At 45.6% G+C, this 137,904-nt stretch overlaps 3 protein-coding genes across 3 annotated transcripts; 1 reads left to right on the top strand and 2 right to left on the bottom strand.

Moving 5' to 3' along the window:
- Nucleotides 1–30,669: 30,669 nt before the first annotated feature.
- Nucleotides 30,670–32,188, bottom strand: LOC123454118 (yrdC domain-containing protein, mitochondrial). The gene has a single exon (XM_045132283.1). It carries the CDS (start codon nucleotides 32,186–32,188, stop codon nucleotides 31,367–31,369), a length of 822 nt encoding a protein of 273 aa, XP_044988218.1. The 3' UTR covers nucleotides 30,670–31,366.
- A 15,871-nt stretch (nucleotides 32,189–48,059) lies between these two features.
- LOC123457770 (mediator of RNA polymerase II transcription subunit 18-like) lies at nucleotides 48,060–48,719 on the bottom strand. The gene has a single exon (XM_045142402.1). The coding sequence runs from the start codon at nucleotides 48,708–48,710 to the stop codon at nucleotides 48,117–48,119; it is 594 nt and encodes a 197-aa protein (XP_044998337.1). The 5' UTR covers nucleotides 48,711–48,719; the 3' UTR covers nucleotides 48,060–48,116.
- A 19,970-nt stretch (nucleotides 48,720–68,689) lies between these two features.
- Mapkapk2 (MAPK activated protein kinase 2) lies at nucleotides 68,690–121,836 on the top strand. The gene is made up of 10 exons (XM_012949874.2): nucleotides 68,690–68,929; nucleotides 116,715–116,854; nucleotides 117,027–117,091; nucleotides 117,343–117,422; nucleotides 117,869–117,995; nucleotides 118,611–118,686; nucleotides 119,009–119,133; nucleotides 119,460–119,545; nucleotides 119,663–119,743; nucleotides 120,307–121,836. The coding sequence occupies exons 1-10, from the start codon at nucleotides 68,690–68,692 to the stop codon at nucleotides 120,448–120,450; spliced, it is 1,164 nt and encodes a 387-aa protein (XP_012805328.2). The 3' UTR covers nucleotides 120,451–121,836.
- The last annotated feature ends 16,068 nt before the right edge of the window (nucleotides 121,837–137,904 follow it).

Genomic DNA, 137,904 nt, shown 5'->3' with positions numbered 1-137,904 from the left:
CAAATGGTGACCTGTGGCTACTTTAGATCTGACTCCAAAGCAGTGGCTTTGAATCACTTTGGTATCCTGAGATTCTATTATTCATTTGAGCCTTCTGACAGGCTTCCTCTGGAAAATGCCGCTTGGCAGATGAGTCAGTGGTCTCACCACCACACCACCTACAGTATCCTTTTTTAAAATAATGACTTACTTTAAAAATAATCCTTCAAAAAAGTATATGACAACAAAAAAAGTTGCTTTAAGGATTTTTTTCAAAAATGTTTTTTATTAATAACTTCCATGATTATAAAGAATATCTCATGGTAATGCCCTCTCTCCCCCAACTTTCCCCTGCTTTAAGGATCTTTTAAAGCATTTTAAAGCACTTTTTAAAGCCCTATGTGTACATATATATTTTTTTTTCAAAGCCAAGGCAGAAAACAATCCCAGCAGGACCCTGAAATGTCTTGTAGGGGTGAGAGCCAGCTAAGCTGTATTACCGGGGCTGTGCTCAGATATAACCTCTGGCTTGGTGGCAATGGTTTAAAAATAAAAAAAAAATGTTTGGCAAAGGAAATGCCAGGGAGAGAAAAGAGTGAGAGAAGGTTTGCCATTGCCAGTCTGGTTTGTGGGGCCTGGCATGACCTGGAGAGAACAGATACAGTGCTCAGGGATCGGCAGAGCCCCACCCCATCCCCCACAGCAGCCTGAAGAATTCCCTTTTCCCTTAGGGAGCTCCACTCAGGCAAAACTGTGATCTGTGGCTTCACAGAAAAGAATTCCAGGGGCTGGAGAGGTGGCTTAACAGTTGAGGCATTTGCCTGTGAAGCCTAAGGACCCAGGTTCAACTCCCCAGTACCCATGTAAGCCAGATGCACAAGGTGGTACATGCATCTGAAGTTTGTTTGCAGTGGCTAGAGGCTATGGTGCTCCCATTTTTTTTTCTCTCTCTCTCTCTCAGCCTCTTCCGCTTTCTCTGTCCCTCTCTCAAATATAGAAAGATAGCAAAGAAAAGAAAAGAAAGGAAGAAAAGGAAGCTGGGCATGGTGGCACACGCCTTTAATCCTAGCACTTGGGAGGCAGAGGTAGGAGGATCACAGTGAGTGTGAGTCCACCCTGAGACTACATAGTGAATTCCAGGTCAGCCTGAGGTAGAGTGAGACCCTACCTTGGAAAACTAAAACAAAGGAAAAGAAAATAGAATTCCAAGATAGGCTAAAATGAAACAGAGTCAGAGATTTTATTAAACATATATATATATATATATTTTTTTTTTTGAGGTAGGGTCTCACTCTAGCCCAGGCTGACCTGGAATTAACTATGTAGTCTCAGGGTGGCCTCGAACTCTCAGCGATCCTCCTACCTCTGCCTCCCGAGTGCTGGGATTAAAGGCGTGCGCCACCACGCCCGGCTTAAACATATTTTAAATGATTTTATTTTATTTACTTGAGAGTAAGAGTGAGAAAAGGGAGAGAGAGACTGCCAGGGCCTCTAGCCAATGCAAATAACTCCAGACACATGCACCAACTTGTGCACCTGGCTTTATGCGGGAACCAGGGAATTGAACATGGGCCTTAACTGCTAAACCATCTCTCTAGCTTCAAACATATGTAATACAAGTTTAAGCATGCAGGTTAAGAGAGAAGTTCAGCAAACCAAACTGCAAGGTGTCTTTCTGAGGGGTGTTGTACAGATTTAGGAATGAGAGGAGAGTTAGAAACTCAGTTATACGTGACGTTAGCCCTAAGTAAGCACACACTACTTACTGTCCCTGACATCCTTGATTGAGGTATCTTTGGCAACCATCATCTGACCCTCAGTGAACACAGCAAACTGTTTTTTCACAAGATATCTTTGTGGAAAACACCTGGTATCTCTGGAGGTCATTAGTTTCTTCCATTGGAGTCTGATGTCTCTTACCTTGCTCAGCAGTCAAAGCAGATCAGAACCTCCTCCTAGCCTTTTCCCCATGTCACCAAATGCCCTATCTTTCTTGTTTTTATTTTTAATTTTTTAAAAAAATTATTTATTTGCAAGCAGAGAGAGATAGAAGAGAGACAGACAAAGAGAATTGGCATTCCAGGGCCTCTCGCAGCTGCAAACAGACTCCAGATGCATGCACCACTTTGTGCATCTGGCTTTTACCTGGGTACTAGGGAATCAAATTTGGGTCATTAGGTTTTATAGTCAAGTGCTTTAACCACTGAGGCTTCTCTCCTTTCTATCCTGCCTCAGTATGACCATCTCCTACGGAGCTCTTGACTGTTTATTCTCCCATTTGGGGCCATCACGTGGGTGGGGGGTGTGATCTTAGTTTGAGAATGAGGACTGACAAATTGTTTTCAGGAATGCAGTTTGGGAAATCTGAGATGTTCCAGGCCCAAGAACTGGTCTGTGAGAGAATGTTCAGAATTGAGCAAACAAGATCCGGGCATGATGACTCATGTCTTTAATCCCAGCACTTGGGAGGCAGAGGTGGAAGGATCACCATGCGTTCAAGGCCACCCTGAGACTACATAGTGAATTCCAGGTCAGTGTGAGCTACAGTGAGACCCTACCTCAAAAAACAAAACAGAATTGAGCAAACAACAGGAGAGAGAAACAATGTGATCAGGGGCTTGTGGGCAGCCTGGCTACAGCTCGCTTCCGGTCTGGCCCTGACCCCTTCCGCCCTGCCCATAGGACCTAGTGGATGATGAACCGAGAGACCACCTTCTGCCACCCTTGAATTGTCCCCAGATTCTTGACTAGGCTTTCTGCCGTATGGGAGCCTGGTCTAAAGCTGGACATGGGCCTGCCCATACTCCGATGAGGCAACTGCCTGTGAGGAAACAACCGCTGCTAGGCCAGGCAGCTCCTAACGGACTATTCAGCCTTTAACATAACTATTCAAATTTGCCCATGTTCTGCCGGAAGAGATGACTCAGTGATAAAGGCACTTGCCTGCAAAACCTAAGGATCTGAGTTTGATTCCTGAGGACCCACATAAGGCCATTTGCACAAAGTAGTGCCTGCATCTGGAGTTCGTTTGCAGGGGATAGAGGCCCGGACACATCCATATTCATTCTCTCTCTCTCTGCTTGCAAATAAATAAATAAATAGAAATACTTTAAAATTTTTTGCCCATGATCAAGTATACTATAAGGCCTCACATTCCCACAGCTACTTATGTCATTCATGACAAAAATCTTCCAGACTGGAGAAGACAGTGAAAATGGTGAGGAGGGACATACGCATGTTCACTGCTTTTTACCAGGTAAGCAAGAAAGCATTTGTGAGTCCAGAGGTAAAAATCTGAAGTGAGTGAGGGTAAACTAAGCCAAGGATGCTACAATATGAACTTGACCTTTCTGCAGCAGGAATCTGGGTGCATTTGACCTTGTACAAAAGCCCATGGGCTCTGCCTCTGCAAGTGTCGGTCACTGATGAGCTGACTTAGGAACAGACCCAGTATACCTGATCTGAGCACTGCAGAGAATTCTCCCTCTGGCCCAAAGCAAATTCCCCTCTGTTCTTCTGCAGCAGGTCCACACAGGCCTCTGCTGATGGACCTGCTCTTTCATCATGACTTGGGGAACTGCCAGGTTATGCACAAGGAGTGTTGGTACGGGAGAGGAGAGTGGACAAAGATATGTTGTTCCGAATTTAACCAAAGCCAGGCAATGGGTTTGAAGAAAACTTGCCAACAAGGTGTTATTGCGGCGTCTGCAAGTGACCGGAGGACAGGCCGGGTAGGTTCAGAAGAGAATGTTCTTAGTCTATAGCACAATCCAGGCTTGGATTCTGAGCTGGAGGAGGAGGAAGGTGATGAAGATGAAAGGTAAGGAAGACATGCCATTCACTCCTAGATTGTCACTACACTGTGGCTGACCTTGAAGATGAGATGGGGTAACCTTGAGGTTTTTCCCACCTAGATTTCAGAGCAAGGATTTGTTCCTTCATCAAACAGATTCTATCCCATTAACTTTCCAAAGCAACTATCAGAGGAAGAAAGAGCAGGCACTGTGTTGGAATTTGGGATGGACTAGAGCAATGTGAGAAATACAAGAGCGAAGGAAAAAGCTAGATTCAACAGCAATACTTTTTTTTTTTTTTTGAGGTAGGGTCTCACTCTAGCCCAGGCTGACCTGGAATTCACTATGTAGTCTCAGAGTGACCTCAAACTCAAGGCTATCTTCACCTCTGCCTCCCAAATACTGGGATTAAAGGCGTGCGCCACCACATCCGGATCAAACTAATTTTGATTGGAGGGACAGCAGCTCTTCCAGGATGGAGCTGCTGCTGCTTAAATGGGGGGACTAGAGATTGATTTAAAGGGTCAGGGAGCCGGGCGTGGTGGTGCACGCCTTTAATCCCAGCACTCGGGAGGCAGAGGTAGGAGGAACACCGTGAGTTCAAGGCCACCCTGAGACTACAGAGCTAATTCCAGGTCAGCCTGGACCAGACTGAGACCCTACCTGGAAAAACCAAAAAAAAAAAAATAAAAATAAAAATAAAGGGTCAGGGGATGTGGGTATGGGAGTGAAGAGCGGGGAGAAGGTACAATTGCCTGTACAGGTGGCCTGAGGCCAGATTTTGGAGCTATGAGCTTGCTTTTTAACAGATATCCCCTATCATGCTATGGTCCTGGAAAGTTTTATGGTCCACCGATGTTAGTGGTCCAAGGTCAGTGGTTCATTAACTCTTCAAACCAGGCTTCACTTCTTTTTTTTTTTTTTCCTAATTATTAAATTATTATATTTATTGAGGAAAGTACAGAGCCGAGGACAGGCATCCACGTGGCTAGAGATCCCACGTGGAGGGCCTGGGAAAACTATTGAAAGAAAAGAAAGTTCAAAGAGTTCCTGCCATGTGGGACTCCAGAGGGAATAAAGAGCCTTTGTGGAGAATAAGGGCTGCGGGGGGGTGTGTGGGGGGGGTCTCCCCTCAGCTGGCCCAGCTGAGGGAAGACTCACCAACAGCTGGAAGTTCCCAAGTGGTCAGGCAGCTTAGAGAGCAAGCCCTCCCCTCACTAAGGTATTTATGACCTTATGATGGAGGGCCCTGCCTTCCAGCTCAGGTGAACCAGAGGGACAGGTTAGGGCTAGGGGCTGTCTAAGGAAGAGGCTAGCCCTGACACCAAGTTTTGGGAAATGAACTTGACTAACCACAATATTTAAATTAAGGACCCCAAAAGTATCTTAAAAAAAAATTTTTTTTTTTGTTCATTATTTATTTACTTATTTGAGAGCGACAGACACAGAGAGAAAGACAGATAGAGGGAGAGAGAGAGAGAATGGGCATGCCAGGGCTTCCAGCCACTGCAAATGAACTCCAGATGCATGCGCCCCCTTGTGCATCTGGCTAACGTGGGACCTGGGGAACCGAGCCTCGAACCGGGGTCCTTAGGCTTCACAGGCAAGCACTTAACCGCTAAGCCATCTCTCCAGCCCTCCCAAAAGTATCTTGATGGCGTGTAGGAAGACAAGTTGGAGAGAAAAAAATAAAAGCAAGGAGTTAATGAGAAGTGGGCACACAGCATACATGGCTAAAGATCCCACATGGAGGGCCTGGGAAAAACCATAGAAAGAAAAGAGTAAAGAAAGTTCAAGGAGCTCCTGCCATGGGGGAGCTACACAGGGTCAAGGAGCCCATGTGGAGAGGAAGGGCTGGGGGGCTCTCCTGGCTGGGCCTGGGCTAGGGAAAAGCTCACCCACAGCTGGAAGTTCCCAAGTGGTCAGCGAGCCTGCCCTCCCCTTGCAAAGGTCTTTATAACCTTATAATGGTTGGCTGAGGGCCAACTCAGGTGACCCAGAGGGACAGCTGGTTGGCCCGTGCTAGGGGCTGTCTCAGGAAGAGGCTAGCCCTGGCACCAAGTTCTGGGGACTGAACTTGACCAACCCCCAATGTTTAAACCCTGTGAAAAACCTCCCTCCCAGGAGGGGTCCTGGCTGTTTGTGGAAAAACAGGTCTGGGCAACTAAGCAAGAGATAAGATGTCAGATCATCTTTGATTTCTAGCAAGTGCGGACTTTTCTGCCTTTTTTTTTTATACCCTCCCCCCATAACCATACTGATATCATGGCTGTTTTTCCTTATTGTAGAAAGTAGAATCAGAACTATTAGAGACAGGGGCCAACGTGCCTTCAGGCCTTGTTTGTTTCCCCTTTTGGAAACCTCTTGTTGTGTTACTTAGTAGGCCGTTCATATAATGTTTGAGGCATCCCTTTATCCTTGGTTTTACATTTCTCTGTGTAAGTGTTTAAGACCAAGCAGGTAGCCAAAATTTAATCAAGGATTAATTTTAGAGGTCACTAATGGCTCCCCAAAGGAGACTCTAGGGACCGGGGAGGAGCACTACGGCTTCTCCAGTACTGGTGCTGATGTTAGGATGAGTCAGAGCCCAGCTGGCCAAGTAGTTTTCCCTTCTTTGTGAAGCCAGGGGAACTGATTTTTTTTTCCCCCCTTGGTTGTGACTTTCCTGTTTTAGACTGTACGCTGATATTTTTTTTGGGGGGGGGCGCTCCATATCCTCTGATCAGGAACACTTCTTTTGCCATTCTGTCTCACCACCTTCAACATCTAGCTGGCTGTAGTCTTGTTTTCTGCAGTGGCTGAATCAACAGTGTTTATGTGTGTCCTACAAGCCAGCCAGACACGAGACACAGTGCATGGATGAAATCAGAAACTGTGTCCCTGAGAGCTCTTCCTGTAAGTTTCTTACAATGATAATCTGTTTTTTGTTTGTTTGTTTCAGTTGAGTTTAATGTGGATAGGAAGAGTGTACACATGAGGTTGTTGGGGAGAATGGAAAGGACGGGCTCAGATTAAGAGAGGAGGCACATACCAGGAGGTGACATCCCCAGTGTTCTCCTATCCTTCCTGGCCTGGCCCCGGGAAAGACCTTCTATGGATAGCTGCATGGGTCTATCACTAGGGGGCCAGAGAGAGGACAGTGCCCCTTCAACCTAGGGGCACGTGTCCTACATTGTCCTGGTTCCATTCCCTACTTCATTCAAGGTCCCCCATCTCCTTGGGAGCCAAAGTCAGCAAATGCTTTAAAATGCCAGGGAGAGCTGGGCTCAGAGAGGGAAGAGGCATCAGCGGAGTTTGGGGGCCAACAGGAACAGGATGCAAGGCCTCCCTTCCACCCTGCTAAAACAGGGTGCTTCCCCACAGCAGGTCTTCAGGGCGGGGACAGCTGTTTTCCAACTGCTAAGTGGTGTGCCACCCTTTGTTCCCCTTCTAAGCCTAGCCTGGCCTGAGGCAGCTGCGCTAATTCTTCTGTTCTTTTTAAGTCCCCCCCCCCCCTTGTGTTCTGCTGTGTGCCTGGAAGTGAAGGTGGGGTGAGCTTCTAGGGCTAGAGAGGGCATGGTGGAGATTTCCCCCACCTAAGTGGCAGCTTGTCTAATTGGAACAACTACCAGGGCCCCTGGGCTTCGAGAGAGGCCTTCTTTCCCAGCCTCTCCTCCTGCACCTCTTCCTTGGCTCTCCAGGGGGTACCTGGTGCCCCGTCCCTCCTTCGTCTGCCTTCCTCTTTCCTCAGCCTGCGCCCAGTGTCTTCATTCAAGCATTGAATGAGCCATGTCCTTGCCCTCTGGAGACTCAACGTTTATTGGGAAGTCTAACAGGTAAAAGAACTGAGATACGGGGCAGAGGAGGTGACTCGGCGGTTCAAGGTGCTTCTTCGCCAAGCCTGCCAGCCTGGGTTCCAGCCCCTCGCACTCACGTAAAGCTGGATGCACAGTGACACATACATCTGCCATCTTAAAGCACATTTTTTTATATTGGTTTTTGGTTTTTTGAGGTAGGGTGTCACTCTGGCCCAGGCTGTCCTGGAATTCACTATGGAGTCTCAGGGTGGCCTCGAACTCATGGCGATTCTCCTACCCCTGCCACCACGCCTGGCTTACGACACGTTTTGTTATGGGTGTTAAAAGTGACAAAGTCCCTCTGGGCTCTGGACAGGCTTAAAACTCTTCAAGTCAGTGGCTCTCAAGTTCTTCTCTTATCCCTAGCAAAGAATTGGTAAACAGAAACACAGACCTGGAAGGGTAGGTTATGAAAGATTTATTTGAGGAGAAAGTGGAAGTAAAGCAGAAAAGTTCCCAAACTGAGGAGCTGGGAGGGGCCTGAGTGGGTAACCATGTGGCAACTTGATGGTTTTCTCATAACCGTGGTGGTCAATTATGCATCCAGTTGGGATGAACCTCATTGCCAATTTTTTTTATTTTTTTATTTTTTAATTATTTTATTAACAATTTCCATGATAATAAAAAATACCCCATGGTGATATCCTCCCCCCCCCCCTGGAGTTACCCCTTTGAAACTCCACTCTCCATCATACCCCTTCCCCATCTCTCATTGCCAAATTTAAAGGTATATGGAGGCTGGGTGTGGAGGTGCATGCCTTTAATCCCAACACTTGGGAGGCTGAGGCAGGAAGATCACTGTGAGTTTGAGGCCACCCTGAGATTACATAGTGAATTCCAGGTCAGCCTTGGCTAGAGTGAGACTGTACCTCAAAAAGCAAAAAAAAAAAAAAAATTGTGGAAACTGCCTAGGAAGAAGAACCAGGAATCTGTCTTTGGTCACCATATTGAGTCAGACTGGAATTCCCTTTTAGTCTTGTCAGGGTAGCTGGCAGCTGTGTTTTTGGGGGGCCTGTGTCCCTAACTAACTACCAGAGAATGAGAAGCTTGTGGGCCAGCTAGTCTGAAGTTAAGTTTGGCCCAGCTAATATGATAGTCATTTATTTTTAATTTATTTGAGAGGGAGGGAGAGAGAGAAAAAAGGTGGGGGGGGAGGAATGGGTGCACCAGGGCCTGTAGCCACTGCAAATGAACCCCAGACACATGGGCCACCATGTGCATCTGGCTTACATGGGCCCTGGAGAACCAAACCTGGGTCTTAGGCTTTGCAGGCAAACACGTTGGCCACTAAGCCATCTCTCTAGCCCTAATCTGGTATTTGTTTGCAGTATGGAAGCTCATTTGCAGAGGCAAGAGACCCTGTGTCAAACAAGGTGGAGCACAGACTCCTTGAGATTGTCCTTTAACCTCCACATGTGTGCAGTGGCCCAAATGTGTGTGCACACATACACACACACACACACACACACACACACACACTCACGCATTTTTTTTAAAATAAGAATTGAGATACAGTGTAATATATTATGGTAGGCAGACTAGATGCCCCTTCCTCAAAAAAGATGAGTGGATGTGGGTGAAGGTTGTGGCAACTATTATTGACTATCACTATCCATGACTACTTCCTTTCTAATTCTTCCCCTTATTCCTACCTACTTTGGCCTCCAAATTCTACTGATCACTTACTATCTGTCAAGTTCTGTGTTCAAGATAGAGGAAAGGTCTGGAGAGATGGCCTAGCTGTTAAAGGCGCTTGCCTGCAAAGCTAAACGACCTGGGTTCAATTTCCTAGTATCCAGGTAAAGCCTGCACAAAGTTTACTTGCAGTGAGTGGTAGGAGGCTCTGGCATGCCCATACTCTCTCTACCTCTTTCTGTCTTAAAAAAAAAAAAAATGTCAGGCGTGGTGGTGCACGCCTTTAATCCCAGCACTTGGGAGGCAGAGGTAGGAGGATCACCATTAAGGCCACCCTGAGACTACATAGTGAATTCCAGGTCAGCCTGGGCTAGAGTGAGACCCTACCTCGAAAACACAAAACCAAAAAACAGATAGGGGGAACTGGAGACAAACTGTTTCTTGGGCCCAAGTCTTTTTATTTAATGGTGGGATAAATTGGCGGATGCAAAGTGATAGAGGGAAGGGAGTTCTAGAATACTGGGAAAGGGAGGAAAAAGGGATTTCTAAGGGTCATTAGGGAGAGGAGGTGGGCCTGCTCTGACCCATGCTTTCAGACTCTCTCAGCGCCAGCAGCTAGAAATGATAGCTTTGCCTGGGGCAAAGGCCCATTGGCCAGCTTCCTCCGTGGCCTGAATTGCCCCTTTGCCTTGTACTTCCCTGTCTGCTCAAGCCCCATAATAATAAATAATAATAAAAATAACAGGGCTGGAGAGATGGCTCAGTGGTTAACCGCTTGCCTGTGAAGCCTAAGGACCCCGATTCGAGGCTCGGTTCCCCAGGTCCCACGTTAGCCAGATGCACAAGGGGGCGCACGCGTCTGGAGTTCGTTTGCAGAGGCTGGAAGCCCTGGCGTGCCCATTCTCTCTCTCTCCCTCTATCTGTCTTTCTCTCTGTGTCTGTCGCTCTCAAATAAATAAAAAAAAATTAAAAATAACAGCCTTGGTTAAATTAAGATTTGTCCAAGGAACTTTTTCTATTAAAAAATTATTTATTTATTTGCAAGCAGAAAGAGAGACAGAGAGAATAGGCGTACCAGGACCTCCAGCCACTGCCAACAAAGTGCAGATGTATGTGCCACTTTGTGCATCTGGCTTTATGTGGATACTGGGGAATCAAACCAGTGTGTGTGTATGCGTGTGTGTGTGTGTGTGTGTGTGTGTGTGTGTGTGTATGCACAAGCACGCACACACGTGACACTGTGCGCATGTGGAGATCAGAGGGTAACCTCAAGGTGTCTGTGCTCCACCTTCTTTGAGACAGGGTCTCTTACCACTACAAACGAGCTTCCAATTTGTAACTGAATATCAGATTAGCTGGGCCAAATTTATATAATAACTAATAAATAAACTACACCGCGAGGAAGGAACATTGTGTAGTGAGACTCAGGTGGGAGCCCGGGGGAGGTAGCCTGTCCTCTTCTCTACCCAGGTTGTATTCAATTACCTTAATGGGATGTAGTTCCCAAATTTGGGGCCTAGCTTGAGCATGGCTACTTGGGAGGAGGGAAGAGAAGGAGGAAATAGCTCTTGAACCCTAAAGCTATCTACCATGCCTTTTGCCTTGTAGATAGAAAATGAATGATGCCTAGTCTCCTCCCAGTGGAAAAAAAAAAAGAAGTACCAGACGAGTCGGAGAGCCAAACTGGGGACCCCAAATACCTCAGTCCCTTGGGTTCGGAGCCAGACTCCCAGAGGTTTGCTGTCTCTCCCCTCTGTTTAGTTGCATTCCCAGCAGCTGTTCTTTCTTGCCTGCCAGCTCCCCAAAGATGCCAAAATGGGTTTATTTTTACCTCCTGCTCTGGGAAAGGGGTGAAGGCTAGAGCAAAGTGGTGCCAGCTAGGGCTTAAGCAGAAGGGGGAAGCCCCGCCCTGCCAGCTCTGCCTGAGAGGAACCCAGTGGGAGCTAGATAGCACTGAATGCCTTACCTGGAAGCCAGCCAGTCACAGGAGCTGAGCCTGGTTAAAAAGAAACCTTGGGGGCTGGAGAGATGACTTAGTGGCTAAGGTGCTTGCCTGCAAAGCCTAAGGACCCATGTTCACTCTCTTTCCAGATCCCACATAAGCCAGACACACAAGTGCACAAGGTCATACATATGCACAAGGTGGCACTCGTGTCTGAAGTTCAATTGCAGTGGCTGGAAGCCCTGGCGTGCCAACTATCTCTCATTAAAAAAGGCTCTCTGGGGGCTGGAGAGATGGCTTAGCAGTTAAGGCCCTTGCCTGCAAAGCCAAAGAACCTTGGTTTGATTCCCCAGTGCCCATATAAGCCAGATGCACAGGGTGGCACCTGCATCTGGAGTTAGTTTGCAGTAGCTGAAAGTCCTGGTGCGCCCATTCTTTCTCTCTCATTTTGTCTCTTTCCCTCACTCAAATAAATAAAAAATAAATAAATAAAAAAATTTAAAAGGCCCTCTGTTGGGTTTGCCTCAGGAAAAGAAAAAATAAAAGAGAGAGAGAGAGAACGAACTTGGGTAATCTCCCAGTTCAGGTGTCTCTTCTGGCATGAGAAACTCCGAGCTATTCTTTATGGTGCTTGAGTGGACAGGGAGCAATTCAGGCCACTAAGGAAGCTAGCCAGCGGGCCTTTGCCCCAGGCAAAGTTATCATTTCTATCTGCTGGTGCTAGGAGAGGCTGAAAGCATGGATCAGATCAGTATGTGTGGATGGGTTAGAGAGAAACAAAGCTTGGAAAAAGTTCCTTGATGTGCTGGAGAGATGGCCCAGCAGTTAAGTACTTGCCTGTAAAGCCTAATGACTTGGGTTTGATTCTCTAGTACCTACATAAAGCCAGATGCAAAAAGTGGCACATGTGTCTGGAGTTCATTTGCAGTGGCTGGCAGTCCTGGTGCATCCACTTTTTGTCTATCTTTGCTTGAAAATAATTTTTTTTTTTTTTGAGGTAAGGTCTCACTCTAGCTCAGGCTAACCTGGATTTCACTATGTAGTCTCAGAGTGACCTACCTTGAAAAACCAAAAGAAAAAAGGAAAAGAAACAAAACAAAACAAACAAACAAACAAACAAAAAAACCACACAAAAAAACCCTTCCCCCAAGTTTGGACCAGAAAAATACTGAGGGAGGAAAACAAATAATTTGATTTTTCAAGAACTATTCTGTAACTTCAAGTTCCATGGAAATTACTTCTAAGGCTGAGGGAAATGTCTATTTTCTCTGATGGGGGAATTTGAGAAGCCAGCAGGGAAAGGGAACATAGGCAAAAGCATAGAAGGTAGTATAGTGCCCTCAGCAAACTTGCACGAAGCCGGGCGTGGTGGCGCACGCCTTTAATCCCAGTGCCTGCACTCGGGAGGCGGAGGTAACGAGGATTGCCATGAATTTGAGGCCACCCTGAAGCAAAACAACAACAACAACAACAACAACAACCCAAAACTTGCATGAGCCAGTTTAGGACAATGGTCAATATGGAGCAGGAATCTGGAGAACCGTGCAGATACTGGGTCTAATCCCCCCACAGAGACTGCTTGCAAAATGTGGGCTGGGTTTGGGAACACTGCTTAAGGGGTGGCAAAGCACACAAGGGAGAGGCGAACAGGAGTGTTGGGTGGAATCTTGGGGAGCCATGGCTGTGAATGAGGCTGCAAGAGAGGGCTGCCCACCTGCAAAAGCCACGGGCTTTGGTGGAGGAAGCGGGCCCTGTGGCCTGCGGCCCTTGCAGAGGACCGAGGGTAGTAAACATGCTGACCTCACCCTTGTTTCCACGCCTCCCATGGGCCAGGCTAACTAGAAGCCAGTGTGATTGGTGCAGCCTCTGTGGCTGTAGTCCTAAAACATGGAACCCAGTGAGGCTGGGTCTCTGTGGTTATGGTTGTTATTCTGGGCATAGATAATCTGAAACTTGACTTTGGGAGATGGAATATAGAAGGATAGTAGATAGATTCAGCTAGGCGAACAGTACATACGATAGTCTCTGTGATTTCAAGTAGTCAATTTCATCAGCGTCAATAAACGCTTTTTTTTAAAAGTATAATACACCAGTACTATGCTGCCCAATAGGAATATAGCATGGGAATGAGCCAGGCGTCATGGCGCACACCTTTAATCTCAGGACTCATGACGCAGTGCATTGTTGGGGGTGGGTTTATGGGCATGATAGCCAGCATTCTCTTGCCAATGTTTGACACATGCTCTTGTCACTGTTGTCCATCTGATGTTGGCCAGGGGGTGATGTCCACCCTCTGCTCACGTCATCGTTTCCCCCTGCCATCATGAAGCTTCCCCTCAGGTCTGTAAGCCAAAATAAACCTTATTTTTCCCCCCACAAGCTGCTCTTGGATGGGTGGTTTCTGCCAGCAATGTGAACCTGACTGCAACGTAAATAAATAAATAAATAATAATAAATAAAATATTATCTAAAGAAATCCAATCAATAATAAAAATTCACTGGGAACTTGGCTTACAAACATGCAGAACACACTTCTTGTTGTCAACAAGCATATTCGACACAGACATAGACATGTAAAATGATGAAAATATGGCTGGAAAGGAGGTATAATGGAACCATGAGCAAAATTCCAGGAGATCACAGTAGAGAAGTAAGAGCTCCAGGAAAGCAAGAACTGCACTGCAAGCCCATTACAAGCAGGATTTGCTAGGCAGAGACTTGAAACATGTACAAACAACAAGAGTGAACTCTTCAGGGTGGTCTGAGCATGGCAGGGGGCAGGAATTGAGTCTGGAGGGAAAGGTTCAGGTGGTGTTAAGGGATATTATAGCTCTAGTTTAAAAATTTGTCACGGGTCTAGAGAGATGGCTCAGCAGGTAAGGTGCTTGCCTGCAAAGCCTAAGGACCCCAGTTGATCCCCCAGTACCCAAATAAGCCAGATGCACAAAATGGCACATGCATCTGAAGTTCGTTTGCAGTGGCTAGAGGCCCTGGTATGCCCATTCTTTCCTTTCTTTCTCTCTCTCCCTTCTCTTTGCTTGATAATAATTGTTTTTTCAAATTTCTTTTACTAACAATTTCCATGCTTATAAAAACATATCCCATGGTAATGCCCTCCATCTCCCACTTTCCCCTTTGAAACTCCATCATACCCCTCCCCATCTCAATCAGTCTCTCTTTTATTTTGATGTCATGATATTTTCCTCCTATGATAATAAATTTTTAAAAATTCAGTTTGTCATTTCAGCAGACAAATAAGGAAGCAAGGGCTAATGTAGAGGCTAACATGATGAATTTGCTCTCGGAAGGCTAATCCACTAGTAGGAAAGCATAGTCAAGAAATCAGAGACAGAGATCTGTTCCTCTGCTCCTCTGCTCCAAGCTCTGCCTCTACCCCCAACCCTTCCTTGGCACCTCCCCAGCCTTGCCACCGTTCTCCCAAGAACAGTTCTCATTTGAAATTCAACTTTGTATTATGGCAACAGGGACAAACTGAGCAGCTCGCCTCTACTTCTAGAATAGTGTAAATTAAGAAACTTCAGGACAGGCCGAATGTCGTGGCTCATACAATCCAGCATTTGGGAGGCTGAGGTAATAAGGACTGCTGTGAGTTAGAGGCCAGCCTGGGTGAGTGAGTTCTAGGCCATCCTAGGCTAGAATGAGATCCTGCCTTAAAAGCCTGACAGACGCTGGGCATGGTGGCGCATGCCTTTAATCCCAGCACTTGGGAGGCAGAGGTAGGAGGATCGCCATGAATTCAAGGCCACCCTGAGACTACAGAGTTAATTCCAGGTCAGCCTGGGCCAGAGTGAGACACTACCTCAAAAACAAACAAACAAACAAAAAAAGCCTGACAGACACCTTGAGGGATGGAAGAGTCTGTGGGGAGAGGAATTACAGGGATGGGGGAGATACACACAGAACCAAATCCAAAATGAATTGGTACCATAGAAACCTTCCTCCTGGATAGCAATCAAAAAGATATAACCCTCAATGGGAGCATGGAGGGATCATGTGGTAAGAAGGGCCTTGGAGAAGGTAGAATGAAATCTAACCCTAAAATATTTGGCTCTGGTTTGTAACTCCCAGTAGCAGAAATTGGCTACAATCCATTTTGAGCTATTGATCAGAGAGACCTGTGAGTTCCCCAAATTAAGACAGGCTTCTGTCAAAGTACTTGATTACCTGCCTGAGGTAAAAGGTAAGTCCCTGTTGCTGAAGACACCACATGCTGCTGATGCAGAACATCAGGAGATCTGGCTGGAATCTGGAAGGAAGCCAGTTCTCAGTCAGTTAGCCCATATAGTATTGAAAAGGGGGCTACCTGAAGATCCTGGGGAAAATGGCCAACAATGTTGTGAGCAAGCACGGGACGCTGCTATATGAAAGCAACTAGCCTGACACGATGGCTACATGTGTGTAGTAGTGGCACACAACCTGGGTGGGTAACCAATGACTCTCTGCTTGGCTGTAAGATCCGCTCAGTGGAAAGGAACCCATAACTGGGAACCAAGTCAGAATCCTGTGGAGATCAAGATGATGGACTCCAACGAGAAGCTCCCACTAATCTTTGTCCAACTGTGAGGCAACACCCATCAAAATCACTCTAAATTAACAATGCTTGGGCTGGAGAGATGGCTTAATGATTAAGGCCTTTGCCTACAAAGCCAAAGAACCCAGGTTCGATTCCCCAGGACCCAAATAAGCCAGATGCACAAGGTGGCACATGCATCGGAGTTCATTTCCAGCAGGTAGAGGCATGGCACGCCACGCCCATTGTCATTCATTCTCTCTCTTTCAGAGGAATAAATAAAATAAAAATCAATATTTTAAAAACAATGCTTATCTCCTTTAACCTATCCTGATCTCACTCTCTGTTGGAGAATCTTTCTTTCTTTCTTTCTTTTCTTTTTTTTTTTCCCCCCCAGAAAGCAGCTAGAAGCAAGGACAATCAAAATCTATCAACAAGACAAGAATAGCTGACTCCCCGGCAGGAGATGAACCACCCCTTGCACAGCAGCAAGGGTCTAGATGAAACCGCAGAGGAACAGGAGAAATGAGCAAGACTGCTGCCTCCACGGTGAGCCTGAAGCCTGCACCAGGGTCATGGAGACAGACCCCGAGGACACTCAAAATGCACCAAAGCAGAAATCAGAAGCTGCTGAGAGCTCAACACTAAATTAGACTTAAAACACACCCAAGGCTCAGGGATTTGGCAGAAGAGGGGATAGAAAGACTGTAAGAGCCACAGGGTTGGAGGGAATATCCAGAGACATTGCCCACTGGCCTCTCCCTCCCCGCCAATGACTGACAGCTGCTCTCACAACTCCATGGTGAACACCAGCAATTCTGCTGAGGATGGCCCTCAATGGAGTGGAGGCAGGGAGGAGGGAAATGATGGTGCCAACATATGATGTGTCCATACAAAGTTTCTACTTAATAAATTAACTAAATAAACAAACAAAACACTCAAGAATACTCCTAAGGACTTTTCTCTTTTGTATCAGTCCATTTTCAGGTGCTATAGCAAAAAAAAAAAAAAAAAAAAAGTGAGATCTTTTGAGTGGCACTTTATAAGGGAAATATTATGATTTAGCTCATTGGTGTTTTGAGATCACAAGTCACAGATCAGGCAGTGCCATATGTTGGCAACATTCCCCACCCCCTTGTGTCACATCATGGCTGGCATGTCATGGTAGCAGTGCCTGTGAGAAGGAGAGATAGGAAGCTAGGGGCAGGGACCAGTATTGCTTTTACATAACAACCTTCTTACCAGAGCTGTTTGGATTTCCATGAAAACCAGCTCAATCCCCTCTGAAGGCACACTCCCAGTGACTCATCTCCCCCAAGACTTCTCTCTTGAAGGGCCCATCATCTTTTACCATCACTGCTCTGTCAACACTAGGGGTCATAACAAACCATATTCAGGTTCATTATTTATTTATTTATTTATTTATTTATTTATCTGAGACAGAGAGAGAATGGGCACATCAGGGTCTCCAGCTACTGGGAACAGACTCCAGACGCATGCGCCACCTTGTGCATCTGGCTTATATGGATCTGGGGAATTGAACCTGGGTCCTTAGGCTTTGCAGACAAGCACCTCCACTGCTAAGCCATCTCTCCAGCCCCTCAAACATATGTGTCCAATCTTCTCTAGCCTTTGCCCCGTCCTCAAACTGGACAACCAAGAGAACAGGATGGAGTCCTAAGGAGAACAGCAGGCAGGTGTGGTGGAGGATCTGCAGGTGCTAGAATAATGGTCCATTCCAGAGCATTTTAGTCTTTCTGGGGCTCTTTCCAAACTTTGTGGCGATTCCCCCAGGTCTCAGCTAAAAATCACTAAAAATAGGCCAGCGTGTCTTGATTTAATTAGCCATTCCTTTGAGGGCACCAGATGGAATGAAGCAGAGACAGATGCATCGGGGGCAATAAGGGTGGGAGTGGATTCTAAATGTGGTTCGGTGAGCATGCACTCACCTCTGCCAAGGCAGAGGAAGGGGCTCCAGCCCTCGGGCTTGCAGACCACAGTCTCTTTGTTGCTCCCAGGTGCTGGGAACGGAGAACTGGAACTGTCTGAGGAGACCGGAGGGTGGGAGAGGTCCTGGGGTGGGGGCAGGGTGAAGGCGCTGCCAGAAAGAGACAGTCTTCCTCCACAGGGGCTAATGTGGGATCACTGTGAGGGTGCACCTGCTCCGGTGGCTCCTGCCTCGGGGGCTGTGGGCAGCTAACAGCCTACACTAAGAAATTCGCCTGTGACTGCAGCCAAGTGAGGCGAGGAGTCTATTTCTGGAGCTCTTTGGGAGTGGGAGAAACTCAGTTGCCTGTGGCCAGATATTGCTATAGTGCCTTCCTATCTAACACAGGGAAAGTTCAGCCTTTTAGCAACGGAAAGATTAAAAGGCCCTGAGACCTAACCCAAGGGTCTCTCTCCCCTTAGCCAGCACCTTCTTTAATGCACTTAGAAAACAAGAAAAAAGAAAGAAAGAAAGAAAGAAAGAAAGAAAGAAAGAAAGAAAGAAAGAAAAAGAAAAAGAAACAAAAAATTGATGTGGAGCAACTGCGCCCTCTGGTGTTGGATATAAGGAGAAAGTTACCGGGGCCAATTTATTCGACCCTTCCCTAGGTTGTGCAGTTTTCCAAGGTTCCGAAAGAAAGGAGGGTGAGCCAGAAATGTGAGATTGACTCTTTCTCTTCCAATATCCGCACCACCCCCATGCTGTCACTGTTGCTAATCAGGAACTTCTGCCAGTGTGGCAGACCCACATGTGCCAGTGGGAAGCTCTGGTGATTTGTGTGGTTCCGAGGAGAATTCTGAGTCCATCACTTCTTGAGACTCTATGGGGCAGAAGAAATGACCTTTTGAAACATCAATGTGCAAACTTAGCTGCTCCTTATCTGAAACCCAGCGACATTCCTAGACATGCTGCCTATCTCCCAGGGAGATCGGGTCACTGACAGAGGGGAGTTCCCTATGCTGAGACTCACTGCCATTACCCAGGTGGTCTTCCTTGTTCTAAGCAGCATCACTGCGCACATGCCTGGTCCTGAGATACCCTGTGGCTCAGTTCCTCTGGCTGCCAGCCTCTTTCCATCCCTGTCACAAAGCTGCTTGTCCAGCTGCTTAAGGCTGGCAGCCAGGGGAGGACAAAGTGACCTGGTGGCTGTGACACTTAGACTGGAAAGACACAGGGAAAAGGCTGGGTCTACTTGTTGCCACTGAACAGTTTATGTTTACAAATATTATTTATTTACTTATTAGAGAGAGGGGAAAGAGTATGTCGGGGTCTCTTGCCTCTGCAAACGAACTCCATATGCAAGTCCTATTTTGTGTGTCTGGTTTTACATGAATACTGGGGACTTGACAGACCATCAAGGCTTTGTAAGTAAGCAACTTTAGCAGCTGGGCAATCTCCCTACCCCTGAGTGTTTTATTTACTTGAGAGAGGGAGAGAGAGAGAGATTTGGAGAATGAATAAGGGTGCCTCCTGAGTGCTGGGATTAAAGGCGTGCACCACCATACCTAGCTCTCTCTCTCTCTCTCTTTAAAAAAAAAATATATATATATATATTATTATATATAATAATATATATATATTTTTTAATTTATTTTATTTATTTGAGAGAGAGAGATACAGAAATAGGCAGGTAGAGAGAGAAAGAGAATGGACGCGTCAGGGCCTCCAGCCACTGCAAACAAACTCCAGATGCATGCGCCCCCTCGTGCATCTGGCTTATGTGGGTCCTGGGGAGTCGAACCTGGGTCCTTTGGCTTTGCAGGCCAGCACCTTAACCGCTAAGCCATCTCTCCAGCCCTCTTTTTAAAATTTATTTTTTAAATTTATTTGAGAGCTACAGACAGAGAAAGAGGAAGAGAGAGAGAGAGAGAGAGAGAGAGAGAGAGAGAGAATGGATGCGCTAGGGCTTCCAGCCACTGCAAACGAACTCCAGATGTGTGCGCCCCTTTGTGCATCTGGCCAACATGGGTCCTGGGGAATCAAGCCTCGAACCAGGGTCCTTAGGCTTCACAGGCAAGCCCTTAACCGCTAAGCCATCTCTCCAGCCCCCCCCTTTTTTTTTTTAGCCTAGAGTCTCACTGTAGACCTGCAACTTACTATGTAATCTCAGGGTGGTCTCAAACATACAGAGATCATCCTACCTCTACTTCCCAAGTGCTGGGATTAAAGGCCACCATGCTTGGCGTTTTAAACTTTTTTATTGACAAGTTCCATAATTATAGACAATAAGCCATGATAATTCCCTCCCCTCCTCCACTTCCCCTTCACATATCCACTCTCTATCATATCCCCTCTCAATGAGTCTCTTTTTTATTTTGATGTCATCGTCTTTTCCTCCTATTATGAGGGTCCTGTGTATTACCTCCAAATTTTTAAAAACATTTTTTTTACGAGAGACAGAGTTGGCATGCCAGGCCCTCTAGCCCTGCAATTGAACTCCAGACTCTGCATGTGCAACTTTGCGCTTACCTTGTGCACCTGGCTTACGTGGGATCTGGAGAGTCAAACATGGATTCTTAGGCTTCACAGGCAAATGCCTTAACAGCTAAGCCATCTTTCCAGCCCTCCAAATTCTAATGTAAGGTGATGGAGTGTGGAATTTGAGGAAATTAAGTGCTCTAGCTAAGATCTATGCCCTTTGGCTCTATGCTCTACTATGTGAAGTCCATGGAAGAGCTAAAACCCCATGGAAAGCAATACATTTATATTTGTCATCAACAGTTGGGTGTGGTGGCATCTGTAGTCCCTGCTACTCAGGAGGCTGAGGAAGAGGACTCCTGGAGCCCAGGAATTCTTGGCGGTAGTGCTGTGTGCTGATGGGGTGTCTGCACTAACTTCAGCTTCAGTGCAGTTCCCTCTCACCAGGTTGCCTAAAGAGGGGTGAATCAGCCCAGGTCAAAACTCCCATGCTAATCAAATCCATAGCATTCCATTGAATACTGTGTAGATTCAAAGGGGTCCTGGAAATTTGGGCTTATGAAATACTAGCAAATGTGATGGTAGAAATTTTAAAACAATGCTCTCATCTCTTAAAATCTTACCTACTTAAGACATGGATTGGCTTTCTAAAATTATAACTCCTGGTTTAGAGCCACAGCAGTGAAAATCCCCATATATAAGTGGCACTGAAGGATTGGCTTATTTCTCCATGTAGTGGGAATTACTGAAAGACCTTTTAAGAATGGAATCATGAGATCAGATTTCCAATTAAAGAATGGGGAGAGGGCTGGAGGGATGGCTTAGTGCTTAAGGTACTTGCCTGCAAAGCAAAGGATCCAGGTTTAATTCCCCAGGACCCATATACGCCAGATGCACAAGGTGGTGCATGCATCTGGAGTTTGTTTGCAGTGGCTGGAGGCCCTGGTGTGCCCATCCTCTCTCTCTCTGTCTCACTCTCTTTCTCTCTCTCCCCCTCCTTTCCTCCTTCTCTATCTCTGCCTCTTTCTCTCTGATAAATAAAGAAATAAATGTTAAAGAATAAAGAATGGGGAGAATAGATTAGGAACAGAAAAGTCAGAAGAGGGCTGAGGTCATAATAGGAGTTAGTACCTGAAGGAGAATAATGGCCCGGGATGGAAAGAGTGGGTGGTGGGTTAAGTGGAATTGGTCACTGGCTGACTGTGGCACGAGTGACCGCAAGGAATCTAGGTTGACAAGACAGCTGCCTCAGCTTGTGGCAATCAGATGGAGAGCCGCTCCATCTCCCAGCAGCAGAGTGAAGAGGGGTGTGTGTTTGTTTACGTGTGTGTGTGTGTTCTAGATCCTGAAACCAACCTTGTTGAGATTGACTGTAAAGTGCCTGAGACTGTCCATGAGCAATAAGTCTACTATGTATGCATGTTTAAGAGAAATACTTCAACTATATTTGTACATTTGGGGGTTGAGGGTTAGCAGAAGCAGAAAACGTGGGGATTAGTACAAAATGATTAGCAAAGATAGCCAAGGGAAGATTTTCAGAAAGCCTTGATTTTTTTTAAATTTTAATTTAATTTAATTTATTTATTTGAGAGTGACAGAGAGAGAAAGAGGCAGAGAGAGAGAGAGAGAGAGAGAGAGAATGGGTGTGCCAGGGCCTCCAGCCACTGCAAATGAACTCCAGAGGCGTGCGCCCACTCGTGTATCTGCCTAATGTGGGTCCTGGGGAATCAAGCCTCGAACCGGGGTCCTTAGGCTTCACAGGCAAGCGCTTAACCACTAAGCCATCTCTTCAGCACAAGCCTTGATGTTTTAAGGCCGGAATGGAAGAAAAAGCAATTGAAGGAAACCAAGAAGTGAGTGGGGGTATAGAAGTAGACTTCAGAGTGATGTCCTGCCAGTCAAGGTGGGTGAGAGTTTTAAGGAAAAAAGAGTTGGTGTCAAGTGTGAAATTCAGCAGAGAACTAAACTGAGAGTGTGAGCTAAGATGAGGAGGTTGGTGGAGATGCAAAAACCAAAGCCAAATGTTGAAAGAGTTGAGTGATTGGGAGATGAACAGGTCCCAACAGGAAGTACTGCTATGTGGCTACAGAAGGTTCTCAGAGACCCTGGCGAGTGTCAGGGATCAGGCAGGACTGGAGGCAAGGTACTTTAATGTGTTATGGGCAGGAAAAGGGGTCTCTAGAGTGGGAGTGGAGTAGATGCTGCTAGTTGCCTTTTGAAAAAGCACTCCTGGGCTGGAGAGATGGCTTAGCGGTTAACCGCTTGCCTGTGAAGCCTAACCGCTTGCCTGTGAAGCCTAAGGACCCCGGTTCGAGGCTCGGTTCCCCAGGTCCCACGTTAGCCAGATGCACAAGGGGGCGCACGCGTCTGGAGTTCGTTTGCAGAGGCTGGAAGCCCTGGCGCGCCCATTCTCTCTCTCTCCCTCTATCTGTCTTTCTCTCTGTGTCTGTCGCTCTCAAATAAATAAATAAATAAAAATTAAAAAAAAAAAAAAGAAAGAAAAAGCACCCCTTCCCTTCCTTGGGATAGACTCCTGCATGGTTCCGCAGGAAAAGGAAAGTTCTGGGAAAGGCAAACTCCTTCTCTAGCCCAGAGTTGGGTCATAGGAATTCCTGTTCTTTTGGTCAGTATTTGGCTCAGGACTTGACAGATGACCCACTTCAGGCCAAAGAGACATAAGGTAGGATTGATAGATCGATGATTTCTGGGATGCATTTTTTCCTTCCATAAATAAACTGTGTATTAGTGGGGGGAGAATCTAAAATCATTTTGCCTTCAATTTTTAAAACAGTTTTTAGAGAGAGAGAGAGAGAAGAGAGATAGAGAATTGGCACAGCAGGGCCTCAGCCACCTCAATCAAACTCCAGACGCTTGCTCCACCTAGTGGGCATGTGTGACCTTGCACTTGCCTCACCTTTGTGCATCTGGCTAATGTGGGATCTGGAGAGTAGAACATGGGCCCTCAGGCTTTTCAGGCAAGTGCCTTAGCTGCTAAGCCATCTCTCCAGCCTGCCTTCAATTTTTTTAAAAAAATATTTTCCCCCCAACCTCTTTCCTTTCTCTGTTGAATCAAGTAATTAGGAAAATTTGGAGCTGCTGCAGTCTCTGAGAACATTGAGGTAGTGAGCACAGCAGAGTTCAGAGCACTGTCTGTAAGGATATTAGGTTCTATATACTGGCTAGTATTTGAGGACTTGGTTGAGCAGCTGACAACCTGAGTTCATCCTTCTTCCATTTTACTAAAAAACTATTGGCTTCTTTTTGATTTAAGCCACTCACTGCCTGTGACTTCTCAGAGGAATGTGTCCTATCTGATACAGGGAGGTTAACATATTTGATAAAGTCTCACTCTAGCCCAGACTTACCTGGAACTCGCTCCATAGCCAAGGTTGGCCCTGCACTCGTGGTATAGGTGTGAGACACAATGCCCTGCTTAAGTTACATTTAAGATAAGATCAGGGTACCAATAAGCTTTTTTGGAATATTGAATGTTGAAGTAAGCCATCTTTGATTATTTGTTTCCTGAAGTACTAGTCAAGTCACTTTTCTTGTTTCTCCTCTCTTCGCCTTCTCTTCCTCTCTTCTCTCTCTGTCTCGACTCTCTCTTTTTTTCTTTCTGATGCAATCTGTCTGTGTAGCCCAAAGTAACCTTGAACTCTTGATCCTTGATCCTCCTGCCTCAGCCTCCTGAGTGCTGGGGTCACAGCCATGACCCACCATATGCTGCAAAGGTCACCACTCTTTCAAGCCATCTTAAAGCTGCGCCTGTAACCACAGGACTGTAATCCCAGGTACTCTGGAGGCTGAAGCATGAAAATTGAAAGTTCTTGAGCTAAAGAGTGAGTTCAAGGTCATTCTGCTCAACTTAGTGAAGTCCTGTCTCAAAATAAAAACTAAACAATGGGGGATGGAAGTCTAGCTCAGTGGTAGAACATTTGCCTAGCATGCATAAGGTCACAGGTCAACCTCTAGTACTGCAGAAACAGTAATACAACATTTTTGTTTTTGTTTTTGTTTTTTCAAGGCAGGGTTTCACTCTAACCCAGGCTGACCTGGAATTCACTATGTAGTATCAGGCTGGCTTCGAACTCATCACAATTCTCTTACCTCTGCCTCTCAAGTGCTGGGATTAAAGTGCCATCACTCCTGACTGCAAGAAACATTAAAAAAAAAAAATCCTATGGGGGCTGGAGAAATGGTTAGGTGGTTAAGGTGCTTGCCAGAAGAAACTAAGGACCCAGGTGCAATTTCCCAGTACCCACGTAAGCACAAGGGGGGACAGTCATCTGGAGTTTGTTGCAGTGGCTAGAAGCTCTGACATGCCCATTCTCTCTCTGTCTCTCTCTCTCTCAAATAAATGAATAAAGAAAAAAAAATTTAAATACCACTGGGTGTGGTGGTGCACACCTTTAATCCTAGCACTTGAGAAGCAGGGGTAGAAGGATCGCTGTGTATTTGAGGCCAGCCTGGCACTACAGAGTGAGTTCCAGGTCAGTGTGGAATACAGTAAGAAATACCCTGAGAAAAGAAAAATACAACAACAAAACCCTGATTGTTTAACCAAGCTGGTTACTTTCCATGGTAGTGAAGGTTATGGAAGCCAGTCTGTCTTTCTGGCTGATACATAGTCAAACAAGCCTTCTGAACATAAAGGTCCCATTGTCACTGTCATTATCACTCCTCATTGATCCATGAGAGGAGGCAAATCTTAATATTTCCAGCTGGTCCCATTTTGATCTGAGTATGAACAGGACTTTGGATGCCATTCTGCCCCCTGTGATTCAGACATCCTTTCCTCCGGAATTAGAGCTCCAGTGACTGAGCGATAGCCCAGAAGGTGGCACTGATGGGAAAGGAGAGAGATTGCAGAGAAACATTGTGTAAGTACCCAACAGTTTGTTACCTGAGGTACCCATAGGTGGTGGGGAATGGAGGACTAACCTAGAGAAATGACAACTAAGGAGGGTGAATGTTCTTAAAGGCAATGAACAAAAAAGCCCAAGGGTAACAAACATCATGAAGAATAAATCAGAAAAACAGAGAGTTGAAAAGAAGAAATTTAAATTGAGCTATTGCATTATTCCAAGTGAGAGAAAACCAGAGCATTGGCAAGGGAGATGGTTAAGAAGATAGAATACAGGAGACCCTTCTGAAATAGAATCAGCAAGAATTGCCAATGACTAGACATTGGACATAAAGAGAGAGATGAATAAAAGGACAAATTTCCTAGCATAACCACTGGGGGGATTTTAAAAAATAGTCTAGATCAAGCCTGGCGTGGTGGCGCATGCCTTCATTCCCAACACGTGGGAGGCAGAGGTAGGAGGATCGCCATGAGTTCGAGGCCACCCTGAGACTATATAGTGAATTCCAGGTCAGCCTGGGCTAGAGTGAGACTTTACCTCAAAAAATCAAAAACAAAGTCTACATCATGTTTCTCAAACCCATTTTAGCTGTAGAAAACTTTCAACAAAGCCGCACACATGGGCCAGAGCATTTGGGGTAGGCTATATTTTTCTCCTTCCTTGCTTGAGACTTGAGTATCGACAGGGTAAAAGTATAGTCATAAAGGGACAGCCCCCACTCTTGGCTTACTCCTCCATTATTTAAAAACTGTCTTGAAATTCTTTAAAAAATATTTTATTTTTCTGTGTGTGTCACATGTGGGCATGTGTGCCATGCCTTGTATGTGGAGGTTAGAGGACCACTTTGAAGTGTCTGTGCCACACCTTCTTTGAGACAGTCTTTTCCCACTGCAAATCAAGGACTGGATTCAGAACAGCCGACCCCTGTGCTTGGCATGTTGGGATCATGGATGCACGAACCAGCCACTTTACACGTGGCTTTTTACATAGGTGTTAGGAAATTGAATCCAGGCTATCAGGCTCTGCACGCAACCACCTTTAACAACTTATGCATCTCCCCAGGCCCTGTCTTAATTATTTTTTTTTAGTAAGTTTTAAACAAGGAACTCTGCATTTCACCTTATACTGGGTCCTCCAAATTAGGTTCCTGGGTCAGAGCAGAGGAGAGAGACCAGTGCTACCTGCATTGAGAGTGACAGAGCTTTTCTCAGTTCTGGTTGGTTACCTTAGGGGTGGGGGTGACAGATACTCAGTGGTCATTAGAACTCCCCAAGCCAGTGACTCTTTTTTTATTTTTATTTTTTTATTGGCAACTTCCACAATTGCAGTCAATAACCTATGGTAGTTCCCTCCCTCCCCCTACTTTCCCCTTTGAAACTCCACTCTCCATCATCCTCCTTCCGCTCTCAGTCAGTCTCTCTTTTATTTCGATGTCATCATCTTTTCCTCCTATTATGTTGGTCATATGTAGGTAGGGTCAGGCATAGTGAGGTCATGGATATCCAGGTCATTTTGTGTCTGGAGGAGCACACTGTAAGGAGTCCTACCCTTCCTTTGGCTCTCACATTCTTTCTGCCACCTCTTCCGCAATGGACCCTGAGCCTTGGAAGATGTGATAGAGATATTTCAGTACTGAGCACTCCTCTTTCACTTCTTCTCAGCACCATAGTGACTTCTGAGTCATCCCAAGGTCACTGCCATCTGAAAAGAGAAGGCTCTTTAATCAAAACTGAGAGTAGCATTAAAATATGGGTATGGACATTAAGAGAAATGCTTACTAGGAAGTTTGGTGAGCATATGTTGCAATCAGGTTCACATTGCTGGGAGAAATCACCTGACCAAGAGCAGCTTGTGGGATAAAGAGGTTTATTTTAGCCTGTAGGCTTGAGAGGCAGCTCCATGATGGCAGGAGAAAATGATGGCATGATCAGAGGGTGGGCACCACCCCCTGGCCAACATGAGGTGGACAACAGCAACAGGAGAGTGTGCCACACATTGGCATGGGGAAACTGGCTATAACACCCATAAGCCTGCCTCTAGCAATACACTGCCTCCAGCAGGTGTTAATTCCCAAACTGGGAAGAGTCCCAAGAGGGAAATCTGCATGGCCACTTTCATCAGGTTTTCTTATAACTTTGGAGATGGCAATTAGGCATCCAGCTGGCATGAGTCTCATTGTAAAAGTCCAAGTGTATATAAAAGAGCTTGACTGGTGGGTTGGTCAGGGAGGAGGATGCAGACTCTGAAGGAGCCCTTGGGTGGGACAAGATCTTGGGGAAATTTAAGGAAGAAGAACGAGGAAGCTGTTCCTGGTCACCATATTGAGTCAGACTAGAGGTCTCTTCTAGTCTCAACAGTGCAGGTTGACATCTATTTCCTTTGGGCCTATGTTCCCTAATTACGTACCTGCAAAAGGGGACTACCTTGCTCCTAGTCTCAATCATTAAGGAATCCAGTCCTTGTACAGGCTTAGAGATGCTGAACATCTGTTTAGATGTTCATTAGTCATTTGTATTTCTTCCAGAGCTCTCTGTTCAGTTCCCTGCCCATTTTTTTTTTTTTTTTTTGAGGTAGGGTCTCACTCTGGCCCAGGCTGACTTGGAATTAACTCTGTAGTCTCAGGGTGGCCTTGAACTCATGGTGATCCTCCTACCTCTGCCTCCCGAGTGCTGGGATTAAATGTGTGTGCCACCACACCCGGCTTCCTGCCCAATTTTTTGAGTGGATTTTTATTGCTTAGTTTTGAGTTCATTTTATTCTAGAGATTAAACCTCTGTCAGCTATATAGCTGGGTAAAGACTCTCTCCCATTCTATAGGTTGTCTATGGCCTCTTTTGATGGTTTGCTTAGCTGTAGAGTAGCTGATTAGTTTCATAAGATCTCAATGGTTTTGTTGGTCTAATTCCCTGTGCTTATGGGGTCTTACTCAGATAGTCTTTCCTTATGTCTCTCTCACTGTTCTCCCTACTATTTCTTGTAGTCATTTTAGAGTTTCAGGTCTTATATTGAGGTCCACAACCATTTGGAGTTGATTTCTGTGCAGCCTGGGAGGGTCTAGAGCCATTCTTCTACATGTAGTTATCCAGTTTCTCCACCACTATTTGTAGAAAATGCTATCTTTTCTCCAGTGTGCATTTTTGGTCTCTTTGTCAAAGATCTGGTAACTGTAGTTACTAGAATTTACACCTGCATTGTCTATTCTTTCTTTCTATTCTATTCTATTCTATTCTATTCTATTCTATTCTATTCTATTCTATTCTATTCTATTCTATTCTATTCTATTCTCTATTCTATTCTATTCTATTCTATTCTCTATTCTATTCTATTCTATTCTATTCTATTCTATTCTATTCTCTATTCTATTCTATTCTATTCTCTATTCTATTCTATTCTATTCTATTCTATTCTATTCTATTCATCTGTTTTGGTGCCAGTAGCATGATTTTTTTTTATGTTTATTTATTTGAAAGTGAGAGAGAGAGAGAGAGAGAGAGAGAGAGAATGGGGGCACACCACAGCCTCCAGCCACTGCAAACAAATTCCAGATGCATGTGCCCCCTCTTGTGCATCTGGCTAACGTGGGTCCTGGGAACTGAGCCTCGAACCGGGGTCCTTAGGCTTCACAGGCAAGCGCTTAACCGCTAAGCCATCTCTCCAGCCCACTATGATATTTTTATTACTATGGCTTTTAAGTATATTTTGAAATTAAGTATGGCAATACTACTGGTATTCTTTTTTATTAGTTATGTACACACTGTGTACACAGCCATGTTGGTACCATCATTAGCCTCCTCCCTGTCCTCCCCCTCCACAGGGACCCTCCTCATTGGGGAATGTGGGTTGTGCATTTGGGGTTAGCCATCAGTTATGGGTAAGAGGCAATGTTTCTGTGCTTAATGTCCCAACATGTGGCTCTAACAATCTTTCTGCCCCCTCTTCCCTGAGGCATGTTGGGTTCCTTTTAGGTCTACTTAAGTGATGAGGTCTTGGGAGCCTCTCTGCCTCTGGATATCTGGTTTGGTAGGAATTGAGTGTTCTCTGTGTCTATCTCCTTCAGCCTTGTGCCAGTACCAGGTTCACCAAGAAAGCAGCACTCTTGTTCATTTCCCCAATTACTCTTGGTTTCAGTGGGGCCCTGGTGAGGAGTCATGGGCTGATTCTTTCTTCAGGACCTGCATCCCTCTGAAAAAAATAGAAGCAAATTCTCCAATTGAGAGTGAAGTCAGCATCAGATAAATGGGATAACCATTATTATTTTAGAGAGAATTTAATAGGTGTAGGCCCTCTTGTAGCCCACAGTTTGTGGGAGCTTGATAATGGACAGCAGGCTTGTTTTTTGGATATGGTTCTGACTTGTTTCTCAATTCCAGCTATGAGTTCTGTTCCACTGAGTGGATCATTTAGCCAAATCAAGAACAGCTGGTTACCTACCATGGCTGTGTGCCATTATTGCACTTGTGTGAGCATCACATCATATTGTTTGCTGCTGAGTAGCTTAGACCAAGAATTACTTGGAAAGATGTTGGTCATTTTCCCCCAGTCACTCATGTAGTACCTTTTGGCACTAGATGAATTGACTGACTCTCTTCCAGTTCTTTGTCCCATTTTGTGAGTGGGTTGTTTGACTTTTTATTGTTTAGGTTATTTAGTTCTTTGTAGATTTTATTTTTATTTATTATTATTATTATTATTTTGGTTTTTCAAGGTAACATCTCACTCTAGCTCAGTCTGACCTAGAATTTACTATGTAGTCTCAGGGTGTCCTCAAACACATGGTGATCTTCCTACCTCTGCCTCCCGGGTGCTGGGATTAAAGGCGTGCGCCACTACACCTGGTTAGATTCTAGAAATTAGGCCTCTGTCAGTTGTATAGCCAGCAAAAACTTTCTCCCATTCTGTGGGTAATCTGTTGACTCTGCTAATTGTATGTTTATCTATGAAGAAACTTTTCAGCTACATGAGATCTTAGTGGTTGAGTGCTTGTTTAAGTTCCTGAGCTACGGGGGTTGTGATCAGGAAGTTTTTCCCATTCCTATATCATGGAAAGTTCCTCCTATTTTTTCTTCCAGTAGTAGCCAAGTTTCCAGTCTTATATTAAGGTCTTTGATCCATTTGGACTTGATTTTTGTGCATGGTGAGATGTGTGGATCAAGTTTCATTTTCCTGCATTTTATTTTATTTATTTTTATTTTTTAAAAAGTATTTATTTGTATTTATTTATTTATTTGTTTGACAGAGAAAGAGGGAGAGAGAGGGAGAGAATGGGTGTGCCAGGGCCTCCAGCCACTGCAAACAAAGTGCACCCCCTTGTGCATCTGGCTAATGCGGGTCCTGGGGAATTGAACCTGGGTCTTTTGGCCTTGCAGGCAAACGCCTTGACCTCTAAGCCATCCTTCCAGCCCAAAACTTACTTTTTTTTTTTTGGTTTCCCAAGCTAGGGTCTCACTGTAGCTCAGGCTGACCTGGAATTCACTATGTAGTCTCAGGGTGGCCTCAAACTCACGGCAATCCTCCTACCTCTGCCTCCCAAGTGCTGGGATTAAAGGTGTGCACCACCATGCCCAGCCCAAAATTTACCTTTTTTTAAAAATTTATTCTAGTGATATAGTTTATTCAACCCAATGCATGCATTTTTTTTCTTGTTTACTTTTTAAGTTTATTTATTTATTTATTTATTTTTTTTTCAGTAGCAACATTTTTTTAATAGAGAAAAGCAAAGCTCAGATGCCCAACAATAATCATGTAACACTCAACATACATATGAATGAAGACAAAAAGGCTGCCCATTCCAGTGACATTAAATAAAAGGTGTTATACATATTCCTATATAATTTATTTTATGCATAAATAAGAAATAATCACTAAAAAAAGATAGTTTTCTAATATTATTTAATATGGACTCCCCCCATTAGGCCCAAATGACCCTCCTTTACTTCATAGGAAAGCATTTGGCCCATGGCTCCCAGACTTTTGCCCTGGTCCCAAGGCTTTTAAAATGTATTTGCACTTCTAGCTGCTTGGAACATTAAATGCCACTGTCCAACAGAGAAGAGGCTCTTACTAGTTTCTAAACCTGTGACTTAAATCACCTTTCAATTCAAGACGGGGGGGTGGGGGTAGGGGGGGAGATGGGAGGGAACTTATCAGGGCAGAACCATGGAAGACAACTTTGGTTGATAAAGGAAGCTACAGAATGAATATAATATTCCCCCACCAGGTGCAAGGCTAAGCCAGCAACTTACGGTCCAGAACACATGTTGCCCCAAAAGATCAGGCTACTGATGTGGCTCCAAGCGACCTCTGCAATGAGGCCTTGCCAACCAGCAGTGGACAGACACATAGTATCCAGCATTGTTCTTAGGCTGCCCCTCTTCCCGTTTCATGAGCAGAAACCCTGTGAAGGGAGCAGCCTGTACTTCTGTTGGAGGATGGCTGTAGTTTTTTCCAGGGCACATCCTGGACGAATAATGCCAAATTTTCCAGGCACAGATAAGTCAACCACGGTAGAGCCAAGGCGACACTCGGGACTCTGGCTATCCCCAATGGGTCCCCCATCAATGACCAGGGACAAATGAGGCCAAAGGTCTTGGAACTCCTCAACGTTCAGAGAACTGGCCTGGGAGCTGAGGTTGGCACTGGTGAGAGCCAGAGGTCCCCCAAACATCTGGACCAAGTCCTGCATGAAAGCATGGTCAGGAATTCGGATGCCAACAAGTGGAGTGAAGGGGTTCAGGTCTTTGTTGAGCTCGTTGGAGCGTTCCATCACCAAGGTCACAGGTCCTGGTAACAGGTCCTCCAGGAGCTCCTTGGGTACTCTCACCCGGCAGTACCTGTAGACGTCGGCCACGCGGCCCAGGCACACGGCCAGCGGCTTGGCCTCGCTGCGGCCCTTGGCGCGGTACACGGCGTCCAGAGCCGCCGAGCAGCTCGCGGAGCACGCCAGGCCGTACAGCGTGTCGGTGGGGACGGCCACCACGGCGCCCGCACGCAGCTCGGCCACGGCGGCCCGCAGCGCCTCGGTCCAGCCGGCGCGTTCGGACGCACAACCCGGCAGCCGTAACAGCCGGGCACCGGGCGCCGCCGGGGGAGGCGGGCGGAGGAGACGACAAGTGCGGCCGGAGCCCGCCGGCCCGTCGCTCAACCCCATGCTGGCGGCAGCCACCGCGGCCCTCAGCCCCGTGCACGGACGCGCCGGAGACATCCGCTCGGGCCCCTAAGTTTATTTTTTTAAACTTTTTAACAAGGGACTAAAACTCATGTATATTTTGTGGAAGCTTTTCTTTTTTGAATTTTTATTAGCATTTTCCATGATTATAAAAAAAATCCCATGTTAATTCCCTCCCTCCCCCCCCCCACTTTCCCCTTTGAAATTCCATTCTCCATCATATTACCTCTCCATCACAATAATCATTGTACTTACATATATACAATATCAACCTATTAAGTACCCTCCTCCCTTCCTTTCTCTTCTCTTTATGTCTCCTTTTTAACTTACTGGCTTCTGCTACTAAGTATTTTCCTTCTCATTTTCCTGCATTTTTTTGTCCAGCACCATTTGTTGAAGGCTGTCTTTTTCCCAGTTTACATTGTTAAGGCCTTTGTCAAATATCAAGTAGCTATAGTTACTTGACCCAAAGTCTAGGTCCTCAATTCTGTTCCATTGGTCTATAATCCTGTGTTTATGCCAGTACCATGCTATTTTTATTACTATGGATTTGCAATATAGCTTTAGATCAGGTATGGTGATGCCTCCAGAGGTGTTTCTTTTGCTGATTCTTGGATATCCAAGGCCTTCTGCCAATTCATATGAATCTTGAGATCGTTTTTTCTCTCTCTTTCCTTCCCCAGGAGATGTGCAGTTAGGTGGATGCCATCTTGACTGGAAGTCTCATAATATTCTTTTTCCTGAGGACATTGTTGGCCATCTGAGGCCTTTTGTACGTCCATATAAATTTTGAGACTACTTTTCAAATTTCTGTGAAGAATGGTGCTAGAATTTTGATTGGAATTGCATGGAATATGCATATTGCTTTTGGTAGGATGGCCATTTACACAATATTAATTCTTCCAACCCATGAGCATGAGAGATCTTTCCATCTTCTCTTATCTTCCTCAGTTTCTTTTTTCAGTGTTTTAACATTTAAAAATAAATTGTTTATTTTTTTTTTTTATTTATCTATTTGAGAGTGACAGACAGAGAGAAAGAGGCAGAGAGAGAGAGAGGAAATGGGCGTGCCAGGGCCTCCAGTCACTACAAACAAACTCCAGATGCATGCACTACCTTGTGCATCTGGCTAACGTGGGTCCTGGGAAATTGAGCCTTGAACCAGGGTCCTTAGGCTTCACAGGCAAGCGCTTAACCACTAAGCCATCTCTCCAGCCATGTCTTAACATTTTAATTGTAGAAGTCTTTCACTTTCTTGTTTAGAGATATTCCAAGATATTTATTTTTTTGTGCTGTTGCTATTATAAATGGGACTGCTTTCCTGATTTCTTTCTCTTTATGTTTGTCATTGATATATACAAAAGCTACTAATTTTTGTGTGTTTATTTTATATCCTGCTACTTTGTTGAAAGAGTGTTTTTTGATGGAGCCTTTCAGATTTAATATTTTATTTATATTTATTTATTTGAGAGAGAGAGGGAAAGAGAGAAAATGGGTGTGCTAGGGCCTCCAGCCACTGAAAATAAACTTCAGATGCATGCTCCACCTTATGCATCTAGGTAACATGGATTGTGGATCCTGTAGACAGGAACCTGGGTCCTTTGGCTTTGCAGGGAAGCACCTTAACTGCTAAGCCATCTCTCCAGCTCTCAGGTTACTTTAATCTAGAATCCTATCATCTACAAATGAGGCTAGTTTGACTTCCTCCTTTCCTGTTTGTATCCCTTTTATTCTTTCTCTTTTGTTATTGCTCTAGCTAAGACTTCAAGTACTATGTTGAATAGCAGTGGTTAACCCCTGTATTGTTCTAGACCTTGGAAGTGCTTCAGGGTTTTCCCCATTTAGTATTATATGGGCTTTAGGGCTTTGTTATGTTGAGATATGATCCCTCCATTCCTAGTCTCTCCGGTGTTTTGATCATGAAGGGATGTTGTATTTTGTTGAAGGGTTTTTCTGCATCTATTGAAATGATCATGTCACTTCTATCCTGAACTCTATCTATGTGATGTATTATGTTTATTGATTTCTATAAATTGAACCATTCCTGCATTTCTGGGATGAAACCTACTTGATCAAGGTCAATGATATTTTGATGTATTCTTTGGAGATATATATATATATATGATGCTTTTGTGGGGGGAAGGGGCTCAATCAAGGGAGGGATCCACTGTAGCCCAGGCTGACCTGGAATTCACTAAGTCTCAGGTGGCCTCAAACTCAGGGCAATCCTCCTACCTTTGCCTCACAAGTACTGGGATTAAAGGCATGGGTCACTACACCTGGCCGATTTGCAATCAATAATTTGATTGAGAATATTTGTATCTAAATTTACCAGGGATGTTTATATTTTCTTCTTCTTTTTTTATTTTTTTTTATTTTTATTTATTTATTTATTTATTTATTTATTTATTTGAGAGAGACAGACACAGAGAGAAAGACAGATAGAGGGACAGAGAGAAAATGGGCGCGCCAGGGCTTCCAGCCTCTGCAAACGAACTCCAGACGCGTGCACCCCCTTGTGCATCTGGCTAACGTGGGACCTGGGGAACCGAGCCTCGAACCGGGGTCCGTAGGCTTCACAGGCAAGCGCTTAACCGCTAAGCCATCTCTCCAGCCCTTCTTTTTTTATTTTTACTTTTTTGGTGGTAGGGTCTCACTGTAGCTTAGGCTGACCTGGAATTAACTCTGTAGTCTTGGGGTGACCTCAAACTCACAGTGATCCTCCTACCTCTGCCTCCCAAGTGCTGGGATTAAAGTTGTGCACCACCACTCCTGGTTTATATTTTCTTCTCTTGTGTTTCTGTCTGGTTTGGGCCTCATAGAAGGAGTCAAGGAGAATTCCCTTCTTTTCAGTTTTGTGAAATAACTTGAGATGAAGTGGTTTTAGTTCTATAAAGGTTTGATAGAATTTCATAGTGAGTCCATCTGGGTCTGGAATTTTGTGGGAGGGGGAGTATTTTAATTACTTCTTCAATCTCATTTGATGTTATAGCTCTATTCAGGTAATTTATCTCTTCTGAGTTTAGTTTTGTTTGGTTATATGAATCAAGAAATTCATGTATTTCTTCCATATCTTCCAGTTTTATTTTATTTTATTTTTTCTCAATTTTTCTAAACATTTTCCATGATTATAAAACATATCCCATGGTAATACCCTCCCCCCTTTTCTACTTTGAAATTCATCAAAATAAAAGAGAGACAGATCTTCCAGTTTTATGTTATATGGGTTTTTGAAATCTATCCTAATGATTCTCCCAATTTCAATGGTGTCTGTCGTATCATCTTTTTCTCTCAAATCTTATTGATTAGATTATTTTTTTGATCAATTCTACCAGGGGTTTATGAGTTGTTTATTTTTTTGAAGAAGCAGCTGTTCATTTCATGTATTTTAAAAATTGCTGGGCATGGTGGTGCATGCCTTTAATCCCAGCACTTGGAAGGCAGAAGCAGGAGGATTGCTGTGAGTTTGAGGCCACCCTGAGAATACATAGTGAATTCCAGGTCAGCCTGAGCTACAGTGAGACCGTACCTAAAAAAAAATTGTTTTCCTCATTTCCAATTTTTGCTCTTGGTCTTGATTCTTTCTTTCCATTTGATATTTTTGGGTTTGGATAGTTCTTGTTTTTCCAAATCTTCTGACTGTATAATTAAGTTATTTATTTGAGATATCTCTATTTTTTTTTTTTTTTGAGGTATGTTCTCACTCTAGCCTGGGCTGGTCTCGAACTCATAATGATCCTTCTACCTCTGTCTCCTGGGTGCTCAGATTAAAGGCATGCATTGTCTCTGTTTTTATAATGTTTGCATTTAGAGCTATAAACTTGCCTTTTAGGACTGCCTTAATTGTGTCTTATAAATTTTGGTATGCTGTGTTTCCATTATCATTCAGTTATAGGAATGTTTTTCCTTTTTTTTTAATTGAAAACTTCCATAATTGTAAACAATATCTCATGGTACTTTCCTCCCTCCCCTAACTTTCCCCTTTGAAACTCTACTATCCATCATATCCCCTCCCCCTCTCAATCAGTCTCTCTTTTATTTTGATGCCATGATCTTTCCCTCCTACTATGATGGTCTTGTGTAGGTAGTGTCAGGCACTTGAGGTCTTGGCTATCCAGGCCATTTTGTATCTGGAGGAGCACATTGTAAGGAGACCTACCCTTCCTTTGGCTCTTACATTCTTTCTGCCACCTCTTCCACAATGGACCCTGAGCCTTGGAAGATGTGATAGAGGTATTTCAGTGCTGAGCACTCCTCTGTCACTTCTTCTCAGCACCATGGTACCTTCTGAGTCATCCCGAGGTCACTGCTATCTGAAAAGAGAAAGTTCTCTAAACAAAAGTGAAAATTAAAAAAAAAAGTGAGAATAGCATTAATATATGGACATGAACATTAAGAGTAGTGCTTACTGGGAAGTTTGGTGAGCATAGTATATACATTTAGCCAGACACTAGCAGACTCATGACTACCCCTGCTGTAGGTTTTCAGTATAAGGGATGTATCCCTCCCAGGGAGTGGGCCTCCAGTCAAATTAGAGGGCGGTTGGTTTTCCTCAGAACAGATGTGCTATTTTGCACCTGTTAGCTCATTTGGCCTGGCTGGCCAAATATAAGGCTTGTAGAGTCCATTGTTGACTATCTTCACTGGTGATTGATTTCTCTCTCTCCCATTGAACTGCTTGCAGCATGGCTTTTCTCAGCTTTCTGTCAGCTGGTCTATATGGAGGTTTTTAGCTCAACTCCAGCAGGATTTCTTTCTTTTTTCTTTTTTATTTTTTTTGGTTCATTTTTATTTATTTATTTGATAGGGACAGACAGAGAGAGAAAGAGGCAGATAGAGAGAGAGAGTGGGCGCGTCAGGGCCTCCAGCCACTGCAGATGAACTCCAGACATGTGCGCCCCCTTGTGCGTTTGTCTAACGTGGGTCCTGGGGAATCGAACCATGAACCAGGGTCCTTAGGCTTCACAGGCAAGCGTTTAACTGCTAAGCCATCTCTCCAGCCCTCCAGCAGGATTTCTCAGTGACCTTGCAGCCCAAGTATGTGGAGTCTTATGCAATAGGATCTTACCATCTATTCCTTGTGGGAAACCAAGGGCCTCCGGCAATGGCCTGTAACATTTTGGGGGCATCAGGGACCTCCCTGGCCAGCAGCTCACTGGAAGGTATCCCATCCCTGGTACTGAAAATTTTCTAGTAACAATCTATGGCTTCTGAGCATTCCATTGTACAAAAAAGTAGGTTTCCATGTGACTTATTTATATCCTCTTAGATTTTGATTGGCCCTCCCTCCACCTTTCCTTTACTCAATCTCTTCTCCTGACCTCACTTAGGCCTTTTCACCCCCATTAATCTGTTCTACTTACATATATATAATACCATCCTATTAAGTCCTTCCTTTCCTTCCTTTATATTCCCTTTATATCCCCTTTCTAGCTTACTGGCCTCTCTGCTACTGAGTTTTATTCAAGATAGGGTTTCATTCTAGTTCAGGCTGAACTGGAAATCACTATGTAGTCTCAGGATGGTGTAAAACTCATAGCAATCCTCCTACCTATGCCTCCCAAGTGTTGGGATTAAAGGCATGTGCCACCATGCCTGGATAGAAATGTTTTTGTTTTATTTTATTTTTATTTATTTATTGAGAGAGTGGGAGGCAAAGAGAGAGGGAGACAGAGAGAGAGGGAGAATGGGTGTGCCAGGGCCTCCAGGCACTGCAAATGAATTCCAGATGCATGTGACACCTTGTGTATCTGCCTTACCAGGGTCCTGGAGAATCAAACAAGCAAGCACCTTAACTGATAAGTAGTTTCTGCAGCCCTTATTTCTGTTTTGATTTCTTCAATGATCTATTCATTGTTCAATAGTGTGTTGTTTAATCTCCGAGAGTTGGTATATTTTTTTGTTTGTTTCTTTTTTGAGGTAGGGTCTTGCTCTAGCCTAGGCTGGCCTGGAATTCACTCTGTAGTATCAGGCTGGCCTCCGTCCTCCTACCTCAGCCTCTAGAGTGCTGGGATTAAAGGCATAGTCTGGCTTCTGTTTCTTTTGTTGTTGATATCTAGCTTTATTTCATTGTGGTCAGATATAACACAGGAAGTTATGCCAATTTTCCTGAATTTGTGAAGACTTGCTTTATACCCTACTATATGATTTGCTTTAGAGAAGGTTTCATGAGCTGCTGCGAAAAATAGGAATTCTACTCACTTTGGGTGAAATGTTCTGTGGATGTCTGCTAAGTCCATTTGATCTATGTTGTTTAGCTCCATTGTTTTTCAATTTTATATTTAGATGATCTGTCTGTTGACCATGGTGGCGCATTAAAGTCATCCACTATTATGTTGGTGTTTATTTCTGATTTAATCTCTGATAGATTTTGATTTATAAACTTTGGTTCACCTGTGTTTGATGCATATATGTTTATGACTCTTGTTGAGTTTTCCCTTGAGTATGAAGTGCTTTATCTCTTGATTGCTTTTGGTTTAGAGTTTATTTTGTCAGATCTCCGTATAGTCATAACTGCTTATTTCTTATTTTCATTTGCTTGGAATATCTTTTTCCATTCTTTCCCTCTAGGCGGTGTCTATCTTTAATGATAAGGTAGGTTTCTTGAGGATACGGCTGGATCCAGCCTGTTCACCTGTGTCTTTTTTTATTTTTTTATTTTTTTTTTGTTCATTATTTATTTATTTATTTGAGAGCGACAGACATAGAGAGAAAGACAGATAGAGGGAGAGAGAGAATGGGTGCGCCAGGGCTTCCAGCCACTGCAAACGAACTCCAGATGCGTGCGCCCCCTTGTGCATCTGGCTAACGTGGGACCTGGGGAACCGAGCCTCGAACCGGGGTCCTTAGGCTTCACAGGCAAGCGCTTAACTGCTAAGCCATCTCTCCAGCCCCACCTGTGTCTTTTTTGTTGTTGTTGTTTTGTTTTCCAAGGTAGGGTTTCACTGTAGCTCAGGCTGACCTGGAATTCACTACAGAGTCTCAAGGTGGCCTCGAACTCACGGCGATCCTCCTACCTTTAACTCCCAAGTGCTGGGATTAAAGGTGTGCGCCACCACTCTTGACTGGAACAAGGTATTCTTGGTGGGAATATCTTGCCTTGGTTTCTGGTGTTATTGTGGTTTTCCCATCTCAAGGTAGTCCTTTTGTCTTGCTGAAAATACAGCAACAGTAGCTCTTGCGGAGCCTGTGTTGAGTGGCCTGGGCAGCCTTGACCCAGGTGGGCATGGGATGACAGTCTATCCACAGGCTTGGCTGGGCACACTGGCTGCTGATCAGGCTCCTCCTTGTGTGTGCAGTCTCCACATGGGTCTGAGATGGATCTTGAGTGGTCTGGCCTACTCAGTGTACCAGGTTGTGGAATGTTATCACCTTAGGAGTTCCTACTTTGAGCCACACAGGCAGGCAGAGGAGTGCCAAATGGGCCTTATCCCCAATCCCAGCAACTGTGGGCCAAGACCGTGCCAGCTTCAGGGGAAGGAATGGAGAGGGAGCACCTGGACCCTGGATAGCCTACCCAGTACCTGGAATTGGGGAGTGCAATAGGCTCAAGAGTCAGGTAGGTGACAACTTTTTCTAATTTTATTTTTGTTTATTTATTTGAGAGACGTGGGCACATAGGGAGAGAATGGGCATGCCAGGGCCTCCAGCTGCTGCAAACAAACTTCAGACACATGTGCCACCTTGTGCACATAGCTTACATGGGTACTGGGGAATTGAACCTAGGTCTTTTGGCTTTGCAGGTAAGTGCCTTAGCCACTAAGTCATCTCTCTAGCCAACTTTTTCTTTCTTTCTTTCTTTTTAAAGATTGATTTTATTTTATTTATTTATTCATTTTGGCTTTTCAAGATAGGGTCTCACTCGAGCTCAGACTGACCTGGAATTCACTATGTAGTCTCAGGGTGGCCTTGAACTCCTGGTGATTCTCCTACCTCTGCCTCCCAAGTGTTGGGTTTAAAGACATGAACCACCACATCCAGCTTGACTATCTTATTTTCACAATTTTTAGCTTGCAAGTCACTATGTAGCCCCAGGCTTATTATTGTCCTTTGGAGAAAACAAAATCCAGCAACAATAATTGCACAATAAATGTATGATATCATATCCTTCTTTGTTTCTCTTTTCTTTTGTGTAGCTAGAGAGTGCTTCAGGGTGTCTGGGGTGTGTGTCTTAGTGCATAGCCCCTTCAATTAGAGGTCCTATTGGCTTCATTAAAAAAAAAAATTTTTTTTCTTTACCTGTTTTGTTTATTTTGGACTCTTTTAAGGACTCTTTAACCTCCTGTTTCCTCCCTCATGTCCTCATCTCCTTCAGAGGGAAGGGCAAGATCTAAGTAGGACTATGTCACCATTGCCATCAAGATAATAGCTCCCTTCCTGCTTCCCTCCACTCCCATCTCATTCCCTGGAGCCCAGGAAGTACTTAATTTGTGACTTCAGAGAACTCCCTGTCCCAACACTTCTGCTCTGCAAACTTGTTGTCCTGGCAGATGCCCTCGACCTGTAGCTGCCCACAGCACAGTCACACTAAGAGGGAAAGTCGCTCTCTGAGGGTTGCAAGTTGATAGCAACTACAAGTACATACTTTTTTCCTTGACAGAAATAGCTGTGGTTTTTCCAACAACTTTGCCAGTTCCCCATACAGTTGGAAATTCCCTCTTTCTCCCTTCTGAACCAGTATGCAACTTTGAGAAGTTAATTTGAACCTTCTAGGTCTTAACTCATAAACATTATCTTGACTAGGATCCAACCTGAAGATTTGGGGAAAGATTTATTTTGGAGGATCTTGGAAAAAAGGGGTTTATGAATGACTCTGGTGGTAATAGCTTTAGGGAACTACCGATTTATTGAAATTACTCCTCTTGAAGAAGTGAGTTTAAAATTTTCCACTGCAAACTAAGTGTGGTGGCAAGTGCCTTTAATCCTAGCACTTGGGAGGCTGTGGTAGGAGAATCACCATGAATTTGAGGCTACCCTGAGACTATACAGTGAATTCCTACTAAAGTGAAACCCTACTTCAAAAAACAAAACAGGGCTGGAGAAATGGCTTAGTGGCTAAGGCGCTTGCCTGCAAAGTCAAAGGACCCAGGTTTAATTCTCCAGGACCCACATAAGCCAGATGTACAATGCGTCTGGAGTTAATTTGAAGTGGCTTGATGCCCTGGTGCACCCATTCTCTCTTCCTCCCTCTCTCTGCTTATTTTTTTTTCTCTCTCTCACTTTTAAATAAATTAAATAAACAAACAAATAAAATAGCTTTAAAAATATTTTTAAAAGCTGGGGATGGTGGCACACGCCTTTAATCCCAGCACTCCAGAGGCAGAGGTAGGAGGATTGTTGTGAGTTCGAGGCCATCCGGAGACTACATAGTGAGTTCCAGGTCAGCTTGGGCTAGAGTGAAACCCTACCTTGAAAAACCAAAATAAATAAATAAATAAAATAAATAAATAAATAAATTAAAATTAAAAAACAAAACAAAACTTTCCATTGCTGGTCCCTATCCCCTGCCCTTACTGACAGAGTAGAATGCTGGACTCCCTCCCTGCCGCTCACGTGCTATCCCAGTAAGCTGGAGATAAACAGAAGAAAGAGGCCCACTGTGGAACTGCCACTACCATTTCGATGATGACCACGCTTTCAGTGTGAGAAAATAGGAAGTGAAACTGCCCACAATAAATTCCTAGTCCCCTGTCCCCAGGAGATCCTAAGACAAAGAAGCCAGCCAAAAAGTGTAGCTCTAACTACAGGCTCTAGACATTTCCAGCGTGAGAGTGTGGAGGTGTGGGTGAATTAATGTCACAGGACTATCTTTAAATATGTAGTTTTCAGAACCTTCTATGATCTTCCAGTACTAGTCTAACACCCTTTCCCCTTCACATGATATCCTAAGGGTACTTCCCTACTACTTCCTTCCCTGTTTCCTAGAGGGACAAATTAAAGGAGAAGCTCATGAGTAATTGCATGATTGATTGATTCCCACAGCACACACCTTATCTGTTCAGGCCAGCATTGAACCACCCACCTTTCTTTTGTCCTCTCAACAGACCCTTCCCATAAGCCAGGGCCCTTTCCCCTGTCCTCTCTAGGAGCTGGGTTTCCTCAGCCTAGCAGCCTGACACTCTGCTTGGTTGATTATGCAAATGCTCTTTTACAGGAATTGACTGGATAAATGGTAAACAGAAAACAGGGCGTCTGGGCCAATGTAATTATCCCATGTTGATGATTCCATTTGCAGCGTCATGGCCTTTGAAAACACTGGGAAGTAGTGAACATGACCTGATTTTCATCATACCTTGTTAGCGCATCTTCCTAGGGAGAAAAGAACTGGCAGCTGTTAGGGGAGTTAACGAACCATGTGGGTGTTTCTGAAGTACTTCCTCATTTTGTTCAAATAAGTGGGGGGAACCCCACAAAAACGCAGAGGAAAAAAAGCATTAAGACAGGCGTGGTGGTGCACGCCTTTAAGCCCAGCACTTGGGAGGTAGGGGTAGGATGATCTCAGTGAGTTCAAGGCCACCCTGTGACATTAATGACTTCCAGGTCAGCCTGGGCTACTGTGAGACACTACCTCAAAAACCAAAAAAAAAAAAAAAAAAAAAAAAAAAGCATCAAAGAAGGAGAGCAAAGAGGAAGGAGAGAACATTTCAATTGTGTGGGATGTTTGGCTTATATCCTGGTTCCCAAAGCCTATACTTTTTATGACTTTCATAACAAGAGCTTGAGCCAAATCAGTAGGTTATTCTGGAATTGTGGTTTGGGAAAGCATAGCACTATTCATAATATTCAAGATGTAGCAACACCTAAGTTTACAGTAGCAGATAAATGGATTTTAAAGAAAGTGATAAGTTATGGAATATAATTTAGCTATTTTATTTTATTTTATTTTTGGTTTTTCAAGGTAGGGTCTCACCTAGCCCAGGCTGACATGGAATGAACTATATAGCCTCAGGGTGACATTGAACTCACAGTGATCCTCCTACCTCTGCCTCCAGAGTGCTGGGATTAAAGTTATGAGCCACCTCGCTCTCTGGCCTTTTTATTTTTTATTTAAATCTTTATTCACAGGTATATGCATGCAAACAAATGCCAGATACATGTGTTACTTTAAAAATTTGGGGGACGCTGTAGAGATGGCTTAGTGGTTAAGGCACTTGCCTATGAAGCCTAAGAACCCAGGTTCGATTCCCCAGTGCTCACATAAGCCAGATGCACAATGTGGTGCATGCATCTGGAGTTTGTTTGTAGTGGCTAGAGGCCCTGGTGTGCCCATTCTCTCCTCTCTCTCTCTCTCTCTCTCAAATAAATAAATAAGCTATTAAAAATTATTTATTTATTTGTGTATATGTGAGGGGAGAGTGTGTGTGTATACATGCACATGCTTTTGTCTCTTGCCAATGCACATGAATCCAGATGCATGTGCCACTTTGTGTTTGGTTTTACATGGACATAGGGGAATTGAACCTGGACCAGCAGGCTTTGCAAGCAAGTGCCTTTAACCTCAGCTCCCAGCCTTTTTCTTAAAAAGGAAATTTGTGATAGGCACTGACATGGATAAACCTTAGAGACATTATGTAAAGTGAAAAAAGTCAGAAATGCAAATTCTATGGCTTCCTTTTATATGAAATATCTGAAAAAAATCAAATTCATCAAATCAAAGAATAGGATGGTGATTTCACATTGAGTGGTAATGGTGGGGAGAGAAATAAGGGAGGTAATCAACAATGGGCATAAAATTTCAGGCAGATAACAAGGATACACTCTAGAGAGCTGTACCACATGGATCCTCTCGTCAACAATAAGATATTACACACTTAAACTGTGTTGAGGGGTATATCTCATGTTCAATGTTCTTACCACCCCTCCCCCACAAAACTCAATATAACAACAAAATAATCACAAAACAGAGTATGGGCCTGACATACATAACACAACATATATGGAAGACAGGATGAAATGACATGACATATGTTGGTATACCTTTTCTCTCTACTAGTTTTTCTGAACCTAGAGTATAGTGCCAGAGAAATACCCCCAGGAGTTAAGGTAGTAATGAGGGTCACAGCAAGGGAAGAGATTGAGGAAGAAAAACTCTGATATGGCTCTTTCTAACCCAAACTGGGACAACTGTAGGGCCTGATCCCAGTTTTGAACAACACAGTAGCTAAGAAGACAGGTTTTGAGTACTAGCCTCCTGCATTTGTGACCCCACTCCAAGCATTGACTTTTAGTCATTGAAATTCAGTAGGCTTCAGTTTCTTCCTGAGGGCTACTGAAAAGCTATTAGTAACATCTACTTTGTGGGTTTTTTTTCTGGGGCATTGACTGAGTCAGGACATGGAACTAAAGAGTCATGTCAGTATCACAATCAGTGTGATGTATTATCATCTGTTAATTATTATTTTTTATTATTATTACATTTATTTATTTATTTATTAGAGGCTGAGAGAGGGAGAAAGAGAGAGAGTGAGAATGGACATGCCAGGGCCTCCAGCCACTACAAATGAACTCCAGATCATGTGCACCAGGCTTATGTGGGACCTGGAGAATCGGACCTGGATCCTTAGGCTTCGCAGGTTTGTGCCTTAACTGCTAAGCTATCTCTTCAGCCCTATCATCACCTTTTAAAAAATAGATTATTATTATTATTGTTGTTGTTTTTTTTTCAAGGTAGGGTCTCACTCTAGTTCAGGCTGACTTGGAATTCACTATGTAGTCTCAGGTTGGCCTTGAACTCACAACAATCCTCCCACCTCTGCCTCCTGAATGCTGGGATTAAAGGTGTGTGCCACTATGCCCAACTTAAAAAATGCATTATTCTTAGGCTGCAAGGCCACTGAAAAATCCTGCTGGAACTGAGCTGATAACCTCCTCCATGTAGACCAGCTGACAGAAAGCTAGAAGAAGCCATTCTGCATGTAGTTCAATGGGAGAGAAATCACCAGTGAAGATACTCAACAGTAGACACTGCAAGCTTTATATTTGGCCAGCCAAGCCAAATGAGCCAACGGGTCTGTTGTGGTGGAAACCAACTGCCCTCTAATTGGACTGGAGGCCTGCTCCATGGGAGGGAATACATCCCTGATACTGAAAACCTAAAACAGGGGTAGTCATGAGCCCTAGGGGTGTAATGTCTGCTGCTGTCTGACTAAATGTATATACTATGTTCATCAAACTGCCCAGTAAGCACTTCTCTTAATGTTCATACCTATATATTAATGCTACTCTCACTTTTGGTAGAGAACCTTCTCTTTTCAGATGGCAGTGACCTTGGGATGACTCAGAAGGCATCATGGTGCTGGGAAGAAGTGACCCGAGTGCTCAGCACGCAATATCTCAATCACACCTTCCAAGGCTCAGGGTCCATTGCAGAAGAGATAATGAAAAGAATGTAAGAGCCAAAGGAAGGGTAGGACTCCTTATAACATGCTCCTCCAGATCCAAAATGGCCTGGATATCCATGGCCTCACAGTGCCTGACACTACCTACACAGGACCATTGTAATAGGAGGAAAAGATGATGACTTCAAAATAAAAAAAGAGACTGAGAAGGGGAGGGGATATGATGGAGAGTGGAGTTTCAAAAGGGAGAGGGGGGGATGGGCATTACCATGGGATATTGTTTATAATCATGGAAGTTGTTAATAAAAAAATAATAATACATAAAAATTTTCTAAAAAATGTATTATTAATTGCAAGAAGAGAGAGAGAGAGAGAAAGAATGGACAAGCCAGGGTCTCCAGCCACTGCAAAGCAATTCACAATGCATGTGACTCTGTGTCTCTGGCTTTATGTGGGTACTTGGGAGTTGACTTTGCAGGCAAGAGGCTTAACTACTGAACCACCTCTCAGCCTTAGAATGACCTTTATAATTTTTCTTTCCACCTGTCACCTACCATCCTCCACCCAACCATCCAGCACAATTCCAAGTGCTCTATTTTGTGCTGGGCATTTGGCAAATCAGTCACCAGGGAAGATACAGAGTTAGTAGAGTGCAAGTCTCAGAAGGCTTATTCCCTTCCCAAGGCTTCTGTTAAAAGTGTATTACATTTCTTGGGCTGGAACCTGGAACCTGTGTATCCTACATGAGTGCTCTTCTCCTGCACTTTGTTGTACTAGTAATTTCTCTCTGTCTCTCTCTCTTTTTTCTTCTAGTTTTTCTAGGTAGGGTCTTACTCTAGCTCAGGCCCATCTGGAACTTACTATGTAGTCTCAGGCTGGCCTCAAGCTCACAGCGATCCTCCTACCTCTGCCTCCCATGTGCTGGGATTAAACGTGTGCGCCATCATGCCCAGTTTATACTAGTAATTTCTTGACACAGAGCTGTATCTTGACACACAATAGCTGTGATCACATTGAGCTCTTCTTTCTCAATTCCATGGGGAGATGGGCCCCAGGTGTCTTGAAGGTCAAGGAAGGCCAGAACCTCTGCAGGCTCTCTGTCTTGGTGAGGGAGGCCCTGGTTGGACTGAGATACGGAAACCTCTCATTCGACAGCTCTCCTTGCGAAGCCCCTCACCCTCTCAGGCTCTGGTTTCCTCCACAAGTTTTCTGGAAAGCTGGAGGAGGGTCATTGGGCTCAGTAATTACCACACCCTGCATGGTAACCCAGAGCCAGACAGATGCCTGGGCAGTGATATGGGTAGGCGTGCTGGCCAGGTAGCTGTGATTGCACAGAGCCATGAAGAAACACTTAACCTTCCTGGGAAAGGAGTAAGGGAGAGAATGCTCACGGGCTTGCTTTGCTTCCCTCTAGCCCTTCTTGGCCTACATTAGAGGGGCCTTGGCATCCATAGGCTTTTTGGACACAAATGGACAAAGAGCTTACCATCCTCACCACCTCTCCTCTTTTAGGACCTGCCCCACTCTCTTCGTATTTTGGCTACCATTGCACATTCCAGTCCCTCTATGACGCCCAGGAGGACACTCTGACTCATGGTCCTAGGATCTTCCAGGCCCCAGAGTGAAGGCTGTGTGGGTGTGTAGTACTCACCCACAGGTGGCCAAAGCTGGCTGACTTAAGTGGCATGGTCGGGCCCAAGGTTTTCTTCTTTGTTTTTTTTCTTTTTCTTTTAATAGCTTTTATTATTGTATAATACAAGATCGTGGATACTAAGTTACAAACCTTATATACAAATAGAGAAGATACACAATGATGAGTTTTATTTACTTGAGAGAGAAAAAGAGGCAGATGGAGAGAATGGGCACACCAGGGCCTCTAGCCACTGCAAACAAACTCCAGACGCACGCGCCTTCTTGTGCATCTTGCTAATGTGGGTCCTGGAGAATGGAACCAGGTCCTTAGGCTTCAGAGGCAAATGCATTAACTGCTAAGCAATTTCCCCAGCCCATAATGATGAGTTTTTCTTTGTAAAGCTTATCTCAGTTTATTCTCTGTGTAGAGGGATTAGACAAATTCTCCATGTTACCTGAGCCTTCAGTGTAAAAAGACAGTCATGAAAGGAAAATTACCTTAAGAAAACTGTTACATACCAACTAAAATCTCTCTCTTTCCTGAAGAAATATGGTTGGATCGCAGTGGTGAAATGAACATCTACTTATTCTTTTTTCTTTGGTGTCTACTTTTTAATATTAACTTGTCTTTGTGCACATGTACATGCATGCATTAATACATAAGGGTTTACATGGGTACTGGGAAACTGCACCCAAACCAGCAGGCTTTCAAGCAAGTGCCTTTAACTGCTGAGCTATTTCCCCAGCCCTGTAATGTGTTTTTTTCTTGGGGGGGAGGCGGGGACTTGTGAGGTAGGGTTTCACTGTAGCTCAGGCTGACCTGGAATTCACTCTGTAGTCTCAAGGTGGCTTTGAACTCCCAGCGATCCTCCTACCTCTGCCTCCTGAGTGCTGGGATTAAAGGTGTGTGCCACCAGGCCTGGCTGTAACATCTTTTTTCTAACAAGTGAGGACAGGCCCCAAAGATGGACAGATTTCTTAGTCACATAAGCCTTTTAGGGTCTATTTTTTTCTAGGTGAACCAGCGGTTTGAGCTGCTCTGCAAAGTTCCTCATGTCATCAGAGACCATGTCCTGCCCAGCTGGTGGGACAACACTTAATTCCACAAGATAGGAGAGGGGCAAGGCCTCAGTGCTGTCTGTGTTCCCAGGGACCAGGATGCGGAAAATCTTGTACACCATAATCTTCATGATGTCCTTAAGGAACAAGTATCCCTTGGAGACAAATTCATGGTCCATGCGGAAGCCCATTTCCATAAAGAAGTCAGTGAGGTTCTCAGACGTGGCAATGTCCACACAGTTACGCACCAGAACGTGGCGGTTCTTGTCTCCCATTTCTGGCTGTCCCAGGTAGCGTAGGTGCCAGGGTGCTCCAGCTCTGTCCATGGAGCGCCGGGCCCTTAGGACAAATGAGCTGGCCTGTTGACCCTTAAGGAGGAACACCATCTCATGGTCAAGGAAATTCTCGGGTTCCATGTTGTCACACAAGCCACGAAGACGGTGGATGAGGCTTTCCAAACTGTGATCTAAAACACTTCCTTGCAGCAGGTACTCCATCATGTTAATGGTGCCACCAGTAACTGGCATCATGGTGACTGGGGGTGCCTCCACGATGTCTGTGGGATTGGGATCTCTCAGCTGATTTCCCAAGCACACCATACACAGGAAACCTCACTCCGCGCAAGGGCAGCGCAACGCCGGTGACCAGGCCACAACTACCCGCCACCGCTGGGGGAACCGAACCTCGCTCGGACAGCACGCGCGCACTCTCCCTACGGACTCTCTTCCCACTTCCCAAGGTTTTCTTCTTAATAAGGCAACTTCAGGACTGGAGAGATGGCTTGGTGGTTAAGGCGCTTGGTTCGATTCTCTAGGACCCACCTAAACGAGAGGCACAAGGGGGTACCTGAGTCTGGAGTTTGCAGTGGCTGGAGGCCCTGGAGTGCCCATTCTTTTTTTTTTTTTTTAAATTTTTATTAACATTTTCCATGATTATAAAAAAATATCCCATGGTAATTCCCTTCCTCCCCCCCCTTTCCCCTTTGAAATTCCATTCTCTATCATATTACCTCCCCATGTGCCCATTCTTAATCTGTCTCTTTCCCTCCCTCCTTATTTCTCTCTCTCAAATAAATTAATTAAATATGTTTTTAAAAAAATGTCAAAAAATAAGGCAACTTCAGGATCAGATCCCCCGAGATTTAAGCAAAACAGCACAGTTGCTGCTAGTTTCTAGGTGGAAGGTTGGACAGGCTTCCCAAGAATATGGGGTGACCTGGTGCCTAGGGATTGGAATGACAGGGTGATGTTTTTATTGTAAGGGCCATTAGGTGTTTGCATTTTAAACTACAATATTGTAGCAAAGTGACTTTTAAAAAATTATTTGATTAACATGGGATTTTTTTATAATCATGGAAAATGCTAATAAAAATTAAAAAATAAAACAAATAAAAAAATTATTTGAGAGACAAAGAGGCAGACAGAGAGAGAGAGACAAAGAGTAGAGCATGGGTGTGCCAGGGTCTCTAGCCGCTGCAAATGAATGAACTCCAGACACATGCACCACCTTGTGCATCTGGCTTTACGTGAGTACTGAAGAATTGAACCTGAGTCCTTTGGCTTTGCCAGCAAGTGCCTTAACCTCTAGAACATCTCTCTAGCCCTTTTTTTTTTTTTTAAAAAAAATATATATATTGTTTTTATTTATTTGACAGAGAAAGAGGGAGAGAGAGAACCAGTGCCCCAGGGTCTCCAGCCACTGCAGATGAACTCCAGATGCATGCGCCCCCTTGTGCATCTGGCTAACATAGGTCCTGGGGAATTGAACCTGGGTACTTTGATTTGCAGGCAAATGCCTTAACCACTAAGCCATCCCTCCAGTCCCTGTTTTCGTTTTTTAAAGGAAAGCAAGAATGACTATGTGGTGGTTTGATTCAGGTGTCTCCCATAAACTTAGGTGTTCTAAATGCTAGGTTCCCCGCTGATGGAGATTTGAGAATTAATGCCTTCTGGAGGTAGTGTGCTGTTGGAGGCAGGCTTATAGAAGTTATAGCCAGTTTCCCCATGCCAGTGTTTGGCACACTCTCCTGTTGCAATTGTCCACCTTATGTGGGCTAAGGGGTTATGTCCACCCTCTGCTAATGCCATCGTTTTCCCTGCCATCGTGGAGCTTCCCGCTCAAGCCTGTAAGCCAAAATAAACCTCTTTTTTTCCCACAAGCTGCTCTTGGTTGGGTGATTTCTACCAGCAATGCAAACCTGATTGCAACAGAAGGGAAGAAGGAAAAGAGTTCCATGATATCATAAACTCCTTGTACATCAATCTAGAGAATAGCTCTTGCCTCTGTCCTTATGACAGAAAGCAGTGAGCCACTCCATCAGGAAGGACAGCCAGGCTTCAGGCTTAGCAGGGTCAAGGGCATAGCTACTTTGAGTTGAGATTTTTCTGAGTGAAAGACTCAGAATATTGCACTATAAAGGGGATTCATGGGGCTGGAGGGATGGCTTAGTGGTTAAGGCGTTTGCTTGCAAAGCTAAAGAACCCAGGTTCAATTCCCCAGGACACACTTGAGCCAGATACACAAGGTAGTGTGTGTGTCTGGAGTTCATTTGCAGTGGCTGGAAGCCCTGGTGCACCCATTCTCTCCCCCAATAAATAAAAATAAAATATTTTTTAAAAAGGAGACCCATTACTGTGTGCAGTGGGCCAGTAGGGAGGAGGGTGGGCCTGTGGTCTTTGCAAGACATGAGTCTCTTAGGTAATGGACAGCAGGAGCCCCTCCTGAGCTGAGAGGTCACAGGGTAGCCTATCTGTGCCTTTGTACTTGGGTCCCAATGGTGAGAATTGGGCCAGTGTCAGTATCCAGAAGAAACAGTGCCTTTCTTGATGCCAGAAGTTGCCACTGTGTTCTATGCATGAGGGGTATAGGGTAGGGGAGAGCTATTGTTTAACCGCTTTTAGTTTTGCAAGATAAAATAATTCTTCAGAGGGGGGCTGTGATGGTTACATAACCATGTGGATGTACTCAATGCCACTGAACTGTATGGTGAAAATCAGTCAGTGGTAAATGTATATGCACCCACCTTTCACTACTACATGTGTACATGTGCGCATGTGCATATGTGTGCACACACATGTGTGTATAAAACCTCTCAAGGAGCCAGGCGTGGTGGTGCATGCCTTTAATCCCAGCACTTGGGAGGCAGAGGTAGGAAGATCACTGTGAGTCCAAGGCCTCCCTGGGGCTAGAGTGAGACCGTATGTTGAAAAACAAAAACAAACAAAAATAAAAAACCCTTTCAAGGTATTCAAAGTTGTCTGGCCTCCCACTAGTTGCCAAGTTTATCACTGGTGTTGGTCCTTCCTATAGTCAACACATTCTGCGGGATTGGCTCAGTGCTGCCTGGAAAAGCCGCATGGTGGGGGATGGGGGAGGCAGTGGTGAAGATACAGTTATTAGCTGACTCAGGAACTTCCTCATGTGGTGTCTGTCATGAGGCACCAGCTGTTTTGATGGCCTAGAGGTTTTTTTTTTTTTCCTAGGTAGGGTCTCACTCTAGCTCAGGCTGACCTGGAATTCACTAGGTAGTCTCAGGGTAGCCTCGAACACAAAGCGATCCTCTTACCTCTGCCTCCCGAGTGCTGGGATTAAAGGCGTGCACCACGTCACCCGGCTTGTTTTGTTTTTTGAGGTAGGGTCTCTCACTAGCCCTGGAATTCACTTTGTATTTCAGAATGGCCTCAAACTCACAGTGATCCTCCTACTTCTGCCTCCCAAATGCTGGAACGAAAGGCCACCATGCCCTGGTTTAGCTTTGAGTTGGTTCAGGTCACCCATCTGGGTGTGTGACGGTATAGATGAGGCCTCAGGGGGAGGAGGACAGACCAGATCCGGTCCTCCTATGTTCCTGTCACTTCTGTTACAGTGTTCATACCTCGTGAGAGACAAAGAGGGGAAAACTTATCTTCCGCCTCTGTCTTGGGATGAACAAGAACAAAATAAAGCACAGAACAAACTGAGTAGTAATCCTAACCTGGAACTCTGCGACCCAAGGACTTCTGGACACCAACAGGAGGATGAGGATGCTGCCGAGTTTCGGAGTTTGGAGTATTTGCAGTTTTGCGGTTGGGGATGCTCAACCAGTGAAATCTATTAAATATTCTCAATTAAAAATACAAACAGGGGGCTGGAGAGATGGCTTAGCAGTTAAGTGCTTGCCTGTGAAGCCTAAGGACCCCGGTTCGAGGCTCGGTTCCCCAGGTCCCACGTTAGCCAGATGCACAAGGGGGCGCACGCGTCTGGAGTTCGTTTGCAGAAGCTGGAAGCCCTGGCGCGCCCATTCTCTCTCTCTCCCTCTATCTGTCTTTCTCTCTATGTCTGTCGCTCTCAAATAAATAAATAAAAAATGAACAAAAAAAATTAAAAAAAAATACAAACAGGGCTGGAGGGATTGCTTAGTGGTTAAGGCCCTTGCCTGTAAAGCCAAAGGACCTTGGTTCGATTCCCCAGGACCCACATAAGCCAGATGCACAAGGGGCCCATGCATCTGCAGTTTGTTTGCAGTGGCTGGAAGCCCCGGTGCGCTCATTCTCTCTCTCTCCCTCTCTCATTCTGCCTATTTGCCTCTCTCAAATAAATAAATAAAAATAAAAGTTTTTTTTTTTTTTTAACAAACAACAACAAAAAGCCTTGTGTCCAAAATGGTTCTGGTCCTACATATTTTAGATAAGTAAACTCACTCAATCTCTTTCATATATATATATTCACCTCAAAAAAAAAAAAAAAAACAGGAAGAAAGAAAGAAAGGGAGAGAGGGGAGCATTACCTGGTCACCAGGCAAAAAGTTATGATTAAATTTTTTTTTTTTTATTGAGAGAAAGAGAGAATGAGCATGCCAGGGCCTCCAGCCAGTGAAAATGAACTCTGCATGCTGTACCCCAGGCTGACCTAGAATTCACCATGTCATCTCAGGATGGCCTTGAACTCATGGTGATCCTCTTACCTCTGCCTCCCAAGTCCTGGGATTAAAGGCTTGTGCCATCATACCTGGCCCTTAATTCTTTGTTTTTGATTGAGATTCTCTGGAAGCTATTTATCTTTATTCCCTTAGGAAACCTCCACATCTTCCTCATATACACTCTCACACCTTTTTATACCCTTCAACTTCCATTTACTTATTTAAAGAAAGGGGAAAACACAGCAGAGCATGGTGGTGCACCCCTTTAATACCAGCACTCAGGAGGCAGAGGTAGGAGGATCTCTGTTAGTTCAAGGCCAGCCTGGGACTACAGAGTAAATGCCAGGTCAGTCAGCCTGGGCTAGAGTAAGATCCTACCTTGAAAAAACAAGACAAAACCAGTCCCTCCCCCAAGAAAAAGAAAATGAAAAAAGAAAGAAAGGGGTATCACCTGGTAACTAGACAAAAATCTATGAATACTTCTTTTTAACATTTATTTATTTATTTATTTTTATTTAAGAGCGACAGACAGAGAGAAAGAGGCAGGGAGAGAGAGAGAGAGAGAGAGAGAGAGACGGGGGGGGGGAGACAATGGGCATGCCAGGGCCACCAGCCACTGCAAATGAACTCCAGATGCGTGTGTCCCTTGTGCATCTGGCTAACGTGGGTCCTGGGGAAATGAGCATCGAACCAGGGTCCTTAGCCTTCATAGGCAAGTGCTTAACTGCTAAGCCATCTCTCCAGCCTTTTTCTTTTTTAATATTTATTGAGAGAATGGGCATGCCAGGGCCTCCAGCCACTGCAGATGACTTCCAGATGCATGCATGTGCCACCATGTACATTTATCTTGCTTACATGGTTTCTAGAATCTTGAATCTGGATCCTTAGGCTTCAGAGGCAAGTGCCTTAACCGCTAAGCCATCTCTCCAGCCCTATGAATACTTTTGGTTGACTCATTGAAATGAGAATTTTGGGGTTCTTTTTCACTATGCCAATGTGCCAATGCAGCAATAAATTTAGGGTACTCCAGATTCTTTTTTTTTCTTTTTTTAATTGACAACTTCCATAATTGTAAACAATATCCCATGGTAATTCCCTCCCTCCCCCCACTTTCCCCTTTGAAACTCACTCTCCATCATATCCCCTCCCCCTCTCAATCAGTCTCTCTTTTATTTTGATGTCATGATCTTTTCCTCCTCTTATGATGGTCTTGTGTAGGTAGTGTCAGGCGCTGAGAGGTCATGGATATCCAGGCCATTTTGTGTCTGGAGGAGCACGTTGTAAGGGGTCCTACCCTTCCTTTGACTCATATTCTTTCTGCCACCTCTTCTGCAATGGACCATGAGCCTTGGAAGGTGTGATAGAGACAGTTCAGTGCTGAGCACTCCTCTGTCACTTCTTCTCAGTACCATAGTGCCTTCTGAGTCATCCCAAGGTCACTGTTATCTGAAAAGATTCTCTAACCAAAAGTGAGAGTAGCATTAATATATGGGCATGAATATTAAGAGAAGTGCTTACTGGGCAGTTTGGTGAGCAGAATAAATACATTTAGCCAGACAGCAGCAGACGTTACACCCCTAGGGCTCATTGACTACCCCTGTTTTAGGTTTTCATATCAGGGATGTATTCCCTCCCATGGAGTGGGCCTCCAGCCAAATTAGAGGGCAGATGGTTTCCCCCATAACAGACATACCAGTATTGCACCTGTTGGCTCATTTGGTCTGGCTGGCCAAATATAAGGCTTGCAGTATCCACTGTTGAGTCTGTTCACTGTTAATTTCTTTCTCTCCCATTGAACTGCAAGCAGTGTAGCTTTTTCCAGCTTTCTGTCAACTGGTCTATATGGAGGAGGTTTTTAGCTCAGCTCCAGCAGGATTTCTATGACCTTGCATCCCAAGTATATGGAGTCATCAGCAATAGGGTCTTACCATCTATTCCTGGTGGGAAACCAAGAGCTTCAGCAATGGCCTGTAATGTTTTGGGGGCATCTGGGACCTCCCTAGCCAACAACTCACTGAAAGGTATCCTATCCCTGGAACTAGTAACAATCTATGGCTTCTGAGCATTCCATTGTCCAAAAAAGTAGGTTTCCATGTGACTTATTTATATCCTCTTAGATTTTGATTGGCCCTCCCTCTACCTTTTCTTTACTCAATCTCTTCTCCTGACCTCACTTAGGCCTTTTCACCCCCATTAGTCTTTTCTTGTACTTACATATATATAATACCATCCTATGAAGTCCCCCCTCCCTCCCTTTCTATTCCAGTTATATCTTCTTTCTAGCTTACTGGCCTCTGCTCCTGAGTTTGTTTTTTTTTTTTTAAACACAGTAGCAATTTTTTTTTAATTTTTTTGTTTATTTTCATTTATTTGAAAGTGACAGAGAGACAAAGAGGCAGATAGAGAGAGAGAGAGAGAGAGAGAGAGAGAGAGAGAGAGAGAGAATGGGCGAGCCAGGGCTTCCAGCCTCTGCAAACGAACTCCAGACACGTGCGCCCCCTTGCTCATCTGGCTAACGTGGGACCTGGGGAACCAAGCCTCGAACCGGGGTCCTCAGGCTTCACAGGCAAGTGCTTAACCACTAAGCCATTTCTCCAGCCCTGCTCCTGAGTTTTATTCCTACTCACATAGAAGTCCAATCATTTGTAGCTAGGATCCACATATGAGAGAGAACATTTGGCTTTCTAGGCCTGGGTTCAGATATTTGTTTTATGAATTTAAAGCATTAAAATCCATAGACCAGAGGGTAAGGTTTAGAGATTTTTATTAGATTAAGCGAAGGGAAAATGTCAAGTGTGGTAGCTCATGCCTCCAATCCCAGCCCTCTGGAGGTGGCGGTAGGAGGATCACTATGAGTTTGAGGCCAGCCTGAGACTCCATAGTGAATTCCAGGTTAACCTGGGCTAGAGCGAGACCCTACCTCAAAAAATAAAAAATAAAATATTTTTAAAAAGCTGGAGAGATGGCTTAGCAGTTTATGCACTTGTCTGCAAAGCCAAAGGACTCAGGTTCCATTCCCCAGGATACACATAAGCCAGATGCACAAGGTGACACATGCATCTGGAGTTTGTTTGCACGGGCTGGATGCCATGGTGCACCCATTCTCTCTCTCTCTTTCTCTGTCAAACAAATAAATAAGTAAAATGAAGGAAAAAGAAAGTATCTGGGTGTGTTGGTTCACATATTTAATCCCAGCACTTGGGAGGCAGAGGTTTTTGTTTTTTTGAGGTAGCAGCTCATTCTAGTCCAGGCTGACCTGGAATTCACTATGTAGTCTCATAGTGGCTTCGAACTCACAGTGATCCTCCTACCTCTGCCTCCTGAGTACAGAGATTAAAGACACGTGCCATCACACTCTGCTTCAAATTTATTTTTGTGGATTAATACCACAAGAGAGGTAAGATGGAAAGGATGACAGATTACTGAGACTAAAGTTGTAAATCACTTTCTGGGTCAGTAATATTTGTGATTAATGATTTTTATATATGCCACTTTTGCTTTGGAGCATTTCTCACTTTATCTAAGAAATACTAGCCTGTGAAGCTTGGCATGGTGACACATACCTTTAATCCCAGCTGAGGCAGGAGTTCAAAGCCAGCCTGAGACTATATAGTGAATTCCAGGTCAGCCTGGGCTACAGCTAGACTCACCCTTGAAAAACCAAAAAAGAAAAAAAATATATATATATATATATATATATTAGCTTGTGACTTGAAGATGGCCTATTTCTTACCAGTTGTCATTGTCCTTTCCAAGGGTAAGTCTTATGAAGACAGGCCTCCTACCTGAAATAAGTGTAGTTGATACAAAGGTGGCTTCATCTGCCTGTATCCACGTTTCCACCGGCCAGGCAATGATTCTATCTTGTTGAGAGATGCTACATGAATGTTCTAGGAAACCCACCTCCATAGATTTCCACCATAGTTCAATTCCATAGCTCCCAAGTAAAGCTGGGTACAAGGTGTTGCATGCATCTGTAATCCCAACATGCCTATTGCAATGGGAGACAGAGTCAGGAGACCCAGGTAGCTCTCAGGCTGGCACAAATGAAGTGAAGCAGCATAAAAACAAAAGAACTAGCCAGGCGTGGTGGCACACGCCTTCAATCCCAGCACTCAGGTTGCAGAGGTAGGAGGATCACCATGAGTTCGAGGCCACCATAAGACTACATAGTGAATTCCAGGTCAGCCTGGACTAGAGTGAATTCCTACATCTAAAAAAACCAAAAAGTAAAAAAAATGAACCAACCAACAAACAAAAAAATGATGGAGACATGTCTCAAACAGGATAGAAGGAGAGAACAGAAACCCAAATACTCCAAGGTTGTCCTCATACCTTCACATGCGTGCTGTAGTCTGTGTGTGCCCAAACACACACACTACACAGCCATGCATCACACACACGTAATAAAAAAGAATATGTGGATAGATGGAGGGTGTTCTAGCTATGACATCAGTCACCATACTGATCATCAGTGTTGGGTTGATTCTGCTAAGCTGGCTGGCTAGGTGGGTGTCCCCTCCCTCCCTCAGCGCTCCCTGTGTACCCCTCCTGGAGCGCACACTCCATCAAAGAAGATGGCTTTCCTGGGAAGGGGAGGAGGAGGACCAGCCCTTGTCCAGTGCTATACAAGGAGCTATGCTTCCCTGCTGGAACCTCCAGTCAGCCGTCTATAAAGTGTGTGGGTACATGTCTGCTCAGGGCTCATGAAAGGAGCTATGATCATGGACATTAGGTCAGAAATATGTGGTTTTGTCCTTTGCAAGAATGGCCTTGAGAAAGTTAGTTTTTTGAGAACTCAGTTTTCTTTTCTATGTGTGTGTGTGTGTGTGTGTGTGTGTGTGTGTGTGTGTGTGTGTGTGGTGTATGTGCCTATATGGTGCCCCATGTGCTCACCAATAGTGGCCAGAATGGAATGTCTGATGTCCCGCTCCTTTCTCTTCTCCCCACTCTTTTTTTTTTTTTTTGAGGTAGGGTCTCATTCTAGCTCACGCTGACCTGGAATTCACTCTGTAGTCCCAGGGTGCCCTTGAATTTATGGCGATCCTCTTACCTCTGCCTCTCGAGTGCTGGGATTAAAGGTGTGGGCCACCACGGCCCATCCTAGGGATTAAACTGAAGTGGTCTTCTTCTTTTTTTTCCAAGGTGAGGTCTCACTTTCTAGCCCAGGTTGACCTGGAATCCACTATGTAATCTCAGGATTGCCTTGCATACACAGCGATCCTCCTACCTCTGCCTCCCGAGTGCTGGGATTGAAGGCGTGCGCCACCACACCCCGCTTCAAGTGGTCTTTTAGGCCTCCTCTGGCAGTCATGCTTGCCCAGAAGGTTCTCTTAACTGCTGCACCATCTCTCCAGCCTTCTTGAATTTGGTTTTCTCATTTATGCAATCGATACTCGTCTGTAACCGGGCATACCTTGCAGGGTTTTAGAGCAGGTTTGGCTGAGAATGACAGAAAACCTAGAACGCCAGCCACTTCAACAAGAAGGAAACTCATTTCTCTTTTCCATTTCTCTGTTACATAAAGATCTAGGCAAGTGGCTCAGGCCTGACAGAACTGACCTGTACTCACCAAGACACAGGCTTTTCCATCCTTTTCTTTTCCACCTTCAACCTCCAGCTTCACATCATGATGTTAGAGGGCTGCTCAAGCTCTAGCGAACTAAATTTTCATTTCAGCAGCAGGAGAAAGAAAAGAGTAGAGGAATAAGGCTGATCACTTCCCTTCAAATCATGTCCATTTCCGAGTCACTGGGTAGAACCTAAGTCTCCTAAGTTCAACCAGCTGTCATAGAGGTTGGGGAATTGGGAGGTGTGGTTTTTCTGCAGGCAGTCATGTGTTCAGCTAAATATTGGGGGTTTGTCACTATCAGAGAAAGGGAGTACCAATTGGCCCAGACAGTGAGACATCTCAGCTACAAATATTTGTGAAATTTAAAACCTTTTATGCATTTATTTACTAGAGAGAGAAAGAAAGAAAAAAAATGGGTGCACTGGGGCCTCCTGTCACTGCAAACTCTAGACATATGAGCCATTTTGTGCATGTGGCTCTACGTGGGTACTGGGGAATTGAACCCAGACTGCCAGGCCTTCAAGCAAGCACTGCCAATGGTTCAGCCACCTCTCCAGTCCCATTTGTGAAATTTAAACAAGATGAATAGGGAGCTTAGCACAATTTTGGGCACAGAAGGATCACTCAGTGATTTTCATCATATATACATATATATATATATATATATATATATATATATATATATATATATATATATATACTTTTTTTTTTTTTCTGGTGGTGCATGCCTATAATCCTTCCCAGCACTTGGGAGACAGAGGTAGGAAGATCCCTGTGAGTTTGAAGCCAGCCTGGAAGTCCAGAGCGACTTCCAGGTCAGCCTAGGCTAGAGTGAGACCCTACCTCAAAAAAACTTTGTATTATTTATTTGTGAGGAGAGAAAGAAAGAGGGAAAGACAGAAGAAGGGAGAGAGCAAGCACATGTATTAGTGTGCTAGGGCCTCTTGCCACTGCACACCAACTCCAGATGCATGTTCCACTTTGTGCATTTGCCTTTATATGGTTACTGGGAAATTGAACCCAGACCAGCAGGCTTTGTAAGCAAGCACCTTTAACCACTGAACTATCTCCCCAGTCCATAGCTATCATCTTTTTTTTTTTTGTTTGGTTTTTGAGAATTGGCAGGCTTTAAAATTATTTATTTATTTTTTTTTGTTTTTCCAGGTTGGGTTTTGCTCTAGCCCGGCTGACCTGGAATTCACTAAGTTATTTGACGGTGATTCTCCTACCTCTGCCTCCCAAGTGCTGGGATTAAAGGCGTGCACCACCACACCCAGCTCCCACTTAAAAAATATTTATTTATTTGACAGAGAAAGAGGGGGAGAGAGAGAGAGAATGAATGGGTGTGCAGGGGCCTCCAGCCACTGCAGATGAACTCTAGACACGTGCCCCCTCCTTGTGCGTCTGGTTAACATGGGCCCTGGGGAGTCAAACCTGGGTCCTTTGGCTTTGAAGACAAATGTCTTAACCACTAAGCCATCCCTCCAGCACCCCCTTTTTTAAAAAAAAACTAAGAATATTCTTTGGAGAGCTGAGCATGGTGGCACACACTTTTAAGAGGTAGGAGGAGGACTGGAGAGATGGCTTAGTGGTTAAGCACTTGCCGGTGAAGCCTAAGGACCCTGGTTCAAGGCTCGGTTCCCCAGGTCCCATGTTAGCCAGATGCACAAGGGGGCGCACGCGTCTGGAGTTCGTTTGCAGAGGCTGGAAGCCCTGGTGCGCCCATTCTCTCTCTCTCCCTCTGTCTGTCTTTCTCTCTGTGTCTGTTGCTCTCAAATTAAAAAAAAAAAAAAAAGAGGTAGGAGGATTGCCATGAGTGCAAGGCCACCCTGAGACTACATAGTGAATAGAGTGAGAACCAACCTCAAAACAAATAAACAAACCATATATACATATATACACACACACACATATCTACTTTGTATGGATATATCATGTGTTAGTACCATCATTCCCCTCCTCCCTGCCCTGTCAGTGGGGTTGGTACTCCTCAGGGATTGTGGGTTATGTGTTTTGAGGGCAGCAGTCAGTCATTGTCTGGAGAGGGTGGCAATACCTATGGATTTGGCCTCCCAACCTGTGGCTCTTACAATCTTTCCACCCCTACCTGACAGGCAACTTGAGGGCCAGACAATAAGGATGGAAGGGTTTGGGGGGAGGGGAATAGGAGATTGTGGGGAAATAAACACAAAACAAAACCCAAAATGAACTGGTACCATAGAAACCTTTCTCCTGGATAGTAGGTCATCTTTTATATTTTTATTTTATTGTAGTTTTTGAGACAATGCCTTCCTATGCAGCCTCAGCTGCCCTGGGGATTTTACTATGTAGCTCAGATTAGACTCAAACTGGTGTCAACCCTCAGCCTCCCACCTGCTGGGGTTACAGGTGCAAACCAGCACACCTATAGCTCTTCATGATACCTTTGAACACATCTCTGAGGACTAAAACCATATGTAAAGGAAAGCTAAGCGAAGGGGAACATAGCATTCAGCATGATGGTGGCTTTGGCAATGTACACAGGCTAGGTTGGGGTGGCTTGAGGAATCATCTCTTTAGATTTGTCTTATTGGATCAGCCCTGGTTTTGATTTTGTTTTTTAAAGAAGCTGAGGGAATATTTTATTTGTATTTATTTGTTTATGAGAGAAAGAGTGAGAGGGAGAGAAAGAGAGCATTGGCATGCCAGGGCCTCTCTCCACGGCAATTGAATTCCAGATGTGAGCGCCACCTTGTGTGTATGTGTCACCTTGTGTGTCTGGCTTACGTGGGTTCTGGGGAGTCAAACTTGGGTCCTTAGGCTTCACAGGTAAGTGCCTTAACTGCTAAGCCATCTCTCCAGCCTCCTCTCTTCTCTTTTATCTTTCTTCCTTTTCTTTTCTTTTCCTATAGTGTCTCCCTATGTATCCCAGTCTGGTCTCAAATTCCCATCCTCTCATCTCAGCTTCCTTATATTGGGATTACAGGTGTGCAAACCATGATAAGATTTGTAAATCTCTTTCAAAATGACAAAGAGATACACTTTAAAACAATGAGTAGCTGGATATGATGTGAGTTCAAGGCCAGCCTGAGACTAATTCTAGGTCAGCCTGGGCTAGAGCAAAACCCTATTTCAAAAACAAAACAAAACAACCCAACAAAGGCCTAGGGCACATGCCTTTAATCCCAGCACTTGGGAGGCAGAGGTAGGAGAATCACCATGAGTTTGAGGCTACTCTGAGACAACATAGTGAATTCTAGGTCAGCCTGAGATAGAGTGAGACCCTACTTTGAAAAACCAAAGGATAAAAAAAAAACAACAAAGACCCCCCAACAAAACAAAATAAACAAACCTCCCCCAACAAAACACAACACAAAAAAAATCAGCTAAAATTCTAAATTAATATGAGAAAAACCAAATGGGTTTTTTTTTTTCCCCTCCTAACTTAAAAGCTAAAAGTGGGATTAAAAAATCTCTCTCTCTCTCTCATACACACACATATAATATTTTTTTGTTGTTGTTTTTTCAAGGCAGGGTCTTCCTCTAGCCCAGGCTGACCTGGAATTCTCTATGTAATCTCAGGGTGCCCTCGAACTCATGGTGATCTTCCTACCTCTGCCTCCCCAGTGCTGGGATTAAAGGAGTGTGCCACCATGCCCGGCTGTCCCCCAAGGTTAAAAAAGAATATATTCTATTTATTTATTTGGGAGACAGAGAGAGATTGAGAGTGTGTCAGGGCCTTCAGCCACAGCAAACTCCAGATGCATGTGCCACCTTATGCATCAGGCTTGTATGAGTACTGGGGAATCAAACCTGGGTCCTTAGACTTCACAGGTAAGTTTCTTAACCACTCTGAGCCATGTCTCCAGCCCTCAACATTTTTTTTCCTTTTTTTGGTTTTTTGAACCAGGGTTTCACACTAGCTCAGGCTGACCTGGAATTCACTATGTAGTCGCAGGGTGGCCTTGAACTCACAGTGATCCTCCTACCTCTGCTTCCTGAGTGCTGGGATTAAAGGCGTGCACCACCATGCCCAGCCCCTCAACATTTATTTTCAATTTTTATTTATTTATTTATTTGACAACAATAGACAGAGAGAGAAAGAGGCAGAGAGAATGGGAGAGACAGGGAGAGAGAGAGAAAATGGGTGCACCAGGGTCTCCAGCCACTGCAAATGAACTCCAGATGCATATGCCACCTTGTGCATCTGGCTTACATGGGTCCTGGGGAATCAAGCCTCGAACCAGGGTCCTTAGGCTTCACATGCAAGTGCTTAACCACTGAGCCATCTCCTCAACCCTATTTATTTATTTTAAAGGTTTTATTTATTTATATGAGAGGAGAGAGGCAGACAGAGAGAGGAAGAAGCAGATACAGTGAATGGGTGTGCCAGGGCCTCTAGCCACTGCAAATGAACTCTAGATATATGTGCATCTTGTTTACATGAGTCCTGGGAAATCGAGCCTCGAACCGGGGTCCTTAGGCTTCACAGGCAAGTGCTTAACTGCTAAACGACCTCTCTAACCCCCCCCAACATTTTTTTAATGCTGTGCTAGGGATCAAACTTAGGACTTTGCTAAGTATGCATTCCACTACTGAGTTATAGTTCCAACCTGACCTATAACTTAAAAAAAAAATTGGAGAGAGAGAGAGGGGGTGGAGAGGGAGAGGGAGAGAGATAGAGATAGAATGATGATAAGAATGGATTGGATGGGCCAGGGCCTCTTGCTGCTGTAAACAAACTCCAGATGCATGTACCACTTTGTGAATCTGGCTTTATGTGGGTCCTAGAGAGTTGAACCTGGGCTGATAGGCTTTGCAAGCAAATGCCTTTAACTGCTGAGCCATCTCCCCAACTGGTGACTTCCAACTTTTGAAGTGTTTTTATACATCCTTAACAACTTAAGTTCTTAAGTAGTTCACTACAGATGGCTGAGAGGTTGGTGTTATAAAAACAGAACTTTGGACTTCATTTGTCCTTATAATAGCTCTACAAGGCAGACAGAGCAGATGTTCTTATCACTCTATAATGGCAAGAAAGAAGGAACTGTGAGGCAAGGGACTTTCATGAGGTCACATGGCTAGCCACTGCCAGGAGAATTTCAGGCTCTGACCTCTGGTGTACCTTTTCCTCTGGCTCATCCCAGTCCTCAGCTATTCATCCAGTAAGTTCCACTGGAGATTCATCAAGTGTCTGTGTTGTGTTCACACGAGTATTTTCTGGGTGTTGTGTAGATGGTGTATGTATGTGCCCGGGCTATCCCGTGTGCCCCTTAAGCCCATGTAGCCTTTATGACTCCAAGAGAATGGTCTGCTGGGTTTCGGTGGTCTGCTATTCCTAGGTCCTCAGGTTTCAGCATCTCCCCCAAACTCCACTTACATGGAAAGGCAGCTCGGTGTCAGGGACAGGTTCCTAAACAGTGGGAACAGAGCAGAGGAGCAAGCCAGCAATGCTTGGGTAATGATGTTTAGCTTCTCAAAATAATTCATAGTACATGCTGTATGACGAGTCCCCATAGATACCATCTTTTTTCATTCTCACTTCGTCCCAAAAGAGGATCTGAGGATTTCCTGCCCACACCCCAACCTTTTGAAATAAATTTTTTTTTTTGTTTGTTTTTCGAGGTAAAGTTTCCGATCTAGCTCAGGCTGAGGTGGAATTTACTATGAAGTGTCCGGGTGGCCTTGAACTCATGGAAATCTTCCTACTTCTGCCTCCCTAGTGCTGGGATTAAAGGCATTTGCCACCACACCTGACTGAAAAAAATTGTTTATTTATTTGTGAGTGTGTGTGCGAGAGAGAAAGGCAGATAGAGAGAGAATGGATGCGCCAGGGCCTCTAGCCACTGCAAATGAACTCCAGACACATGTGCCACCTTGTGCATCTGGCTTTTAAGTAGGAACTAGGGAACGGAACCTGGGTCCTTTGGTTTTGCAGGCAAGCATTGTAACTGCTAAGCTATTTCTTCAGCCTACCACCCCCTTTTTTTCAGACACACAGAGAGAGGTCAAAAGGCTTGTTCAAGGTACCTCATGTGGACAACTGGGTTCTGTGTGTTCATCTCAAGATTTTGTTTTCTACTGTGCCTTGCTGCCTCTGAGAGCTTATTCTTTCCAGCTGCATAGACAGAAGCAGGTGACCATCGGATGCCAATAACTGGAAGTCCAGGAGACCTTTTGTGGGTATGTAGGTGAGGGGGCAACCTAGACGAGGGGCTCCCTTCCATCTGAGCCAGTGAGAGTTTATTCTTCCTTGTGTCTGTATTCCAGCCCCAGTCACATCTCTGTGGCCTTAGGTAGAATCCGTTTTTGAAGATCCGGGGAATCTCAGAGCTGTCTGGCCTGTCCTTTAGCCCAGGAGGAAGTCATGTAGCTGTAACTGACAGAACTCTGGTGGTCTTCACCTTCCAAGCTTGTGCCTGCTGTACTCCTGCCCAATGTTTCCATTTTGTCTTCTTCACTAAAACATTGCCACCCACCACCACAAAGCTGAGCATGGCACTTTAAACACAACACTGGTGAATAGCAAACAATGCGATGTATCCAACGTGGTCTCAGAAGCACTGATCCGAGAGGTGGACAGCCAAGTTGGTGTTCCCCTGCAGACTTCATGGTTCAGAATGATTTCCCCTGTGGTACCACCATTGAACTTATCTTGGCTTTTTTCTCTTTCTTTTTTTTTTTTTTTTGATTTTCAAGGTAGGATTTCATTCTAGCCTAGGCTGTCCTGGAATTCACTCTGTATTCTCAGGGTGGCCTTGAACTCATGGCGATCCTCCTACCTCTGCCTCCCGAGTGCTGGGATTAAAGGTGTGCACTACCATGACCGGCTTGGCTTCTTTATTTTATTTTATTTTATTTTTATTTATTTATTTATTTATTTGAGAGCAACAGGCAGACGGGGGGCGGGGGAGGGACAGAATGGGTGCATCAGGGCTTCTAGCCACTGCAAATGAACTCCAGACGTATGCGCCATCTTGTGCATCTGGCTTATGTGGGTACTGGGGAACTGAGCTTCACAGGCAAGCGCTTAACAGCTAAGCCATCTCTCCAGCCCCTGGCTTGGCTTCCTGATTAGGGCTGTAGGTGCTGGGTTTAGACAGCCTCCAGCTGGCCATGCATTCCATCTGGGAGACAGCCTGCACCACTGGAGTACTCCAGACCCTTACCCTCTTCAAGGGCTTCTTTGACCTATTCCCCTCTGTGAGCCTGAACCAAGGTTTCACTTGAATCCCTCTGCACTTGAGAGGGGAAGGTCAACTCAGATGAAGCTGAATTATTAATCTTTTATCATTCAAAGAAGAGAGGGGCTGGAGAGATGGCTCAGCAGCTAAGATGCTGCAAAGTCAAAGACCCAAGTTCAATTCCCCAGTACCCATGTAAAGCCAGATGCAATGTGGTGCATGCATCTGGAGTTTGTTTACAGGGGCTAGAGACCCTGGTGTGCCCATTCTCTCTGTCTCTCTTCTAATTATCCCTCTCTGCTTACAAATTAATGAATAAAAATATTTACAAGAAAAAAAGAGAAAGTGTTGCTGGCAAAGGGGACTGGTTGTCTCATTGGTCCAGAATGAGTCCTGCTGCCCATCTCCATCCAGGGGGAGGGTGACTCCAGTCCTTCACCTTTCTATTTCTGCCTTCCTGTGAGACAAATGTTTCTGGAAAGGCAAACAAGGGCAGAAACAACTAGCAAATGTTCTTTAGCCCCTGGCCTTGGCCCCCAAGGGACCCTTTCTTACAATGCTATCTTATCTTCAGTCTAGTTGGGACATATTAGGGGCCATGTGAGGCCAGGCAGGGTCAAGCCTCATTCTCTAATTTGTCCAAATCAGTAGACAGGTGCATTGTCTTTACCTGTCTTGTTCTTTTTTCTCAGTTCTCAACTGCTCGTAGAGTCAAACTCCTGGATGTGGGCAGGCTATGGAGCCAGCTAGGCCCTTCTTCCTCAAGAGACTAGTGCTGGAGCTAGGTTTCTTCAAAACTACTGAGCAGGTGTGATGGTGCACACCTTTAATCCCAGCACTTGGAAGGCAGAGGTAGGAGGATTGCCATGAGTTCAAGGCTACCCTGAGACTAAATGGTGAATTCCAGGTCAGCCTGGGCTAGAGCAAGATCCTACCTCAAAACAAACATACAAACAAAAAAACAAACAAAAACCAAAACAAGGGTCTGGAGAGATGACTTAGTTGTTAAGGTGCTTGCCTGCAAAGCCTAAGGACCCAGGTTTGATTCCCCAGAACTCATGTAAACTGGATGCACAAGGTGGTGCATGTGTCTGGAATTCATTTGCAGTGGCTAAAGGCCCTGGCATACCCATTCTTTCTCTGTCTGCCGCTCTCTCTCTCGCTCTCTAATGAATGAATGAATGAATGAATAAAATATTAAAACAAAACAAAACAACAACAAAAAAGCATATTTCTTATGGCTGTAGTTTCAGGGACCAATCCATTTGCCACAGAATCATTCCTCAGGAGGGTGTGAGGTTCTCTCAGGATCAGCCAGTGGAGAGGGCTCTGAGAACTCAGGCAGACTCAACCTTTTTATTTTATTTTTAAAGATTTATTTTTATTTATTTGAGAGAAGGGGGAGGGGGAGAGAGGGAGGGAGGGAGGGGAGAGAAGAGAGAGTGGGCACACCAGGTCTCCTAGTCCCTGAAAACGAACTCCAGTTGCATGCTCCACCATGTGCATCTGGCTTGCATGGGATGGGAGAATCAAACCTGGGTCCTTAGGCTTCACAGGCAAGTGCCTTAATCACTAAGCCAGCTCTCCAGCCCTGAGTATTTTTTATTTTATTTTATTTATTTTTTATTTTTTCAAGGCAGAGTCTCACTCTAGTCCAGGCTTACCTGGAATTCACTGTATAGTCTCAGGGTGGCCTTGAACTCACAGCGATCCTCCTACCTCTGTCTCCCTAGTGCTGGAATTAAAGGCGTATTTTATTTGAAATAGGCAGAGAGAGAGATAGTTAGAGATTCAGAGAGAGAGGATGAGAGAATGGGCACTCCAGAGCCTCCAGCTGCTGCATATGAACTTCAGATGCATGCGCCACTTTGTACATCTGGTCCTGGGGAATCAAACCATGGTCTTTTGGCTTTGCAAGCAAATGCCTTAACCGGCAAACCATCTCTCTCCTGTTATCTTCTTATTCCATTCTTCTGCACTTAGCTGGGATTATAGGTGAGTCTCTTCCCACCTTTTCAGTTTTAGTATATGTGCTGCTGAAGACAGCACCCTTTTCAGTTTATTTACATAAAATATGTTCCAAATCATAATTAATAAATTGTAAAACTCAGAGTGATATGTTTGGGTTAAGGAAATCCTTACCATTGCCCGAACCTCGTTTCTACGAGGGTGAACCTCAGCTACTCCATCCCACCCCTGAGGTCTCCCGTAGCTTTATTATCAGCCATCCATCTTCAAAATACACTACCTCTTCCAATCCCCAGATGCGGTCTCCTACATCCAGACGGGTGGAAAATACTGGATGTTTTCGTCTGAATTTCAGCTACTTTCTTTCCCTTCTCCCTTCCCAGCGAGTGGCCCAGGTTAAGAAGTCGTATTTCTTCCTCTCTTTCTTTCCCTTGACCCCCAGTTTCCAGCCCCCCATGGCTTCTTTGGCTTTCCAAGGAACCCGCATCCTCCCCTTTAAGGCCCGCCCTTCCCCCACGCCCACGCCTCCCCAAGCTCCACCCCCGGCCCTCCCCTTTAAGGACCGGCCCCGGACGCAGACGAGCCTGTGACGCGGCCGCCGCCCCCGGTCTGAGTACTTCTGGGTGCCGGCGCTTCCCCCCCGCCGGGCCCCGCTGTCCCGCGTTCCCCGGAGCGCAGGCCCCCGGGGGGAGGGAGCAGGGCCGGTGGGCGCCCCGTGACGCACGGCGGGGACCCACGGGTCCCCCCCCCCGCGACCCACCGAGCCTGGAGCCGGGCCGGGGCGGGGAAGCCGGCTCCAGCCCGGAGCAAAGTTCGCAGCCGGGCGGGGCGTGGCGGGGACCCGGGCCGGAGCCGGAGGAGGGGGCGGCCGCCGGGCCTCCCGCCTGTGCGCGCGCGTCCCCGGGCACCATGCTGTCGGGTTCCCCCGGCGGCCAGAGCCCGCCGGCGCCGTTCCCCAGCCCCCCGCCGCCCGCCCCGGCCCAGCCGCCGCCTCCGTTCCCCCAGTTCCACGTCAAGTCGGGCCTGCAGATCAAGAAGAACGCCATCACCGACGACTACAAGGTCACCAGCCAGGTGCTGGGCCTGGGCATCAATGGCAAGGTTCTGCGGATCTTCGACAAGAGGACCCAGCAGAAATTCGCGCTCAAGGTAAGTCTGCCCCGGGACGGGACGAGACGGGCTCCCGGGGGTGACTCCGCTCTCTGGGGGCGCGGGCGAAGCGCCCTCGACGCCCGGTGTCCCCTAACCTGCGCTCGGAACCCCGGACCCGACGCTGTGCCCAGACCGAGGTTCCGGGTGCCCTCGCTCCGTACTCGTGGGGGACCCAAGTGGACTCGGGGCGACTCTGCCATTTGGGCTTTGGAAGGGGATCCAGCCGAGTGGCACCGGCTAGCTTCGGGACAGCTAACTGCTACTTTGACCCGGTGTCTGGGAGATGGGCTCCGGGGCTCGTGTCTTTCCCCCCGCCCTCCCTCTCGGTTTCCCTCCCTCCCTTTCTTTCCGCGGGCACAAAAGGTCCATTACTCATTGAGCTGGTTGGTCGCTTGGTTTGGAGAAGTCGGCGCTCGGGGGTTTACTGAGCCTCGCTCCTTATTTGGGAGCCGGAATGTGACTTCGCCTGCTGAGCCCGGCCTCGCGAGGGCTACCGAGGTGGGGCACGTCGGCCCCGGCAGCGCGGGACGCGGGTTCCCGGACCCGCTCCCCCGCCCCCCCGCGCGGGATTGTTTAGATGGGTCGCGCCGCGGCCCCGCTCCACCTCTAGCGCCCGGAGCTCCAGATGGGTGGCCTGGCGGCCCCACCACGCGCTGCCGTTTCCATGGCTGCTGCATCGATCCTAGTAAACCTGGTCTGTCCGCCGGGCTCGGCCCGGTGCTGATTCTGCAAATCTGAGGCTGCCACTGGACACTGATTGATGGATGGAAGGAAACGCTATTCTTGGGCTGGGGAAACCTAACCTTTTCTCCTCTCTTCGTTTTTGAGGGAGCATGATAGGGGAGAACAGGGATTTCAAGTGACATCGCTACTTTTGAAGTTAAACTGAATGGGGCTTGGAGGTCTGATGCCAAGGGAGGGGTTCCCCTAAGCCACCAAAAAAAAAAAAAAAGTTGTAAGGATTTCAAGTCAAACCACATCTCTAAAGGTCACATGACAGGTTTATTTCCCCGGGGTGTCTTAATTGATTGGAGGAGAGAAATACTTCCTGTGTTATCTTTTTCTCTTCCCTTTCCACCCACACAGTTTGCTTGCTGTGTTTGAGCTGTCATATCCTGAACTTAGTTGAATTATGGGTGGGACTGTTGACATCCAGAATCGAATGGAATTAAAGCCTGTTATTTTGTAGGTGGCAAGGACGCTCAGTTTCTAGATTTTCAAGGCCTCTAAAATAGTTTTCTTCCTGGAGGCTAACCTTCTCTCCCCCCTTTTTTTTTCTTGGTGGCATGAGCTGCGTGTTGTTGACGCCGCGCTGTTTTAAACACTGCAGTGTTTGAGCCCATGACCTCCCTTTCCAGTAGTTGTTGGAATTGACTCTGGCTCCGACCTTTGGGGCTGGAGGTGAGTGAAGAGCTTGATCACAGTTAACGCTGTTGAGGAGGAAGTGACAGATGTTCTTTCCAGTAGCATTTTCTGTCTTTTTTTTGAGTTGCCATCTGCCGTTACCCCTCAGCAGGCGTTGACACTGGCTGTTCATTCTCATGGATAGTTGGAATATAATTTAAAGACTTCAGAGCAGAACTCTCAACTTCCCCTTTTTCTATTTAATACAGACACATCATCCTCTAAGATGCTTATGGGTGGCAGTTCAGATTTCTTGTGTAATTAGGAGAGAAGACTGAGTGTTTTTCTCCTCTGTATGGTTTTCAGAAGGAAAAAGTCTAGCTATTAGACAGTTCTCATGTTTTACCTTCTGGTTAGAGGTGGGTGAAGATTGAAGTCAGAGTCTGTTTTGACAGGCAGTCTGCTCCCATATCTGAGACGTTGACTCAACTGTTAAACCGTACATTTCCCACACATCTTTGTGTTACAGTATAATAATCTAGGAAGAACAAAGAGAGACGACATTTGGAGAGTGACAGCAGTGTCAACAGCACTTGCATATCCAAACATTGGCTAAGGCACAATTACAGCCGTGGGGGAATCTGGTTAGAAAGAATCCTGTTCCAGAAACATGCACCACAGAGATTTCTCTCTTTCTTTTTTGACATTTCGGGGTAGGGTCTCACTCTAGCCCAGGCTGAAATTGAATTCACTCTGTATTTTCAGGGTGGCCTCGAACTCACAGTGATCCTCCTACCTCTGCCTCCCAAGTGCTGAGATTAAAGGTATGTGCCTCCACGTCCAGTGATAGAGATTTCTTGATCTTGAATATTGACTAAGTGCTGAGTTGTGAAATTATTTTCAAAACCAGGAGACTTTTCTGAGGAGAGAGCCAGGGAGGAAGATGTGGTGGGGCAAGCCCATAGGGATGATGATCCCATAGGGAAGGCACTGTGAACAGAGAGCAGATCTGTACTCTAATGAGTGTTGAGCCTATTCTTGGTATTGAGGGCAGAGTGTGGCAGCAGCCCAACCCTCATGGGTGCCTGGGAAGTCTGCTCTCTTGTACCTCTGAAAATCAGTGGGACGTGACAGCTGCCCAGAGGTTCCACTCCCTGTCTGTGTCCTGGTGACCTCTTGGTGCTAAGTGAAATCAGTGCTTTTGAAATGGTCTCAACTAGTCTTGCTGCTTTTCTTCTTCCACTTGGGAAAGCTGATGCTCAAATGCTTTTGGTAGGTGCTGAGATCTTGCCTCATCCCTCCTGCTGGGCCCTGAGTCATGCTTATACTTCCAGGCCGAGTTGGAAGGCATTTGAGAGGCCATCACATTCAACACCCTCATTTTGCAGATGAGAAAACCAAGGCCCAGAAGGAAGGAGTGTCCTGCTTAAGGCAAGTGGTAACTCTTGCTACTTACTTGGCAGAGAGAGAGAGCTCAGATCTCATTTGGTAGGACTAGAATTCAGGTCTCTTGTTTCCTAGTTTTGGGCCTTTCCCTGTTTCTTAAGGGTGGTGATATGGAAAGGCATGTACCAGATTACTGGTCTAGATTACCTTGCCCCTGGAGAGCTGTTCTTACCACAGGTTTCATTTGTGGCTGGTGGGCACTGGTTTGGTATCTGCCACCTTCTATTCACATTTGTCAGAGTTGGAGAGGCAGCTTCTAAACCATCTCTGCAGCTCCATTAGATTTGGGTCTTTGGGAACATGCTTCCCCTCCTCCTTTGTAAGTGTGTGCATGATAGAAACTTTGCTCTTACTTACATGTATGTGTATGTGAATTCATATGTGTAAGTGTGCTTATTTGTGTGTGCCCAGGCCAGAGGACAGCCTTGGGTGTCATTCTTTAGGAAGGCTATACAACTTATTTTGTTTTTTGGTTTTTCGAGGTAGGATCTCACTCTAGCCCAGGCTGACCTGGAATTAGTTTCAGGGTAGCCTTGAATTTGACCATTCAACTAGTCTGACTGGCTGGTGAGCCCTAGGGGTCTGCCTGTCTTTTTCTCCCAGCTGAAATTACAGGTGTGTGCTTTTATGCCCTGAGGCTTTTTTTTTTCTTTAAACATGGGTTCTAGGGATGGAACTCAGGCCCTCATACTGCAAGGTCAGCACTTGACTGACTGACCTATCTCCCCAGACCTATTGTTCTTTGTATCAGAATGTGGGGATTCTAGTATTCCTGTGGTAGGGACACCTAGTCTTAACCCATTTGTGTACTAATTGGTTAGATTCCCTGTGGGTTTCTCAGCTGCTTAGTGCGTTCCTGTGTCATGGTGACATTCAAGTATTAAGTGAACAAATTTAATTAAATTTCGAAGTGTCGTACCTCTCTGCTATACAGCACTGATTAGGTAAGGCATGTAATTGCTTTCTAGAATCTAGAATGTTGTCATAACTTATCTTTGTTTATCTTTCCATTGCATACACTAGTGGAGGAAGTGAGGTTCTCAGTTTCTTCTCTGGGTCTCCAGCAGGTCTCCCTCTCCAGGTCATGGAAGTGCTGCCATGATTTGGCTTCCTTTCATTTCATTAAGGGGTGCAAGATGATTAGAAACTCTCAGAGTGGGTCTGTACACTTGGAGGGAAACTCCAGAGCTCCCATATCTCTCCAGTATAGGCAGTGTCCTTCCTCATTTTGTGTGTCTGCTGGAGAGATGACAGTTAGTATGGCTGACAGGTAGGTACTAGTGTTTCAGTTTGGGCTTTGTTGGACGGAAGAAAGTCTCATGGACCAAGCTAGCCTCTTATATATTCATTGTTACAGGTAGTTGACAGTTTGCTAAGCATTTACCATGTGGTTAGTCCCATGGAGGATAGTGGTTTTTGGGGCTCAAGAACTTAATGGAGAAGGCAAAATTAATAGATGCAGTGAAGGGCTACATTATGAACAATGGTAGCCAATATCCTTGTGTAGTTATTAATATTCAAATTAATGAACAGGGATGGAGAGATGGCTCAGTGGCTAAGGCATTTGCCTGCAAAGCCTAACGACTGGAGTTCGATTCCCCAGTACCTATGTAAAGGCAGATGCACAGTGGCACATGCATCTGGAGTTCGTTTGCAGTGGCTGGAGGCCCTGGTGCATACGCCCATTCTCTCTGTCTCTCATGTCTCTCTCTGCTTTCAAATAAATAAAGATATTAAAAAAAGGTTAAAATAAATGAACAATGCCGCACAGGGGCATACACCATTAATTCCAGCACTCGGGAGGCCAGAGGTAGGAGGATTAAACACAGAAAAATCAAACCAAACAAAATAAATGAACATGAAGGAATGAAACAACGTGAATTCAGTTGCCACAATTTGAACAGTACAGAAAAATTTTCATTGTTGCAGAAAGCGCAACTGGACTTTGCTGGCCGAGAAACTAAATTGTGTGGTTAGGAGTAGAGGAACTTTGAAAGAGGGGCATATTTGAGTACTGAAGTGGGAAGGGAAGCTTTGGCTGGTGGCAGTGAGACCTTGGACCTCTGAGGAATGAGCAGGTCTGCCAGAAGATGTCGTGAAGTTGGCTGAGACTCTGGTGAGAGGGCCTGCAGGAGTCCAAGTTGGTAGGTGGCAGTGGAGCTGAAGAGTTGAACCTACCCATCTTTGTATCAAAACACAATTCAAAGGTATTTGTTGGAGGGGATGCTTGAGGGAGGCTTGAGGGTGTTATAAAGAAAGACTAAGGGGGTTCACTGAACTTGGGGCTTGCAGATCTTTCTGGTAAAGGGCCTGGTTTCTGCTTTAAGAGACCCTTTCTCTCTGTTGGAAGATTTCAGGCATGTGACTGTGGCCCAGTCCTTACCTGTCCCTGATGAAGCAGGGATCTGGGCATCACTGATGCAGGATCAGCCTTTTGACTCATGTTCTCTTGTGAGTTTTGGGCTTTGGGAGCTGGAAAACACTCTCCAGTCAAGATTGTGGTCAGTGGCTGTACTAGTTCCTTTCTTGTTGCTGTGAACAAGAAGGAAGGAATAGGTTTATTTGGCTTACAGTTCCAGGGGCTTACTTGCCATCATTGGGTGGGGAGGCATGGCGGCAGGAGCATGAGGCAGCGGTTACATTGCAGTAGTCAGGAAGCAGGGGAGGAACAGGAAGTGGAGCCAGGCTATAAAACCTCAAGGCTCACTTCCAGTGACCCACTTAAGTCTATCACCACAACCTTCACCCCAGTGCCACCAGCTGTGGACCAAGTGTTCAAACACAACAGCTTATAGGGACACATTTCACTTTGAAACCATAACAATGGCTGAAAGGAGAGAAATCTTTCTTAGGGACCCAGGACTGTAAGTGGGTGTCTGGGAGCAAAGGGCTTTTTTGAGGGGAACATGAAGACACGAGTATGGGAAAGGATCACCCTCAGGACTGCCAAGTCAGACTTCATCCTTGGCTATGTCCTGGGGCTGGACATGGAGGTCAAAGCCCCTGTCACCCACAAGGCCCAGAGCTATGAGGGATTTGTGTCTGGGCAACGTCCACCAAGGAGGGGCAGAGTTGAGGTGCCAGTACCTGTGATTGCAGTGTCTGAGCATCCTTGACATGCTCTGAACCATCACTTTCCCTGGTGCCTTGTGATCGGTGACACTTTCCTGCCTCCTGTTTAGTTTCACATCCTTCCAAGGGTCACAGGAAGTCTCATTTTCCCCTTCTCGCCAGTACTGTATTCTCCTTGTGAGTGGACAGAGTTCTTTGAAGGGGCTGTAGGTCCTCAAGACCCCAAAGTAAAGGGACCCACACCTCAGCAGCAACTCCGTATGGATACTGCTCGGCCTTCTTCCATCTTATTGAGGAAGAGGCTGCGCCACAAAGGTTCCCAGGGTATTGTTTGGTGTGGGCATCAGAGCCGTATGCTGGGACCTGGCTTTCTGGAGCATGCTCTTGGTCTTTTTTTTTTTTTTTTGTTTTTTTTTTTAGTTCTAGTAGGTAGTAGTATTGGGACTGAAGATCTGAGTTCAGAATTCAGTTTTACTATCTTGACAAGTAGGAACTTTCCTCATAGGTAGCTTTGTTTAAAAAAAATGAAAAATGAAGTTGGGCATGGTGGTGCACACCTTTAATCCCAGCACTGAGGAGGCAGAGTTAGGAGGATCACTGTGAGTTTGGGGCCATGCTGAAACTACATAGCGAATTCCAGGTCAGCCTGAGCTAGAGTGAGACCCCACCTTGAAAAACCAAAACCAAAACCAAAAACAAAAAAATCAAAAAAGAAGGCATTGGTAAGGAAAAGGGGTCAGACCAAAACAGTTTACTATATCCCAGTAAGGTTGCTGTGCCTTTTCTAATGTTTAGAAAAAGTGATCTTACATAGTTTGAAATACAAGCATATATCTATATGTAAGTATGCATCTGTAGATATCAGCAAGTAGTGATGAGCCTGTTATTAGGGGTTATTGGTAGGGAAGAAAGTTACAAAAAAACCTAAATAGTAACAGTAACAAAAATCAACCCAAAATCATAAAACAGTGTAATGTTTGTGTCCTGCTAACTAATTGTGTGACATTTAGTTAGTTAAACTTCTGGGCCTGTCTACATCAGAAGATTAGGTTTCATCAGCCCCTGAGGGCTGGCATCAAGGAGCAATAGGAGAGGCAGACAGTGTTGGAGGCTGGAGGCCAAGGGCAGGCAGGATACTGCTGATGTGCTCCCGGTCTGATGGTCAGCAATACCTGGGCCAGTGTGGATGCCCTTTTGATAGTTGAAATACGTCTAGTTAATTAATAATCCTCACCTGCCAGCTGCTGTCTGTCTCATATGAAGACTTGGAAAGTGTTCTAGTTAGCTGCTCCTCAGAGTGGACAGGCTGTATGTATGGGAATCTTAGTGCAGTTGTGGCACAGGTAGAGATGAGGAGCCCTTTATTTTTCCCTACCTCAAACTCCATTGCCATTTGAAGGCATTAGCTGTGCCCTATACAGGGATACCTGGCTGAAGGGTGAGCATGGCTGAATTTTAGCCAGTGTGTCTTTGCTGTGGCACGGGGCTGGTTCACTTATAGGGATCTTTCTTTTAATTTGCCCATAGTCACAGTAATGGGCAAGGGACTTTTGTGAGCTGGTAGTTCTGATTCCCAGATGAGGATGTTAGGATTTCCCTGCAAAATCTACTGAATCCTCAGTGTGAGAGTCAGAGGAAGCAAGTGGAGAAAGACATATCTGGACATGTTTGGCTTTTGTCCTTCCTGCCTGCTCCAGAAGAGACCAGTGGTTTCAGCTGCAGGTATGCATTGTAGGGTCCTGTCTGCCAAGCTGTCCCAGTTTTAAAAAATAATTTATTTATTTATTAGAGAGAGGGAGAGAAAATGAATAGGTTCACCAGGGCCTCTAGCTAGTGCAAACAAACTCCAGATGAATGTGCTACCTTGTACACCTGGCTTACATGGGTACTAGGAAATTGAGCCTGGGTTCTTAGGCTTCACAGGCAAGTACCTTAACCACTATACCATCTCTCCAGCCCCTGTCCCAGTTTTTCTGAAGGAGGAGAGGCACAGAGGAAGGGAGCATAAGGTTGGGCTTGGCCCCTGGCATTGTCCAGTTCCTGGGGACTTTATTCTGTGGTCCAGTAAACAGGTCTGTGTGCCAGCTTGGAGGTGGTAGATCCTGGGACATTGCTTGAAGGTCAACCACTGTTTGTATGTGATCTTTCCCTCTAAGATCAGCCAAGCTGCGTGTTTGTTCCGTTGGGAACCTGAGCTCTCTTAAGAGTCATGTGAAAGGGCATCTTAGTCTTGAGGGGCATCTCTAGGCATCTCATGGTGGCCAAAGATAACCTGCTTTGTGGCTACCCATTGTGAGTAAAGTGTTTCTGGCTCAGAGAAGAAGAAGGCCTGGGAGAGCTAGGCTGTTGATGCCTTCTTTCTGTTTGCCTTAACTCAGTGATAAGTCTTCCTTTGAATGTGAAGTAAAGGTGACATCCAGTCTTGGGGAGGAGAGGGAGGGAGCTCAAAGACCCAGTGACCATTCTTTGTGCCAGCTCCTATACTGTTATTTTCCTTTGGGGCTCCTTTCTCTCTCTCCTCTGTGGCAGATAAAGTTGGTTCCTTCACTGCTATCTTGATTAGCCCTGTTGGGAGGAGCCTCTTAGCCCACACTAGCCATTTGTAGCCTGACTTCCTGTCCTGGGTCTCTGTCCCAATGACAAAAAATAAACCTGTCACTGTTGCAGTCTTCCCCTCACAGCCAGGCCTTGATAGCTGTCCCAGGTCTGCCATGCTGCAGAACTGTTTATCTCACTTTGCAACTGGGCTCTCCCTCTGTGCCCTTTTTCCTTCCAGCTGGAACTTGGTGGGCAGTTTGGGGCCAACCCTCTACCCTGGATACTGGGTGAGCTGTGGCTGCGCCTCTTCAGGAGTCACAGACAAAGGATAGCTGGGGAGTTGTCCTGCCCGTTCCTAGATGGGAGAGGGCCAGACACAGGAGAGTGGACAGGTTAGCCTTCTGCTGGGCTTGCCTACAGCCCTGCATCCTCTGTGAGCTGCATCTCCAAGCCGGCCTCCTTGCCAGGGTGAGGGACCATGCTGCTCCCAGTGCTCGCCCTGACTGGCCTGGGACCTAGTGTGCTACCTGCTTGTTCTGCTTGTTGCTAAGTTATACTCTCCACCCTACAGTGTAGGGTTTCATGTTACCACATTCTAAAGTATGACTTCATCAGATTGACTTCCAAGAGAAATTGGGCCATGGCTCTGTGCTTCCTTCCTGAGCCCAGCCAGGGCCCCACAGGCCCTCCTAGCTCATCCGTCTGCACAAAGCCACCAAGAACCCGAGTTTTCTTCTGCCTTCTGGCCGCTGTCTTCGTCCTGTATGTACTATTGAAGGCGCTGGAGACCTGCATAGCATGACGAGGAAGGGGTGTAGGTAGCCGTGGACCTGCTTAGCTGGAGGTACTAGTCAGAGTATCTCCTTCACCTCTACTTTGGCACCCCTTTCTTTCTGAGGTTTCTAGTCCCTGTACCGATGTTGGTGTTAATCATGACTCAGGTGCAGTTCTCTGCTTTCTGGGATTAAGATTTATTTAGGTGAAAAGCTGTGTGGGATGAGTGATAGGAGCCAAGAGATAGAACCTAGGGAGCGCTCTGCCTCAGTGGAAGTACCTTTCCTGACTGTGTCTCACTGACTGTTCTCTTTGGTCTGTTGTCATTTGAAGCCTCATATCCTCTGCAGAGAACGATTTATATGCCAAGGCCTGTTGGCCTCTGGAGGGGAGGAGCTGGGTGTTGTTGGTAAGAGTTTATTTTTAACTGTGACAGAAGGAGCCTCTGTTCTTGGAGTAGCCATACCTTCTCTCTTCTATCCCTAACCTGGCTCCCTTCTTCAGTCTCTGTAATTCTTAGGCAAAGGCCAATAGGATTCTAAAGACCAGGCTTGGCAGGACTCTACCGTCATGTTTGGCTTCTGCAGAGCCCAGGTTGACTTGGTGTGGGGGAGTGAAGAGTGGCCAGGGCATGTGTGCAAGGAACTTAGGGCATCCTAGGAATGCAGGTGGACTGGTGGAAAGCAGGCGTGCTCTGGAGGGTTACTAGAGAGGCTGTACTAGCTAGCAAGGGGTTAGCAAAAACTGTGCCTCTCTTCCCTCTCCCTAGTGGTGCCCAGGCTGTTGGCAGGCTGCCGGCCACAGCGAGAACAAGCTGTATAGTAACGTGTGACGTTTGTGCTTACCTCAGAAAAGCTTGTGGTGGTGTCACCCTCTCAGGGCATAGACTCACAAGGGCCATGTGCTGTCCAGCAGAGCCTGCCAGTTATCCTCAGCAACCTTGTCCCCTTTCTGTTCTGTCCCTGTGCTCTTGGAGGGCAGCAATGTCTCCTATCCTGGGTTTCAAGACTGTCCCAACAGAATGGACTTGACTGAGTTGACTTGATTCCCTTGGCTATGATTCTTTGACAGAAATTAGATTGGGTTTGAGGTGTAATTAGAGAACGAAGGAATATAGAGAAGTGGCAAAGGGTTTGAAGTGCAGTAGAAAGTTCAGTAGGCCCATTCTAATAACCCTCACTGGAATGAAGGTCTTTCCTCTCAATCCTTGTTGTGCCCTTTGAGGATTAGTTTGCCTGCAGCCCAGCTGTGATCTTAATAGCTTCCAAGTTGGGTTTCATTTGCTTGCTAGATGTGATGTATCTAGATCCTTCCTAGATCTGGCTGTAAACATTTTTTTCTTTTTTTGTTTTTTTGAGGTAGGGTCTCACTAGCCCAGGCTGATCTGGAATTCACTATGGAGTCTCAGGGTGGCCTCGAACTCACGGCAGTCCTCCTACCTCTGCCTCCCGAGTGCTGGGATTAAAGGCGTGTGCCACCATGCCCGGCAACATTTTTTTCTTGAACACATACCTTTTTTTGGCTCTTCATTCATCTTTGCATTTTTCCATCTGTATATTTTTTTGTGTCTCTTTTCCTCACCTTGTCTCTGTCAGCCTCTTTTGCCTCACACAATGAAATCTTTGATGCCAGAAGTGGGTTCTGAATTACAACATGCTTGATAATATGGGTTCAGCCTCTAGTGCTGGGTGGGGGAATAGAATTTAAAAGGAAATGTCATCCTTTCCATCAAATTGCCAAGAGAACCTGACCTGTTATTTCATATAAAAACGCATTTCTCCATGTGCACAATGTTTCTTTAAATACTGGATTAGTTGGTGATATGCTTCTTCAGTTACTTTTTTTCATATCCTCTTAGACATAGTGGCTTGATATCCTTATAAGTCAGGGTTAGGTGCATGGCATCGCTTGCAGTATGGTGGTGTTGGGCTGGGCTCTCAGATGGAGCCAGCGCTGTAGTGGAGCTCCCCCAAGTGCCCTTGTCTTCTTGTCTGCCAGCACCTGCTCCAGCACAATCTTCTGGGCATTTCTGTCCTCCACCCATTCAGATTTTCTGACTCAAGGGCAGATCTTGTGTTTGCTCATAGAGTTCTCATTCCAGCCTCCCCACTCTTTCTTTTGAGGAAATGGTCTTATATATCCTATGCTGACCTCTAACTCAATGCATATCCAGGGATGACTTTGAACCTCTGATCTTCTCTGCCTCCACTTTCCAGTCCTGGGATCAGAGGCATCAGACATCTCACATGGTATGTGCAGTGCTGGGGATTGAACCCAGGGCTTTGTGAGTACTAGCAAGCACTCTGCCTACTGAGCTACACCCACAGCCTGAGTTCTCATTCTTACAAGAGTATTGTAAGAGCTGCTGCTTCTCCTCCCTGTTCCAAGGTCCCTCCCTTTTCTGTTCTCTGAAGGAGATGACCCTTCTGCCTCCACAAGTGTAATGTGCCAACTTTCCTACAATTCTTGGCACTTTCTGGTTAGCTCAAACGTACAGCAGAGACTCAGATGCAATCCAGTGTCATCTGTCTGCTGGCCTCGCACCTGTGTGTTGCAAGAGGGACCAGCATTGAGCGCCAAATTGTTGGGTCTGAAGTCAGAGCTTTGTCTCATGAGGCAACTTATCTGTATGCCCAGAAGACTTGCGTAGGAAACAGAACCTGAGAGACCTGGCTTCCTACCCTATGCTTGTGACCCTGAGCAAGTCCTAGAACCTGTCTGGACCTCACTTAGCTTCCTCATTTGTAAATCAAAGGGATTGGACTTGACCTAGGAAGAGGGTCGTGTCCCCCCTCCCCCTCCTGTTACTGCATCCTCCATTGCTGGGAAAAAGACCTGCTGCGGGCAAGAAAGTGGTCAGCCCAGTTTCCAGCAGGAGAGCCATGCAGAGAGCCTCCTCGGCTATTCTTTGTAGGTTGGTGTTATTCACCCTCCTGTTGGTTGCATTATTTTTACTCACTCACCCACTGTTTGTAAACATTTATTTTCCTCCATGCCTCCTCTTGTCTTTGCAGCTGACTGGCCATCAGGAGCCCAGATGGTAGGATTAGTCTGGAATGGAAGAGTAGACATAGTCCTTCCCTTGGGCTTACACATTCCTTAAGATTTTGCTGTATGAGAGGATAGAGGCCTGAAGATTTTCTTTCTCCCTCAAGTGTAATAGGCTAGCCCTGCCACTCACGTTTCTAAGCAGGGTTTGACTTCCATTATCTTCCATCCTCCTACGATCCAAAACAACTTGCTACTTTAGAAAATTAATTAGCAATGCCAGGAATAAATTTTTTCAGCTTCCCTGCGGATAGATCAGAGCTGCAGTTTGGCTTTGATACATTTAGCAGTCTTTAGTCCTCAGTCCTCTGTTGGAAGCTCAGCTGCTCTGAGGTCTGTTGGATAAATAGAAAGACCTTATGGAGCAGGTGCAATGTGTTAGGCAATGCAATTGATGTCTGTGTACACCCTGTTAACTCTTCCCCCACTTTTAGCAGAACAGGAAACATGCTCAGAGCTAGCAGTTGTTTGAACACCTAAGTGCTAAGCTTCATTTTAGGCGTTGAGGATATATCAGTGACTTGTATTCCTGCAGGAGAAGATAGAACATGATCAGTTCAGTGGTGCAGCTTGTCAGATATGATAGGGAGAAAGGAGAAACAAAAAGGGAGAGAGGATCTGAAATGTCAGGAATGTATGTGTGGCATTGTATGTGGGTTTTTTTTTTGTTGTTTGTTTTTTGAAGTAGGGTCTTGCTTTAGCCCAGGCTGACCTGGTATTCACTATGTAGTCTCAGGATGCCCTCGAACTTACTACAGTCTTCCTACCTCTGCCTCCTGAGTGCTGAGACTGAAAGCGGGCCACCACGCCTGGCTTATACCTAGACCTTTTATTTTTTTAAAATTTATTATTATTTATTTATTTGAAAGAGAAAGGGGGGAGGGGGGAGAGGGAGGGAGAGAATAGGTGTATCAGGGCCTCCAGCCACTGCAGACGAACTCCAGATGCATACACCCCCTTGTGCATCTGGCTAACATGGGTCCTGGGGTATCAAACCTGGGTCCTTTGGCATTGCAGGCAAACACCTTAACTGCTAAGCCATCCCTCCATCTTTTTTCTATAGCTCACAATATTGCCTTTCCTGAGGTCTTCTGTGATGCCATCATAATTCACTACTTAGGTGACTAGCAATTTATCTTCTATCATTTGACATTCATGGCATGTTTATTTGTACGGAATCCTACAGTGATAAAAATAACTAGTAGACCCTGTCTTGGGAGCTTTGCCCTTTTTTTTTTTTTTTTTTTTTTTTTTTTTCGAGGTAGGGTCTCACTCTGGCCCAGGCTGGCCTGTAATTAACTATGTAGTCTCAGGGTGACTTTGAACTAATGGTGATCCTCCTATCTCTGCCTCCCGAGTGCTGGGATTAAAGGCGTGCGCCACCACACCTGGCTAGAAGCTTTGTTTTTTATATACATATGTGTGTATGTGTGTAAAATAAATGAAAAACACCACCTTCATCCAGTTTGTGCCAGTTCTGGCATTTTCTCATTAAAACTTCATAGACCAAGTGGCCTGATGCTTGGTTTTATATCCAAGGAACTGTTCAGGGAGCTGGTGGTAGGTAAGTGGTAGAGGCAGGGCAACAGGGTATCAGTTAGGACATAGAAGCATTTGGTGGGTTCTCCAAGGTGGAGGTGCAGGGGTGGGGTAGAGGGTGTGATCACTGCATGGTATAGCCCAAGAACCTGCATGGACACACCTGAGACACACCCAGGTTCAGGCAAAAGTATGGGTGGCAGGATAGTTTCTAAGAAGTGGAGAGACTTTGCTGGCTGCTCCTCTCTTTTGTTTGGCCAAGAAGAGAGAGGATGTCTCCCCAGGAATCTTTCTGGTAATAGGAAACACTTGGAAGCTGTGTTAACTGATTATCTCGAAGAAGCAGGGAAGAGTAATGAAGTGAATAATGAAAACAAAAGCTGGGCTTTAGCCCTGGCAGATTGTGTTCACCTCCTGGGCCTTCAGAGGGCTCCACTCTCACTTGGAAGAACCCCATCTTCCTCATGTTTAGCTGTCCATGGGGAGGAGGAGGCAGACACAGGTCTGGTCATCCGCTTCCTGATGAACAGAAGGCAGGGCTGGAGAGGGAGTGTCTGTCAGTGCAGATGGGAAAGTGAAGCAATGGGGTGGGTCTCTTTCTTAGTGAGCATGTGCTGTGACAAAGGAAGTTGCAACATTTCCCCCCCTCTTTTTATAGAGAAAGAAGAAGAGGGGGAACCTATCTTCCAGTAAACTTCGGAAAAGTGCTTTGTCTTTGATGGATGGTTTTTGTCCCTTTCCTCATAGTGTTCGGCATTCTTCCCCATCTGCCAACCTTCCTCATTCTGAGAGATGTTTCTTCCAGCAGACTAGCCATATCTAGAGAGAAAAGAAGCCACAACTTGCACTCAGGACACCTTGAGAAGGTACCTTACCCATGGCTGTCAGACCAGAGGTGTGTTGATCCAACACATACCAACTGAAGATTGCTGGCTGCCTCTGCCTGGACATTGAGAGCTATTTGAATAGGACATGTGGGTCCTGAGGCTTACCTGGAGCCTTTTGCTACCACTTGGGTCTGTATTCATTTGGAATGATGACTGCCTTGTTGGCACATTGGGACTGTGGATCTAGGCAGAAGCTGGGAAAGAGGGTCCAAAAATGTGTGTGGGAGGTAGAAATTGAATTACCACCTCACATTAATCTGGAATCATGTTTGATTTTGGCCTGTGGGCTGGAACTGGACAAGAATCCATTTGAGTTTGGAAGTGTGGAGATATGTTTTCCTAATGAAAACTTTTGAGGTTTGGAAAAGCAGTGGAACTGACTGACTGTCTTTGGTGAGATTTGCTTCCTTTCTCTTGGCTTTCATTACCTTGCCATAGCCCAAAAGTTTCAGAACAATCCAGCTTTGAAACTGTAGCTTTAGAGATGTTTTAGTCATCTCTAGGATGAGGTCTGCTTGCTGGGAGGAAGCCAGGATACCCAGGGCAGGTGATGGACAGGCAGGAGAGGGTCACGTCCTCAGGCTCTTTGTTCCCCTGTTCTTGTTGCTTCAGGTACCTGGAATGTGTAATTTCTCCTCCCTGCTGTTTGCTTAGGGGTGAGTCTGCTTGTCTTCAGGCTAGGAAGAGTGCAGGGATTGGGGCCAGAATTTGCTTGTTTTCCGGGTTCCATGGTGAGGACTTAAGTCCTCTTCTGAAGGAGGCTGCACTGGTACTAGGAGAGCTGCTAGCCACATGGAACTATTTGACATAGTATTTTCAGTAATTCGGTAAGACCTAGCCATTAAGTCTTTGGAAGCACCAGCCACATTTTAAGTGTTCAGTGGTTGGCTGGTGGCCACTGTTGTGAGTAAAGAAAAGTTGTCACAGAACATTCGCTTAGTGTGGGATCCGAGATCGTCTGATTCCTGGTACACGTTCATCTGAGTTAGGAGGAGACTTGTGGAATGACACAGGAGAGGTGAAGAGTAAATCGAAGTTACTCATTTAGAAAGGATCTTTTCAAAATGTTGTCTAGCTCAGAAAACATCACAACATATAGATGCTCATTTAGTCTTTTGGCTACAAGTTTTGGCCAATGTTGACCATCAAATTCACTCATGAGCAGCATTTTAAGGAGAGGGAGAGAGAGAAAGAATGAATATGGGCATGCCAGGGCCTCCAGACACTGCAAACAAACCAGACACATGCACTACTTTATGCATATGGTTTTACAGAAGTACTGGAGAATTAACCTTGCCTTCAGGCTTTGCAAGCAAGCACCTTTAATTGCTGAGCCATGTCTTCAGCCTTAAGGTATAGCTTTTCATGTAACTCTTTTGTATTTTGTTTTTAAATTATTTATTTATTGGAAAGAGACAGAGTGAGGCAGATAGAGAGAGAGAATGGGCACGCCAGGGCCTCTAGCCACTGCAAATGAACTCCAGATGCATGTGCCACCTTGTTCATCTGGCTTGTGTGGGTCCTGGGGAATTGAAGCTGGGTTCTTAGGCTTTTGCACACAAATGCCTTAACCTCTAAGCCATGTCTCCAGCCCTCATTTGTGTTTTGTTAGGTCATAGACTCTTAAGTGGTAGTATGCAGGAATTTTTTTTTTAATTTTTATTAACATTTTCCATGATTATAAAATATATCCCATGGTAATTCCCTCCCTCCCCACCCCCACACTTTCCCATTTGAAATTCCATTCTCCATCATATTACCTCCCCATTACAATCATTGTAATTACATATATACAATATCAACCTATTAAGTATCCTCCTCCCTTCCTTTCTCCACCCTTTATGTCTCCTTTTTAACTTACTGGCCTCTGCTACTAAGTATTTTCATTCTCACGCAGAAGCCCAGTCATCTGTAGCTAGGATCCACATATGAGAGAGAACATGTGGCGCTTGGCTTTCTGGGTCTGGGTTACCTCACTTAGTATAATCCTTTCCAGGTCCATCCATTTTTCTGCAAATTTCATAACTTCATTTTTCTTTACCGCTGAGTAGAACTCCATTGTATAAATGTGCCACATCTTCATTATCCACTCATCTGTTGATGGACATCTAGGCTGGTTCCATTTCCCAGCTATTATAAATTGAGCAGCAATAAACATGGTTGAGCACGTACTTCTAAGGAAATGTGATGAGTCTTTTGGATATATGCCTAGGAGTGCTATAACTGGGTCATATGGTAGACCAATCTCTAGCTGTTTTAGGAACCTCCACACTGTTTTCCACAATGGCTGGACCAGATTGCATTCCCACCAGCAGTGCAGAAGGGTGCAGGAAATTTTTTAAAAGATATTTTATTTAGTTATTTGAGAACGAGGCAGAGAGAGAGAGTAAGAAGCAGATAGAAAAAAATGGGCATCCCAAGGCCTCTAGCCACTGCAAACGAACTACAGATGTATGTGCTACCTTGTGTATCTGGTTTACATGGGTGCTGAAGAATCGAACCTGGGTCTTCAGGCTTCATAGGCAAATACCTTAACCACTAAACCATCTGTCAAGCTCTTAAATTATTTTTTTAAGTTAGCATACCAAGTAATAGATATCATTATAGCATGTTCATATAGATATGTTCTTTTAGTATACTCCAAAGTGAGAATAACCTGGGTTTGGCAACCACCTGTCTACCTAACATATGCTCAGATTCTACATTAAACTCAGTACATGAAAATCTTACCATTGAAAACCATAATGTTGTTGTAGTTCTCTTTTTTGAGTCAAAAATTTGAGCTGAGTGTGGTGGCGCATGTATTTAATCCCAGCACTCTGGAGGCAGAGGTAGTAGGACAGCTATGAGTTTGAGGCCAGCCTGAGACTACATAGTGAATTCCAGGCCAGCCTGGGCTAGAGTGAGACCCTACCTGGAAACACCAAAAAAAAAAAAAAAAAAAAAAAAAGAAAGAAACAAACAAAGAAAAAAAAGACCCTTGCAAAAAGGGTTTGCCACCTCCATGTCTGTGCTTATTCTCAGTAGGTATTCAAGCATGCTGTAGGGTGGGCCCTGCCACCTGGAGCCAGGCATGTGTTTGCAGAGTCTCAGAATCTAAGGGCTCTAGGGAGACAGAGACAAAGGATCATTCCCAGCATCCCTCTGACCGTCAGACCAGTCTGGGAGACTGAGGAGAGCTCTGAAGCTCATTGAGCATCCCAAGGACGGGCTAGCCAGTGTGGGCTGTGTGAACTCTTCACGTCTCTGGATCCTGCTTCTGTTGCTCTTTGTGATTAGCATATGCCTTCATGGGCATCCAGGGGCCTCCTTCAGAGCCCTTGATGAACTCCTTCTCCATAGCTTCTGTGTAGAGAACTTCAGGAGACCTCTCCTCCCGTGTAAGCACTTCTAAACTTGGCATCTGAGCAAGTTGGATTTGCTCTCTCTTTCCACCCTTGCTCTTCCAGGTGGTCATTCCCTCCACCCTACTGCACATTCAGAAGCTTCTTTATTTATTCGGGGGACCTTCCATGTGCTTGCCCTTCTGTATTTTTTTCTGGTTCCTGTAAGATCCTACCTGTTGTCCCATTCCAGGTAGAGGCAACTGTAGATGGACTAGTGCTGGTTCATCCTGCTGTGGTTGCAATGAAGTTGAATTATAGCCACCTTCACCTTCTCTCTGCTAGACCATGCTGTTGAGCACAGGATTGTAGCTCATTGCCTGGTGCCCATGTGCCAGCATGGTGCCTGGCAATTTCCAATACATAGAACATGCTGGGTGAGGAGATCTGTGTTTTGAACACATAGAACATGCAATGTGAGTGGATCTGTGTTTTGAACGTATTGAACATGCAGCATGAGTGGATCTGTGTTTTTTAAATTTTTAATTTTTATTTATTGAAAGGAGAAAGAGGCAAATAGAGAATGGGTGCACTAGCGCCTCCAGCCACTGCACACGAACTCCAGATGCATGTGCCACCCTTGTGCATCTGGCTTATGTAGGTCCTGGGGAATCTAACCTAGGTCCTTTGGCTTTCCAGGATCTTTTTTTTTTGGTTTTTCAAAGTAGGGTTTCACTCTAGCTCAGGCTGACCTGGAATTTACTATGTAGTCTCAGGGTGTCCTTAAACTCACCGCGATCCTCCTACCTCTGCCTCCTGAGTGCTGGAATTCAGGCGTGCGCTACCACGCCGGGCAGATCTGTGTTGAAAGCAGGGAATGTGAAGCGTGAGTGTACCTGTGTTTTGCTTATTTGCTCTTTGTGAGGCTTTGATAAAGTTGTCTAGGAGAGCTGGCGTGTCTGCCCTGAATCAGCATCCTCACCCTCAGCAGCAGAGCTCATCAGCTCCAATGAGAAGAGTGCTGTTTAGCAGCTGATAATTAACAAGCAGTATGTGAGGCTTGACTGCCTTAGAAGCAAAACGGGTATTTAAACAATATAGTCTTTTAAATACCAAGTATTAAATAGTCAGCTTCTGAAGCAGCTATTTCCAGCATAACCCTGCCCAGTTAGAGTGGTAATCAGAATGAGTGGAGCCAAATCATTTTCCACAGCATTTGTTTGTGTGCATGTACAGATGTGGATGCATGTTCATAATTGTCAATGTGCGTGTTGAGGCCAGAGGTTGACATTAGGTATCTTCCTCTATTGCTCTCCACCATATTATTATCATTATTATTATTATTTATTTTTTCGAGGTAGGGTCTTGCTGTAGCTCAGGTTGACATGGAATTCACTGTGTAGTCTCAGGTGGCCTTGAACTCACAGGGATCGATCCTCCTACCTCTACCTCCCAAGTGCTGGGATTAAAGTCATGCACCACCACGCCAGGTTCCACCATATTTTTTGAGACAATAGAAGTCATTGATTCAGCTAGACAGAGAGCCTCAGGGATTCCCTGTCTTCTCCTGTGAGTGCTGGGGTTATAAGCATATGCCACCACACCTAGGGTTTATGTGGGTGCTGTGGATCCAAACTCAGGTCTTGAGGCCTGAGTGACAAGAACTTTATTGACTGAGCCATTCCCTAGGCCCCTCCACAGCCTTGAGAAGAGTCGAGGGAAAGGGGTCTGAGTGGATGCTGGCAGGGTCAGAAAGGGTCTTGATTTTGCCCTTTGGGTTGAGGAGGGACTTAGGGAGGCGATTCAGAGAAAGCCTGTCAGTGTTCTTCTCAGGCCCAGTTGGGACTAATTTTGCCGAGTGGGCCTGGAGAGAAGTTGGGAAGACCGAACAGTATAAATGGTATAAAATGCCTGCACCCCAAGGTCACAGCTCCTATACAGAAGTGCCTGCTTTTGTTTCTGATAGGGCTTTTTCACTGCCTGCCTCACACTGTTTTCTTCTGACGCTTCTGCGGGAGCTGGAAGGCTAATTTGCACCCCCCCTCCCCTTCTGGGTCTGGGCAAAGCTGGAGGAATTCCCCTAGCCTTTTGATGGTGGCCAGACACTAACCACAAGCAATAGATCTGAAAGGTGTTCTGAGAAGCCAGGAATACTCCCAAGTCTTCAGAGAAGAGTGGTCAGCTCAGGAGGGGCTTCCTGTGGGCAGGTGAGGCTCAACCTATATGTATGCATGTGCATACATGTGTGTGTGTGTGTGTACGCACGCACGTGCACACACATGCTTTGGGGAGGTACATTTGCTTCTGTGTTCAAGTTCAGAGGTCAATGGAGACTCCTTTTCCAGGTTAGATTCATTGTGAGCAAGCCAAAACTCTACCCCATGGTGGGCTGGAAGGTTATTGGCCATAAGTTCACTCCAGAACACAAGGGCTTTGTATTTCCCACCCAAATTTATTTGACGTCAGTTTTTCAAGTTCAAAAGATAAATGTAGTTTGAATATGAAATTTCTGAGAAATTGTGAAGATCTGTGGAATGTCTGAATGTCTTTCACTCATCTTTTTTTCTGTTTGAGTTTTGAGGTATGGTCTCACTGTGGCTCAGGCTGACCTGGAATTAACTGTGTAGCCTCAGGGGCTGGAGGGATGGCTTAGTGGTTAAGGCATTTTCATGCAAAGCCAAAGGACCCGGGTTCTATTCTCCAGGACCCATGTTAGCCAGATGAACAAGGGCGCATGCGTCTGGAGTTTGTCTGCAGTGGCTGGAGGCCCTGGTGCGCCCATTCTCTCTCTCTGTCTCTCCCCCTCTTTCTCTGTCAACTAAATAAATGAATAAAAATAAAAATTTATTCATTTATTTAAAGAAAGTACTTGAAAAAATATGCAGTCTCAGGGTGGCCTTGAATTCATGGCGATCCTCCTGCTTCTGCTTCCTGAATGCTGGGATTAAAGGTGCGCCACCATGCCCAGTTTTGTCACTCGTCTTTATCTGGGCAGCTCTCCCCAGAGAGAGGGACACAGCATGGCCATTTATAGAGGAGGTCTGAAAAAGCTGTGTGTGTGCAAGTGAGTGCTGGGGTGTGGTGGAGACGGAGCCAGCAGGTGGCTTCTATTGAAGATGGCCCTGTCTGCAGCCCTTTGGCTCTGCATTTCTGGAGCAGCTTTGTCCCGGCATGGAATCGCTGAATAGCAGCTACATCTGTTGAGCCTGGAAAGTGCAGTTTTCCGAGTGGGGGTGAATGAGCAGTCAGCAGACCCCCTTGCTGGAGGCCAGACTGCCCAGAGCTCAGTATTGGAGAATGGAGGGGATGGGAATCACAGGCAGCTGCTTGCTAATCCTGGAAATGGAGAGGAGCAAGATTTGACCTTCTTATCTTCCTGCATTTTTCATCTTTGACTATAATGGGAAGGGGACTGCGTTGACCTTTGAGGGGTCCAGCTAGGAAGAAATAGGTGGGTTGGAGATTTTCTCCCCTTCCCACTGGTCAGAGGAGCTAAGATGAATTCAGAATTGTGAAACAGATGGACTGAAATTTGTGGAGGTTTTATTTATTTATTTATTTTTTACTTGAGAGTCCTGACTGTAATTGTTTTTAGACCACACTGTAGTAGGAACTTCCAGATGTCTGGTTCCCTGATAAATGCCTTTGGGGGCCCTCACTGGAGCAAACCCAGGCCAAGGGGGATTCCCAGAGCCTTTTTGCAAGCCTCAGTGCCTTCTGAGGTGCTGTTGTCTGGAAGTCTTGATTGTTTGTGAGGATATCAGCATCTGGGGAAAAAATAAGAAGTAGAATAGGAATGGTCACTGTTGAGACCTCAGTGTGATTCAGGGCAGGCCAGGATTTCCTATTTCTATTTATGTTTGATTGATTCATTGACTTTTCTTTTAAGATGGCTTCTTCCTTTTGACCATCTCACAGGAAGGGGTTAGTTTGTCCTTAGCCAAAACCAGGCAGGGTGTTTTACATTTCCCAGCTTTTGGCCTGTTCTTACTACCTTGTTTCAGCCACTGTGAGAGGCTCATTGTCACTGAGATGGAGAAGGAGCATGCCCAGTAGAGAAAGGGCAGGTGCTGGGCCCAGTCTAGGTGGGCTGTCTTTGGCATGGGAAGCAGCAGTATTTAACACAGCTAGGGTTGTGCTTGCAGACTCCTAGGCTCCAGAGCCTCTGGAGAGACCAGCAGCTGTGACCTTCAAGACGGGCATTGCTCTCTGGGTGGAAGCCCCTTCCAGGAATCTGTGTGCTTACTGAAGTGGAAGTGGGCTGAGGGTGGAGAAAATCTGGGTGCACAAGAAGAGTGTGGGATGACTCCCTTCCTCCCCATTAGCTGGGCATGCATCATGGTTGCTGGGAAGACCTTTAGGTCTCTTCTAAACAAATTGGTCATGATGGAGGCTTACTCCCCATTGAGTCTGTGCTTACTCAGAAAGCTTCAGTTTTTCCAGGTTGTGGGCCCTGTGGGTTAAGTTACTTACCTGCTGTCCCTGATGACTGGAAGCAGCGCAGTAGTTGAGTCTTGTGCTGTAGTGACTCCTTGTCCTGGCTTTCTCCTTTGTCCTCACATCATCTGCTCCCCTAACTGGTCTGTGGTTCTTCAGCATGCTAAAGGCTTATAGTTGGGGAAGGGTGTTTGCATTGTGCCCTCATTCTGTTAGGCACCTGTGGGATGTCTGTACCTAGACAGGGTGTCCTGATGTCTTGGGCAATGAGGATCCCAGGTTTCCCCTAGGTGCCTGGCTGCAGTTATTACAGGGGATGAATGGGAGAGACTTTTCCCACTTCCAGTCACTAAGAGACCTCCTAAAGCTCCTTCAGGCTCTTGTTTTGGAGTCTTGACCTCTAAGCAGCCCACCCACCCTCTGTCTCTGGAAGCAGAAAGATAGAAAGGAAGTCCTGGGCTGGAGAGATGGCTTAGCGATTAAGCGCTTGCCTGTGAAGCCTAAGGACCCCGGTTTGAGGCTCGGTTCCCCAGGTCCCATGTTAGCCAGATGCACAAGGGGGCGCACACGTCTGGAGTTTGCAGAGGCTGGAAGCCCTGGCGTGCCCATTCTCTCTCTCTCCCTCTATCTCTCTGTGTCTGTCGCTCTCAAATAAATTAAAAAAAAAAACAATTAAAAAAAAAAAAAGAAAGGAAGTCCTGCTAGAAATTATTTTGGTTTGTGAGGTTGATCTTTGCTTTGGTATATGCAATATATATATATATATATATATATATATATATATATATATATATATATATATACACACACACACACACACACACACACACACATATATATATATATATATATATATTTTTTTTTTTTTTTAGTTTTTCAAGGTAGTGTCTTACTCTAGCCCAGGCTGACCTGGAATTCACTATGTAGTCTCAGGGTGGCCTTGAACTCACAGCTATCCTCTGCTTCCCAAGTGCTGGGATTAAAGTCGTGTGTCACCATGCTTGGCTTATACTATCTTTTCTTTAAGCTCTACATGCTCCAGTGCCTTGGACACCAGAGTGGCTGAGGATAAAAAAGGAAGGGGGCTAGTTGTAGCTGCTGGTGACTAGGAGGGGTTCCCTTGTCTACTGTGCTTTTCTGTGTAACTTGCATGGTCTACTCTGGCTAGGCATATCTTAGATGTACAGAGGAGGAAACAGTAAATGTGACTTGTCTGTAGCTTCTCACCAAGCTAATTGTAGTACTGAGGCTAGGGCCAACTTGCTTTGCTCTTCTGGCGAAGTCTACCTACCATTTGGTAAACTTATATGTCCTCAAGGTGGAGAGCATGGGAACCATGTTGTCTTGTATGCAGCCAGATTGAAATGATCTGTGTCAGGGGTGAGGTAGAGTGGTGATCTTAATATCAAAACTGGACTTTTTTTTTTTTTTTTTTTGGTAGTTTTCCAAGATAGGGTCCCACTCTAGCCTAGGCAGACCTGGAATTCACTATGTTGTCTCAGGGTGGCCTTAAACTCAAGGCAAACCCCCTACCTCTGCCCCCCCCCCCCCCCGAGTTCTGGGATTAAAGGCATGTGCCTCCACACCTGGCAAAACAGGACCTTTGGAAATACCTTTTATCCAGCAAATGTACCTCTTCAGTTCTCTTGGGCTTCTCTTATGCCTCATGTCTCAGGGGGCTGGGCAGGTGCTTCTGCTCCTGACTCAGTGTTCACTGTGGCTGGTCTACAACGTGGTCATCCTCATGCAGATACTGAAAGGCCCTTTCTTTGAGGATGTGGTGTTAGAATGGCAGGCTCCTTGCATTGGAGCTGGGTGAAGCTGGGTTTGGTGTCTGCACCTTTGGTTTCTGTCTGGAAAAGTGGTTTTCAGAGATAGTGTGAACCATGGATTGTCAGTGCTGGACAGCACATGGTCGTATCCTTGAAGCTCATCCCCTCGTGGAACACTGATCACTTCATCCAAGGTCAGAGTGGCCAGTCCCATAAAGACCTAGCTGGTCCCACGGGAACAGGAGATTAAGACACCCAGGGTCTGAGCCACCAGCCTTATGTGCTCTCTGAGGTGGCCAGGTATCTGTTCTCAGGTCAGCAGGGCCTTTTCCAGTTCTGGCCTGGGAGGCCTGTGAGGTTAGGCTGGAGCTGGCTCTCTCTTCCCAGCTGCCTCTTTCCCTTTTGGGGCTCAGCCCTTTCGAGACAGGTTGTTACTTTCTCCTCTTCACAGCTTCTTACTGTGAACCACTTGAGATGTGTGTAGTGTGTGTGGAAGAATTGTGTAGTGTACCTGCTCAGCCACTTGTTTACCATTCATTGTTTATTATATTTGCTTTATCACTCTTTCCATTTTTCAGCCTTCCTAGCCATTTACTCTCCATCTTACTTGGATAATAACATTTCACAGTCAGATTAGATTTCAGTGCACTTCACCTCAAATATTTTTGCATACATAGTTATTAATTAATCTTAAAGTATCATTTGATGAGTTTTTTTTTTTTTTTTGCAAGCAAATGCCTTTAATTGCTGAGCCATACCCCCATGCTTAGCTGACTGTGTTTTTTTTTAAATTGACAACTTCCATAATTGTAAACAATATCCCATGGTAATTCCCCCCCTCCCCTTTGAAACTCCACTCTCCATCATATCCCCTCTCCTTCTCAGTCAGTCTCTTTTGTTTTGAGGTCTTGATCTTTTCTTCCTATTATGATGGTCTTGTGTAGGTAGTGTCAGGCACTATGATGTCATGGATATCCAGGCCAATTTGTGTCTGGAGGAGCATGTTGTAAGGAGTCCTACCCTTCCTTTGGCTCTTAAGTTCTTTCTGCCACCTCTTCTGCAATGGACCCTGAGCCTAGGAAGGTGTGATTGAGATACTTCAGTGCTGAGCATTCCTCTGCAACTTCTTGTTAGCACCATGGTGCCTTCTGAGTCATCCTAAGATCACTTTTTTTTTTTTTCTTCCATGGTAGGGTCTCACTCTAGTTCAGGCTGATCTAGAATGCACTATGTAGTCTCAGGGTGTCCTCAAACTCACAGTGATCCTCCTACCTCTGCCTCCCCAGTGTTGGGATTAAAGGTGTATGCCACCATGCCCAGCTCATTTGATGAGTTTTAACAAAGGTTTCCCTCCCCTGCAACCCAGACCTCTATAACAAAAAGTTTATTACCCTAGTAAATACCCTCATGCTTGTCCCAACCATTCCTGTAGCTGTCCCTACATGTGTGTGTGTGCCCTCCCCCCTAGATTTGTTTTGCCTGTTCTGGAAGCTCATAGAATGGGATAATCAGTATGAAATTTTCTGTGAAGCTCATCCACATGGTTACTTCCTGTACTGAGCATTCATTGCATGGATGTGTTAGTTAGCTATTCTCCTATGGCTGGCCATTTTGGTTGTTGCCAGTTTTGCCCATTGATGAATAAAGTTCCAAGAAACTTTCTTGCACAAGTCTTTGTGGACATCATGTTTTTATTTCTCTTGGGTAAATAGCTAAAAGTACGATTTCTGGGATATGGGAGGCTTTACTTCTGTTCCTGGATAATCCTGCCCTGTCCCTCCCTGTCTTCTACACCAGGTAATGTGAGAATGAGGGCCTCATTTCTCCGCTTACTTACTCGCTTACCAATGTTGGAGTCCCATGGCACCCACCTGACTGCTCCACTGTTTCCAGGGAGAGAAAGGTGTTGACCACTTTATAAGATTCCAACCATTGAAGACTTTGTTCTTGTCATGTAGGCCAAGTCTAATTTAGCCCCTTTCCAGTGGCCCCATGGAATTTTAGGACTATTACCACGTTGAACTCTCTGCTGTCTCTTTGGGGTTTTTCTTCTTCAGGGTGCTTATTCCATTTGATAGAGTCATTTCTCATGGTTCTCAGACATGCTACATCCTGGTTGTCCTCCTTTGGACGTTGGTGTGGCTCTTGTGTGAGCAGTACAGATAGTGGTTGGATCTAGACCCCACTCTCAGTCAGGTACTTCATCTGGCAGTGAGCTGAAGGCAGCTTCATGGTGTCATAGCAGGTGAGTTTGTAAGAATGTCACAAACCTAAGGAACTATTAATAAACTGTGAAGTCATCTAGAACCTGTGATATTGATTGCCACTTCCTACTTGTCATAGTCTTATTTAATCCTTGCCACCACCTGATGAGAAAGCTGTTACTAAATTTGTCACTTGCAAGTTTGGTAAGCTTGCTGTATGTTATGTCTTCAGCCAGTTTGTTGGTAAAATACTAGAAAAGTCAGTGATGATATTCTTTGGTTTGTCTTTGGAAATGTTCTCTGAGATTAGTCAGCAAGCAAATATTTATTGACTATGTCCTAACTATGTCCTAAGTGCTATGTACTGGACTTGTAATCAAAGGATGAATGATGATACATTGCCCCAGTCTTCAAGAGTTCTGTGGCAGGAGGAAGACCATCTTGTAAACATCACCAGTGTATTAGGCCTTTGTGTTGCTGTGCCCAAACAACTGACACAAATAATCAAAGGGAAGAAGGATTATTTTGGCTCATAGTTCAGAGGGCTCAGACCATGGCTTCATGTGCTCAGGAAGACATGGTGGTAAGAAGCATGTGGTGGAAAATAGTCATTTACCTCATGGCAGACAGGAAATAGAAAGTAAGAAGGAAAAGATGCAGGGACAAGATAGCCACAAGTACACAGTCTCAGTGACCTGCTTTAGCCAACCAGATTCCACCTTGTAAAGTATCCAGAACCTCCCAAAATAGTAGTGCCCACCAGCTGGGGAGCTGGGAACCTTTTTTTAAAAAAGTCTTTTGAGATGGGGGTCTCGATCTAACCCAGGCTGACCTGGAATTCACTATGTAGTCTCAGGCTGGTCTCAAACTCATAGCAATCCTCCTTCCTCTGCCTCCCAAAGTGCTGGACTAAAGGTGTGTATCAACATACCTGGTGGGGGTCTATGTTTTAACACATGAACTTGTGGGTGCATTTCATATGCAAACGATAACAACCAGCAAGTGCTGACTTAGTTGTTCAACAAGAGTCTTGTGGGAATGAAGAGGAAAGAGGGGCTGCCTGTGCCTGGAAGTGATCAGAGACATTTCTTATGGGCTGATGGTGACACTATTGCCAATTACTGACAAAGCAGAGGGCAGATTGGATTTAGTTTGGTGCTTAGGCTCCTGTCCTAGATCCAGGAAAATGCCATCCAAAAGGTCTGGCAGGAGACTGCCCTGTTCATCTGGCACTCCTGTGGTGCTTAATTTAGTGACTCTGCAAAGAAGTACATTTGCTGTGGCTTCAGAGAGAGGGAGTCCAGGCTGTGTGGTAAAGTTCTAGTTAGCTGATGATCTGTCCCAGAGATTTGTCAGACATGGGTGTATTTGTAGCAGTCCATCTTGTTTAGCCCTTTATATGTAAATAAGCAAATAAAGATCCTTTGTCTTTTTAGCTGTCATCTTGTGTTAAGACTTTGTTTGTATATTGTTTCTTTTCCCTCTGGCCCAGCTGTGAACTCTTGAAACAGTCAGCTAGGAGTGCCTTGGACACTGAGAATGGTGTCCTGCCCAGCTCCCCTGAGGTGGCTTGGCCACAGCCCACTGTGGCTTACTCACACAGATCCTCACTGGGTCTCTGGATGTGACTGTTCTGAAATTGGGCTCTGTAGCATGGTCAAGTGGAGTGATTAAATGTTGATTCTTAGTCTAGCTTGGATTTGCTATTCCGTTTGTGTGGGCATGTCTGTCATTTTGCATATGCTTGCACTAATCTGAAGTTCATCTTTCTTTTGAAAAGATGGATATACTAGAGATGAGCGATCTTCCACTTTCTGTCTCTTATACAGGAGCTTCTCAACAGATGGCCATTTCCTCACTGACCCCTCTTATAACTTGGCTCTTGCTTTAAGACGTGTCCCAGTAGTTCATGGGTTTTCAGGTGTTCTGCTCCTTTTCTGTGAGCCCATGGCTCGCTCTACTCTCTGTTGCTTGCCTATAGCTGCTTATGTCTTGGGACACATCCATTAGTATTCGTGCTCTTCACTTCCCCTGTGCTGTGGCTGAGCCTCCTGCTTTCTTCCTAGGGCATTATTGTTAGAATTCACTTGTCAGGGCCCCAGCTGTACCTTTCCAAGTGGATTCCCTTTGTGTCTGGTTTGTTGCTTTGTGTGATGTCTAAATGTTGGTTTAGGCTAGATTATTGGTTTTATATTCAGTTTTCCCCCTCTTTACTCTTTGAGGTGTTCTTGTTTTTGCTAAGGGTTGTATGTGTATAAACAGTCAGATCCTGGTCAGTCAAATCACAGTGGCAGGCAGCTCTTTTGCATGTGTTCTCAGGTGGGGAACTGATGGTGTCTTGAGTAAGGCAAGACAAGCGTTTATCAGGTACCTTGCTCTGAGTGGAACAAGAGTTGACCTCTCTGTCACACTTTGTGTGTGTGTGTGTGTGTGTGTGTGTGTGTGTGTGTGTGTTTTGAGGTAGGGTCTCATTCTAGCCCAGGCTGACCTGGAACTCACTATGTAGTCTTAGGGTGGCCTTGAACTCATGGCTGCCCTACTACCTCTGCCTCCTGAGTGCTGGGATTGAAGGTGTGCGCCACCACGCTCGGCCTGTCACACATGTTCTTGTTTGAGGGGACTTGAGCTCTGTCTTCTGTCTAGCCGTTATTAGTGATGTGCAGGAGTGTTTCCCATCTTCTCCCTGGCTGTGCATTCTCTTGTATGTTACCACAGAATGATCTGCCTTTTGATTCTCTTCCTTTTTCCTCATCCAGCTGTTCACCAGTGTTAGGTGTGTAAAATTGTGAGCACCTATGTATGTGCGTACATGTACTTGTGCAAATATTAGCCCTCAGTTTGTAGGGACCATCTTTTTTCTTGTTGCTTAGTGTGCAGGGTCCAGAGTGACTGAGCTGTTTAAGGCCAAAGGCTCCTGACCTCCTTCTGCCTTAATTAAACAACAACAGATCTCTGTGGATTTTTACAAGTCATACATAGATACTGCAAAGAACTGGTATTTTCTGCTACTCAAATTGCCTAAAGCCAACTTGAGGGGTTGACATATTTCCTTCCAACCCCACTTTACCTTCTTCAAAAAAAAAAAAAAAAAAAAGATGCCTTGTAGTTCGTTGAAAGCCATGACCTGTGGCTGATGCACAGGCCATCCATTTAATCATTAAGTATTCATTGCCACTCTTCTGACTCTTTTTCTTCCCATGCCGGGCTCTTCTTTGGGCGTGATGGATGGAGAGACACTTGGGGCAGGCCTGGGAACACTGCAGGAGTGGGAGACTTTGAGGACTGGAAGAGACAGGACATCAGTAAGACAGCAGCCTCTTTTGTAGTGAAAAGAAAAATTAAAAAAGTCAACAATCAAACCAACCAACCAACCTACTAAAAACACAAAACAACAACCAGTCCCCCTAAACACAAAGCCTAGAAGTTAGAGGTGGGCCCACATCTTAGCTTTATATAAACATTTACTAGACAGGAGGCCTTGAGCAAGTTGCTTCATCGGGTCTTGGTTGCCATACCTGCATAATGGAGCCAGCAATTGTATGTATCCCATTGGGCTGTTAGATTTACGTGTAGCGATATGTTTTAAATAAAGAATTGAGCCAGGTGTGGAGGCACCTGCCTTTAATCCCAGCACTCAGGAGGAAGAGGTAAGAGGATCACTGTGAGTTCAAGGACACCCTGATACTACATAGTGAATTTCAGGTCAGCCTGAACTAGAGTGAGACCCTACCTTGAAAAACAACAGCAGCAACAACAACAAAAATAAGTGAGCTACGCATGATAGCTTCCCTCTGTAATTCTAGCATTTGGGAGGGCTGAGGTTAATGGATTGTTATGAGTGCAAGGCCAACCTAGGCTACAGAGTACTCAAAAAAAAAAATTATTTGCTTTGATTTTTTTTTTTAAACCTGGAGTGGTGCTATACTCCTTTAATCCCAGGAGGCAGAGGCAGGAGGATCACTGTGAGTTCAAAGCCAGCTTAGACTACAGAGAGTGGTCTAGGTCAGCTTGGGCCTGGGTGAAACCCTGCCTCAAAAAACCAAAAAAGGAAAAGGAATATAGATTAACAAAGCAGGCAGAATCCTCACTTTTCAAGAATCACAGTTCATTTATTTGAAATGCAAAGGAAGATTTTTTTTGTTTGTTTTAAATTCTTTTTTTTTTACTTTTAAAACTTTAGTAGGATTTTAATTTTTATTTACTTTCTTTTTTTATTTAAAAAAATTTTTTTAAAAGGTTGATGAATCAAGTTTTTTTTTAAATTTTTTTATTTTTTTTTATTTGAGAGCGACAGACACAGAGAGAAAGACAGATAGAGGGAGAGAGAGAGAATGGGCGCGCCAGGGCTTCCAGTCTCTGCAAACGAACTCCAGATGCGTGCGCCCCCTTGTGCATCTGGCTAACGTGGGACCTGGGGAACCGAGCCTTGAATCGGGGTCCTTAGGCTTCACAGGCAAGTGCTTAACCGCTATGCAATCTCTCCAGCCCTAAAATTTTTATTAGCATTTTCCATGATGTTTTTTTTTAAAAAGGAGTTCATGCAGATAGTAAAAAACTAGACAAACCTAAAAATAGAAAATAAAAAAAATATGCATGCTTCTCTCTACTACTTATCTACCCCCTGGTGGTCAACACTGTTAATTTAAAAAATTTATATCCCTCAAAAAACCCTCTTTTAAAAAATTATTTATTTATTTAAGAGAGAGAAAGAGGGGAAGCAGCAGATAGAGAGAATGGGTGTGCCAAGGCTTCTAGCCACTGCAGACGAACTCCAGATGCATGCGCCACCTTGTGCATCTGGCTTATTGGGCACTGAGGAATCAAACCTGGGTCCTTAGCCTTCACAGGCAAGTGCCTTAACCACTAAGCCATCTCTCCTGTCCTCTCTAAAAAAAAAAAAAAAAAAAAAAACCAAAACAACAAACCTCTTAAGCATCTAGGAATCCATATATCCTTTCCCCTCTTGTGTGAAGAAATAGAACAACTGCTGTACATTTAACAATGGGAGTATGCATCCTGTTTACTAATACTGTTTCAGCTTTAGACATCTCAGAAATATATAAAAGGAAAAACAATTATCCATATTACTCCCATTTATAATAAAATCTAGCTAACCTTTTTAACAAATATTTTATTTATTTAAGGGGGGGTGAGAGAGAGAGAGAGGGAGAGAATGGGTACACTAGGGCCTTTATCTGTTGTAAATGAACTCTAGATGCAAGTGCCACCTTGTGCATGTGGCTTACGTGGGTCCTGGGAATTGAACCTGGATTCTTTGGCTTTGTGGGCAAACGCCTTCACCACTAAGCCATCTCCCCAGCCCTGCCCCCCCACGTTTTGTGAGGCAAGCCCAACAGACTGTCTTTTTTTATACATAAGAGAGCAGAAGTCGGGGGTGGGAGGAAGAGAATGAATATTGGCACACCAGTGTCTCCAGCCACTATAATCAAACTCCAGATGTGTGTGCCACCTAGTGTGCATGGCCAGTCCTGCACACTGGCATCACCTTGTGCGTCTGGCTTATGTGGGACCTGGACAGTTGGACATGAGTCCTTAGGCTTGGCAGGCAAGTGCCTTAACCACTGAGGTATCTCTCCAGCCTCCCTAGCTAACCTTTTGCTGTGTCTGCTTCTTGTCATATGAATATACTTTTAAAAGTTACCTTAGAAGTATGAGTATGGTTCTGCCTAACAAATTAGAACATTAGACATACAGCCTGAGTAAGATTTAAACATTCAAAATTTTTTGATAGATTGAGCCAGCTTCTTCCAAAATCAGACTGGTTTCAGTCCTCACCACGATGAGTATATGAGAGGGACTTTATTTCCTAGATCTTTGCAAATCTAGGAGTTTGATCAAACACTTAGAAAGTTTTGCCAGGGGCTGAGGAGATGACTCTATCAGTAAGGTGCTTATTGTTTGAGTATGAAGGCTTGAGTTTGGATTCTCAGCATGTAAAAGCCAGGCACCGTGGCACATGCCTGTAATCCTAGTGCTGGGCCGATGGAGACAGGAGAATCCCTGCGGCTTGCTGCCTAGTTAGCCCAATTGGTGAGCTGTAGGTTCATACATATGAACATGCATACATATGTGCACACTTACTGCATACATTTAGATGAGTTGTAACAAGCGTGTTTGATTTGGTCATATTTTTTTTGAAGTGCTTATTCTTTATCCTCCAGCCATTTTTATGTTGCATTGTTGATCAGTGCTGGAGTTGAGTTAGCCTTTTTGTGTGTGTATGTGTGCGCACACATGTGTAGAGGCCAGAGGCTGCAGTGTTGGGTGCCTTCCTCAACTACTCTCCACCTTATTTCTTAGGACAAGGCCTCTTACTTGAAGCTAGACTGGGTCACTGGTTTGGTTAGTCTAGCTAGCCAGCTTTGCCACAGGGATCCCCCATCTCCGAGATTACAGGTGGGCTACCATTCCCACCTAGCATTTGTGTGGGAGCTGGGGATCCAAACTCAGATTCTCACATAGGCACAGAAAGTGCTTGACTGACTGGGCTCTTTTCTCAGATCCTTAATGAAGCCGTTATCCATCATCATGTGCTGCAAATATTTAAGAATTTGTCATTTATAGTGTGACTGTTCGTTGGCTCTCTGTCCTTTGTGGTGGATAGAGATGATAGAGACAGTCACCCTCTGGAGATTAGCTTTATCTGGAGCAGTTTGGCAAGGGTGCTTTAGTGATTTTGGTACTAGAATTCCTCATTGTCTGTTCTACTTTATTTTGGGTAGGGATTTTCCTTCATCATAGTTGTGAAAGTTCCATAACAATGAAAAACTCGAGTTTTTTCCTCCCAACCAACATGTGGGAACGGGTGCCGCCAGCACAAGGCCTGGGCAGCACATCCGTGTGTCTTACTTGTCTGTGTTTGGAGGGTTCTGTTTAGATGTTCAGATCAGACTTCTCAGGGAGCATCATCAGTGGTTCCCGTTGAGCCTTGTAGAAGTTGGGGAAGGACGATCCTTCACCCACCGTGGGCCAGTCACACAGTGGGTACATTTCTGCTGTCTTTGCACTTGTTCCTGAGTTGGGTTAGGTGCACAGAGACACCAGACATTTCCTGCAGCCTGCAGGCAGCTGCTGGTAAGTTTTGGGAGCTGAGATTCTTCCTGGGCCGTGGCTGCAGCTGCAGCTGCGTCTTCTCGTTCTGTACTATAAGTCACGCTGTGTGTTGTTATGCTTGTGTACTTCATGACAGTGCCAGCCCCGCGGCCGGAGGGTCTCAGACATTACTTTTTATACTCAGTGTTGGGCATTCTGTGTGGAGCTTCCTCCCTTGGTTTCTTTCTGGTCCTGGACCTAGAATGGGGCCCCTGAGGGACCCAGAGGAAATAGCAAATGACACAGGGATGCATGTCCTGCTCTTGCGGTTCAGTAACTGTTTCGTGCCTCCCTTCTCCAATTGACTTGTAAGCGTTTAGTTAGCATTTTAATTCACCCTGTGTGTAGGACTCTGCTTCCTGCGTTTCAGACTGAAAGGAAAGACCCAGCTATCTCTAGACACAATACTACACTATTTGTTGGCAAGGGTTTCTAGAACAGTGCTGAGTGCAGCTGGAGGGGGACAGAGAATGAACAGGTCTGTCTACACTGTTCTGCCTTAGGGGAGAGGGCTGGGGGTACTTGCTTGTACCCTGTGGGCATGAGCTACTTTTTTTGTTTTGTTTATTTTTACTTATTTATTTGAGAGCGAGAGAGAATGGGCACGCCAGGGCCTCCAAGCACTTCAAACAAACTCCAGATGTGTGTACCCCCTTGTACATCTGGCTAACGTGGGTCCTGGGGAATCAAGCCTTGAATCGGGGTCTTTAGGCTTCATAGGCAAGCACTTAACTGCTAAGCCATCTCTCCAGCCTGAGCTACTTTATTTTTATTATTATTTTTTGGACTTTCGATGTAGGGCCTTGTTCTAGCCCAGGCTGACCTGAAATTCACTATGTAGTCTCAGGGTGGCCTTGAACTCACAGTGATCCACTGGCTTCTGCCTACTGAGTGCTGGGATTAAAGGTACCACTTGCCTGTTCTCCTCCCTCCCTCTCTTTCTTCCTCCTTCCCTCCCTTCTTTCTGAGGTAGACTCATATAGCTCAGGTTGGCCTGGAACGTGCTTATGTAGCTAAGAATAACCTTGAACTTCTCCTTGTCCTCCTGCCTCCAACCTCCTAAATGCGAGGCTTACAGGTGTGTGCCACCACACTCATTTTACTACTAGATACTTGTAAATAAAGGTGCTTTCAGCCTCTGCTTCTGATTGTTGATGAAATGGGCAGTCCTGGGCAGATGTTGCCATCTGCCTTTCTTGGGCTGATGGGAAAGGGGGCTTTAGGAGCCTCAAGGCCAGGGTTCAAATTCTAGCCCTTCCACAGCTAGCTGACAGGCTTTAGGAGGGATTACTCCATGAGTTATCTCATTTATAGAATAAGATGTCCTCTCTCAGAGTGGATGTGAGGCAGGTAGAATGACACACTGGACATGTGTAGCCATTACACTAGGTGCTCCTCATTTCCCCGCTGCCCTCTTGAGCACTGTGCTCAGGTGGTTGGATGTGCTCACAGTGGTGGCTTCCTCCCTGAAGTCCTCCATCCAGGGTAGCCATCTTCCATGTGATACAGAAGAGGTATCTGTGGTCTAGGGAAAGATGGCCCTGATCTGAAAGCATTGTGGGTTAGTGTACCACATGCTCCCCTGACCTGCAGCTGCCTCCCAGGAGTGCAGAGGTCCTGTTTAACTGCACATATCCTCACTGACAGCACTGAATCAGGCTTTTGCTTTACTCTTGGAAGCACCCCAGCTGTCCCTTTAGGTGGTACCGGGGTGAGGAAAGCTCAGGACTGCAATGGCAAAGCCTACTTCATTTCTGGTATACTGAGTCCCCCACCACCTGGTGTCTAGACCCGTGAATAACCTCCAAGTGCAGTGGGTGTGATTGGGATCCCAGTTGTTCACCCTGTTGGTACTCAAACACAAGAGCGGGACAGGGTAATAATAGCAAACACTAATGCGGTGCTTGGTATGTGCCAAGTTCTGTTCCTGGTAGTTTACATAATGTGTGCACGTGATAAATATAGCAACCCCTTTGGTACTATTATTGTCTCACCTAACAGGTGAAGAAAAAAGAGACACACAGGAGTTAGACCTGCTTACATCACACAGCTAGTGAGAAGTTTCTCTTTCTTCCTTCTTCGTCTGGTTCTTGGTGAGGAGTCCCTTGGGCTCTGAGCATCTCCCTTTTCATTTCCTTTTCTCTAGCTTTCTGCTTGACTTAGAATGTCTTTGCAGGGTCCTGGCATGGAAGAGGAAGGTCAAGTAAGGGAGAGGAAGATAAAACCAGAATCTAGGGCCTCTTCTGCCTTCAGGGGCCTTTAGCCATGATTGTTTGGGTACTCTTTAGGTCTTGTCTCCCTTATTGCCACCTCCCTAGAGGTTCCACCCCAGGGTGTGGGTTCTGCCACCTGGAAAATTTGGCAGCATTTGCCTTGTTGTTTGCTAGCATTGAACATGTATCCTTTAATTTCTTGTGCAAGAGGATTTCAGACACAGTGCATGCAGCTGAGGCAAGGCACAAACCTGCCTCTCAGGCTTTGCATGAATGTCACATATTTCAGAGTCCTTCTTAGTCACTCCTTGACTAAAGGCCTGTGGCTTTTTAGTGAAAAAGTGCTTCTTCCGTTATCTGGCTCTCGGAGCTATGGTCCTGGGTCCTTTGGCCTCCACCATTCTTGTCTGTGCTGGAGGAGCAGGACCTTGCCCACATGACTCTTGACTCCTGGTGATGCTTGCTGCTCTGTCGTACTCTGCTGGGGTCCCTGGTAGCTCTCTGGGAATGCTTCTTGTCCCCTTCTCTGCCTGGTGGGAGTGCAGCACTCGTGTCTTTTACTTAGCCCTGTTCTTCCGATTATTCTTTTTTTTTCTTTTCAGATATAAAACAATTTATTTCATGTTTTGCTAGCTCATCTGATGTTTATTTATTTTTATTGTTAGATATGGGCATATTTTGCATGTAAATATCACATATTGGTACCATCTTTTCCCTCCTCCCTGCCCCTTTTCTGTAGAGGCCTTCCTTGATGGGGATGCAGGTCAGCCCCATGGGGATTGTGGGGGCAGCTGTAAGTTATGGGGAAGAGGTAATGTCTCTGTGCAAAATGTCCCAACATGTGGCTCTTAACAATCTTTCTGCCCCCTTTTCCACAAAATTCCCTGAGCCATGCGTGGAGCATTTTAAGTCTACTTCAGTGACGGACACTTAGGAACCTCTGGATCTCTGGTTTTGTAGGTGTTGCATGTACTCAGTATCTTTCTCCATCACCCTTGTGCTGATACCAGCTTAACTAAGAAAGCAGCACTTTTGTTCATTTCCCCGGTTCCTCTGTGGTTTCAGCTGGGTCCAGGGTGGAATCTCCTTAGGTCCAGTTCCCATCTGAAAAAGAGAAGCAGGGCTGGAGGGATGGCTTAGCGGTTAAGGTGTTTGCCTGCGAAGCCAAAGGACCCAAGTTTGATTCCCCAGGATCCATGTTAGCCAGATGTACAAGGGGGCACATGTGTCTGGAGTTCGTTTGTAGTGGCTGGAGGCCCTAGCACGCCCATTCTCTCTCTCTCTCTTCCTCTTAAAAATAAATAAATAAATAACTAAATAAATAAGAGAAGCAGATTCTCCAATGGAGAGTGAAGTCAGTGCCAGTTAAATGGGATAACCATTATTAATTTAGGGAGAATTAAAAGGTTTAGACACTCTTACAGGCTAAGGCTAGTGGTAGCTTGACAATGGAAAGCAGAATCATTACTGGGATATGATTCTGACTTGTTTCCTAGTTCCAGATACGGTGTCCTTTCCACCCAGTGGATCTGCTAGCCAATTAAGAGCAGTTAGTTACCCATCATGGCTGTGTGCACTACTGCACTTGTGTGAGCATCACAAGTTGTTTGCTTCTGAGTTGCTTAGACTTTGAGTTGCTTGGAGAGATGTTGGCCACTTTCCCCTGGTAGCTCATGCAGCGCCTTCCAGCACTAGATGGCCTAATGGTCTGGGGACTGGCTTTCCTCCTGATTCCAAAGAGGTCTCTCCATGGTCCATGCTGACAGCATTTGGTGTCTTCAGCAGTAGGATCTTGCCCTTAACCTCTGGTGGGTTATCAAGTGCTCTGACAAAAGTCTGTCTTGTTTGTTTTGGGAGATCTAGTAGGTCTCTGTGATCAACAGCTCATTGTGGATATAGACCACATCCTGGTACGGGGAATTACAGGTCAGCACTAAGGGAAAAGAAAAAAGAAAAAGCCAGAAAAGAAACAGGAGAAATTTAACTTTAAATTTCGTCTCACTCTCTCCAGGGTTCTTTGATTCAGGTGCTCCCTCTAAGGTCCTCTTGAGGGTTCCACCTGTTAGTCTGACTTCCAGGATAGATATAGGATTCTATGGTACCAGTTCAATTTGAGTTCAGTTTTGTGTCCCTTCCCCAACCTTTCCCTTTCCCCTTCCTCAAATCCTACCCTCCCTATTGTCTAAGCCTCAAGATGCTGTTCATTTATGTCAGCAACTTGGGCTGATCCATGTTAGAAACTGCAGAAGAGTGAGATCATGCAACGATTATCTTTCTGTGATTGTGTGAGTTCACTTAGAATGATCTATTCCAAGTTTGACCATTTTTCTACAAATTTCAATGAGTCATTTTTTCTTACTGCTGAGTAGAATTCCATCATGTAAATACACTGTATTTTGGTTATCCATTCATCTAATGATGGGCACCTGGATTGATTCCAGTTTTTAGCTATTATGAATTGAGCAGCTATAAACATGGTTGAACAAAATTTCTGAGCTGAGATGTGGAGCTTTTAGGGTAAGTTCCAGTAAAGGAATAACAGGGTCTGTTGGTAACTCTATATTCATCCTTTTAGGAGTCTCCAAATTGATTTCCACAGTGGTTGTATCAGCTTACATTCCCACCAACAGTGAATGAATGTCCTATTTCTCCACAGCCTCGCCAACATTTGTTTTCATTTAATTTTTTTAAATATTTAATTTATTTATTTGAGGGAGGGAGGGAAGGAGGGGGGGGGAGAATGGGTGCAACAGGGCCTCCAGCCATTGCAAACGAACTCCAGATGCATGTACCACCTTGTGCATATGTCTTACATGGGTCCTGGGGAATCGAACCAGGGTCCTTTGGCTTTGCAGGCAAATGCCTTAACCTCTAAGCCATCTTCTCAGACCTTCATTTGAATTTTTAATGTTTACTATCCTTACTGGGATAAGGTGGAATGTCATAGTTGTTTTGCATTTCCCTAATGGTTAGGGATGTTGAATATTTTCTTAAGTATGTGTTAGCCATTTGTAATTCTTCCTCTGAGAACTCCCTAGTTAGTTCTCTGCCCTACTTTTGGAGTAGTTTTGATTTTTTTTGTTGTTTGTTTTTTGTTTTTTTGAGGTAGGGTCTTACTCTAGACCAGGCTTACCTGGAATTCACTATGTAGTCTCAGGGTGGCCTCGAACTCATTGCGATCCTCCTACCTCTGCCTCCCAAGTGCTGGGATTAAAGGCATGTGCCACCACGCCCAGCTGATTTTTTTTTTTTAAATTGTTTAGTTTTTTGAGTTCTTTGTAGATTCTAGATGTTAGGTTTCTGTCAGTGGTATAGCTGGCAAAGATTTTCTCCCATTCAGTGGGCAATCTATTGGCTCTGCTTATGGTATGTTTGTCTGTGCAAAAGCTTTTTAGCTTCATGAGCTCTCATTGGTTGAGTGCTTGTTTAATTTTCTTGGCTACTGGGGTTTTGTTCAGGAAGTCTTTTCCCAGTCCTATATCGTGGAGAGTGTTTCCTATCCAGTAGTTGAAGAGTTTCAGGTCTTATATTGAGGTCTTTAATCCATTTGGACTTCATTTTTGTGTATGATGAAATGAGTGGCTCTAATTTTATTTTCTACATATCCAGTTTGTCCAACAGCATTTGTTGAAGATGCTGTCTTTTCTCCAGTTGACATTATTGGTACCTTTGTCAAAGATCAAGCAGCTGTAGTTGCTTGCCCTAAGGCATGGGTCTTCAATTCTGTTTCACTGGTCTATGTTTCTGTTTTCATTCCAGTACCATATATTTTTTTGTCACTATGGCTTTATAATATAGCTTTAGATCAGATGTGGTGATACCACCAGAGGTGTTTCTTTTGCTGAGGATATGTTTGGATATCCAAGGCCTTCTGCCATTCCATATGAATTTTGAGATTATTTTTAATATCTCTGTGAAGAATGATGCTGGTATTTTTTGTTGGTATTACGTTAAATCTCTATATTACTTTTGGTAGTAGAATTGCTATTTTCACAATGTTAATTCTACCTAAGCAGGAGCATGGGAGGTCTTTCCATCTTCTCAGTTTCTCCTCCATTTCTTTCTTGAGTGTTTTTATGTTTTCATTATATAGTTCTTTCACATCCGTTGTTAGTGTTATTCCAAGGTATTTAAATTTTTTTGTTGCTATTGAAAATGGGACAGTCTCCCTGATTTCTTTCTCTGTATATTTGTCCTTTGCATATAGAAAAGCTACTGGTTTTTGTGCATTGATTATGCATCTTGCCACTTTGCTGAAGGGATGGACACTTTCAGGTCACTTACATATAGGATCATGTCATTTGCAAATAGGGCTAACTTCTTCCTTTCCAATTTGAATCCCTTTTACTTCTTTCTCCTGCCTTATTGCTGGGGCTAGTATTTCTAGTACTATGTTGAAGAGCATGGTGAGTGCCCCCTTTTTGTTCCTGATCTCAATGGGAACTCCTTGAATTTTTCTGCATCAAGTATTATTTGGGCTTTAGGAGCCTTATATATATATAGCCTGTATTGTGTTGAAGTATAAACCCTTCATCCCTATTCTTTCCAGTGATTTGATCATGAAGTGGTGTTGTATTTTGTTGAAGGCCCTCTCTGCATCAATTGAGATGATCATGTAGTTCTTATGGTTCAGTTTATTTATGTGGTGTATTATGTTGACTGATTTTTGTATGTCAAACCATCCCTGCATCCCTGGGATGAAACCTACTTGATCAAGGTAGATAATGCTTTTGATATGTTGTTGAATTTGGTTTGCAAGGATTTTGTTCAGGATCTTTGCATCTAAGTTCATTAGGGATATAGGCCTGTAATTTTCTTTCTCTGTCTGGTTTTGGTATTAGGGTATCATAAAAGGAGTCTGGGAAAATTGCCTGGTCTCTGATTATGTGGAATAGTTTGAGAAAAATTGGTGTTAGTTCTTCTATGAAGGTTTGATAGAATTCAGCTGAGAAGCCATCTAGTCCTGGACTTTTCTTTTTGGGGAGTTTTTTTTGTTGTTGTTGCTTTGGTTTTTGAGGTAGTACCTCGCTGTAGCCCAGGCATACTTGGAATTCCCTATATAGTCTCAGGGTGGCCTTGAACTCATGCATCAAGTATTATTTGGGCTTTAGGAGCCTTATATATATATAGCCTGTATTGTGTTGAAGTATAAACCCTTCTGCCTCCCAAGTGCTGGGACTAAATGCATGTGCTACTACCCCCAGTGAAATTTGGGGAGGTTTTTGATTACCCTTTTCAATCTCCATGAATGTGATAGGTTTGTTTAGGAGACTAGTCTGCTCTGAGTTTAGTTTTGGTAGGTGGTATGTATCTAGGAATTCATCCATTTCTTTTAGATTATTTAATTTTGTGGAGTAGAGGTTTTGGAAGTATGCCCTGATGATTCTTCTGATTGTACTGATGTCTGTAGTGATCTCTCCTTTTTAATTTCTGACTTTGTTAATTTGAGACTTCTCTCTCTCTCTCTCTCTCTTTGTTTTGCTTGATTAGTTTTGCCAGGGGTTTGTCAATCTTGTTTATTTTTTTCAAAGAACCAGCTCATCGATTTTTAAAAATTGTTTTCTTAGATTTCAGTTCATTAATTTCTGCTCTAATCTTGATTATTTTTTTCTATCTGGAGCTCTTTGGGTTGGATTCTTCTTGTTTTTCCAGAGCCTTTAGGTGGACAGTCAGGTTATTGATTTGTGATCTCTCTGTCTTTTTAATAAAGCCATTTAGGGCTATGAATTTTTCCCTTAGGACTGCCTTCATTGAGTTTTGGTAGGTTGTGTTTCATTATCATTCAATTCTTGGAATTTTACAATCTTTTTTGATTTCTTCCATGATCCATTTATTGTTTAAAAGTGTGTTTAGTCTCCAAGAGTTAGTGGAGTTCTTGATGTGTCTCTTGTTAATTTCTAGCTTTAAAGCACTATGATCTGACATGGTACAGGAAGTTACTTCAATTTTTGTGACTTTATGAAGGCATGCTTTATCGCCTAATATATGGTCAATTTTGGAGATCTCTGTGGTTTTAGAGGTTCTGTGGGCTGCTGAGAATAATCTGTATTCTGTAGAGTTGGGGTGGAAAGTTCTGTAGATATCCGTTAGGTCTACGTTCTCATTGGTTGTTGTGTTTTCATTTTGGGAATGAATTTCTGTTGATTTCTCTGTGAAATCATTGGAGGCTTCCATAGTACAACAAGGTATCCTTGGTGGAGATATCTCAGTTTTCTGACTTTTGTTGGCTCTTTTGCATTGTTGTCTACCCATTTTAGGAAGACTCTTTATTTTATTGAGGAGGAAGAAAGTTTTTGTCCTTTGGCCCATGCACACTGTGACTCAGGTGAACAGGGATGTTGGTACTTAGTGGCCAGTCAGGGTACCAGAGCAAAAGGCCTGATTCCACAGCTTACATAGGGGTCAGGCTTCCCGGAGCAAGGCACAGTGGGACCTCAGGACCAGGGGACTAGGGGAAGCAAGGGAACAAGGATCTGGCCTACTTTGTGCCGTGCCCTCCAGGACACAGACCAGTGCAGGCGACCCAGACTTGAGAGGTAGGAGGAGTCCAGATACAGGGGTCAGGCCTACTCTCATTCTAGATCGCTACCCTGTCCACACACTGACTGCACAAAGAACCCAGACCTGGGAGGAGGAGGGAGGAGTCCAGAAATGGGTCCCACCTACTCACTGCAGACCACTGCACTCACCCCCACACACTGTCCTTCTCTCTCCAGACTTGATTACAGATGTCTTTGACACTGTATGGCTTTTGACCTATGATATTAGTCAGCCAATATGACCTGACCAATATGAAGGTCTTGCTTTCATGTCCTTAGTTAACTTTCGTATCCAGTGAAGGATTTCTGATAAGCATATGTTTAGGGCATATAGGGTGATCCTAACTCAAATAAACATAATGAAACACACACATACTATGTAGGTATTTTTCTTTAACAAAAAATACTTTTCATATTTATGGTTTTATCTCACCAACCTGAGGTTTTTGGAGAGTAAAATCTAGTTTGATTTCAATTACCAGTCTTCCTGGGAAATTCTTCCTACGTTTCTCTAAGAATTAAGAATATTCTTGGTTCATTTGCAGTTTTCTTTATACAGAGAAGAGAGGTCGGCTTGTAGTTCCTTTCCTTCTTGGTTACTTTAGGGGAGGGACCTCTAGGGCCCCTAGAGTTTAATTGTTGGGAGAAGATCAACTTTCAGAAAAAAATTAAAAATAGGTCTGGGGAGATGGTTCAGCAGAATGCACACAGTTCCAAAGCCCACATTCACTGTGTAACACCAGCTCACCCCTGTTGCAGGTGGAGGATTTGTGAATTTGGAAGTGTGATGAGAGCTAGGCTTTGTGGTGGTGAGGAGGCCACACACTCTAACCTGTGTAAGGCGGAAAGAGCAGAGTTTACATTGAGTGCTCTGAGCTCAGGTGTCTCAGGGACACATGCATGGACTTGGGCCTGTCACTGATCATGATACTAAATGATTAGAGGTGATGTATTGGTCGTGGTCACTGGGCTAGTGACAAACCCAAGCTGTGATCTAGCTCCTGCTTCAGTGTGGTGTGTCCCCCTCCCCAGCCATGGCCATGGAAACGTCCTTGGTTTGCAGTGCCTTTCTGATAACTGGACACTAGACTTTGTTAGATGCTTTAAAGGACACTGAGCAGGGAGGCTATGCAGCTCGTACTGTCCCTTCTGTAGATACAGAAGAAGCTTGGGGTGAGTATGATCTCTCCAAGGCTGTGAGACCAGATTTGACAAGTTCCAGACCAGGCCTCATGCTTCTCCTGTTGTACCATAACCACATGTCACCTCTGTTCTGTGGAAAGCTCTGATCCTTTCAGCTTGAGTGCTCTTCTGTTTGGGTCTTTGCTCCCATGTGCCTGTAGAGGGCAACAAGAGGCCATTCCTGCTCTGTGTACTCATACTCTTGAACCTGTGTTTAGCACATTTATAGCACAGTGTTTCATTGCACTGTGCTTTTTAAACACATCGACAACTTTAAAATCTATTTTTATTTGTTTATTTATTTGAGAGAGAAGGAGGCAGGGAGAGAGTGAGTGAGTGAGAGTATGTACAGGCACACCAGGGCCTTCAGCCTCTGCAAACGAACTCCAGACATGTGCCACTTTGTGCATCTGGCTTTATGTGAGTACTCAGGAATGGAACCCAGACCATCAGGCTTTGCAAGCAAGTGCCTTTAACTACTGAGCTGTCTCTTCAGCCTGACAACTTTTCAATATTTTATTTCTTCTTCAAGAGAGAATGAATATGGGCGCACAAGGGCCTCTAGCCACTGCAAACGAACTCCAGATGCATGTGCCACTTTGTACATCTGATTTTATGTGTGTACTTGGGAATTAAACCCTGAGACAGGATAGTTATGATCTTCCTGCCTCAGCCTTCAGAGTACTGGGATTACAGGTGTGTGACATCACACCCAGTCACTACAAACCTTTATTGGCCATTGCATAGAAATTTGCCATGAAGGATATCCATCAGACTGCTGCGGAAACTGCCAGAGACCACCTTTGTAGATTGTTTGGCCCCAGGGCAGCCCATTCTGCATACTGGTCTTTAATGTGAGCCTGACCTGCCTACCATCATATACAAGTCCATACTGTGGATGCCGGTTCTTGGTCATACTTAATCCCCAAGCAGGCACATTCCTGGATCCTAAGCCAGTGTCCAACCTCTGACAAGTTACTGTCTCAGATGGTCTCATTTCTCTGGATGGCATAAGATCTAGTGATGAACCTAGCTGGGGACCAACAGCTTGGCTGCCCAGCTGTCTATCACTGTTCTCCTCGAAGACATAGAGGCAATGTGTAAGGATGGGAGTTCCCCCATGGAGTTCTCCATTTTACCTGTGCTCTGCACCCTTAGGGAGAATGGGAGAGAGTTCCGTGTCCATCCTTTCTTGTATCCTTCCTCCCCTCCTCGCTAGCCTGAGCGTTCAGCACAACGTATGGTCCATAGTAGGAGCTCAGTCAGTGCTAGTTGGTTTGAACGACTTGTACAGTATGTTAGCCAGTGCCTCTTCTTGCTCCTCTTGAGCATGGGAAGACAGTAAACTTTCCCCCTCTAGTCCATCTAAATGAATGAAGAGGCAGAACTCCACACATTGTTCTCATGGCCACAAGGTGGCAGTGTGACCTTATGGGACACTGTATCTATCCTGCATCGATTTGCTGGCTTACCAGTGCACTTGGGAGGTGGCGATCTGGTTACTGATTTCTTCTGGGTACCTGTTTGAGGAAGTATCTCTTAAAAATCACTCTGAGAAGTTTTAGCATTTAATTTTTGTTAAAGATTTGTTTTTATTAGAGACAGAGAGAGGGAGAGAGAGTGAGGATGGGCATGTCAGGGCCTCTGGCCACTACAAATGAGCTCCAGGCACATGTGCCACCATGTGCTTCTGACTCACGTGGGACCTGGAGAATTGAACCTGGATCCTTAAGCTTTACAGGCAAGCGCCTTAACCGCTAAGCAATCTCTCCAGCCCAGCCTTTAATTTATTATTAAAAATTGGTGGAAGCTGGGTGTGATAGCACATGCCTTTAATCCTAGCACTTGGGAGGCAGAGGTAGGAGGATGACCATTAGTTCGAGGCCACCCTGAGACTACATAGTGAATTCCATGTCAGCCTGAGCTACAGTGAGACCCTATCTCAAAACAAAAAACAAAAAAACAAACAAAAACAACAACAAAAATGGTGGAGCTGGGCATGGTGGCACAACTTTTAATCTCAGCACTTTGGAGGCAGAGATAGGAAGTTCACCATGAGTTGAGGTCAGCCTGGGCTACAGTGAGACCCTACCTCAAAAAAGAAAAAAAAAAGCTATTTGGAATGGTAGAGGAAAGGTTTGGGCTCTGGAGTCTGTCAGACCTGATTCCAAACCTGAAACAGTGTTGGGCAGGATACTTCTTTGAGTCTCTGTTTACTCATTCTGTTAGGTGGTAATTGTTGTACCATTAGAAAAAGCTGCATATAACATGAGTCATAGCATAAAAGCATGGTAGTTCTATTGTTAGCAGTTCCTATGTTTGCCTTTGGCACCACCTTTGTCATCTGCTTCACTAGGCTTCCACATTTCCAGCAGCTCACCCAGCTCTCCCTGGTGCATCCCTCACTCACCCAGTTCTCTGCATCCTAGTCACTTAGTGCCCAGTCCTCATCTTATCTTCTGCCTGGATGCCTTCCCTCTGACCTATATATGCCAGCACTAAAAATGTCCAACAGGTGGTGTGTGTGCTATATAGGACTGATCTTCCCTTCTCACACAGATGGTAAATCTTGTGGTGAGAGTCCTTGTCTTAATGGTTTTTGGCATCTGTGCCACACACTTAGCAGAAACGCTTAATAAAAATGATGGCTGTGGGCTGGAAAGATGGCTTAGCAATTAAGGTGCTTGCCTGTAAAGCCTAAGGACCTCTGTTCTTCTCTCCAGATCCCACATAAGCCATATTTACACAAAGCACATGCCCATTAGGTGGCACAGGTGTCTGGAGTTCAGTTATAGTGGCTGAGGCCCTGGTGTGCCAGGTCTCTGTCTCTGTCTCTCTCTCTCTCTCTCTCTCTTACTGTCTCTAAAGTAAAAATAAAAATAATGGCTGTTATTACTGAGCACATGACAGTACACTGCAGAAGTATTTCATTTACCTTCACAAAATAAAGCCATTACCCCGTTTTATAAAGTAGAAGTGTATTGGGATATCTTTGGCTCCAAGCAATAAATAATTCTACTAAAGATTTTAAACAGCCAAGAAATATTTTTTGATCTTTTTGAATAGGGTCTTACGTAGCCTAGGTTGACCTCGAACTTGATATGTAGCCACAGCTGGCCTTGCACTTCTGATATTCCTGCCTTAGCCTCTCAAGTGCTTGGATTACAGGTGTGTGTCACCATGCCAGACAGGAAATTGTTGTCTTAGTAAAAAGAAGTCACGGGGGATGCTGGACGATGTCAGCAAGTATCCAGGTAGATGCTGTCTCTCACTTGCTTCCCTCAGCGCACTGTTCTGTGCTTTATGGTACCCTGGTGACAGAATGCATCTGGCTACCAGACATAGGAGGGACCACATGGGTTTCTGTGTTCTTATTTTTTACAATTTTTATTTATTTATTTGAGAGCAAGACAGAGAGAGGAAAAGGTGGGGGGGGTGCGGGAGAGAATGGGCGCGCCAGGGCCTCTAGCCACTGCAAACGAACTCCAGATGCGTGCACCCCCTTGTGCCTCTGGCTAACGTGGGTCCTGGGGAATCGAGCCTTGCACCGGGGTCCTTTGGCTTCACAGGCAGACACTTAACTGCTAAGCCATCTCTCCAGCTCTCTGTGTTCTTTTGTAACAACCTCTTCATAGCTCACCTTCAGAATTCTTCTGAACCAGTTGGGTCTTTGGCTACTGGAAGGAACGGAACCCATTAGCTGGCTTAGACTAGTCAGAGATTGAGCATATAAGGCTGGCGAGGTATCTGTAGACACCTGGCCCAGGGAAGAAGAGGGGACATGAAGGACACATTGATTTAACTTGCTTATGGCTGCAAATCAAAAGCACGGGTTCATACCAATAACTGGTCAACTCCAGAGCCATCTTTCTGCTGACAAGTGAAGTGTAAACCACAGATAGACAGAAACTTGCTTTGGATCTTCTTTGTGGGTTTGAGTTATCTCGGTGCCTGTTCTTGATTTTGGAGTCTCCTCTTTCTTGGCCCCTTTCTGTCATTATACTGGTTCTTCTCAGTATGTCTTCACTGTCCTCCATTACGAGATGGATGCCTGCTGTCCATAGACTTCATGTCCTTAACTTGAGGAAGCCCTCGCTGACTCATGTAATGACCTGAGGCTTTAGCTCAGTTAAGGCTTTGTGATGAGCAGATAAAGTGCTGCAGAATCCTCTCAGGATCTTGAAGGAGGAGGGGCCAAGGAAGATGCCATGGAGACTAGATGGGTGCCAAGAGGGTGTGTGTGGCATCTATGGGAAAGCTGGCACGTGGGCTCAGGCTTGGAACAGGCCTGTTGGGAAGCCCCAGTTGTCCCCAGCAGACAAGTGTTACTCAGGGGTTGCTGGCCTTGCAGATGCTCCAGGACTGCCCCAAGGCACGCAGGGAGGTGGAGCTTCACTGGAGGGCCTCCCAGTGCCCACACATCGTGCACATCGTGGATGTCTACGAGAACCTGTATGCAGGGAGGAAATGCTTGCTGATTGTCATGGAGTGGTAAGCCGCCAGCCGGATACTCAGCCTGCCCCCATGCTGCCCTCAGATGCTGCTGCCTCTGGGAACAGTCCACTGTGGATATTGAAGCTTGAGTGCCAATGCTCAATTCCTTTGGGGCAGTGGGGTGATAGGGTTACTGGTTCCTGGATCTCTCACTGTGGTTTTCTTTCAGTCTTGATGGTGGAGAACTCTTTAGCCGAATTCAGGACCGAGGAGACCAGGCGTTCACAGAAAGAGGTAAAGAGGGTCTGTTCTAGGGACAAGTTTGCAGGGACAGACAGCAGAGGACTGCAGGGCTCCGTAGGGCCTATTCTCCCCTGGCTCATTGCCAAGGGTGTGTCCCTCAGCTGATAGGGCAGGTCTTGCCTTCTTTCTGGATGGATAGATGGATGGATATGGGTGCCTCAGGCTGCATGGCTAGTAGGGCTGATTGGCATATGGGGATTTCGGACCTAATGCTACACCTTGTGACTTTCTTCCCTCTCCAGAAGCATCAGAAATCATGAAGAGCATTGGCGAGGCCATCCAGTATTTGCATTCTATCAACATTGCTCATCGGGATGTCAAGGTACCATCTGTTTAGACCCAGGAGCTAAGGATGGGCAGTGGTAACCCAGGGAGGGCAGTCAGAGTTCCCCTGCACTCTGGCAAGGTGGGTCTGTGGGCCATTCTCTACCTTATTCTCTCTGCCTGTGGGCAAACCACGAACCCAGTAAACAGAGCTCTTGTTAGCTGTCCACAGCCCTGTGGTTCTTTTCATCAGCACCTCGTTATCTTCCTCCTGGCTTTCCAACCTGGTAGTGTCCCTCACAGTTCTGTGTGTTAGTCTCTGGTCGACGGGCCCGCTACAAGCTGAGAGAAGCAGGGACTGGTCACACAGCTGATGTCTTCGTGGTATGCAGGACAAAGAAACTAGATGGGTCATTGTGGCAGATGAGAGAAAGGAGTGACCCTTCCTTGGGTTTCTGATGACCACTCATAGTCAACAGGGGTCTTTCTTCTCTCTCTTTACAGCCTGAGAACCTCTTATACACTTCCAAAAGGCCCAATGCCATTTTAAAGCTCACTGATTTTGGCTTTGCAAAGGAAACCACCAGCCACAACTCTTTGACCACTCCGTGTTATACACCGTACTATGTGGGTGAGTCTAGAGGAGGCCCAAGACCAAGTCTTCCCCAGAATGTGTTTCAACCCCTCCTTTGCCAGTCTTAGGACACACAGGTCCTAGGGGAGTTGAGTCCTTATGAGCTTCTTTGCTGCTAACCTGGGCCCCATCAAAAATGGGCTGTTAGAGTTAAGCGAGGCCTGGGAATTGTAGATATTATCTGCTGGGCTTATGGCAGGATATGTGCTCATGTACGCTTCCAGAACAGAGCCTCAGTCACTATCGTGTTTTCAGTGGACTGCTGTCATAGAACACATTCCTCAGGCATGTGTGTGAAGTGTCTGAATGGACTGTCATAGAACATGCTCCTGATGCATGTGTGTGAAGTGAAGTGGGCAGCCTGGGTCTGAATGGACTGGCATAGAACACACTCCCAAGGCATGTGTGAAGTGAAGTGGGAAGCCTGTGCCTGAAAGTCTTTGCCATTCAGAGATGTTTTCATTCTGACACTCCAAAATAAAGTTCTTTTGTGGGGAGGGTCTTCTGCTCCCCTTCCTACCCCAGCTGCTTTCTTGTTGTGATGGTCTGAAGGGCTGGGAAAGTCATGATGTTCCAAGGGATAGCCCACCCATGATGATCTTTGGTTTGCAGCTCCAGAAGTGCTGGGCCCTGAGAAGTATGACAAGTCCTGTGACATGTGGTCCTTGGGTGTCATCATGTACATCCTGTGAGTGTGCTGGGGAGGGGCAGAGAGCTGGGAAGTTTTGACCTCTGCAGGACAAGAGGAAGGGGAATTTCCTAGGAATCCCCTGCATGTGTCCCCTTCTCTCAGTGTTTAGTTGCTCAGTGGTGGTAGAAAGCTAGGTAGTGGGCTGCAATTTGTGGTTAAGGTCCTTGGCATGTTGGACTCCTGGGCTGTGATTCATTGTGTTGTGACTGTCTGAACAAGCTATTTCTCTCCGTGACCATCACAAGAAGATCATGTTTCTCACTCCGTGTCAGGTAAATGGCTCCTAAATAGCATTACACTGCCCTTTTGCTTCTGACAGGCTGTGTGGGTATCCCCCATTCTATTCCAACCATGGTCTTGCCATATCTCCGGGCATGAAGACTCGCATCCGAATGGGCCAGTATGAGTTTCCTAACCCAGAATGGTCAGAAGTTTCAGAGGAAGGTAGGAACCCAGCCTTCTGGGACAAGGAGAAGAGGGAGTGTGTGTGCATGTGTGCATGTATGCATATGTGCATGTTGGCATCTTGTCTCATGTGGGTGATAGAACTGAGTACCTGTGCCTATTTGCATACCTGCTGGGTATGTCCTGCTGTGTGAAGAGCCTGAGGTGGGACAGGACCTCTCATGTGCTTAGTGGATGAGGCCACTGCTCCTTGGGCAGCCTGCCTCCATGTGGCCCCACCTTGAACCTGATTTCCCCTGAAAACTGCAAGGAGTAGAGCAGGGAGTGGCTCTTGAGCTTTTCCTATCTTTTGCCCCACCCCATAGTGAAGATGCTTATCCGGAACCTGCTGAAAACAGAGCCCACTCAGAGAATGACCATCACAGAGTTCATGAACCACCCTTGGATCATGGTAAGCTTGGTGGGTCCGGGAAGCCTGGTCTGGTCAAGGGGATTTTTCCTCGGGATAGGACCTTCACTAGGACTGTACTGCCTAGGTGTTCATTTGATCCTGCTTCTCTTCCCTCAGCAATCCACAAAGGTCCCTCAAACTCCACTTCACACAAGTCGTGTCCTGAAGGAGGACAAGGAGCGGTGGGAAGATGTCAAGGTGAGGAATTCCACTGGGTAAGAGGGCTCAGCGAGGCAGCCTAAACAAAGTTCCCAGTGTACACTGACATTGATCATGACAGCTTGAGTCTGTGTTCTTCATACCAGTATCTCCATAACAACAGTAGTGGCTGAGCCATTACTCTGACTGGCTTCTAGGCGGTGGTTCTGTGGTCCTGCCCACTCTGCTACAGCTCTTTGCCACAAGCCTCTTCTCTCAAAAGGTCATTTGGGTACCATCTCCTTCATTTTGCAGAAGAGGACGTTGAAACCCCAAGAGGCAGAGTAGCCTGTTGTAGGTCACACAGGACCAGACTCAGAGCTCCTACCTGGCTGGCTCAGGGCTTATCCTCCTCCTGTGAGCTTGTGGGAGGTCCCCTTGGGATTAACTGCATGGTAGCCAGGCTCTGACCCAGCTCCAATCCCAGGGATGCTGCTGTCTGCAGTGTGGACCCACAACCAGCTTGTCCTCTTCTCTCCCTGGGCCCACCAGTGTCTTCCTCGGGCCTTGAGTGTGTCTTTCATCACATTTATCTCTCTCCTGTCCTCCCTGTTGGAACCCAGGAGGAGATGACCAGTGCCTTGGCCACAATGCGTGTGGACTATGAGCAGATCAAAATAAAGAAGATTGAAGATGCGTCCAACCCTCTGCTTTTGAAGAGGCGCAAGAAAGCTCGGGCTCTGGAGGCTGCAGCCCTTGCCCACTGAGCCGCCCCACCTCCTACCCCCCTGGAAGATAAGCAATAACTCTCTACATGAATATATTTTTTAAGCGAAGAGACACAGACTGCCCCTTCTGTCTCCTGCCCACTTCGGCTGTATGGTGCCCAGAAAGGCGTCCTTGGCTGACTTCTGCCTTTGGCGCTGGGAGGTGGGAGGCAAAGAGGAGGGGCACGGTGCTCTAGAAACTGTATTCCTTTTGCCATTTTATCTGTAATTGACTTAGAATTTTTATGAAATCTCTTTTATTATCCTTTCCCCTACTCCTTGTCCTTTTCCATAGGCTCCATCTCATCTGGATATTGGGGAGACTGGGGGTTACCCAAGGGTGTTGTGGAAGTTGTTACAGGGAGTGTCCCTGTGTCCCATATGTCCTCCCTACCTCCTGCTGCAGCCTGGAGTCCCCACTGGCTCTGGCATCTGAGAGCTTCAGGCCCAGGGTGGGGGCTGGTGCCACCCATCTCCTTGTGGAGCCTCAGACATCACCAGTGTGCACAACAGATAGGAGTGAGTGTGAGAGTGTGTGCATGTGTGCATGCCCAGATCTGTGCCTGGGCCTGGGCATAGGAGCGGCTCAAGGCAGGGCTGCAGGGAGTCCTGCTGGGGCCCAAAACCTCTCTTTCCCTGCCCGAACTGAGCCTGCCTAAGTGCCTGGGGAGCTTGTCCAGATCCAGTGCTGGGCGTCTATGGCTTGTGTATTAGCTGGACTAGGGAGGCAGAGAGGAGGGTCGGGCACCTGCACAGCCATCAGGAGGACTAGAGCCTCTCAAGACCTCCTCTCCCATGGATTGCTGGTCCTTGGTCCCCTGAGGCACTGATCTGCTGAGTAGCTCTGCTTGCCCTTCTTGCTGATTTTAACCCACTTTTGTTAAATTCTCTGAAACGTTTAGCCATTTCTCAGTGGGCTGCCTCTTTGCCCACATGTATGAGCCTGGGAAGGTTGCCCTGCAAAGCAGCTGAATTTCATGCGTCTCCCCCAGGCTCTGCGGCCAGCCTCCCCTGTGGACAAGTTGTCGTCCCTCAGATTTCCACTGTGTGGCCTGGTGGGTGGGGCAGTCTTCGCACCAAAGATGTCTTGACTCTGCCCTCTGCCTATTACCTTACCCTCCAACAACTCAGCCTGGGTGGGGTTTCCCAGGATTGAGGAGGAGTGGATGGGGAGAGTCGTTTGTCCCTTGGTCCCCAATGGGGAGGGTGGCTCTCTCAGGAGTTGGTGGTGGAGGGGTATCCAGGCTTCTCTGGGTCTGGGTACAGGGCCTGGATGTCTGCAGCCCCTCCTGTTTCTGTGGTGGTGTGTCCAGCACTCAAGACTGTTGTAAACTGTTGTTTTGTATGAGCGAAATTGTCTTTACTAAACAGATTTAATAGTTGAAAGTGTTTCTTTCTCTTCCTTCCTGGGCTCAGGCCCTGACCCCTCACCTCCATTCTTCCTACCCATGGAGACAGGGTTTTCCTGCTGGGTGGAAGATTCTGGCATCTGGCAGGGAGATAAGGGCCCCTTGGGCCATCAAGTGGAAGTAGCCCTCTCACAGAGGTGGACTGCTCAGCATTTCTAGTGTTGTGACAATAAGAGTTACTTTCTTTTGAGCCTGGGATAAAGAGATGATCAGTGAGGCCTGGGGCACCCATCCATCCTCATGCTAAGTACTGAAACAGGAGCTAAGTGCCTTTCAGCCTAAGATTATTCGAGCTACGTACAGCTGTCAGGCCTGGGGGAACTACTGAAATGCAGCCCTCCCAGGAAGGAATAGTAGTACAATTTGTTTCCAGCTCTGGGAGAGACCTGGGGAACTGGTTAGTGTAGTACTTGTGAATTCCAGAAGGGGGCAGCAGGGGCCAGGCGGAAACCTCTGAGTTAGGAGACTTCAGGCTTTGAGGCTCCCTGGAAGCTTGCCATGAAATGACTAGCCTTGGTCAGCCTGGAGCAGAAGCCGCAGGGGCTGACCCCACTACTGCTGCTCCTAGTCCGGTGGAGGAATAGCATGCCTGGGGAGAAAGCAAAGCAGGGTGATTTGTCACCCTGCTATAGGGGTTTATCACCCCAGAGTGGGAAGAACTGTGGTGAGAGTCACATCGTTTGTGGGTTCGTAGAACTCAGTCTCCAGGATCTGAGGTCTTTATAGGAGACACTTGACTGCCCCCTCAGCCATCACTCTTCCTGTGTTTCTGAAAAGAGCCGGTAGAGGCTCCCATCATGCTAGAACACTTAAAATCAGCCAGCAGATGCTTTTGTGTTCAGAAATTCAGTTGCCTGTCTGTGCTGACAAAGGTGGCAGCAGTAAGGAAGGACCCCAGGGGAAGAGGAAGGAAGGCTGGTAGGAAGGGAGTCTGGCAGAGGACAGGAGAGAGTTGTCGGAGCTCTGCTGTCTGAGGGACTTTATGAGCTTCCTGCTAATGCCATCATACATACACCTGATGGCATATATAACACAGTCTTCACCTGACAGTGTGGGGTGAGAAGCCTGGCAGGCCCCTGTAGGCTGACAGCAGGTCTGGCAGGGCTGCATTCTGATCTGGAAGCTCAGTTGCCTTGCCCTTTACAGTTTCTGGAGTCTTAGGCATTCCTTGGCTTATGGCCCCCTTCCTCTGTGTTTGAGACCAGCTGCCTTACATCTGTCTTTTTGATCTTTCTGTTATCACCTCTCTGGCCCAATCCTGAAGGGGTGTCCTGAGTACCATTATGGTGGGATTGGGTCCACTCAGCAGGCTCAGAGTTATCTTGTTGTCTTGAAAAATCCCTTTTGCCATGGAGGGTGACATACTGACCAGGAAGTAGACCATGAACATCTTTGGGGCTGCTTTTCCACCACAGACACCAGTCTTAACAGCTTTCTTGTCGTGGGGCCCCTGAATTGACCTTTGGGTTTTTAAAAATATATTTATTTATTTGAGAGAGAGAGAGAGAGAGAGAGAGAGAGAGAGAGAGACAGACAGAGAGAGGTGCGCCAGGGCCTCCAGCCACTGCAAATGAACTTCAGACGCATGTGCCACCTTGTGCTTCTGGCTTACATGGGTCCTGGAGAATTGAATCGGGATCCTTTGGCTTTGCAGGCAAGCGCCTTAACCGCTAAGCCATCTCTCCAACCCAAACGTTGGGTTTTATTTCCTTCTTTGTGTTAGTCCAGCTCATGAGGACACTGTTGTGGCTGCAAAGCGGCCAGTCTGGGATTGGCTTCCAGGGAAGATGGCTGAGGTGAAGGATGGGGTTCCGGCCATGCCTCTCCACCTTCTCCCATGACCCTGGGATCCCATTTCTCTAACCCTAATGGCAATAGAAATTTGTCCTAATGATGGATGGTGGCTTTCATGAGTGTGTGGCTGTAGATACGAAGGGCCCAGGTTTGCTTCTCAGTGTTAAAGTGGGCTTCTGGATGGACTTTCCTGGATACCTGCTGAGTGAAGTGCTGCTCCTTGGTAACCTCTGAGCATGTCATAAGCCCTCTGAGGCAGCAAGCAGGCTTCCCTTCTCGCAAGGAGATTCAGGTTCAGATGTAAACACAGCCAAGGGTCCACAGCTGATTGGGTTAGTCTAACTTGGATCAGCTGCTCTTATCATTAGATCCCTTCAAAGAGAAGTCCTTTCGATGCAATGGAGATAGACTGGACTCTACCCCTGAGGAGAGCCTTTTTCTTTTTGTAAAGAGTTGATAGTCTCAAGCCTATGGGTATTGTCAGGAATTCAGAAGATTCTGCATTTAAATGCTCCCTGGGGTGCCAGGCCCTCTTCACTAGTAGATCCCCACTCTACAAGGCTGCCCTGCTGAGCAGGTCAGTGGCCTAGGTTGGGCCTGTGCTCTTGCTCCTGTCCCTGCTGAGGTGTGAGACTGAATCTTTACCAGCCCAACTGCCTTCTTACCCCATGGCATAAACAGTACCTTTGGGACTTTCCTGTGGGTTGACAGGAAGCACATGAGTGCTGTGAATTACAGTTGGGCAAGGAGTAAATTACAAGGGGAGCCTGCCCAAGGTGCAAAGAAAATTCAGTTACTCAAGTGAGGAGGCTGGGGGGAAGGTAACTGTCCCATCACTGTGAATGTAAAACCCCACTGGACCCCAAGAAGGTGTGTGTGTCAGGCCAGGGTCAGTGCTGTGAGGAGACATAAGGCTCAGGTGGCTGCCTGCATGCTCTTACCCTGGAGGATTACAGCCCCTCCCTGGATCTGTCTCATGCAGGCCACATTTAAGGGCCTGATCACCCCAGCTGAGTTGGATCGAGGTTGACAGCTGGCTCTGTAGAGGGGACGTCAAGCTTCAGCTCTGGGGAGCTGTATTGATGACTTTATTCTCCTACCTTCTTCCTGCACTGAGTCGGCGTGGAGAGGTTGCACACCACACCACTCAGCATCCAGGCACATTAGTACATCCTGCGCTCAGGGGGAAGGGAAGTGCAAGGCCAGGCTGTGGGCTGGGCCGGGTGTGTGTGTGAGGGGAGGGGTTCAGAGCCAAGAGTCTGTGTGCCACAGTGACCTAATACTCCCTTTCTCCCCACCCACATGCCTGGACATTTAGAAACGGCAGCAGCCAGCAAAAGGGCTGCGTCATCCATCCACTTCCAGGTAGCTTCACAAACTCTTAGAGCTCTAGAGATTTTGAGACAGGAAAGATGAGTAAATGAAAATGATGTGAGATTTTGGAGTCCAGAGAAGGGACTAAATTCCATAAAAATGTAGGAAATCCCCAGGCTTGTGGACCCCAGTTTGGGTTTCTTGTCCAAGTTAATAAATAATTGAAAACACAAACCAAGCCAGGATGGTGGCACATGCCTTTAATTCCAGCACTTGGAAGGCTATGGTAGGAGTTTTGCTGTGAGTTTGAGGCTTGAGACTACATAGGGATTCTGAGTCAGTCTAGGCTAGAGCAAGACCCTACCTCAAAAAACAAAAACAAAGAAGAAAACGTGGACTCAGAGAAGAGTAAATTATGAAGATTTATTCTGGGGACAGTTAGGATCCAGAGGGAAGGCAGCCCAAATAAAAAAAAATGGGGTTGGGCTGGAGAGTTGGCTTAGTGGTTAAGACATTTGCCTGCAAAGCCAAAGGACACAGGTTCAATTCCCCAGGACCCATATAAGCCAGATAGATGTACAAGGGGGCACATGCATCTGCAGTTCGTTTGTAGTGGCTAGAAACCCTGGCGTGCCCATTCTCTCTCTCTACCTGCCTATTTCTAGCTTGCTCGCTCTCTCAAATAAATAAAATATTTGAATAAAAAAATGGGGAAAATCTATAGAGAAAGGTTTGGTGGAAAACACACAGATGGGAAAAGAAGGAAGGAGGGAGGGAGGGAGGGAGGGAGAGAAAGCAAAGTGGAAAACCATCCAAAATAAGATAGGAAAATGTCCAGACAAGAAGAAATCCTCCCTCTTCCTAGCCTGCAAAGGAGACCAAGAGAGACACACGTGCCAAGAGGGGAGAGAGAGGGAGATTCATATGCATGCATGGTACATGAAATTTATATGGGTCAAGCATCTGATTGGAATGAGCCTCATCATCAGTCAAGTGTGTAAGGGAGAGGCCTGATTGGTTGGTGGACTCCAGAGGCTGATTCAGGAAGGACCAGCCCACTGGTATGCTAAAGGTGTGGAAAACTTGAAGAAGCAGGAGACTGTTGGCAAAGAAGTGCTTGCAGCCATCTTGGATAAGACTGGGACTGATGTGGGTTCTAGTCCTGCCAGGCAGTCAAGTTAGTGTTCATGTTCTCCTTGGGCCTCTGTTGTTGGCTGACTAAAAAAAAGTTATCTTGTTCCTATTCTCCATTGGAATGAAGGTGACATTGGCCCTTGCCGTCCTCTGATTGAATAAAGCCTTCATACTCTCACTTTGGTTTGGGGCCTATTCCTATTTTGGCATGCCAAGATGGAGGCCATGGCCAGGCTTGGATGATGGGGGTTATTGGTGAGTGTGTGGGTCAGTGCCAATCCCCATGCTCCAGGACCCTTTATATCTGGTCAGTGGCATGGCTTCCTGAAGACCTTAAAGTCAATTTGCACCTTTGGTTCCAGTTTTCACCAGTACCTCTGGGTTGGGTCAGTGTTCAGGGCTAGAGATGCAGACGAACTGACTGGGCCCAGCCCAGTTCTGAGGAATAAATGGATGTCACTAAGGCAGAAGGAAGGAGAGTCACGCCGTCTGCAGAGGAGCCACTGCTGCAGAGCCCTAGCAGACCTTCCCAGTTGCCCTTTGGGCTGACCCTTGTCCTTCAAGACACTCAACGTAGAAATGAAGGAAGAGTATGGTGGGGTGCTCCCACTGGCCTGTAGTCTGGTTTCTCTGCTGAGCCAGAGTCACCTTCCCTGTTTTGTCTTAACTGCTCTGTTCTGTGGTTTTGGGCTCTGTCTCCTGGAATCTGGGTTGTCCCTCTCGGTGAGGTGCCCTTGATATTTTATGTCCCACCCCTGCAACCTGGAGTCCCCTAGTTCTCAGTTTTGCTTTCCCCAAACAAAATTTGGGAACATAGTCTAATAGGGATTTCCCCATTCATTTTTTAATTTTGTAAGCCTTAAAAGGCAATACCATCAACCAAGATCATTTTTAATTATGCATTTTGCAAATCACTGCTGGAAAAAATGGTTTCACATGAATTGAGGTCCTCCTGAAAGAAGAAACCCAGGGGCTTCCTTGCACATTGACACTGCCCCTAAAGGAACATGGCTAATTGCAGCCTCCCATTTTATGTCCTCTGGTGATCCCTGCCCTACTTGCTAGTAGGCATGAAGCCCTTGGGAATCTCCATGGGGCAAGCACTATTGTGGCTGCACTTCAGCTCCCCTTGTCTCTAACACCAGCACCTCAAACCCTGTGTTACCTTGGAGCTTATACGTGCCTCACAGATAATGGCTGCTCTGAAGGTAGGTTACCACCCACAGCCTCTGACCGGGAAGTCCTTGCCTCAGGCCTGTAGGATTTCAGGGAGTGTCCTGGGTGGTGGAACCTTTGTGTGTGGTAAGTCATTTTTAGGGACCAGGACTGCCATGCAAATGCTTTCATTTGCTTAACTTTCTTGCTCTTAGGCATAGTAAAGTTTCCTACTCTCATCTCACACCCCTGCCAGGATTTGCAAGTGAAATACCAGAACTGGCTTTTCCCTTTGCTACCCCTCTCCCTTCTCTCTGCACCTCCGACCACCCTGTGTAACTAAGTCCTAACTAACCAAGTCCTAACTAGTGTAAACCTTGCTGATTCGAAGACCTACAGAGCACCCACAGAGGCTGCGTGAATAAGCCTCTGCCCTGGGGCTTTAGCCCTTGCTCAAGGCAGTGTACTCACTGTTCTCTGGGGGTCCTTGGGGAAGAACGTTTTGCTTCTTTTTTAGCTGCGGATCTCTGGGTCCTCGAACAGCTAGACTTTCTTGGGGATTACAAGGACTGAGTTCTCCCAGTTTCACCCTCTGATTTGTAAACCTGGTTCTGAACTCACCAGTCAAAGGTTTACTCTCCTAAGAAACCACCAATCTCCTTTGGGGCTGAGGCCTAGACTTTAGCTTGAAACTGGCAGTGTGAGGAATGTCTATATTTGCAGTAAGAACTGGGTGGAGGGTAGCTGGGCTCTGAGTTTCTGGCACTCAACTGCCCCCTTTTCTGGTCATAAACCTGTTTTAAGGAAATAGTCTGAATAGTGAGATAGGAACACTGCCTCCCACTCCACCCCCAGGAGGCACTAGGGTAGGCTGTTCTCTGAGCCGGCCTGCAAGGAAGGGAGGCAAGTTCCAAAAGAGAGACAGAGAGAGAGAGGGAGGGAGGGAGGGAGGGAGGCTTGGTATCTGCTGCATGGAGAAATGCATATAAATAAAGGGCTCAAGTAGTCACAGTAATTCCCACACTGTAGATGTTACATGTAAAGCATTCTATGGCCACAGCGTGAAGTTCCTCTGCATGCCCGCCTTGACCCACAATGCCAGCGCCTGCTCCAGAAGTAACTTCTAACAGCTTGGTTTTTATTTTGATGTATATTCAATCCGGATACAAACCAGCTTATAAGCATAGCTGAGAAACTTCTGATGATTTTTTTAAAATTTTTATTTATTTATTTGAGAGCGACAGACACAGAGAGAAAGACAGATAGAGGGAGAGAGAGAGAGAATGGGCGCGCCAGGGCTTCCAGCCTCTGCAAATGAACTCCAGACATGTGCGCCCCCTTGTGCATCTGGCTAACGTGGGACCTGGGGAACCGAGCCTCGAACCGGGGTCCTTAGGCTTCACAGGCAAGCGCTTAACCGCTAAGCCATCTCTCCAGCCCAACTTCTGATGATTTTAAGTGTATTCTGTAACTTGCCTGTATCAATTGTGATCACACAAAACTTGCCATCGTAACTCTCTTAAGTGTATCATTCAATAGTATAGGATGTTGTGTCACTAAATATCACACAACATGAAACTTGATTTTTTTTTTTTTTGTGGGGGTGGTGGTGCTGGGGGATCAAACCCTGGGCCTCATGCATCCCAATCAAGTGCCCTATAACTTGGGTATATCTCCAACCCACACCTTGTTTCTTAGCATATCCATGAATTTCCATGACTGAACTCATAATTCTACCATATTATTGATTTGTTATTTGTCTATAGTATAAATGCTCTACCACTGAGCTATATGCCTAGTCTCACTCTAGCCCAGGCTGACCTGGAATTCACTATGGAGTCTCAGGGTGGCCTTGAACTCATGGCAATCCTCCTACCTCTACCTCCTGAGTGTGGAATTAAAGGCGTGTACCACCACACATTTTAAAAAACATTTTTTATTTGAGACAGAGGGGGAGAGATGGAGAGAATGGGTGCACCAGGGCCTCCAGCCACTGCAAATGGACTCCAGACGCATGTGCCACCTTGTGCATCTGGCTTATGTGGGACCTGCAGAATCCAACCTGGGTCCTTAGGCTTTGCAGGCATGTGCCTTAACCACTGAGAAATCCAGCCAGTATTTTTTAGTGGCTATAATTCCATGGTATGAATGTTCATAATCTTAACTATTCTTGGTGGAAATTTTGTAATACCCCTCCCCTTTATTTAATAGTCCCAGATGTTTGAAATGTTTTGTGCAGTATTTTAAGCACACCTGTAAGGATTTCTATAGGCTAGATTCCTAGAAGTGGAATAGCTAGATCTAAGGATATGTCTGTTTTAGGTCTTTATGGGTGGCATGGCCAAAAAGACATTAGTTCATGACTTAGCAACTGTTGCAGTGAGGTTTGCATAGCTGGAAGAAATTACCCTACTAAGAGCAGCTTTTGGGGAAAAGGGGTTTATTTTGTCTTACAGACTCAAGGGGAAGCTCTATGATGGCAGGGGAAAACAATGGCATGAGCAAAGGGTGGACATCATTCCCTGGCCAACATAAGGTGGACAATAGCAACAGGAGAGTGTGCCAAACACTAGCAAGGGGATACTGGCTATAGTACCCATAAGCCTACCCCCAATAACACACTCCCTCCAGGAAGCATTAATTTCCAAATCCCCATCAGCTGGGAACCTAGCATTCAGAACATCTAAGTTTATGGGGACACCTGAATCAAACCACCACATTCTGCCCCTAGCCCCCAACTGATAACCGTGCATGATGTAAAATGCAATGCATCCAGCCCAACTTTAAAAGTCCCCATAGTTTTTATTAATCCTAATGATGTTTAAACATCCCCATAGCCCAAGGTCTTTTAACTGAGCCATAATACCAAAAAATTCTTCCCAAACCCGTAATGGCACAGAATAAACACTCATACTGCAAAAGATGGCACTGGGCATAGCAAAGAAATATCCAGCCAATACAACATTTAAACAGGGCAAACATCAAACTCTGTAGCTCCAAGTCCAACAACTCTAGTCAGTGATAAGTTTCCAAGGCTGAGAATTCTAACCAGCAACAAGTCTCTGGAGTTCCAATTCTGCCCCTTCAGCTAGGCTACTCATGGTCCTGGAAAACTTCATCCAGGGCTGGCAGCTCTCCTTAGCAGCCAACTCGTGGTCCCCGCATCTCCACTGGGTTTTCATTGCAACCGTGGTTTATCCTCATGGCTCCATTGGGTCTCCATGCAGGCATCCAGCAACCCTGATTCACACTGCCCATGGCCAATTCCAAATCACATGACCATGATGCAAATTCAATGACCCTCTCTTTCCTGCATTTCTTACACTCCATAATATCCGGTAGGGTGCCAATTTGTTAATCCAGCAGGGAGTAAAGCAGACTTTGAAGAGCAGGACTCCCCTTCAGCATTCAGGGCCCTTCAAAAGACTACATTCTTTCTGTTTTCCCAATGCAGTTCAGTTGGCCCAATCTCAATGGTTGTAATCTCTCATAGAACTGCAGTGGCATGGACAGAAGTTTCAGCCCAAACATTTCATTCCTGTGCCATATCCCTCTGCACACACCAGTCTGTTTCTATGCATTGCAACCCTGCACAAGTTCTCAGGACACAGGCATATCAGCAAGCCTCTCACACAAAGTGCTTCTAGCCCAGTCCAGGCAAAGCTTTCTCATCCTCACAAGCCAAACCTCATAGTCCATAGTTCTTAATGCATTGAGGTCTTTCAACTCTGACCAGAATCATCCATCAAGCTGTACTTTTAGCACTGTAAGGCATCTCTTAGGCCAAGGTTTCCAATCTATCCACATTCCTCTTGAAAAAATAAAGCCCATTTATTTATTCATTTTTGAGGTAGAGTCTCACTTCAGCCCGGGCTGACCTGAAACTATATAATCCCAGGCTGGCCTCAAACTCATGGTGATCCTCCTACCTCTGCCACCTGGGTGCTGGGATTACAGGTGTGCCACCACATTTATGCTTCCAGCCACCCAGTGCTTGGCAGAGATGCAGAGTCATACCTTTTCCTGGAAGAGCCATGGCTGCAGTGATGGCTTGCTAGCTGTGGGGGTCCTTGCCATTTGTGGAGGCTTCCTAGACTTTGCAGTAGTTCAGAACACTTGTGCCCCCCCCCTTCTGCTCAGTGGGGTAGATGTGTCTGATGATTTTCTCATATAAAGAATTTTCCAGGCTGGAGGGATGGTTTAATGGTTAAGGCATTTACCTACAAAACCAAAGGACCCAGGTTCTATTCCCCAGGACCCATGTTAGCCAAATGCACAAGGTGGAGCATGCATCTGGAGTTCATTTGCATTGGCCGGAGGCCCTTCTGTACCCATTCTCTCTCTCCCTCTTTCTCTCTATCAAATAAAAATTAAAAAAGAAAAACAACACAAAACAGAAGTAAGTTAATAAACAAGAAAAAAAAGGAATTTTCTTCTCATGAGCCATTGCATATTTTAATCTCATTTCTTTATAATATTTATTTATTTATATGTAGGTAGAGAGAAGAGAGTCAGACAGAGAGAGAGAGAGAGAGAGAGAGAGAGAGAGAATGGGCACTCCAGGGCCTGTAGCCACTGCAAATGAACTCCACATGCATGTGTCCCTTGTGCATCTGGTTTATGTGGGTCCTGGGGAATTAAACCTGGGTCCTTTGGCTTCGCAGACAAGAGCCTTAACCACTAAGCCATCTCTCCAGCCCTTAATCTCATTTTGGAACCTGATTCTTGGAGAGCACATACTAAGGAGAATATCTCCTACTTCCTAGAGTTAAAAATCATGTAAACAGCGTATTAGTACCGTGAAACCATTAGAAGTGTCATGCAGATGCTATATCCTGGCATAGAACACTTGTCATTATACTGCTCAAGGAACTTTGCAGAAGAGGGGACAGAAAGAATGTAAGGGCCACAAAGTGGAAGGAAATGTCCAGAGGCACCGCCCTCTCCCCTACAATGACTGACTGTTGCTCACACATCTATACCTCCACATAGTAAGCCGTGGCTATTATGCAGGCTAAGCAGGTTGGTTTACGTTTGAGAATTGGAACGCAGGAATCAAGAAGCATGTTTTCCTGCCTCTCCCTGGCTCTGTTGACTGAATTCTTTATGACTCCCTCGTGTGTGCATTTGTGTGCACATGTGTGGAGGCCAGAAGACAACCTCAATAAAAATACCCACTTTTGGGCTGGAGAGATGACTTAGCATTTAAGTTGCTTGCCTGCAGAGCCAAAGGACCCAGGTTTGATTCCTCAGTACCCATGTAAGCCAAATGCACAAGGTGGCCCATGCTTCTGGAGTTCATTTTCAGTGACTAAGGGCCCTGGCACCCCTATTTTCTCTCTGTCTCTACCTCTATTTCTCAAATAAATAAATAAAATACTTAAAAAAGAATACCCACTTTTTTTTGAGACATGATCTCATTGTCTTCGAATTCACCAAGTAGCCTTATGTTGGTTGGCCACAGCCTTGGGGGTCCACCTGCTTCCCCTTTCCCAGCTCTGGGATTACAAGTGCACACAACCATATAAGGCATTTGTTTTAAAACATGGGTTCTGGGAATTGAACTTAGTTCAAGTTATCTCCCCAGATCCCTTGACTCACTTTTTTTTTTAAATTAAATAGAAAGTTATGTGCATACATCGTATGTTGGTACCATCATTTCCAACCTTGGTGTCCCCATTCTGCTGAGATACCTCAGTGGGATTGCTGGTATTTTTCCTAGGTTTGCGGAGGTATAGATGTGTGAGCAACAGTCAGTCATTGCGGGGGAGAGGGCGGTGCCTCTGGACATTCCCTTTTACTCTGTGGCCTTTACATTCTTTCTGTCCCCTCTTCTGCAAAGTTCCTTGAGCTGTGGTGGGGGTGCTTTAAGTCTACTTCACTGTTGTGCTCTCAGCAGCCTCTAGATTTCTGCGTTGGTGATGAGCCACTTTCTTGACACAAAGCTTGTCTTGTATCTAATGCTGGCCTTGAACTCATGATCCTTCTGCTTCCTCCTACTGTATAGCTAGGATTATAGAGGTGCACAGACATGCTCAGCTTATCCACTCTTATCTCTCTGCATGTACTAGGTTGGCAGAAAGCCAATCAGCAGCACCTCCACACATATACACAATATACCATGACTGATCCTCTCCCACCACCCTCCTTTTTTAAACTCCTCTATCCTTCCCCCGCAGAAACCCTTCTTTTCAACTAGTCCCTGTTCTATTTTGATGTCATCATTTCCCCCTTCTAATTATGCAGATCTTGTGAGGTCCTGAATGCTCCAGTCACTTGATATCTGGAAGATAGTATTATAATCACGCCTCCCCTTCCTTTGTCTCTTATATTCTTTCTGCCACCTCTTCAGCTATTGTCCCTAACCTTGGAGGATGTGATAGAGATATCTCACTTAGTACTGAACATGCATCACTGCCTCTCCTTAGCACTTTGATGAGTTTTGAGTCTCTCCAGTGGTCACCACCATCTGAAAAGAGAAGCTTCTCTAACCAAAAGTGAGAGCAGCATATGGTCATAAACATAAGTATTTAGAGGACAAGTTTGTGGGCATACATATAACATCTACCTAAAAAGCAGTAGTAGTCTCCCCACCGCCCCCGCTTATGACTTCCCCTTTTGATTAGGTTTTTAACACCAGGCATGAATTCCCTCATGTGGAGAAGTCCTCAAATCAGATTAGAGAGCAGTTGGTTTCCCTCATAATAGACATGCCACCATTGCACCAGATGATATATTTGGCCTGGCTGGCAAGCTGTGAAACTTGTAGGGTCCACTTTTGATTAAGACCACTGATGCCTTTTTCTTCCCCAACAGGCTACATTGCTCTTTCTAGCATCATGACAGTTAGTCAACAGTGAAGTGTGGACTTTCTGAGAGGTGTCATATTAGGTCATGGAGGAGTCTCAGCAGCCAGACAGAGTTGGTGATAGGGGATCAAGGGATAATGTTGAGAAGAGTGAGCCTTGAAGGGAAACCGATCGTGAGAGGAGAAGTGTGATGTAAGGGACACAGTTTCTCAGAGAACACTGCACGTGCCTCTCTGTGGTCTATAGAATATGTTAAATGTGGAACTTGCCAGCCCCATCCCCACTTCTCAGAATGCTCTCCCTCCTTTTCCCCCCACAGTTGACAAAACTAGTCAGGCTTGGGTAGAGGACTATTTTCTTTTGTCTCAAGTAAAACCCCTATACTATATTCCAGCAAAGGAGAACACCCATCAGGGCAGATCCAGAGGAAATGTGAGAGAGGGTGTGTCTAATTGAGTTTCTGAACCTGGTTCTATCTCATTCCACCAAAGAAAATGTGGCCTGAGAGAGAATCAAGGTGATTGGCCCTTGCAGATTTGGGTGCACATTCCAGCACATTCCAGCTCTGCTGCTCACTAGCTCACTTGCTGACATCTATGAACTGCAATGTCCAGTGAGCTAAATGGTGATTGAAGAACATCTTTATCATGGTACTGTGAAAATGAAACAGCTGACTGGAGTCAGCTCTTGGCCAGCTCCTGACACTTGTGAATGTATAAGGAGACTCCTGGCTTATTTCAGAGACTTCAGCTCACCTTTGGTGATCACTTGGATTTTTTTTTTTTTTAATGAGAGAGAAAGAATGAGGATTGGCATGCCAGGGCCTCTAGCCACGGATGTTGAACTCCAGATGTGTGCATCACCTTGAGTGCATGTGTGACTTTGTGCGCATGCGTCACCTTGTGTGTCAGGCTACATGGGTTCTGGGGAGTCGACCTGGGTCCTTAGGCTTCACAGGCAAGTGTCTGAACTGCTAAGCCATCTCTCCAGCCCAACACTTGGATTTTAACCTGTAGAGGTAGTGGAATTATTCTTCCTACTTTGTAAAGTTGTAGACAGACTCAGTTTATTTATTTTAAATATTTTTGCTTATTTATTTGGGAGGGAGAAACAAGGAGGGAGCAAGCAAGTGAGTGAGTGAGCAAGAGAGAGAGAGAGAGAGAGTGGGTGTGGAATGGGTGTTCCAAGACCTCCTGCCACTGTAAACGAACTCCAGATGAACGTGCCCTCTTGTGCATCTGACTTACATGGGTCCTGGAGAGTTGAACCGGGATCCTCTGGCTTTGCCGGCAAACCCCTTAACTGCAAAGCCAGCTCTCCAGCCCCAGACTCAGTTTTACTAAGTTCCTAGGAAAGAATCCTTAAGTGTGTAGGATCAAGAGGTTTGGCAGACATGTGCAGCTTACTTGGGACAACTCATGAAGGCAAAGAGGTATTGGAGGACTTTGAGGCAGAGAGAGTCCCAGATCTTTGTTTTTGTAAAGACTAAGTGACAGTTTGCAGTCTACAGCACTCATTGACCTAAAGCACCTCATTGTTGTGACAAAATACCCGATAAAAGCAACTTAAGGCTTGATTTGGCCTGTGGTTATATTGGGGTAAGCATGAAACAGCTGGTTACATTGTGTCTGATGTCAGAAATCGAGGAGAGAAGAATGTTGGTGTTCATCTCACTTTCTTTAACTTACAGTCCGGAAACCCCAGCTCATAGAATGGTGTTGCCCTCATGAGGGTAGATTTCCCTCTTCAGTTAACCTAATCTAGAAACCCTCTCACAGACATGTCCAGAGGTTTGTTTCCACTGTGAATCTAAATTCCATCAAATCAATATGACTGACCACCCTGGCTCCATATCCTGTCAACCTGACACTCAAGCATATCACTATCAACCTGCAACCTTCCATCTTGGCCATCTCACAATGTAGAATACACCCAGTCCATCTCCAGATATCCTCAAGTTTGTTTTTATTTTTTGTTTGTTTTTATTATTTATTTATTGGGGAGTGACAGAAAGAGAAAGAGGGAGAGAGAGAGAGAAAGAGAGGGGGGGGGGAGAATGGGCACATCAGGGCCTCCAGCCACTGCAAACTCCAGATGCCACCTTGTGTATCTGGCTTACATGGTGGGTACTGGGGAATCTAGCCTCGAACTGAGATTCTTAGGCTTCATAGGCAAGTGCTTAACCACTAATCTATCTCTCCAGCCCATCCTAAGTCTTTAACAGTCTCAACATTGTTCAAAAGGCCAAAGTCTCTTCTGAGACTCAAAGCAATTACTCAGAGCCTCTATAAAGCTAATAAATACTTCCAATCTATAGCAGCACACAGAAAACATCCCCATTCCAAAAGGGAGGAATAGGGGATGGCAGGAAAAGATCAACTCAAAGCAAGACCAAAACTCAGCAGGGCAAACACCAAATCTAGTAGCTCCAGTCCAGCACCTGGGGCTCATGATGGGATCTTTCTAAAGAGTTTGGATCTCCACCCCTGCAGCTCTTGGGCCTGTAGGTAGCACTCACATCCTCTCTTAGAGTAGCTCCACTCGAAGGCAGCAGACTTCCTATGGTTTTGGCATCTCCATCATTCTGAGGTCTCTGTTACAACTTAGGGTTCACCTTTATAGTTTCATGTAGTGGCCTCTCAAGGGTCTCCTTACAGGGAATCCCACCCTGCCACACATGGCTTGATCTCAGTGACTCTGAAACCGTGGCGCAAGACTCCAAAACCAGTGCCATGTGGATGATGCTGCCAGGCTCTGCCGTCCGCTTGGTAGGCAGCCTGGCTGGCCTCAAGCACAGTTATAGGTTGACTAGGTGGTTTTTTTCCACAGGGAATCCCTGCGGCATCAAGTGGTTTGGCATCCTCACACGTTAGAGCCTTCAGAGGGTGGGGTCTTGCGTTGAGGGCTTCTTTTCTATTACCCATTAGCAAGTACAGCTGCTTTTCCAGCATGTTCCTTTGTGGGGAATTTTAAACTTGCTCACATTCCTTCTTTCACATTTTTCATCTTCGTGCTGCACTTACTGCTGTGTCACTGCCGATCTGAATAACAGCAGTCAGCAGTAGCCATGCCACAGACAGGATGTGGCCATGTCAAACTCCAATGTCTCTGGCTGTCTCTTCAACCCATTCCCTCTTGCTCTGCGCTTGGTAGGTCCTGTAGTAGTAACTGCATTAATTATTCCAGCCCATCTCATTGCACAAGCCTATTCCCACTCCTGGCATTGCACTCATGGCCGCTGCACACAGAATGCTCACCTTTGAAATAAGATAAAACCCATGGAGATACCACCTTGGCCGCTGTTAGGAAGACCAGTGCAATAGATATGGGAAAAGCTAGGGGTAAAAGGTTACCTAGCCACAATGATGGCATTAGCCAAGTGAACCATGGCTGCTTTTTCTTCTCTTTGTTATGTGCTTGTAATACAATAACAATAACAGGTTGTTTTATTCCAATTTCCCCACATGAAAGCTAACAAATTTGTATTTGTTGTGGCCCAACGTAGTTGAATACAAATAAATAAGAAAATACAGGGCTGGAGGGATGGCTCAGTGGTTGAGGTATTATCCTGCAAAGCCAAAGGACCCAGCTTCAATTCCCCAGGACCCACATAAGCCAAATGCACAAGGTGGTGACACATGCCTCTGGAGTTCGTCGGCAGTGGCTGGAGGCCCTGGGCATGCCCACTCTCTCTCTCTTTGTGTCTCTAATAAAGAAATAAAAATAAATAAAAAATAAGACAATACAAATGGGACTATAAGGAGAGGCATGTATGGGTCACAAGCTCCTATCCATTGGAGCCTGTCAGAACAAAACCATGAACTAAAGGACTGCCCTTG

This window comes from Jaculus jaculus, chromosome 1, assembly GCF_020740685.1.
Source record: "Jaculus jaculus isolate mJacJac1 chromosome 1, mJacJac1.mat.Y.cur, whole genome shotgun sequence".
In the NCBI taxonomy this organism is placed as follows: domain Eukaryota; kingdom Metazoa; phylum Chordata; class Mammalia; order Rodentia; family Dipodidae; genus Jaculus; species Jaculus jaculus.
Note: the sequence above shows the minus strand (reverse complement) of the source record. Positions and strands in the feature narration are given on the sequence as shown.

Bases quoted from the DNA above. Each gene is read 5' to 3' on its own strand.
- LOC123457770 (XM_045142402.1), bottom strand. From the start codon at position 48,710: ATGATGCCAGTTACTGGTGGCACCATTAACATGATGGAGTACCTGCTG.
- Mapkapk2 (XM_012949874.2), top strand. From the start codon at position 68,690: ATGCTGTCGGGTTCCCCCGGCGGCCAGAGCCCGCCGGCGCCGTTCCCC. The intron at 117,092-117,342 runs GTAAAGAGGGTC...TTCCCTCTCCAG, and splicing joins CCAGGCGTTCACAGAAAGAG to AAGCATCAGAAATCATGAAG. The intron at 117,996-118,610 runs GTGAGTCTAGAG...TTTGGTTTGCAG, and splicing joins TTATACACCGTACTATGTGG to CTCCAGAAGTGCTGGGCCCT.
- LOC123454118 (XM_045132283.1), bottom strand. From the start codon at position 32,188: ATGTCTCCGGCGCGTCCGTGCACGGGGCTGAGGGCCGCGGTGGCTGCC.